Source organism: Antedon mediterranea, chromosome 5 (assembly GCF_964355755.1).
Source record: "Antedon mediterranea chromosome 5, ecAntMedi1.1, whole genome shotgun sequence".
Classification (NCBI taxonomy): domain Eukaryota; kingdom Metazoa; phylum Echinodermata; class Crinoidea; order Comatulida; family Antedonidae; genus Antedon; species Antedon mediterranea.
Genome location: NC_092674.1, coordinates 19173296 through 19317474, shown reverse-complemented (window position 1 = coordinate 19317474; position 144179 = coordinate 19173296). Strand labels below are relative to the sequence as shown.

Genomic DNA, 144179 nt, shown 5'->3' with positions numbered 1-144179 from the left:
TGTGTACTGTATTTTTTTAATTCTGCTATCAATTATCAAACAATGTACTCAAAGGAACTTTAAAAATGCGCGTATATGAACACATGAGATGGGAAGATTTGACCCACGAGAATAAAAAATGTATTTTTGTGTAATGTTTATTGTTTTTGCTGACTTATTACTCGGATTGTGTCATACCAAAGATAGTGTAACTATTACCAAAGATAGTGTAACTATCTTTGGTCATACCTAACACACACACACGTCACACACATCCACACAGCTACTACTAGAATAGACATGGGTTTAGAGACTAATAATTAGGCCTAATAGTATTAATAGAAACTATAATTTTAACACGTAATTCTTTAGTAATAAATTATATTAAAAACACCATAAACTAAAGGCCGATTATTTCGACAATCCACACAAAACGCCGCTATTCTTCAACAGCGGAGATAGGCCTAGAATCGTACCGCACTTGTGTAATCACTTCTTGTTGCTATACGCTTGGGTGCACACGGAACAAGAAAATTTAACTGATGAATTATTCATGTTTATTTTGTGACGTTTCATGAGGGGGTCCCCAACTTATGTACGAAAAAAAAAATCGCATCCGGGCAATAACCACCTGAATTACAAGCTACACTAACTACAATATTGTATCTCACATAGCACGCACATAGCTAGGAGGCCAGTGCAAACGTTATTACATAATTACATATTTAATATATTACAAAGTTTATATTTGTACTACTTTTTAAATATGTTATTGGTGAATAAGCTGAATTACATGTAATTAAGTTTTATTTATTTACTTTTTGTTTTACTAGATTTATGAAATTTAAATTTAAAAATCTAAACTTACAGAAACAGTGTATTTACAGGAATTCCAACTGGCCATTCATTGAGTCCACGGTTTGTACAATTCACTGTTCGTGTTCTTTCTGTACATTCACAAACTGCATTCACATAAGTATCATTACTACATGCAACCTCAACACATTTAGAAGAATCCACCAACAAACAAAACAAAAACAAAATCAATAAATTATGAGACATTATCTTCAACATCTTTGCAGGTAAATGGAAATGTAGACTGCCTCTACGACAGTTATAGATTGTTAGAAACTTTACTAAGGGCAATGCTGTATTATATGAACCAATAAAATTCAACCGTTTTATTTTTGTGTTTCTTTATAGGAACGTAAGTTTTTGAAACAATTCATTTTCACCATTACGAACAATTTCCGGGTTCAATGCATAGGTTATGTGTTCTAGTAATATCTGTTGCTCTTTCAATACAAATACAAACAGACGTTAAAAAAGACAACAACACAATGTACGTAACCTCGTGATTATTTTGTGTTGTTATATTAACGTTTAACGATCCTAACCATTGACTGTCCCATGGTATTATAATAAAATGTAGGACTTGATTGTAGAAAATTAAATACATTCAAACAAATAAATAGAAAGTAAAACAAAATTGTTGGTTGGTTTTAAATTCATGGATTGATTAAATAACGAACCATAAACAACAAAGGTGAGTGTACGTACACAGCCAACAGACGGTAAGACAACACAATGTACGTAACCTCGTGATTATTTTGTATTGTTATCTTAACGTTTAACGACCCTAACCATTGATTGTGCCATGGTATAATACAATTTTTAGAATTGGATTGTAGAAAATGCAAAACAAATAAAAAGAAAGTAAAACAAAATTATTGGTTGGTTTCAAATTCATGGATTGAGTACTTAAGGAAACATAAACAACAAAAGCGACTGCATGTAGTTTCGTGATTTTGTTTGTTTAGCAGAGATGTTTACATTTTAAAGAAATGTATTCTGAATTCTGATGACGATCTTTTCAAGTCAGTGCTGTCTAAAATAAACAATTAAAAAGAAAAATATACCTTATTTTAAAAACATGCTAAAAATGTTTCACAGCTTTACCTAAGTATATTGTTTAAAGTAGTATTGTAACTAACCATAATACAAACCACCATAAAGAATATTTAGCCCAGACAGCAATAATTGAATTAATATAACGTTAATATATTAGCTGACTCATTTATCAATATTTCATGTAGTTCATGAACATTTGAAACAAAACATCATTGCATTTTTATGCACCGTTCGCTTGTTAATCAGATGAAAAAAACTGTTTTGCACACGATACGCTTGTTCATAAATTCAAACAATAATTATTTCAAACATCCAATTTCCAAACAGCAGTTTTTTGTATCGAAAGTCTTTTTCTGATGCGAGTTTAAAGTGGCTCCATATTAATAACATACTTTTTATTGGCCAGTTTTACACACTGTTCGTTTGTTCGTGATTTCATGTCACTAAAATTCACCATAATGGTATACTAGAATTGTTGTAATGTGTTCAAGATATACAACATTATTGTCCCTGATTAAAACAATGGATATAAATTAGAAAAATATTTGTTGCCACTCGAGATAAAAAAGAGGCAATAATTAACAAATCGTATGGGTTCAGTATCTTAATACAATCACAAGTTCGATTAAAGTGTGACGAATGAGGGCGTACTTTATTTTATGGAAGGCCATTTTTATTTGGACTTTTTTAAACAAAAATCTGTATATATATATATATATATATGTTTAAATTTGGATTTCTTTTTATGTAATGTATTTAATTATATATTTTATTGCAAACTAAACTTAAATTATACTATAAACAGTTAATTACCATTGGTTTCATAGCTTTTTTAATATATTATATTTGTTTACGGGTGCTAACGGCGTATCGTAATTTCGGCCACACCCTGTTGAACCGTGAAATGTGCAAACAACCACATTTGTGCAAACGTGACACATCTTCAAATGTGCAAATTTTTAAAAATTCATAGTCACTAATGTGCAAACATCACGCCGTTAAATGTAAATGTCTTTGTTGACCGATTAGAGGTACCCTATTGAAGATTGAAACCATGCCTTTATAGAATTGAATGAGATTTATATATATTTTGTCAAATTCGTATAAGGATACTGATAATGTACATTAAGGTTTTTATGACAGAGTTATATTTAGGCCTAATGTTTTTGTTATATTTCATAGAATAGGTAGGGCCTACTTATCTACATTATTTTATTTTATTTACGTAAAATGTGGTTTTTTCTTCTCGGGCTGATTTTCAATATGTTTCTTTTTCGTCAGAGCGGAATAATAAACATTGTAAACATTTGGCCTGCAAAGTTGTCATGTTCAAAATGAGATCAGTTCAAGTGTAATTAAAATATATATATTTCAAAACAAACAGACAAGTTAGTATATTATGCAATTAAATCCTTTATTCTGTGTATAAGGTTACAAAGTAATTAAACTAGTATTATTCAATCAAGTCAGTGCTTTTTTTTCATTGAAAACATGTGTCTGTTACATATTTTTATTTTACGTTGTTTTATCCATTAAAATGTGTAAGGAATTCATTTTAAAATGTGCCTGTCTGCGTAATATTCAAAATAATGACAACATTTTTAAAAACAGATAATCTGTTCAATGAAAAGCTTAAGGTATTAACTTTAAAGACATTTTGCATTTTGATTGAAATCTTCATTCTGTGTAATACATTTTTATAATATTATGGAAAGCTCAGTTTACAAAGAAGACACTACACATGTATATAAAACACCAACAAATCAATGCTATTCTTCCCGGGGGAATAAAGAGATCACAAGCAAACTTATTATATACGTAAACTATGTAATAATCTGGGTATTAGATTTGCCCATCGTGAAGGGATAAGTAATACGTAACGTGAGAGTTGTATTTTTTTAAATCTTTATTTAAGATGTATTGTGCCCCAAAAACATGAAAAATGAAGATTAATTAAATCAGACTTTGAATAGGTTTTTGTAGTTTTAATAAAGTTAATCCCTTCCATAAAAATAACAAACAACAAAATAATGTTTTCTCATATAAAATGACAAAATAAATTGTTACATTCCACCAAAAATCCATTGACTGCCAGCCAATTCGACCAATTTTGTATATAAAATAATTTTTTTCAGGTAAAAATACATTATTTTTTTTCGATTCAATTTTTTTTCAAAGTGGATAATTATCATGTGAAATTAAAATGGCACATTCAACAACAACAAATTGAAAAATTATTTTTTCGGAGGAAAACACAATCAAGGTCAGTTAAAATACTTTACATACATATCAAAATAATACTTAAATAGAAAACATTTGCGCAAAAGAACAGAACTTGATCACAATGATAGCCAAGAAAAGTTTCCTTACTTCCACTATTATAATAAGTAATTATGAAAATGTCGTTTTTAAATACGACAATTCAATACAAACTATATTGGAACGTGTTGGTTATTACTTCTTACTACCATTGCTAGGATGATTCATTGCGACGGCGTTACTTTTATTCACTACAGACGGTTCACTCATGGCAGTACCATCCGTGTTGATGTACTCGGCTGCTAAAGTACATGTTATCTGAAACAAAACAAATCATTATAAAAGAACCTCTAAACGAATCCTAGTTTTATTATTAGAGGCTGTGCTGCGGGGTAGTTGTCCTTAGAAAGGAAGTTGTTCCTGATAAAAAAAAATCTCAAAAAACATCGAGCAGATCTCTTCTTTAAATTTAATTTGAATATATTTTAGCCGCGTGCAACGCGACTCTACAGCTCACTGTGTCGGTCGGTTGGTCGATCGGTAATCGCTAACTCAAATTTGAGCACGCGAATGCGCTACAGGATGTATATGGCCTTGTTAATATTGATTTAATAAATATGCATTTTTGTATGTATTTAAGTTATATGTATGATTGATTATTATGTCAATGATGTTTATGAATTTAACACCTTTTTAGTCGCGTGGACGCGACTCTATAGTTCACTATGTCGGTCGGTCGGTCTGTCGGTCTGTCTGTCGGTCCGGTATCACTATGCGTGTTATCGCTTTTCTGTACTTTTTGAACTGTTTTGATGTACAGAAAAGATTTAAAGTACATTACTTTTTGAAAGTTCATTTTTTTCTGAGAGCACGCTACTTATTGCTGTTGGCCTTGTTTACTTTACCGGATTGCTTTTGAAAAAATAAATAACTTCTCGTATTTCGCGGATTTGCGTTGAAAACTCAAAAAAACCTCAAGCAGATCTTTTCTGTTTTAAAATGAATTTTAATATAATAATTTTTAATTAAAAATGCATTTTTTCTTTATTGAAGTAATATGTATGACTGATTATTATTTCAATTATGTCTTTAGATTTAACACCTTTTTGTGTAATTTTTTTTTTTTTGTATTGTGGTTTTTATTTAGTTTGTTGTTTCTTACCAGTGTAATGCCAGAACCAAATACGCTTCTCAGCTGTTGAGTGCCCAATGTTACTGAATTACCATGAACCGCTGAAAATGCAAAGCTGTTTCTATTATCTCCTTGCGCATACCATTTCACAGTATACGACATATTGCTGTAGTGCTGCACATTGAATCTACAGATAAACTCAGTGTCACCTAAGCTTGTCTCCAATGTTGGCGAAATTGGGTTTACAGGAGGATTGTCTGAAAAAACATTTTATTGGTACATTTAAATACAAATAAAAACAAATGTAATTTTCTCCCTTACATCTGCAATGTTTTGTTTTTAAATTGTTTAAAGGTTCACTTCAAATCTGGAGTGGAAAACGACCTCTTTTCTTACCCCAAGGTTCTTTTCACTTCATTATGATGATAATAATACATACATTAATCAAAACCTCAGCAGAAGCTGGGTAGATCATATGAAAAATATATCCCTTTCTAAAGAAACGTTTAATAGTTCATTTGCAAAGTAAAACATATTACTTATTAACGAGAATACTTTGTATTTATTTTTGTTCTTGCTTTTATGTTATTAATTGTAAATTGCATTTATGGGTGTTAATATTTATGCAATTTTTGTATATGCCTGTGAGCAGGGGCAACATTATAACGGACTATATGTCGTTCTTCGGCTAAATGAAAATTTGTTGTTGTTTTTTTTTTTTGGTAAATAAATACATAATACTATGTTGATGCTTGCTGATTTTATACTATGTTGATGCTTGCTGATTTTAGTGGAAATAAATGTGGAATTTATTTGATTTATACAAAATAAAGATAAACTTACGCATGCAGTTAGGCGTGTAACCATTTGATGAACGTTTTCCTTGGGAACAAGGAACCTCTTTACCTGTAAAACGTTTACCTTTACATCATTCAACAGTTTAATAATATTATTGTATACCTCTACAAATATCGTTTTTTGAAAACGCCTAAAATGTAATGACTTAATATTATTATTAATTTGTCGAAATTTTAAATGACGGAAAAATTAATAATTGATTACGGATAATAGTCTAGCTTTCAAGTATATTTGGTTGAACTTATGTCATACTAATTGTATAATATATTATATAAAACTGATTAAGCAAATGCGTCAATAAATGATACAAAAAATGTCCCGTGTTGTCCAGTTTTTTTTTTTCATTTTCTATGGGCTGCCTTATACAAGCTTTGCTTTTTAGGAATGTTGCCCCTCTTATTTTAATAATTTTTACTGTTAATTTTTATTTTCTATGAAAGACAAGAGAAATAAATGTTACTTTGATTGATTGATTGAATGATAGCTTGTACCTGCACAAAATCCCTCATTACAATTAGGAGGCTGGAACAACTTGTAGACATAGTACCCATTACAGTTTTATATATTAATGGTGCGTGTGTCTGTACAGCAGTTATCGTCTCCATTGGTACTTTCACTCGTGCATACTTGTCTTGTCGCAATTCCTTCTTGTGGACTTGGATGATTACCTGCAGAATCATACAAACAAAAAAAGTAAGTTACTTGCGGTCTTTAAATTATGATGGAATTATTTGTTTGGCCCCAAACGAGATTCGATCCTGGAACCTTCTACTTAATATGTAGAAGTCCTAAACATTACACCACTAGAGTTTTCATGTTATTGTTAAAACCTGATTGGATAGCGACTTGTTCTTCAATTGTACGTACGCGCACCAGTGATCAAATTGATATGAAGTTAGATTTAACCTTTCCATTAAAAGCCAACATATCATTAACTGGATGGCAGGTTTTTGATGTATAATTTTAAATTAAGATACAAGCATTTAATAGAATGATTTCCCTCTTATTTCTTTTACATTAAAATGTTAACGCGGTAAAATGTCATATACTGTAGGTCCAGATATATTATTTTTAAATAACTCTTACAGTATTGAGTTAAATGGGCATAACTAGAAAGTAGTACTTCTGCATCATTTGTCATTAGTTTCGTGTTACTATGATGTACGGTTTACGAGTTCTGAGGAATTGAACATTATCTAAGGTCAAAGGTTAGATTTTATATCTCAAATCTTAAAAGTTTCCGATACGTTCAATTCAATAAGTTCAATTTGAAGTATATACCCTTTTTTGTATAAATGTGTAAACTCTATGTTCACTTGTAATCTTGTATCTAATTTTAATTTTAATGTCCCAATTCGTAGACTTCGTTCAAAATCAATGTTGCATGTACAATTTGTCTGTAAATAATGTTTGTATGAATGGTATATTTGATAGAATTTGTTTTTTTGTAACAACTGTGTTTGTCAAAATCCTGAATTAGATATCTTTTTTGTACCTTTTTAAAGTTTGTAAGTGTATCGTCCATGAATTAGTTAACAATGCTGCCAATACTTTTACTTTTTTTTTGTTTTATTTTTATAAGTGTGATTTTATATATATTTGTCTTGTCATCCAATTGTCAGTCGGCAGAATGTCATGACGGTCGAGTGCATGTCGGTCAATTGTCTGTCGGCGAAGTGTCCTGTTGGCTTTATTGTCATTAAAATGTCATGTCGTCTAAATGTTATGCAGAAGACAAATTGTTCGGTCTGCGAAATGTGAGTACGCAAAACATCCGATAACCTACCAAACAACCATATCGGCTTGAGAACACTACATCTACCGGTCTTAACACACTCTATTGGCATCTCCCCACCGCCTGCTCCAGTAAAACGATACCAGTAGTCTATCAGTCCAGTGTAACATTTGAGGTTTTTGGCTTCAGCAACGTAGTTAATACTTCGCCAAGGTTGATTAACATCAATATATGCAGTACAAGGGTTATCTAAAATTATTGTATAGATAGATGTGGAGCAGCTCTCTTTTTTTTTTATTGTTAATCTTCATCTTTCGCTAAATTGTTAAAGAACTATGCGTCAAATGTACGTATTATTTATTTTCATAAACATAATTGTTAAAATGTTATTAAAAAGTAGGAATAAACAATTAATGTTAGATTATGTCATACTTGTTTTGATATTTCTTTTTTTAACTCATAACATTGCTTTATTCACTTTGATATTATCAATCATATTTTCATAACTGCCTTTCAGATATCAATTCAATTCACAACGCATAAACATAAATATAAAACTCGTATGCGTACGCAGGAACGTTGAGCTTCAACATTTTAAAGTTCTCAAAATAAATGTCTGATCAAATTAAAGCATCTTTCATAACATTTTGAGCGTTTGAATCTTTTTTTTCACGTCACGGACGCATTTTTTGCGCATAGCACGTAAGTTGCGTTAAGTTCATTTTTCAATGGGAAATTTACTTTTACCTATTCTGCACTCTATACACAGAACATACTTTATATTATTCTATTATATAATGGCAGAACTCAGCATCACTAAGCGTATAGAGTATACTGTATGTAATTTATTCATATTAGCAATTTAACGTCTGGATTGGAGACTAATAAAGGAGTTCTACAAGATGGCTGAACATTAGCACATGGTCTGATTTCTTAGTGAAATACTTAGTGTTATCATTCATTCCCAGAGCACAATATATAACATTGGCGACGAGAATTGTGGATAAGTGAACTCCGTGAATATTATAAGTAAGCAATAATGTCTAAATTTGACATATCGATGGAGTATTTTGATCCAACCATACAAGAATGGGCGAGATGGATCGCCAGGTTTGATAACTACTTAGTGGCGGCGAACGTGACTGCTGACGTAAGGAAGAGAGCACTACTGCTACACTTCATTGGCCCAGGTAACTTTAACACATTTGAAATGCTACCAAATAAAGGTACTGACATACGTACAGGCAAAAGAAGCTTTGAAAAATTACTTCTTACCATCATCGAACAGTGAATTTTAAAGATCGAAATTTAGAAAGTTACAGCAAAATAAAGGTGAGAGCATTGACGTGTGTCACATTAGACTATGTGAACAAGCTGATAAGTGTGATTTGATTTCTATGATATTAGTGGAGAGATTAAATCACATATTATTCAATCGACAACAGATTCTAAGCTAAGAAAATTTGGTTTGAAAACGGGTGGATGTACATTAGATGAGTTACTTCTACAGGGTAGGACAAATGAACTAACAACTAAACAATCAAATGAAATGGAGAACTTTGATAATACTAGTAGTAGTATGCCTAGTCGAAGTGGCGAGACTAAGGCAGGTCATTCAGTTAATAAAATAACTCAAGCGAAGCAATGTAATAAGTGTGGTTCTACACCAGGCTATAATAATAATAATAATAACTAGAATTTAATTCGTCACTTTGACGAATTATAGGTGATCATTTTTATCATTTTAATAAAATTAACATTTTTTAAACATGCATGTACGTTAACATACGATCGTTAAAAGTTGATGTACGCCATCCTATGACATGATTGAATATACACATTATAGTGCTGAGTTCTACCTATGTGTCATACAATATGTACAGTATATACTGTATATCTATATACAGTGTAGCATAGGTGAAATTACGGGACTCATATCGTGTTCTAATTTTTTGGTATGATGGAATTTTCAAAATAAACTCGAAGATGACAATTTCGAAAGATAATGAATTGAGCAAATAAATATAAGGATTGGAAGAAAATTTGACACGTAGAAGCGCAATGCGCGGTCTTTGAAATTTGTATAACTTTGACTAAAGAAATTTAAAAACTACTTTTTAACTTCAACTGGCCATATGATAACATCACAACATCCGATAGGCTTAATTTTAATATGAATTCATATCTACATTTCATCAGCTTTCATAATAACTTATAATCTTCAAGGTCACCTTTAATTCTGAAGAGCTATAAGATATTCAAATGTATGGTGTAGCTGAAATTACACGACCTACGTTATTCAAGTTTTTACGCGTGATGACGTCATCAAAATAAAAATGTTGAAAACTCCTTAGAAGAATAATTAATTGAGCAAGCACATACTAAAAGTTGTGCGAAAATCGGGCTCAAATAACGGAGATGCGCTCTATTGAATGTGATAACCCACACAAAAAGAAAAACATTCCTAATTTTTAAATTCAAGTGGCCATTTGATGACGTCATACCATTTTGTACGTCTAATGTGTATATACATTTGTATCTACAACTTATTGGCTTCCATAATAAGTTAAAAAAATTGGGGTAGTTTATCCATCCTGTAATTAGCGGGTTACTCGCTGTTGGATGAGTATGAAATAAAATAAAAAAATAAAAATAAAAAAAATAAAAATTGTTTGAGTCTGATAAGAACGGTATTACAGGAGAAAAAGTTCATATTAACATAAAACAAAATGTTCAACCCATATATTGTAAAGCTAGATTTGTACCATATACAATGAAATCTAAAGTAGAAAGAGAGTTGGTTAGATTAGAAAATGAACATGTACTGACGAAAGTAGAAAAATCAAATTGGGCATCACCTATAGTAGTAGTTCCTAAATCCGACGGTACTGTTAGAATTTGTGGGGACTATAGTGTTACCATAAACCAACATGTAACAGATGAAGAATACAGCTTAGCTAACCAAAAAGAATCGTTTCAGTGTCAGACAAAGTAAAAGTGAAAAACATGAGAACACAAGGTAAAGGACAAGACAAATGGCTAAATGGCATTGTAATAAAGTTATTAGGTCCAAGAAAGTATGAAGTTAAAATAGGACGATTGGTTAAAATAATACATCCTAATCAAATGATTGGATACCACATCTGATGTAAAGAGAGAGAAAGGAAAAGGGAAATAAGATGTAATCATTATATAGTTAATTTAAATCTAGAAGATCTTGTTTTTGTTATATGCATTATGTTTATTGTTACTTAGTTTTAGAATGTTATGTTAGATAGCCATACTATAATTAGTACTGTATTTTACAAAACCAATACCTGTATCACTTGACTCAATTTTAAAAGAAAGAAGTAATGTAATATATTCATATTAGCAATTTAACGTCTGGATTGGAGACTAATAAAGGAGCTCTACAAGATGGCTGAACATTAGCACATGGTCTTAGTGTTATCATTCATTCCCAGAGCACAATATATAACACTGTACATCATACCATAGGATGGAATACTGTACTTTATCAACATTTTGCTCCTGTTAATGTAATTTATAAGGTTAAATGTGAGTAAAATTATTAACGATGATCACTTCGCAAATTTGACGATTTAAATTCTATTTGTTAACAAACAATTTTTAACATGTTAAAGATTGTTTGTTTATGCTCAGTGTTTTACCAATACATTATGAGTGTTTTGAACTAAGATTACCGGCATTCCGTAAAAACTATGTTGCCAGTGATCTACGATTACTAAATTTATATTGTACTTTTTTAATTTTTGTCATAATACGTTTACATAAGTGAAAATATTATGGTTATAAAATAGAAATAAAATATGTTAATTAACAAAAACACAATACAATACTGCATGACTGTAAAGGGTTTATACAACTTACCGTCAATTAATTGTTCACAGCAGCTACCTGTATACGGAAAAGGACAATCCACACAAGAATCAGATGATGCTGTTCCACGCATACATCCTTGTGAACAAACGCAAGTATTTTGATTTTCACAGGTTTTGTGTTGTTCTGATAAGCCATTACATGTCATACCTCCACAAGACTCTGGCGTCATTACAATACGGATTCTTGTCTGTGTACCATTTCCACAAGTTACAGAACAGGATGTCCATTCTTGCCAATCACCCCAAACGCAATTAATACTTTCACCAGAGCAACTTATCTGTTGTTCAGAAGGCTCACTACACGTTGTGCCTCCACAATACTCTGACGTCTCCACACATCGTGTTCTTGTCTGTGTACCACCACTTCCACAAGTTACAGAACAAGCTGTCCATTCTTGCCAATCACCCCAAGCACAATTGACTGGACTGTAACGAGAGCAACTTCTCTGTTGTTCAGAAGGCTCACTACACGTGGTACCTCCACAATACTCTGACGTCTCCACACATCGTGTTCTTGTCTGTGTACCACCACTACCACAAGTTACAGAACAAGCCGTCCATTCATGCCAATCCCCCCAAGCACAATCGACTGGACTGTAACCAGAGCAACTTCTCTGTTGATGAGAAATTCCCGTGCATGCAGAACCTCCACAGAATTCGGATCTTGCCTTAGTACGTACTCTTGTCTGTGTCCCACCACTACCACAAGATACGGAGCATGGCGACCATCCTTGCCAAGTACTCTATGAACAATTAATAATAGCTTGACCTGAGAAACTTTCGCTATCTGAGGCATCCCCACTACTACATGCTGAAACTCCACCTGACGCTGCGGTCACCACACTTCGTGTTTTAGTTCGTGTACCGCCATTTCCACAAGTTACAGAACAAGCACTCCATGGTTGCCAATTGCTCCAGACGCAGTTAACGACAGGAGGTGACCTTCGCCGCCGACGTCTACGTCGTCGGAAAAATGCATTCACACAAAGTAGCTGAACAACAAAAACACATAAGAAGAGCATTCCTAGAGAAACCTTCATCTTAAAAAAACAAAATTCACAAAATAATTATCAATATACAGTAATATCAATATCATGGCAACGTCTTTGCTATTTTTACCAGTGTTTAGAGTGTTTTCGTCATTCAATTATTATTTAGTTTGCATAGTATTTTTATAATTAATAGTTTATAAAGATAGATAAGAAACTTACTCGCTATTCAAAAAAATTGGTTAATTAATAACTTCACAACAACAAACACAAACAACAAACAAAGCAAAATTTGTATTTGTATTATTGCATGTTTAATTCTATTAACAACCGAGCACCGGATTATTTTAAAACTATTGTACAGGCATGCATTTTAAATATAATATCTGGTTAATTGTACATAAATCATATATTTGTAACATAAATCAAGACGAAAAAACATGAATTTCCCTTAATATAGTCAAATACAAAATTTGGCCAAATTCTGCTATAAAACCAGGAAGACTTTTTTTCAGTAGTTAGGTAGTTTAACCTAATGTAATAACATGTCTGGTGACTCCCTAGAAGGTAAAAAAAGATGGTGGATATACGATGTATAATTTTTGCTATGGCATCAAAATAAAAATCGGAAGTTGAATAAAAATACCAGAAATGTAAAATTCAAGTTATATTACATATTTTAGTGATGGGATAACATTTTTTACCACACCGTTTATTTTTCATAGCTTTTTAAAATGCCTCTCTATTTACAAATTTTGTGTCCAAAAGAATAGAGATTTTACTTTGTAATTTGATACATCAAATCAAATCAAAATCGTATCCATACAGATAAGAAAGTGCTTATTTTCAATCGCGTACCATCTAGGACATGCCCACGGATTGTTCCCGAATACATAGTAATTTCAGCGTTAACAAACTGCCGATTTCAAATGTAGGCCTACGTATAATAATAAAATGATACATGTCGTTTACAGGAACGAATAAATAGACACGATGATGTATGTACTGTAATATAACGATATACTTTTATATTTAAGAAATTGACCTTTGTATCGGAATTCAAATAGGTTCACAAACTTGACCCAGAAAGTCCAGAGGAGAGTTTGTCCAGATGTTTTAATGACCATTTAGTTTATAATAGAATCCCTAAAGAAAACACTTAGCTTAACTTTGTGACTTTTCCCATCGTTAAACCAGGAGTGACTGACACTATTTAAGTACAGATTTGACAGTGTCATCCATCACAGAAATACCTTATTATACCGTTAATCACTCCCACTTAAACACCCCTGGATCAACTTAGGACCAATCGTTACCCTCTAATATTACGTAGTGACATATGCAAATGAAGTTTCAGAAGGGCCCAGACACACCTCACAGCCACTTCTTCAGAAGCAGACCTACACACTTCACACCTCACTGACAGCATCATTGATTGTCCGTTCCTTATCTATACTTATAGTTGTATATTGTACTGAAGTATTATACTGAATAAATAATATATGTGTTACGACAGTCAAGCGAGTAAGAGTCTTCATTAGTACCTCAACAACCGCAACATTATATTACATGGTGGAAGACCCAAATTTCATAAGGAACGGAGTGAGAAAACAAGAAATAAACACTTAACAAGACACGAAGACGAAGACAAAAATAACCATATTTGTTTGAAAGGAGAAAACCAGAAATTTACTTTTAAACAAAAGACAATCTGAAATTATATTTGAATGAGATCGAGACAAGCAGAAATTTTATCAAATTATTACCATTGGATGAAGACAAAGAAGATAATCGAAGAAGACACAAAAGACAAGCTGAAATTATATATTTGAATGAGATCGAGACAAGCAGAAATTTTATCAAATTATAACCATTGGATAAAGACAAAGAAGATAATCGAGGAAGACCCAAGAAGAATCAAAACAGAAGCAAGCGGACAAGAACTGTTTCGTTTGGACACTTTCAACTTCACGCCGTTTTTTTTTCGATCGTTTTTTTAACATTTACTTTTTTGAACATTGATGAACACCTTTCGCATTTTTTTTAATTCGTTGTTTGAAAATTTGAACATTGATGAGCACTTTTAACATTTTTTTAATTCGTTGTTTGAACATTTAAACATTTTTTAACACTTTTTGCATTCCTTTAATTCATTTTTAATTGGATCCGAAGCATTTGGGGTAAGTCAAAACCATTTTGATTTTTGATTTGTAACCTTGATTGAATAGTGAGAGTTTACATATATATACACTAAATTGTTTTTGATATTTTGATTAATTAATATTATAAAGTATGGTTGACGTTGTTGATAACGAAGTAATTTTAAATGAGCCCGTCAATCCTCACCCCGTGCCCCACCTAAGACAAACCGATTTCCTTCCCAAAAGATATGACGGTTCCATAACCGATCACGACCAATGTAGTGCACACTACTTATCGTTTACCGACTACCTTGAGGCCCACACTTTAGAAAATCCTGTAAACAATGCCCAATTAATTAATGTAATAAGTATTTTTAAACGTAGCCTTCAGGGCCAAGCTAGACTCTGGATTGAGGGAAAGCAGTTTGATTCACTGGAATCCTTAAAAACCCAATTCATCAACAGGTTTAGTAAAAACAAATCAATCTATGCGCACATAAGAGAATACGATTCAATTACATACACCACTGGCGACAACGCCGAAAAGCACTTAACCAAAATCAAACAAGCCGCAGACAGAATTGGATACGCTGACCAGCAGATAAAGAATAAATTTATTTCGACCATTCCACCAAAATGTAGAGCAGCTGTAGCCATGTCCACCCCAATCGATGCCACTATTGAAAATATTGTAAATAGCACACAAAATTACCTTGACCTTTCCGTAGATGATGCCACACGGGAAGTTTCATTCAATATCAATAAGGAAACAGATAATAGTCTCGAATCGCTCCAACATGAGATAAATTCTCTCAAGTTAGACATGGCCACAACAAAACGATCCCATAATGATGATACTCGACGCTCACGTTCCCCCACCCGAAATTATATCCCAAGACGAAACCGAAGCCCAAGCCCATACAAACCCCGATTCCAGACCCCACCGACCCCAAGATATAGACAACCTCCCCCAACCTGTTATTACTGCGGGAAACCAGGCCACATAGCAAGGCACTGCCGACAACAAAACCGCTCCTACGGAAACTATCCCCCGCCATACCCATACCAACAGTCAAACAATTACTACCCTAGCCACCAGCAGGATTTTTAAAAAGGGGACTAGATGCCGCCTATAATCTGGCCCCCCATACTAAATACGACAATTTTAAGGCAAAATACTTAGGGAATTCAGATAATATTGATTTGCTACTTAACGACAGAAATTACGTTAAAGGAAATTTACCAGATGGTAGAAATGTTTTAACTTTATTTGACAGTGGTTCAACTAGAACTATAATCTCACAATCGTACGTTAATTCCTCACTTTATTTATCGCGTTTAAAGCCAGTTAAAGTGAACACAACTAAATTTCGATTAGGTAACGGTGACTTCTTATATGCCAACCACTTAGTGCAATTCGAATTATTTATCCAAGGACACAAATTTAAAATTTCAGCATTAATCGTTAAAAATTTGACAGGTATTGACCTGATACTTGGAACCGAAACATTGTCTGAACTCGACGGCACTTTAAATTTTAAGGAAAACACATTTCGCATTAGACCAAAGATTTTTAGCTTTCGTCCAGTACACAAGATTTTTCTTAAACCCGGTGATACTAGAACAGTTAAATTAAAAGGAAGGGTTCCCGCCTTCGTACGCAATTCTGATGTTGTTCTACATGCAACCACCCATATTTCAAAACTTTGTCCATCAGATATGTTAGTAAAATTACATAGAGGAGAAACCAACATTGATATCACTAACAACACAAACAGAAACGTATCTCTAAATACACATCAACCTATCGCGAGCCTTCACTTAACCAACCTTGTAACAGTTACTAACGACCTACCAATTGATAGAATAAAGTTGACCAATGACAACGCAAACAAGTACCCACATTTAGAACGTACAGACCCATTGCTATCTTTAACCGAGGAAGAAATAATTAGAAAACAAGTTGATTTAACAGACAGCGTTTTAACACATAGAGAAAAAGAAGATTTGTATAAAACCTTACAACAAAACAGAAACGCATTTTCACTTTATGGTGAACTATCTAGCTGCCCAAACTTCAAAGCTGACATACACCTCTCTAACGATGAACCATTTTTTATTCGACCATACTTCGCGACAGACAAAGACAAACATGTTATTGAGGCCGAATTGAACAAATTAGTCAAATTAGGAATCTTAGCAGTAGGACACCAATCGTATACTTCCCCTGTCCTTCTTGTTTCAAAGAAAAATTCAAAAGATAAAAGAGTTGTCACAGACTTTCGCTATCTAAATTCCAGGATAAAACGTATTAATCACCCATTCCCATTATTAGCCGAAACTCTGAAAACAATAGGTAACGCTAATGCACAGATTCTTAGCGTAATTGATTTGAAATCAGCGTTCCACTGTGTACCATTAGCCGAACATGCCCAACAATATACAGGTATAGCTTCATATCATGGTGGAAAACATTATTATTATAAAAGATTAGCACAAGGATTAAACGTTTCGCCAGGTATATTTCAAGCAAAGATTGACGAAATTTTAAATGAAATCCCAAATTCTAGAGAATTCTGTATCGCCCATCACGATGATATTATTTTATTTAGCCAAGACAAATTTGCTCATAAGCAGCACCTCGTTTCCGTTTTACAAGCCCTAAAATTAAATGGTTTTATAATTTGTCCAAAGAAATGTAAGTTATTCAAGAATAAAGTGCAATATATGGGACACACCATCCTGATTAATTCTTCAGGACACGCATGTATCACACCATTAGGCGACAGGTGTGCAGCTATCCGAAATTTGCCAGTTCCACGAACCCATAAAGAAACTAAACGATTTATTGGTGCAGTAAATTATGTATCCCATTTTTTCCCTCAAATACAATCAATTTTACGTCCGTTACACACACTCGCAAGCAAACGCCGAAAATTTTGTTGGTCCACTGAACACCAGAAAGCATTTGACGAAATTAAACACTTAATGGTTAAACCACCAACTCTTCAAATGCCTAGAAAAGAAGGTAGATTTACGCTATATAGCGACACTTCTAGAACCGCAACAGGTTCATATTTAACACAAACAGTAAACGGTAAAGAACACATAATAGGTTATTATTCCAAAATCTTACCACAAGTCAACGATATAGCGTCACAGAATTAGAGTTATTTGGACTTTACATTAACGTTTCAGCATTTCGACACTTACTAAAGGGTTGCGAATTTGATGCATTCGTAGACCACTCAGCAATTGTACAAATTTGGAATTCAAAAGATCAGCCATGTACACCCCGTTTACAGAAACTAATATTACGATTGTCCGGATACATTTTCCAAATTGGTTATAAGAAAGGAACTGAATTAGTTTTAGCAGATTTTCTCTCCCGAGCCCCTCGTGACGACGATTCCGAAATTGATCAAGTTGTACCCATTGCATTTAATATTACAGAGACTGAATCTCTTAACCCGATTACAAACACATCTACTAGCAGACCAGTAACAAGGTCATACGCCAAGAAAATGGGAATAAATATACCTGACCTACATAAACCCAAACCAGTACAAACGCCTGTCATTAATCAAAACCCAGTGACAACAAACACGCGACCTACACCTCAACCTACCACTACACCACAGATAATCACGAGACAACAAACAAACGCACATCGATCACCGCCCATCACAACGCCACCCATCGTAACGCCACCCCCAATACGTAATGTAAACATTCGACAACCTCCAGAGGAACGACTAGTAGACAAAAACAAGCAAAGCAAAGACACTACACATCGAAATGTACCAGTTGAATCGTATACATCGCCCAAACCACTAGTACCCAACATAACTGAATTTAAGTCAGCACACATCCCAAAACAACAAGACCTAGATAGATTAATGGATGTTATTCAAAGAAAGATAATTAGAGATTATAACCTCCCAGTAGATGTTAAACGATTACGTGTTGAACAAGAAACTTCACCATTCTTTAAACCAGTTTACGATTATTTAGCTCATGATATCCTTCCAGCTGATAAGAAAGCAGCTCGTGCAGTTCAAAATAAGTCAGAGCAGTACATATTGTGCAACGGTTTACTATTCCGTTTATTTTTCCAAGATAAAGGTGGAGAATTTGTATTGCAATTAGCTGTTCCTGAAAACTTAGCAGAGACTATTATTTCTCAGTATCACGACAATTTGTTAAGTAGCCACCAAGGTACGATGCGTACTTACCTTACTATTAGGAAATTATTTTACATGCCTCTTATGTTCGAGAAAGTCAACAATTATACCCAAGCGTGTCTTAGATGTCAACAATTTCGTCCCAAAACCGATAAATTACGTCCTTTATACGATCGAGTACCAGCAACTTACCGTCCCTTTCATACACTCAGTCTAGATTTTAAAAGTATGCCAACATCACCTTCAGGTTTTAAACATATTATGGTAGTATGTGATGAGATAACTAGATTTTTGATTTGTGTACCTTTGAAATCCATTGATGCCGAAACAATTTGTGAAGCACTAATTCAAAAGGTAATCAGTATTTTTGGACCCCCATCTCGTCTTATTTCAGATGCAGCAACCTCCCTTACAGGAAAATTATTAACACTATTATGTAACACCCTTAATATTGATAGGAAAATCATCAGCGTCCACAATCACGGTAGTTTACAAGTTGAACGTCATATCCGCACCGTATCGGACCTGTTAAAGGTCAACCTTAACCAATTCGGAACAGATTGGGTTAGATTTGTATCAACAACATGTTATGATTATAACTCGTTTTCATCCCCACATCTAGGAAACCACTCCCCTTACGAATTAGTTTTTGGCCGCCAACCTCCAAGTTTGACCTCATTAGCATTTAACCCTATTTCAGGATTGTCTCATTCCTATGAAGAATACTTTGAACATCTCAAGAAGAAATTTCAAAACATTTCACAGACAATGCTACAATTACAGCGAACACAACAAAACGTCCAAAACTCAAAGATTTCCCAACGCTTAGAAAAAAGTCCAATTTACTCAGTAGGACAACTCGTATATTTATACAAGCCAACATCATCATCACTAACGGCAAATTCAAAGAAAATCGCCGCAGAATGGGTCGGACCATTAGTGATTCATGAAGTACTAGACAGAACACACTACATCCTAGCGACGATTAAAGGAGAAATACTTCGTGACGTATTCAATTATAACAGACTGAAACCCTGTTTTATGAGAACACCCAAAGAACGCAAAAATTTTACACATCTACAAAAACTTAAACAATTGTTGAATGAACCCACCGATGATAATAACGATAAAATCCAAAACACCATTAATGTAGTAAATGACGAAATCAATGTTGAATTTGTAGACGAACATGATAGGACACCAGCCCAATTGCAATCAGATACCCTTACACATCCAACTAAGATAGAACCCCTTAACTTGCAACCTTACATTGACTGTGTAGAGAATAACATGGGATTAGCAGCCCCATTCCAAATGAAAGAAGAACAAATCAAGGAACAAACTAATCTAATTATGACAGCACCTAATGATTCAAATATGACATTAAACCGAGGTAGATTTAAAGCAGGACATTTCCAAGTTTTAGTTTCATATTCTAAACCGACTTCAGCTAAACGCAACACCGATAAAACAAAACACGAATCTAATGATCGCAACTTTTGGTGGAATATTGACAGATATAACGATACAGATAAATTGATTAAAGAGATCATTAATGATAAACAGATACCGATAAGTGGATCGCCAAAACGATTCATAAAACGTTTGTATAATGCAACAAGTTACTGATTTAATTTTTTGCAAGAAATTTTTTTTAATTACGACATTTGCTAAATTAATGATAGCATAGTCTACGTATTTGATGAGATTTGTTTAGTAATGATGTGATTTCAGTTAAAAGAGAATTGAATTTATGAGTATTGATTTTGTAACGAGTTTTTTGATAAAGATTAAATTTTGAATTTTGAATGATCGATATATTGAGATATTGAAAAGAACGACAATCATTTTGTAACAAATATTTTGTTTAACCTTTGAGTCGTTGATCTCAAGCATTAATTAATTGATATACAAGAACAGGAGATTTTCTTAGTACTTTTAATTGTAATTTTTTTTACATTGAGTACAAAAGTCGAATTTGTCGACCGATTGAAATCGTAATTACCTGTAAATATAAATGCTTAAATCGATAAAGTTGTGACGATAATGATATATTGTGGATAAGTTTGTGTCAACGGGACACACACATTTGTTTCTTTTAAAGTTTTAAGTGATTAAGTTTGATATTTGATTTTAGGCTAATCAGCCACAGTTTCTTGAGTTTTATGTTTTAATTTGATGATTTATGTTTGAAGGCCATTAGAATGCGATGAGTTGTCGCACGATTTGACGTATGTTCAATGTAACATACCATTTTTAAGTTTTGTAATTTTATTTTCAACCGATTTATGTTTGATTTACGCGAATTTTATACCAAATTCATTTTTAATTTTAATTTTTTTTAAGAGAGAGAAGAGAGAGAGTGAAAGTGATAAGGTTACACTTCAGAGTCAATGGTTTTGGCTAACTCAATTTTTGCTTATATGTATAATGTTTTTTTCTTTTATATAACTTTAATTTTGCATGCCACTATTATAACCATTTTTATATTTTAAATAGATTTTAAAAAAAAGGGAAACAGAGGGATGTAATATAACGATATACTTTTATATTTAAGAAATTGACCTTTGTATCGGAATTCAAATAGGTTCACAAACTTGACCCAGAAAGTCCAGAGGAGAGTTTGTCCAGATATTTTAATGACCATTTAGTTTATAATAGAATCCCTAAAGAAAACACTTAGCTTAACTTTGTGACTTTTCCCATCGTTAAACCAGGAGTGACTGACACTATTTAAGTACAGATTTGACAGTGTTATCCATCACAGAAATACCTTATTATACCGTTAATCACTCCCACTTAAACACCCCTGGATCAACTTAGGACCAATCGTTACCCTCTAATATTACGTAGTGACATATGCAAATGAACTGAGCCAATATACTCCCAAGTTTCAGAAGGGCCCAGACACACCTCACAGCCACTTCTTCAGAAGCAGACCTACACACTTCACACCTCACTGACAGCATCATTGATTGTCCGTTCCTTATCTATACTTATAGTTGTATATTGTACTGAAGTATTATACTGAATAAATAATATATGTGTTACGACAGTCAAGCGAGTAAGAGTCTTCATTAGTACCTCAACAACGCAAACATTATATTACAGTACACAACTAAAATTAGCACCATGGGAATTACTTCCGAAAGAGAATCTTGTCACAAAATGAGACCAATTGTTTGAGTCTAATTTAAACAAACTTAATTTGTGTTTTGTATGTTAAAATAACGGCTGAGGGATGGGAAAGAGCATGGGTGCAAAGAGGAACAATTTTTAAATGTATTCATTATCCATTTAGTAACAAAATAGTAATTGTTTTCATGTTTTACAAATAATATACCCCTAAACACAGTAAAACATTGCGATGTAATACTTTGTTGAAAATGTCACCGTCATAGTCGATTGAAATAGTACAGTACATGTAACAATACATCACTACAACGTTTATATATTTTTTAAATTACAGTATTAACGTTAATAAGCTACTGTCAGTAATAGTTTATATGTATATATTCATATAATGTAAAACAACTTGTGTAAACCACCGCTATTCGGGGCAAATCATAAAGTCAATAAATATTAAATTATCTAACTCAATTTAATTAATATGCCTAATGGTTTTTAATTATTTCTTAGAGTCAATTCATACTTAAGTTGATTCCTACCCACCAAAGATGTTCAGCGTTTAGGGCATGTGATCCTTCGTTTCGTAGGCCTATACTCTACAACGCTACTCATGCCAGTGAGGGGAGGGTGGTGATGTGGGTGTTTTTACTGCAATAATAAAGTTTTGAACATAATAGACGGCGACCGAAAATGCTATCTCATTATCGCTACCTATATCCAACATCTGCAGCACAGATTGAAAAAAATGGATCGAATTTCTGATTGGAGTGTACTTGCTTTTATAACGCCTGAGGGAATAGACACTTGTGGAACAGAGATTGTAATGTTCCATTCATCGGAAACTAATACATTTTTATAAACGTATATTAAATCTATGAAAATAGTATTTTTTTTTTTAAATCGGCCTGTCTTCAACATTATGATGCTGTACTCGAGCTTTCTAACTGGTTTTCAACTATTAAAAACAATTATCTTAGGAGGAGATAGGAAAATGCGAAGCACCCTCGTATCATTGTGTGCGGGTATTTTTCAAGATAGACATCCATTAGACAGTGTATGCCACGATCGGAAAACACCCCTATTTGGGGAAAATCGTTGAACCTTAAATTCGTTTTAATTGTCAATAACTAGTTATCTAACTCAATTTTATTAGTGGTTAAAATCAGTACAAAAAGTACGAACCAACTTTATATATCATCGAGTAAACATTCTAGAAGTAACATGCGATTTACCGAATTTATTATTATTTTACGTAATTTTATATATAGAAGCTCGTGTAACACAAATAAAATCCCAACAATTATGAAACATAGGGGAAACTATAGATCGATCATTATTGGAATGTATGATCAATAGAAATGTTTTGCCCGTACCTGGCCTTTAAGGATTTCATTCAGCTCTATAATTGTAGTAGGCATGGTCTCAAGTCTGTAAATGATCTAACCAGGTTAGAGGACCACCATGAAAGGCGTTTCTCAGGGGACATTACCTTCTCCAAATTTTGAGCAAGTTTCTGGAACCCTCTGCCAAGAGACTTAAGAGAATCATCCTAATAAATGCCTTAAAACATACTATTAACCTACTCCTATGTATTAATGTGAAGCGCTTGGATCAATTTGGAAAGACGCTATACAAATCATATTATATTATTATTATTATTTATTTTTTTATTATCATCGGCCATATATAATGGTGTCCAGTCAACGTTCTGGAACCACCGCCCAAATTGGCATATATTTAAATCAGTGAATGGTTTTGGTTGTACAATTTAGCGTCGGTATAAGAGTAAAGCAATTAAGATCACTGCTACCTTTATTGGAGCCTTAATTGTAAGAATACTAAATTGTTTATACACATTTGTAATATAATTTAATCTAGGGTTGCCTCTCCTCGGGTAGGAGTTGACACAACTTGTTTGACATTGTTACCAAGTAAAATAGTTCTTAAGTCTTTTTTGTTGAAATCCCGTAACAGTGTATATCAAAGTGTATATTCATAATTTTTTTGGGTACAATTCTAACAGTCAATATAATACCACAAGAAAGTAGAAATAACGTTTTATTCTGAAACAAAACCCTGGTACATAACGGCAAATGCAAATATTTATTTTCAACTACATACTTGGAATAATTAACACAAAAATAAACAAAAGACACAATGGTCAGATTAAAGCACAATGTAGATCAACATATTTTAAAGATTGAACTGTTTTCGAATTGTCAACAAATTACATAGGCTACACAATTAAAATTTCACTTGTAAAAAAGGAAGTCACTATTAAAATTATCCCAGCCTGTTTATCTACGACAACAATTTCACTTTTAATGTAATGATTGGTCGAACTTTTTACGGTAATTAAACCTGATTAAAACAATTAGTCAAGTAAAAATATAACAAACTGATTTTCAGATTCGGAAATAAAATTGTTGATAGTGTAACAACGGTGCACTAAACAGAAATGCTTTTTTCCTCAAATGAATTAGTCCGAGAGTAAAATATACATACACTTTTAAAAAGTGTTTTGTTTTACAGATGTTCAATTTTGAAGATAATATTACGATTACACATGTACACAGCTCGAGTATGAATCGTAATGGTAAAGGAAAACACAAGTTTAAAAGATAACAATTTGATTAATAACAATACGTTTTTTCAACCAAATCAGTTATTTTGGGAATAATAGGTTTATTCAAATGTATTGACAAAGATGAATGGAACAGTCCAATATCTAAGCATAAATTCTGTCATGATATATTCCGAAATAAACCATTATGTAAATAAACATTCAATTCAAATGAGTTATTTTGAGGGATTTTTTAGGGATCTAAAACAACAATTTATAAGTTATGAGCTAGCTTTCTGATTGTTATCAGCGACGAATGCGCAAATGTCTTTCTGTGTAGTACCTTTTTTAATAAACGTACATCGAAATACAAATACACATTTTAATGCAGTTGCACCCCCAAGTCACTGTAATTCTGCTACGTGTAATTCAATTGACCATGATAGTTTGAGCAAGTGGATTTAATCCATGAAAATTTAGTATGTAGTGTAGAATAGTATCTTACTAATCAACTTTGCTGTACTGACAATCCATTCTATGTACAATAGTGTGGTTTCATTTACTGGCGTGTGGAAAATAGGTTAAAAATAAACAGAGGACATTTTTAAATGTTATCTGTTAAGCTTATTGTGAAAGAAACAACACTACACATTTTGATCCTTATTTGCTTTATAAGTATAGCGTTTATAGACAAATATTTATTTTCAACATACAGACATTCTTATAGGCCTACAGTAGTTTACTTCCTTTTACATAACATGACGGGTTTCGTAGGGAAATTACCTAAAATTGTATTTTATTGTTATAAATGTTCATTTTAATACAATAATCTATACAGTTTTTTTTCAAACAATGTATTTTTGTTATCATCTGTTTACATATTATCAGTGTGCGCGAGTGCAACCCGCCCCACATATACGGTATGATAACCTACGTCATATTCTTATCGGATGTTTGCGGTCTGCAAATCGATTTCTATACGTGTTCTATACGTCGAAATGAAAACAAATAAATTTAAAAAAAAGACAATAAATACAGATTTGGGGCAAGTCTAAGTATCACTGTGCTCAAGTACAACCAAAAAGGGTATGGTAGCACACAGTGCTAAACTAGATCTTATATAAAACCACTGTGCTCAAGTACAATCAAAATAGGTATGGTAGCGCACAGTGCTAAACTAGGTCCATATAAAACCACTGTGCGCAAGTACAATCAAAATAGGTATGGTAGCGCACAGTGCTAAACTAGGTCCTATATAAAACCACTGTGCGCAAGTACAATCAAAATAGGTATGGTAGCGCACAGTGCTAAATTAGGTCCTATATAAAACCACTGTGCGCAAGTACAATCAAAATAGGTATGGTAGCGCACAGTGCTAAACTAGGTCCTATATAAAACCACTGTGCGCAAGTACAATCAAAATAGGTATGGTAGCGCACAGTGCTAAACTAGGTCCTATATAAAACCACTGTGCGCAACTACAATCAAAATAGGTATGGTAGCGCACAGTGCTAAACTAGGTCCTATATAAAACCACTGTGCGCAAGTACAATCAAAATAGGTATGGTAGCGCACAGTGCTAAACTAGGTCCTATATAAAACCATTGTGCGCAAGTACAATCAAAATAGGTATGGTAGCGCACAGTGCTAAACTAGGTCCTATATAAAACCATTGTGCGCAAGTACAATCAAAATAGGTATGGTAGCGCACAGTGCTAAACTAGGTCCTATTTATTATCACTGTGCTCAAGTACCACAACAATGGGTATAGTGCTTTATAAGTACCGTTTACAGGCAAATATATATTTTCTACATACAGACATTCTTTTATAATAACAACAAATACAGTAGTTTACTTCCTTTTACTTAACATGACGGGTTTTGTAGGGAAATTACCGAAAACTTTATTTCATTGTTATAAATGTTCATTTTAATACAATAATCTATACATTTTTTTCAAACAATGTATTTTTGTTATCATCTGTTTACATTCGTGTCACTGTGCGTGAGGGGAACCAGAATGGGTATATTAGCGCACAGTGCTGAACTAAATCCTATTTATTATTACTATGCACGAGTGCAACCAAAATGGGTATAGTAGCGCAAAGTGCTGAACTAAATCCTATTTATTATCACTGTGCACGAGTGCAACCAAAATGGGTATAGTAGCGCAAAGTGCTGAACTAAATCCTATTTATTATCACTGTGCACGAGTGCAACCAAAATGGGTATAGTAGCGCAAAGTGCTGAACTAAATCCTATTTATTATCACTGTGAGCGAGTGTAACTAAAATGGGTATGGTGTAGCGCACAGTGGTAAACTAAATCCTATTAATTAGGTGATCATTTAGAATAAAATGATCACCTATTGTTATTGTATGAAATCTTTATTATTCTTCTTCTTTATTTCTTTCTGTACAGATTTTGTGTGTCAATTATCTCAAAAAGTTAAATGTTAATAATCACAAAAATGTCACAATACTGTAACTTAATCCTAATAAGCTTTTCAGCGTGATCACTCAACCGTAACGTCATTTAAACGCCATTTTGTGAAATCACATTATCAATCATATCTCCATAATTCATTATCACATATTAATGAAATTCACTACACGTAAACTTCAGGTCAAAAGTAAAAATACTAGCAAATAAAAACGCACGCGCACGTAGGGTGTCATGCGCGTGAAATTGCGCGTTAAAAATTTAAAAAGCTCAAATTTATGTTTTGATCAATTTAGAGCAAGAATTAGGCTATTTGCGTGTTTCAAAAAGGACTGCGCAAAAACACGTTTTTGCGCGCGCGATGCTTAAAAAGCGTAAACAATACGATTTGTTTGTACAAATTGCATTCTACTCACCATCCTTATATTAGTACATTCACCAAATTTCGTCCGTTCCGACTTAAAATAACGCTATACGAGCAGGTTAAAAATGACAAAATGTGCACATTAATTGCATCAAAGTGCTGAAAATGGTAAAAAATAAGGCATTTTTAAATTGAAAATAATTCTTCAGAATGCACGATGACCCCCAATTTTTTCAACTTATTCTAGAAGCCATTGAGTTGTACGTAGATATGAATTTATGTACACATTTTACGTACAAAATGTTGTGACGTCATTAAATGGCCACTTGAATTTGAAATTAAGTTTTTTTTCTCTTTCGTCATATTTTATCACCTTCAATAGAACGCATCTCTGTTATTTTGTGCCCGATTTTCGCTCAAATTTTATTATGTGATTGCTCAATTAATTGACTTTCTCATGACTTCCCACTATTTTTGTTTGATGACGTCATCACGCGTAAAAACTTGAATAACTTTGGTCGAGTAATTTCACCTTTGCCGTAAATTTGAATATCTTACAGCTCTTCAGAATTGAAGGTTACCTTGATGATTATAATTTATTATGAAAGCTGATGAAATGTAGATATGAATACATATAAAAATCAAGCCTATCGGATCTTGTGACGTTAACATATGGCCAGTTGAAGTTTAAAAATATTTTTTTCATCTTTTTCGTCAAAGTTATACAAATTTCAAAGAGCGCGCATGGCGCTTCTACGTGCCAAATTCTCTTCCAATTCTAATATATTTAAATGCTCAATTCATTATCTTTCGAAATTGTAATCTTCGATTTTATTTTGATAATTCCATCATACCAAAAAATTAGAACATGATATGTGTCCCGTAATTTCACCTATGCTACACTGTATATAGATATACATTATATACTGTACATTGTATATGGCATATATTAGGCACAACTCAGCACTATAGGCGTAAATAGGATGGCATACATCAACATTTCTGATCATATGTTAAACGTACGTGCACGTAAAAAAAATTATTTCAGTAAAATGATAAATTGATCAACTATAATTCGTAAAAGTGACGAATTACATTCTAGTTTTTATTATCACAGTGAACAACCAAAATGGTTATGGTAGCGCACAGTGCTAAACTAAAGCCTATTTATTATCTTTGAGCACGAGTGCGACCAAAATTAGTATTATTATTGCACAGTTCTGAACTAGATCCTATTTATTATCAAGCGCACAGTGCTAAACAAAATCCTATTTATTATCACTGTGCTCAAGTACAACCAAAATTGGTATGTTAGGGCATAGTGCAAAACTAAATCCAATGTATTATCAAAGGGCGCATGTACAACCAAAATGGCTATGGTAGCACACAGTGCTAATCTAAATCATATTTATCACTGTGCGCGAGTCCCACCAAAACGGGTATGGTAGCACGCCGAGAGTGTTAAAAAGTTGCTATCCATTCGAGTATGAACAATACCATGAAAGCTCCAGTGGTCTAATGGTTAGGACAGCTGAATATCCAGAATAAAGTCCGTATTGAAATCTCGGTTTTTTTCATGTAAACACCTTCCAGAAAATTATATAAAATAATTTGTGAATCATAATTGTGAATAAGGTACTGCATAATTAAACACCATAAACAATCTTTAACCATCTAAAAGTGAATATCGTGTATAAATCCTGTAGTTTAAACAAATTACTGCATCACAAAAGATAACCAAAATGTCTATTAATAATTTAGGCAAATTGAAAGCACAGAAAATAATGTACAGTATTAAACTATTGAAAAAGATCTAACATTACTGTTTGTGCAATCAAATATACACATCCTATTTGCAAAATGAATAAACATAAAGTGCAAATAAAAACAACCCCATAAACAGAGGTCTATGTTTGATTTCCACCGGTGATTTGCTGTATGATCATTTACTTTGCAAGATAACCTTTCATAAAAACGGGCATGAATAAGAAGTGAGATTAATTTAATACTGCATCCTCTTATTACTAAGCCTAAATAAAAATCGATACATCATAAAAAATACAAACAATGTGACTGCGAGTCTTCACATGCTATCAACAGATGTCATTGACAGCAGTTCCATAATGTCACGATGAAAATGTAAGATTACCGGTACACCAAGAAATGTTGTATTATTATTATTACAAATACTACTATTCCTTATGTTCAGTTAATAACAACATTAAACATTCAGATTATGTAAATAATAAATCGTATTGACATATCAAGTAAAGGTGTCTTACTATTGTATGCTGTAGCCTACAATAACTTTTGCCATATTTCGTCGTATTTTTAGGAGAAACTGCATCTCAATAGATATAGAAGACATGAAGTAAATACTTGAGTTCCCGATTTAGAGTAGAAACCCAGTCTGAAAAATGATGAAAGTTAACAGTGAACACTAGTTCATTGAACTCCACCAAAGACTGTGAACCATGTATAAATAAATATTAATATAAAATGATGATTGAAGTATTACAGTAAAATGTTAAAATTCCAACAATGAAACTTAAAAATTGACCAAAAAATGAAATTAAGTAATGGAAATGGTCTGTAACACTAAATTGCTGAAAACTCCGTAAAGAAATTGGGAAATTTAATTAATTTACAAACAAAATAGCCACTGTTCCTCCAAGAAAAGTTGATAGGATCGGCAATTTGGTATATTTTGTTCATTTAATTTTGATAAAAAATTAAACAAAAAAAAGCCCTTTTAGCTAAGGACATTTTTTTCAGCAAGAATGGTTAGATGGGAGAGGGTAACATCAGGTAAAGAGGCAATCATATCACGTGATGGTTTATAAAAAACCATTGACCTGTCGGTAAATTGTTTTACAGCCATTTCGCCTTCCTTTATGAGCCGAAGGTTTTATTTACGTTTTGCTAAATAGGCTTACAGTTTGTTTACAATGTTCTTATTAATTTAACCGGAATAAAATATTGAGATAACCGACATGTCTGACATCAATTGTCTACCTGATTTCTAAAATAAGGCCAGCTGTTTTAGCAAGCATATATAAACGATGATAAAATGCATCCCATCATTTAGAAATTACACTTACAGACGTCAGACACTAGCATTGGCTACAAAATGAATCGGTCAACTATCTTAGTTTTGCTTTTCTGTGCTACATGCACTTTTTATGAGGCTCGAGCTGGTAAGTGTTAACCAAATTAATTACATATCGAGTTTACACTGAGAATAAGCAAAGCATATTATTATTATTATTTAATTAAAGTTTGTGTCAATAGTAAGCAAATGCAAATGCAAACTATGTCGTAATCTGTTATTCTTATAGAAACTGTACTTAACTAGTAATAAATAATACATTTTAAAAGTCTAATAGTACTTTACTATTAGTACGGTATCGTAACGTTTTTCTTTTGCTACTTTTTTTGAAATGTTAGTAACGCGTGACACATTATAAATATAGGCCTACTTATTCTTTTTTTTTTTCTTTTGCCTAAAAGACTAACAGCAATATTTTAATATTAATAACAATATTTGAAATGTTTTTCTTATAATATAATGGCATTATATTCCTCTCTTGCTAGTCCTTAAAATATTTAAAATATTATTTTTAACACATTGTAAACATAGTTATTTGTTGTTTAGTTGATTTTTTTTTTTATTATATTAGTTTGTATTTTACTATAATAATACTTTGCATTATGAATGTCAAAACAATAAATAATTAAATAATACAAGGACTAGTCTTTTAATAGATTTGGCATTAGACTAGACATTAGACCCCTCCTATATATAACCTCCATTGGCTACCTATTGACTCCCGTATAAAATATAAGATCCTTTTACTAACATTTAAAGCGCTACTTCTTAAACAACCTACTTATCTCCTTGATCTTCTTCCCTCATACACTCTTGCTTGTCTTCGTTCGGCTGATCAAAACCTACTACTTGTTCCTAGAATTAACACCAAATCGTATGGACAAAGGTCTTTTATGTTCTCTGCTGCTTCTCTTTAGAATTTTCTCCCTCGTCATTTTACTAAATCAACTTCTATTGCTATTTTTAAAAAAGAACTTAAAACGCATCTTTTTAACATCCAATATAAGCGCCTTTGATATTTACTTCGGTTTAGTTGATTCTGGCGCTATACAAATACCTAAATTATTATTATTATTATTATTATTATTGTTGTTAGTGTTAGTGTTATTATTATTATTAAAAGCAATTCTATGTACTGTAGAACTTGGAAGTCCTTTGTTGTAAAAACCATCAATATTATGTGCAAGTTCGACAATAAACTATTTTCTGTAATTGTTATTTTGAATTTTAATCGTTTTAACAGTATTTTACAGGGCCTATGGCGTTTTCGCAATCTGCATTTTTAATATTTTTCAACAGTATTTGATGTATTTTTCATTGTAGTTTTATTGTCTTAATTATGCCAAGCAAAACAAATTCGTTCTTATTATGATACAGATGATAAAATGATCAACCAAATTCACACTAGAATCCGACTTGGTTTCAGCTGTCTCAATTCGCATTTATTCTAACATGGACTTCGGGACAATACAAATTGTACTCGTGGCTATAATGATGAGAATCCGCTTCATTTCGTATGTTACTGCCCCAATTATAATACACAAAGAGATTTTCTACGTGTAAGCGCTAAATCAATTATTGAGGATATCTTGGCCAAGGATTTTTCTTTAACGTATAATTTTAAAATTTTAAGTTAAATTTTCATTTTTGGTTCCGATCTTCTTTCGAATTGTGAAAAATGCTTTATTGTTTTATGTAAAACATTTCTTGTTAATTCAGGAAGATTTGATTGATGTTTCTGTTAATTTTTGTTTTAAAACGTTTTATTTGTTAATCTGAGGCGCCTTGAAGCTAAGGTGGTTCCATCTTGTAAGGCGCCTCTGTGTAATATACTGAATAACAAAATAAACAAAAACAAAAACAAGACAAATTCCCATTCTAAAGTGGAAAAATAAAATTTATTAAATTTGGAATCTTCTGAAATAGCAATTCTTTATAACATTAACATCTAAAACTATCATTTGATTCTCTATAATGAAGCCGACCCATGGGTCACAACAAATTTCAAAGAAACAGAAGACGTCCTTGTTCATTATATTTCTTTAATAATTATTGTTTTTATTTAAAAAAAAAAGATATTTGCCTCTTTAGACATTTCTTGGAACACAATCTAATGACATTTTTTCAACAGAAATTTAGTAAATAAACATAAAGAATACCAAAATATAAATAGGCCTACATTTATTGTTTTAGCAGAGGTGCAAAAAGAATTAGGTAAAGCAACTGTCGACGAAAGTACTGAAGAAACAAGAGATGGAGAAGTCAATGAAAGCGTTGCAAACACAAATGACAACATTCAAAAGGTCGACGAAAGTATTGTAGACGACAGCGATGTCAACAAAATATACTCCAAAAACAATTCAGAAAAAGCAGGTAAACAATCTACATCAAAAACATTTCAATTTAGTTCTTTTTTCAAAAAATATAAAAAATAATTTTAACATTTTAATCTGAAGCAATGGGATAAACATTATTGTACCATTATCACGATGATGGTATGTTCCACATGTAATTCTTACTTTTAAAAAGATATCAAAATAAGCTGAAATAATGCTGCATTGTTTAAACAAATAAATTAGTCCAGTCAATCTAGTGATATTTAGAGGTAAACCCACCACAAATTGCAATAGTAACGAAACATTGATTTTTTCATTCCAAATGTAGTTTAGAATGACATATTAAAAGTCACCGAAAATTGAAGCATTGGAACACACTATTTTTTACGTAATCTCAACAACTATATAGGGATTTTATTCCGTAAATATTTTTGGGGTAGGGGGTAACATTTATGCCCGTAACTTGTGGTTTTATAATCCAATCTCAATAATCTTGATATCAGTGTGTAGAATATATATTTCTTTCTAATATGCAATTTAAAAAAACAAAATACAACACTTATTTATATAACTAGAGGTCAAAAGGTTATTGACCTTTTACAAAAACTCATTTTTTTCCTTTAAAAAAAGATTAACTGTTATATCGTATGCCATAATTGTGGATGCATTTAATCAAAATTGTGTTTTTTCTGTACCTATCGATATATAAAATAGGAAACATGATGTTAACTAGAAGAATTTTAAAAGTAATGATGTACTATTCTTATTGAAATTGATTTTTGATCAAATGTAATGTAAACAATTTTTGGGTAGGGGTAGCGTTTATGCCTATAATCCATTGTTTTATAATCATATCTAAATAGCTTTAGTACCAATGTGTAGAGTATATATATCCTACTAATATACATTAAAAAAACAATTAATACAACAGTTATACTTAACTAGAGGTCAAAAGGTCATTGACCTTTTACAAAAACTCAAATTTTTCCTAACAAAATGTCTTATTCCGTAATTGCCATTGCATTTGATGAAACTTGTGTTTTTTCTGTACCTATCGTCATATGAAATAGGAAAAATTATGTTAAGTATTTTGAATTAATTATGTACTCAAATAAAAATAATCCTATAATAATGATAAATTGTTATCAACAACAGGTAGTGTAGTAGTAGGTAACATTTATGCCTGCCAATAACATCTAAATAACTACAAATGTGTATAATATGTATTTCTTACTCTAAAAACTAATTGATACAACAGTTGTTATGTAACTATAGAGGTCAGTGACCTTTTACGAAAACTCAAATTTTCTTTAAATAGCGTAAAACTAAATTATGTTTATGTATATTTTGCAAGTATTTGGTGCAAATAATGTTTTTCCTGTACCTATTGTATCGTTATGAAATAGGAAAAATGATGCTAGCTAGAAGAACATTGAAATTCATTAGCGGTATGTACTATTGTTGATTAATTAATGAGTCTTGATAATTTGGAATCAACTCATGATTTAACTATAGATAGATTTTTGATGATTTTAGTATCAATGAATGTACGTAATGACAAGTATTGGATCGCCCCAGGGTTGCGTCCTCTCTCATCTCCTGTATATTATATACACGGATGACTGTCGCAGCAAACAGGACAATAGTCATCTTGTCAAATTTGCTAACGACACTGTCTTGCTGTCTCTCCTTAAAAATTCACAGGACGGTCATGGTCCCGCATTAGATGGTTTTATCCAATTTTGTGGAAACTCCTACTTGGAACTCAATGTGACCAAAACCAAGGAGATGATTGTAGATTTTAGGAAGGAGAAATGACGCAGCCCTCTGGTATCCCTCATAAATGACGAACCAGTGATATTGTCCATTCCTAAATACCTAGGTACTATATTTTGAGGACAATCTCAGCTGGGAATTAAATACAGAGGCAATAGTAAAGAAAGGACACCATAGACTTTATCTGTTAAGGAAGCTGAACCATTTTAATGTCGATAAAGTAATTCTCAGGTTTTTTTATAATTCCTTTATTGAGAACGTTTTAACTTTTTTTCTTTATATGCTGGTTTTTTAGTCTTAATAGGGTCAAAGAGAGAAACTCACTACAAAGAATTGTTAATTTAAGTTCTAAATTAATAGGTTGTCAACTTCGTAGCTTGTCTTCCTTCTGTGACATGCAAACTCTAGAAAAAAGTAGAGCTATTCTAAAAAATGTTAACCATGCCTTGTTCAGTGATTTCGAGCTCATGCCTCATGGGCGTCGCTTTCGATGCCCGGCATGTAGAACAAACCGGAAAAGAAATTCTTTTTTGCCAGTTGCCATCCGACTCTTAATTTCTTGAACTTTGACTCTTGCTATATTGTACTGTGTATTGTGATATTTTTGTATATTTCTAAGATCATTTTAATCCAGAACTTTTTATTTGAATTGCCCCGTGTGGGATGATATTCTTTAATCCTTCAAATAGAAATGGACTCACAACTATGTCATCAGTATCACTTTCTTGTTCGGGTATTAGTACAGTGCAATGCCATTGCATTCATCACATGTAGTTCTAGTTACCCCTGAATGCTTCAAGGAGATACTCAGGTGCTGGCTTTAAGTCTGTGTGTAGAGGAACCATGTTTCCATCATCTGATCTTCCATCCCCAGTCCTCGGTACACATATCAACCCCACTCCATTGCTAAAAGATAACTTGAACTTGAACATGATGTTAAGTACCTTGGTTGTGGTACGACTATGAAGTTGGCGATATGCGAGGTTGTACTTGTAGATGGGATGGAGTCAAAGGCATTCCACGCTGTCCAGGTCGTCCATTGTACAGACACACTAAATCATTTTCTCTAGCAACCACAATGTCATCCTTTGTATCTTGTTTGCATCTGAAGACTACAGCATAATGTCAGAAATAAGTGCAATGACAAGCTTTTTTTAGAGCCACTTGTTTTCCAATTCCGAAAACTCTGAATGTTGTGTCACCAGTATCGCATGAGCAAACAGAAGGTTATCACAGATGTCTCTCAAAAGTCATCGGATACAGATGTTTTCCTGTTTGCTGATTCAATGTTTTTTTTGTACTATCCGAAATAACATCTGCATCAGCAGCTGCATTCACTCATTGCCATGTTGTTCAAATACTAGTTACGAAGATTTATAAATTGTTGTTTGTTACAGAAAGTGATCCTATTTTGTGGAACATGTCACTGGTAAAATGTACAGGGACACTACCACCTGACCCGCCTTACCATGTGCGCCGTCTTTGGCGCTTTCATAATCATCAAAGACTATGATGGCAGAGCAATATTTTTTACAGATCGCATCATAAGTCTCTACACTATTCCATGGAATGCTGTGAAGTAGAGCACTACCATCTAAAATGTAGGCTTATTGGACAGCATTCTGTGAGTTGGATTCATAAGAAGTTGTTTCCACATGGCATCATGTTGGTTTATTAGCTGAAAGTATTGTAAGTTGGTAGTTTCAAAAAGTGCTGGTGGATAACAAAGTTCATGTTCAAAAACTTCCTTGTTGTCACCTCGAGTCTCCTCTGGAACTGTAGGATCTATGCACACATATTTGCCTGTATGTACTTTATTGCCAGGATCTTGAATACATTGCAAGACTTTCTGGCCTAACATCCTTCCAAAATATTCAATGCTTAATACCGCATTGCCAATATTCCGAGTCACCTGCAGTAACTCCCATGTCAATGGTATGAAGTCTCTGAGTCGTAACCAAATGTATTTTTCAATTGCCATTGTGTTCCTGACGTGTGGCCACAAGGTCTTATGTTGGCCGCTGTTGGAGTAACTCCCTGATACTATTGCAAAGGCATTACATACAGCGCAGATTTGGTCTGAATGTACTCATTCCTAAATCTCTTGTCAAACCTGGTTTTCTTTGAGGCTTCTCATAGAAACCTTTTCAATCACCAGGTCTGTTGACAATCCAGCCCAGATGGTTCCGAATGTCATACAACATGGAGGTCATTGTCAAACTGCTTTTGAACATCTTTGTATTTCTACTGGTTAAAAAATCGTTAAAATACTTATACGTCCCAATATAAATAGTGTAACCATGGCAACACAAATGCCATCTGGAAAAAATGGAATGTAGATCATCGAGAAGTAACAGGAACGGAGATGACACTCATCTGCATCTTGAGCTGGTCATGTGTATCGCTTTGGACTGAAATGTTCACCCCATGGGTATCCCTGTGTATATACCATTGTTGTTTACAGCGAAAACAACATTTTTAGCCAAAATTGAAACATTATGTTGTGTTTTTCCGCAAAAATGACATGCTAAATAAAATGTTATGACTATAAGTTTGATATCACTGAATAGAAAATTTAATAAGCTTTCGGATGACATAAATCACACTTGTATATAATGTATTTCAAATGGTTAAATATATGTAATTAATGGGGCATATTAATTTTGACTTAAAATGACCTTTATTGACCTCTAACCCCTTGACCCAATGCTTGGATTTTCGGTGACTTTTAGTATGTCGTTCTACACTTTATATGGAATTCAAAAATACTTGCTTTGTTACTATTGCAATTTGTGGTGGGTATATCATTAGATTGACTGGACTAAATATACATTTAAAAAATATGCATTATATGGAACATTTTATTATCAATAATATACAATCTTTTCAGAAATTTTAGAAAAACAACTGGAAGAAAAAAACATAGCTGGAGGTAATAAACGTTAATCAAACAAAAAGTCTGTCTTATTTTCAAAAGAATATATTCATAGATAACAACAAATTATTATAATAATACTAAAGAATAATGAAAATAACATATTGGGTTAATTTGCAGACATTCTTTTTACAGTTAGGGGAAAATGGAAAAATCAGCACTGTGGTCATGTTACAATAGTTTTCAAAACAAAATAGATTGTCTGATAAAAATCCTAGAAAGTAGGAAACCTTTTACCATGTTTACTATTCTTCAAATGTACGTAGGCCTGCATTTAAATGTAAATGCAAGTTCATGCATATAATTTGTCATTATCTTTACTTTATCATAGGTTGTCCAAGTTACTGGACAGCATACAGAGGAAACTGTTATAAATACTTTTCTATAAAAGTTAGTTGGCAAACAGCTAGATCTAGGTGCAAGAGTTACGGGGCTGATCTTGCTGTGATAAAGTATTCATCTGAAAATTACTTTATCGGTAATCTTATTCAATTAAACTCGTGGATCGGTTTAACAGACGTGAAGACCGAAGGCAAATTTGTTTGGGTACACAATGGCGAAAGCTCAACGTATCTAAGTATGAACATTGTTACTTGTACAATAGCTTATTTAAAATTTCGAGTAATCTGTATCTTTAAGACGGGCATAAATATTGTACAGCGCGCCATTTATTTTTTGCAACCCCAAACAATTTTTTTCTCCTTTTTTAACCTTGATTATGTTTATAACAAGTTATACCACCCGTCCCACTCTGCTCTTTAATATATGCAAGCCGATATTGTACTGGTTTTTTTTTTCATTAGACTAGATTTAAATACATTCACTTCAGTTCAGTTAAATAATGAAATCTACTATCATATAATTCAGATTTTAATAAAGGAGAACCAAACGATTTAGGGAGCGAAGAATGTGTAGAGGTTTACAACACATCTCCGTACAAATGGAATGATGAAAGCTGCAAAAGTCTTCGAGCCTATGTGTGTGAAAAATGTTAGTACTTATTATAGTTGTAAAGTGAAATAAATAAATGAAAATTAAATGTGTATACCATTTTTATAATAGAAATATGTTTTGGTATTTGTCTACATACCCATACAAACAATAAACTAGTCGACACGGGAACGACCTATTTGTTAATAGAGGGTACTCGCTATACCATTTCCACTTCATTCCAATTACAATAATTAATTGATATCCCAATAAGAACACAACAAGCGATATTGTCCGCCATACTGCGTACAAAATTAATTATATATATTATAAGATATAAATTATCACCATATGTTTTTGTTAAAACCTGTCCTTCATTCATTATTCATTTAAACACTGCATTTACCTTTGTTTAATATGCACAGGCCCTACATATATAATTATTTTAAGTGTTACGTTAATATTAATTTAAGAGGCCTAATACGACATATTCAAACGGATTAACTGTAGAAATATAATAACGTAAATCAATAACGTGATTTAAGAAAATATTTTTTTTTATAGAAATAGAGCCTCTCAAACAGGGTAATTTACCACACATTGAATTACAACATTATAAATAAAACACATTTTTAATTTATATTTTTGTTATATACAGCAGAAAGCACCGTTGATGTATTCGTGGGAACAACTTACAGAATATCGAGTCTTTGTGCAGCGTCTTCGGATAAGCCGTTCATTGGAGATTTCAATGGTGATGGTAACACAGATGTTATATGTCACAACATCCTCACTGGATCAAAGAAGATTTATTATGCAAGGTAATTACTTTTATAATAAAATAAGTAGAAAAAAATCCTCATTTTTAGCAAAAATGTTTGTAAATCGATTAGTAAATGCTATTGTACTGCATTATGTATGCATTGTATAATGTTAACAATATTTTATACAACTATTTAGAGAAGAGAATTTAAATTACCTGCAAATTTCTTATTTCCATAAGAACGCATTTGACTTGTTTTATTAACAAGGCCATATAGATGGCTGCAGTCGCATGCTCATTAGTGTTTACCGACCGACCGACCAACCTACCAACTGACCGAAATTACTGAATGTTTAAAAAGGTTGAAATGTTTAAAAACAGTTATATTTTTTTAATTTACACGTGCGTAGCCTGTCACTTTTGACGTGCTCGTATAACCTAATTTCGAGTTGAAAAGTAAGTCAAGAAAACAGAAATCGGGCAAAAAGAGTGCGCAATAACATTTAACGCGCAGTGCGCGCGCAAAAATCTGCGCACTCATGGCAATTTTGTAAACGCTTAAAATTGCCTGAAACGTACTCTTCTTTCATCGAAAATAAATTTTGAAAATTTTAAGTGCGCGTACGCATGCGTTACATGCGCTACGCACATAATTGTATTGCCATATGATGATTTATGCCCTGCTGAAATGTATGAGTACCAAATGTTATTCATGGTTGTGAAGATATGATTACAAACGTGATTTCGTTAAATCGTGCGTAGACCGCGTAATTTTTTATTGCGCACCGTGAAAACATAACCACATCGATTCCTGGCCATAAGGAATATACTGTGAAAAATTGACTTAGCTAGATTAAACTGATATCAAGATAAGGTCAGAAAGCGATAAAACGCATAGTGATACCGGACCGACAGACAGGCCGACAGACCGACAGACCGACAGACCGACCGACCGACCGACATAGTGAACTATAGAGTCGCATCCACGCGACTAAAAACCACTTTACACAAATGTTACTTCTTTAGATTAAATACAAAGATTTGCGTAAGTGTAAGATTTATATAAACAATTTTCTTCCGGTATTTACGGCTACTATTTTGTTTGTTTTTTAAATTCAAATTGCTTAAATGTTGATAAACATTATAAAGCTGACATATAAAAAAGAAAAATGTTGTAATAACAAAATAAAAAAAGAACAATTTACAATTACCGATTCGATAAAAAAAATATGAGCTCTAAATATAAAACAAAACAGCAAATGACGTTGACGAAGTTCGAACACATGTCTTCCGGTTTGGAAACTAAAGCTTCTGGCTTTCAGAAAAAACAGTAGAGGGTATGTTGTATAAAATGTCAGGAGAAAGGTCAATATTTTGATTTTATATGAATAAAAACGTTCCTTTATTGTATTATTTTTCCAGCTGTAAAGGCTCTTTCAATAGCCAGCAGACGTGGCAAAGTGGAATGGATTGGTGTCATCACAGTGGAGAACAACTGTTCATAGGTGATTTCAACCGTGATGGTCGATCTGATATGATGTGCCACGATCGCAACACTGGTTACAAACGGTATACTTTTGCCCAACCTCCAGGCATATTCACTGGTCCAACTCTACATGAAAACATAAACTGGTGTAAAACTGATCAACTGATTGTTACTGACTTTAATGGAGACGGCCGAGATGATATGTTGTGTCATAGTAGTAATGCATACACTCAGATTAGATATGCAAAAACAAGTGGTACCTTTACAACAGTGGGTTGGCAACAAAAAATGAATTGGTGTGGAAGTTCTAACAAGTTGTTAACAGGTGATTTCAACGGAGATAGAAGGGCTGATCTAATCTGTCACTTGGCAAATGGGCACATTGAGGTCATATTAGCATCGGCGAGCGGCAAGTTTACTTCGTCAGCAAAAAAGCATGTGCATACTGATTCGTGGTGCAAATCAACCAATAATAAGCTTAGCATCGGATACTTCAATAATGATAGACGAGCCGATCTGATGTGCAGCGATACGTCTGGTCCGTTGTGGATTGCCTTTTCCGAAGCAAACGGTTTATTTACAAGTATAGGATGGCGGCGTAAGACGTCCTGGTGTACGTCCAGCAGTAACAAGCTGTTAATTGCTGATGTGAATGGAGATGGTGGCGATGATTTGCTGTGTGAAAGTTCATCTTATGGCGTTAGGTACATATCTTTGAATAAGATACTATAATTATTTGAACACCATACTGCAATTACAATGGAAATCATTTATGTAAATTGATTAAAGAAAATAAGCGAAGAAATAATAATTATATCATTTGTTTAAACAATGAGAAATAACCTACTGTACTCAGAAATTTCACATAATAAATACTATTTGTCTTAAATGTAATATTCATTAATCAAGTAATTCGTATTAATTTTCTATAATAATTAATATACAAATTCCTGATTATACTAATATATTAATAATAATAATAATAATAATACTAGTTATAGGCCCGTATTAATTTCATGTGTGACCAGTTCCATTATAATTAGCATTAAAAAAGTTCATGTTGAAAATATTCTTGATTTTTGTCATTAACTTATTATATCTATAAAATGCTTTTCTAAAATAGTCAGTCAGGGACGGTTCAGTGTATACATTTTTAAATTACGCAACATGTATTAAATTTTGTTACAGAATGCTTTAAATCTAAATCATTAACAAATAATCGTATTTCTATTGTATACTATACGTTCAAAACAACCTTACTTATATTTTCCATTTTTCTGGACTATTTGAACCCTTAATCTGTTTCAGAACTAATGTACTACAAAATTTATATCAATCTTTATTGATTTTCGTCATGCAATCCCTTTAAATTCAATTAAATTCAAAAGACATTTATTTTGTGTTTACCGAACAACCGACCGACCAACCGACATAGTGAGCTGTAGATTCGCGTTGCACGCGACTAAAAACAGTAGTGACAGATTGAGATTATTGTAAAAAAGTAATGGACGAAGGCAGAATTCTAAAAAGATGAAAATCTTGTGGGATTGACTTGACACATTAATAATTAATAATAAAAAATAAATAAAAATAAAAAAACAAATTTAAAAATAAAGATTATACTAGTAGATAAACGTTGACAAAAATTAATTAAAAACGTATTGCTGCTGGGCATAGTAACGAACAAAATGACGACAGAAAAATATTATCTAGCTGAGTTCACAGAAACAACGACCATATCAAACTTATCGATTTATCGAGACACATAAAGTGATCTTGGAGAATGAATAGCTGGTGGCAGCACAAGAAAATGAGGGGGTACATTGTTATACATGAGTGGCCCAGAATATCTAATACTTTACCAAATAGTTGGTGTTGCGCATGGGAATACAAATATTATTATTTACCTTAAAACAATATATCACAGAAAATTCTACAAAACATTAGACTACCTGTCTTGGTATAAGATATAAAAAATGATAATGATTTATCAAACTTATCCTGATTCAGCAAAAAGAATCGGTACAACTCTCTTTCTATTCATTGTTAAAATGAACATCATTTATAAATATATGTAAAGAATGAACTGACAGCATATAAACAAAAAACGTGGGCGAGTACACTTGAAATGGTGTCACTGACCATTGACCGTGTTGGGCTAGCTTATCGTCTGTAGCTGTCCATAACAATTAATGCTAATCAACAATCTACTGGATAAAGATAAAAGGAACAGATTTGATTCTCTTTTAAAGGTAAAGGTAAAAGCTATTTTTAGAAATGGAATTATGCTAGCATTTCTTATGTAATTTACACGTATTTTAAACTTTGGTAAACAAAATGGCAAGTGTTAAAGTGATTGACAGTAAACAATAAAGTAGAAGGTATCCCTTTTCTCACTGGATTTTTTCGGTAAAACTAGGAAAGAAACAAAAAAATGGAGAAACAACGGAAACACATCACGGGCAAATCCAAAATGCCGATAAATAGAATCGATACTTTGTTCTCTAGTATACTCCATGTTTTTATTTGGTCACACACAGGAAAACACCCTCGGCAGCGCAACCAATAAGAATTATTTTCTAAAGAAATAAAAACACGTATTCTTACGTTAAGCAGAGAGTGTTTTTAATTTTAAAATAGTAATTTTAATTATGGAGGCATGCTACAAACATTGGTACATAATACAGTTTAAAAACTGTATTTCCATTGTACGTATCATGTCTCTTTCACCACCTTATATACTACTATACGTAGAGACGTGACATAATGGAACAAATAGAATAGATATGGAAATGGACAGAAAACCTCCCCAGACGAACGACAACAGATGGGCAAAATAGGACAGAAAAAGACGGGTTCAGCTTGAGGAGGCCTTCACCCTACAGTGATCTGAAAAGGCCTGAAATTGTGATGACATCATAATTGAGATTAGTAGACCTATCAGTACTAGGGTAGACATATTAATAATACGTCGTTCTTATATAGCGCCTAATGCACAAAGCCTCTAAGCCTCCACATTATTACCCCAGTGATTTTTGGATCAAACATACTCCCACAATGGTGGTAAAGCCAGTAATCGGCTTTGTGTTTTGACCTAATACCATGTACCCATTTGTACACCTGGGTGGAGAGAGGCAAACGAAAGTAATGTATCTAGTCTAAGGATACAGGAAATGCGATGAGCTTTGGATTCTAACTCACGATCTCACGATCAATAGTCCAACGTCCAATACACTGTTGGTCTGTAAGCTAGTAGTACATAATTAGGCCTATATTGTTTTTCTTTTTTTTATTTGCGAAATAAAGCGTCACTTTCGTGAATATAATCATTCAGTTCACGCTGAAGATCTTCTGGCCTTTATCTTTAAGCGTTACACTTTAGATTCACCCACATTATATTATGTTATCATGTTACTATGGAACCAATATTACGTTTGATTGATAATCAATATTTATTATTACAATATCGAATAAACCACTCCTCTTATCATGGATCCATCCGAGATTGATAATTGATAACATTCAACATAAAGTGCCCACACAATGTAAGTGATGCAACAAAAGTAACAATATCAGTTCTAACTTCTGATTCAGCAACAACAACATACTTCTACAAGATGACACTCTCAACGAATATAGTGATGCTTCTCTGTCTAACATACACGCTGCACACCTCTGGTAAGTTCTCACAACGTGACTACTTACACAATGCGATGCAATCGCATGATATATTGTGACGCTTCTGTTTATAACGTGCACTTACGATTGCTACTACTATTACGCTTCTGGTGTTTCTTTCAAAATTGTTTAGGCCTACCTTAAATTAAAACTAGATGGTACGGTCACTTCGCTCGCGAACCATCTAGTCTTGCCCACAAATGGTTCTCGAATACACAGTAATTTCAGCGTAAAAACTGGCGATTTTCAAATGTACGCAATACTTAGTTGGCTACCACAGGACTATAAAACCTATCATTCACAGGAACGAATAAGTAGACACTGTGATTTATGTAGGCAACTAAAATTAGCAGCATGGTAATTACTTCCGGAAGAGAAACTTGTTTAGTCTTACATATAAACAAACCCAATACGTGCAACGTTGTATGTAACATTAAGGTTTAGAGATGGGGAAGAAAGAGGAACAATTTTTAAATATATTCTTAATATATTCTTATGTATTATAAATAATGTACCACTGAACACAGTAAAACACTTTGTTGAAACTGCCACTGTCATAGTCGGTTGAAGTAGCATGTAGGCCTAACGATGTTGAAATTGCTACTTCTGCAAAACACTTTACTCGATATCGCTGAAACCAGGTCAGAAGAACCACTAGCACATGCTTGATCCAGCTTTTCATATTTAGGTCAGAGGTTATGTGGGCGGAAGTATTGTATATATAAAAAAGTCCTACACATTCAGCGATACGTCTGGCTAATTTTATTCACGTTGGTTGTGTTCAGATTGGGTCAAATATCACGTAGACAGAAATATCCGCCATTTTGTAAATTTAAACAATCGCAACTAGTCCTACAAATAAATACATGCTATATTCCTCTAATGGTCACGAAAACCACTCGCAAATGCTTTATATATTCTATGTTCAGATTTGTCTCAAAAGTCAAGTAGATAGAAATACCCGGCATTAAATGTTAAAAAAGTAAATTTGTTCACTAGTTGTCTAGGCACAGGCTTCGGCTTAACCAAAATTTAATAATTTCACTAGTTAAACGTCTTATTTATTTCAGCAAATGTGATAAAACAGCCAGCTGAAACAAATCTTTCAAAAAAAGGTAGGCATGTAGCTATTTATTTCCCTCCATTTTTAACTCTATGTTGTAATGTTTGAAGGTGTTATAACTGAATTCAGGTTGGGTCCACCGGCTCAGTTACAGTGATTTATTTCACATAGGTTGGCCTTGGTTTTTGTAAGTTTTTTGTAAATAATGAAAAGGACCGAATAACTTATGACTTTAAGATTTAATTACTTAACGAGCACTGGCGTTTCTATTATATTCGAGTCAACCACACAAATAAACTGACCGATAAACGAACAAACACTGACCGACACACGAAAAAAAGACTGACCGATGAGGAACAATCACTGACCAACCGAAAAAAAAGTAATGTACAACAGCCAAGTAATAATCTCAAGTCAAATAAATTAGTAACATTTTCCACTAAAAAATAGGTTTTCCTTATATAGTTTTGTTCAAAGTAGTTGTATGTTTTATGTATTATCATTATTATTATTTATTGTATTTTATTCATTTCAGAAACCTTAGAAACACTTCTGGAGACAAAACATAACGAAGGTATTTTAAATCAAAAGACAATGGATAATATTTTCTGTAAATTTCTTAAAAATCAAAACACCAGGCTTGCTCTTTTATTCTTTTGGCACATTTTTTGTATTTTATTTTATTTTTACTAGTTAACACTGTTCCTAGACAGTACATCTAAACAACAATTTATTTTATATAGCTTAGGGAATGGAATAACATGCACACACATGATAATCTAATGTGTTAAATAAATAGGTAAAATACGTTATAATTATGTCTGTAACATTGGTTTATCTATTTAGTTTTTTAAGCCCTGACTATCAGATGATTACTCAATATATAAACGTTGAATTATAAAGTTATAAAACAACTTTACCAATATATTATAAGTATTATGTAATATTAGAACAATAACGCACTCACTTTTCAGCAGTCGCGGTGAATTTCCTGTAACGTCATATATTATGTGCATCGGAAAATCTGTCTCATCAACCGATTGTCAAACTGTTAATAACAGAAACATTTACTACATCAAATCAGATATACTGAAACAATTTCAAAATCAAAATTGATATTTGTTACAATCTTAGGAGAAAGAATGTTTCGCTCTTTTTGGGAAATATTCTTTTGTGAAAAAAACAGAGTTAAAACAACAACAAAAAAACATTCTATAGCAATGAAAGTAAACAAAAATGATGATTTAATCTAAACATATAAATGTGTCAAATATAGATAATTTTATTTTATAGATTGTCCAACTAATTGGATAACACATGGACAAAACTGTTACCAATACTTTAAGAAAAATGTTGAGTGGGAAACGGCTAGAGCTAATTGTAAAGGTTACGGGGCTGACCTTGTTGTGATAGAAGATTCGGCTGAAAATCATTTTGTCGATAAACTTACTAACGTCAAAAAATGGATTGGTTTACATAGAGACAGAGAAGGAAGATTTGCCTGGGTCACACATGAACGCTCAACTTATACCAGTAAGCAAATCATCATTTGTTTTTGGTTTATCTTTATCATCTAAGTTACAAATACGGTACGTAATATCTGAAAAGATATGTTTTTAAATGTAACTTGTTCGAAGTTCCAACATGATGTATGCCATGAACGCATGATCATCGTGAGTTGTGTTGGTTTTAAAGTTAGAAGCATCGATAAATACTCAAGCACTGACAGTTTTTACTGCGAAAAAGCGATTTATGTTCTGGACAGCAAATTCAACTCCCGTAGCACTTCGTTGCTTCTCAGTTAAGAAAGGTCATAGTATTACTATAAAACATGGGCCTAAGGCGATCAAAGGCGAAATTACGGCTTTCGCTCTCTGCGGTTGAAATCAATTCCTGTTGTACACTAGTTCTTTCAAACCACCGGGGGTCTTTCAGTTCACATGTGAAATTCCAATGTTATGTTTGGCGTAGATTTCACGCCCTTCCATCGCTATCTTGAAGAAGACTGGATCCGCCGCTTAAACTACGGTATCTGTTTCAGCACATTTGTATGTCCATAGATCTGCTCGCCGCACTTTCAATTTGTAATTTCTAGTTTATAAGTATGCAGAACATTCATCATAATATGACCTTAAAACAATGCCTAAAACTGAAAATATGTAAACTATCGGTGTCTAGTTTAAATAATTAATTGCTGGTGTCGCTTAATTTGTGACCAGTCTAGCAGAAACAATTTCGAATTACTTGTAAATGCAAAAATAATATATAAACTCATTCATCATTTAAAAAAAACTTCTTCATCTAATTTTTTTCAGAGTATGCAAAGGATGAGCCAAATAATTGGAAAGGAGACGAAGATTGTGTTATGATGTATAAATCTGGGGAGTGGAATGATCGAAAATGTAACCTAAAGCTAGCGTATGTGTGTGAAAAACGTAAGTACTGCAGTTTATGGGGCATTAAAGTATGAATGCATGTAATCAATGTATTGCAATTTTATATATTTTTTCCATTAGTCACTCATTTTGGTGAAGCATAACGCCCTCAATGTTATGTATTTTTACATGAGTCACGTGTTTTGGCGAATCACAGCGCCCTCAATTTTACGTATTTTGGAAACATGTATGCCTATTTTGCTATCGTCACCAGCCCTAATTTAACCGATTTTCCACTAGTCGTATTTGTTCACGCCAATCGAAAGCGTCAGTTTATACGCATGTGTATTAGTGTTTCCATCTTCCAAATCCCTCTCCCTCTATGAATGACTGTAAGCTGACGCTTTCGATTCGCATGAACAAATATGTATAGTGGAAAATAGGCTTTTAGAAGCATACTTAAAAATAATGAGAGATGTAAGACAATATTAAAGCGAAGGTTACATTATCTATAAATATATTTTCTATAAAAGAAAATGTATGTATATAAATTGAGATGTTTACGAACAAAACAAAGCATCAATCTAGAATGATTCCTATACACAAAAAATGAAGCATTGTATGATTTATACTGTAGTGGTTTTAGTATTTATATTATTTTATTTCTTGCCAGTACGCCACTAAACATTTAGAAGAATGGCATGACAAAAAATGGAAGCGGAGAGCTGCAAACGTAGTAAATGACGTCCACCTATCACCGAGATAGTGAAAATAAATGGAAATTAAATTCCAAATCAAGTACCTTAGCAACGTAGATCTAGTATTTGAAAGTGTAGTTACGTGTCATATGATTATCAACGTTTTTGTTATATAGAAATAAATAAATTATTAGCATTACTTATTTTAATTATAATTACTTTTTAAAAAAATATCTCAAGGTAATGTAATGTAATTTCTGAAATACTCAAAGGAACCATTGGTCATGATCAACATTATAAGATTTTTACAATGCAATAAAATACAAGGCAGTTTACGCGGGGCATTATTAACACATTTTCTACAACATACTATAACTAAATTTAAAACAAAAAGGGTTTAATGATTAAATTAATGTGAACATTTAACTTTATAAAAGCTGACTTTATAATTATTTCTGAAAATGATTACTATAATCTTTATATATCTATAATATTATTACTTATAATAGTAGCCTTAATAGCATAAAATATTTCGCATGTTAAATTTATTTTTGCTATTTTTGATCTTTTATTTACGGTAAATAAAGTTTTGAAAGAAATTGGTCTGGCCAATTGACACATGTTCTGTTCTAATGAGTGAACTGGTGAAAATTCAGTTACCCCTAACAATGACGCGCGCCCGACGTTAGAGATTAAAGCTACACAAATCAGTATAACATTTTTCATTGTGTGTGCTATGTAATGGAAAGACTTGATATGCAATAACAGCTCCCGTTACAGCCCTAAAGCCGATTTTCCATTTGCGCGAATTGAAAGCACCAGCTTATATGCATGCGTATTCATGTTTCCATCTTCAAAATCTCTCGTTTCGCTTTCGATTCGCCCGAAAAAAATTGCCTAGTGGAAAATCGGCTTAACAACAAATACAAATATACATTGCTTGGTCTGAAAAATAGTCTGTTAAAGGCGGCCTACATTTATTTTTTGTTAAACCTCATTCAGCAATACATAACAAAAATGCGTCCTGCACCATCACATAGTCCATACTTTTGGTCTCTTACTTTCTTGTTATCTTTATTCAAAGCTAGTTTTTGTTATCTGGAAGTCTTATGATCTTAGTCTTATTTTGTATTGTACAGCTCCATTTTTTTTTTTCAAATAAAAGATCAAAATTCAAAGCAAAATTTATTTTCCTCAAATTAAAACAGTATACAAAATGGAGGTAAGAAGGGTTAATTAAATTAAAGGAGGCATGGTAAATAAAAGCAAAAAGCTTGTTGCAGACATGCCTAAACAAAGATGAAATTAAAACAACACAGAAAAATATATAATTTACATTACATGGGTAAAACTAAATAAATAAAATAATTTTAAATTAAGAACTGTTCGTCTTCTTGTTACATTTTATGAGATACATAATAATTATAAAAAAAATTTATACTTGGATGTGATATATTTTTTTAGTTTAAATGATAAGCTTTTCTTACACAGCAAAATTCTGATTCTTGTTTTAAGAAAAAAAAAACTTGTTTCAAGCAAAATATTTCTTGAAACAAGTAAATTTTGACTTGTCCGTATTTCAATACTTTTTGGCTTACCAAGAATCGTAAAATTCTTATCAAGAAAATTATTCTTACCAAGAAATAATACTTTAAGAACAATATTCTTACCAAGAATTTAATTGCTTTTTTCATTTTTGTTTTAAGCAGTATCTGCCTTAAAATAAGTAACAATTTATCAATTTTTTAAAATAGAATTCTTGTTTCAAGCAATATTTTTCTTAAAATAAGTAAGAATATTCCGATTTGTATTTTTTTGAATTCTTGTTTCAAGCAATATATTTCTTAAAATAAGTAAGAATATTCCGATTTGTATTTTATAGAATTCTTGTTTCAAGCAATATATTTCTTAAAATAAGTAAGAATATTCCGATTTGTATTTTTTTTAATTCTTGTTTCAAGCAAGAAATTTCTTAAAATAAGTAAGAATATTCCGATTTGTATTTTATAGAATTCTTGTTTCAAGCAATATATTTCTTAAAATAAGTAAGAATATTCCGATTTGTATTTTTTTGAATTCTTGTTTCAAGCAAGATATTTCTTAAAATAAGTAAGAATATTCCGATTTTTATTTTTTGAATTCTTGTTTCAAGCAATATTTTTCTTAAAATAAGTAAGAATATTCCGATTTGTATTTTTTGAATTCTTGTTTCAAGCAATATTTTTCTTAAAATAAGTAAGAATATTCCGATTTGTATTTTTTGAATTCTTGTTTCAAGCAATATTTTTCTTAAAATAAGTAAGAATATTCCGATTTGTATTTTTTGAATTCTTGTTTCAAGCAAAATATTTCTTAAAATAAGTAAGAATATTCCGATTTTTATTTGTAGAATTCTTGTTTCAAGCAATATTTTTCTTAAAATAAGTAAGAATATTCCGATTTTTAATTTTAATATTCTTGTTTCAAGCAATATCTTTCTTAAAATAAGTAAGAATATTCCGATTTGTATTTTTTGAATTCTTGTTTCAAGCAATATTTTTCTTAAAATAAGTAAGAATATTCCGATTTGTATTTTTTGAATTCTTGTTTCAAGCAATATTTTTCTTAAAATAAGTAAGAATATTCCGATTTGTATTTTTTGAATTCTTGTTTCAAGCAACATATTTCTTAAAATAAGTAAGAATATTCCGATTTTTATTTGTAGAATTCTTGTTTCAAGCAATATTTTTCTTAAAATAAGTAAGAGTATTCCGGTTTGTATTTTTTAGAATTCTTGTTTTAAGCAACCACGAGAACCCCGACGAAAGTCGCTGCCGCCGCCGTCGTCGTCGTCTTCATCTCCGTCCTTTCGGTAATCGCTTTCCGTCTCCAATCCGAGGTGACGGCCTTCGGCAAATACATCGTTCACCGTCTTGTCGACTTTCAAAAGATCGCTTTCTATAGTCTGGTCGACGCTCCACGGACGATCTACGGGCATGCAGGGATCCGATACGTATTCCATGACAAGTTCAACGGAGCCTACCACCTTACGGTCGTCGGAGTCGACGAACCTGTCGAGCTCCAGCACAAGATTCTTGCCGTTCATCAGAACGTAATTGGACTGCGAATGTAAACTTTTTGTCACGTCCACCAACGACTGCACTATAGGAAAAGGCACGAGGTAGTCGCTTTTCGTGCTCTTGAAATCGTCTTCGTCAAAGTGCTTTTTGTCGGTCATCAACATCAACGACGGACCGCACGACCTAAGGGCGGCGTGGATCACGTTCTCGAAGTGCGCCATCGTGATCTCTTTGTCGCCGTAACCGCGGTCTTTCATGTACTTCATGCAGTCATCCAAGTTATCTTGTCGCTTGGGCATAAGCAAAGCACGAGCTTTATGGTCGACGCTGTCAAAGTCGTCTACAGACACACGAAAATCGCGCTCCGACAGATGCTTCGCAAGCGGCGAGCCGAAAAAAGACATAACGTTGTGACTCTTTCTTTCGCTCATCAAGACGGGAGCGGCTTCGTCGCATCTCGTCTGGCTCGTCAACGCTCCGTGGTAGTCGTCTTTCCACGCGGTCCTCACATTTTTCTCGACGCTCTCTTCGTCGGTGACGCTCCGTCGAGTTACGTCGGCCACACCGGACCAGGTGATAGGCACTTTTCTGCAGAAGGCAGGCGTCATAGACCTCGTCTTTTTGTCGAGCACCATCAACCTCCACCCGTACAAAGACGACGTAGACATCGCTCCGGCGTTCAACTTGACGGACACCCTGTCGAATCTCCACAGGCTCGGTCCGGCGTCAACTTCGATGGGGAATTGCGCTCTAGACAGGCGACAATCGGCGTGCACGGACGTCTTCACTTCGTAATCTCCTTCCCTCTTTGGCGGACAAACGTCCCTCGACATTTCGTCTACTTCTGCAAAGCAGGAGTCTCTCAGTTGGAACACCATCCGTCGTCGATGACTGTTCCCTCCTTGACCCTTATTCAATAGATCCATTTCCCCCCCCCCCCCTATTTTGCTATTCTCTTTTCTTCTTTTCTTTTTTTTTTTTTTAGTTACAAATGTTTTTGTTTGTTATAAAAAATTATTGACAAATAAATGTGATGCTAATGAATAATAAAAAAAAAAAAAAAAAAAAAGCCAAGTCAATCAACGTATTTGTTTTTTTTTTTTAATCTATCACTATTATTTATTATTTTGAACGTACAGCGTTTGGTAATTTTTTTGAATTTTTTTTTTTTTTTTGGTTTTCACCTCAGTCGAATCCGTATTTGCGACGGAGTTGCGGAAAATCTCTCAAGCGGTCGTCAATTCGAGATCGAGTGATTGTCATGTACTCGAGGAAAAAGAAATTCTGTCGAATCAGTCGATCCAGCATGGTTTTGTCAGCGACGTTTTTGGTCACCCTTGCGATCCAACTCTTGGAAGCCATGGCGATCAAATTTTCGGCATACACTTGGTTGTTCTCTTCTTTGTATCTGAAAGGCACGATGGAATCTCCGAATCGAAAACAGAAAAGATCGTCGTACTTCGCAAGTTCGGCGTGCCACTCGGCGATCGCTTCGTCTTGCACATCTTTGACGGACGTGATCGTCGTCGTTCCCCTGACGTTGACCAAGTCCACGAACGGGAACGTGTACCTGTCCACGAACATCCTCTTCTGAATCGTCGGTCCGACGCCGTGCACGTGCCCGTGGTAGTCGGAACCGAGGAAGGAGGCTGCTATCAAAAAGTTGAGGCAAACGGAAGGGCTTTCCAGCGTCGACCTGGACCATCCGCCTATCCGGTACGACACTTCGTTTCGTTTACGAACCAGCAGAGCGTCGGATTGCATCGCCGTGAGGGTGATCAAACAGTCGCTGTCGCACGTCTCCACGAGGATGTTGGAAGAAGGCACATTCGTACGGAATCGAACGATGTCGTGCACGACTCCGAAGAGTATGTCCGCCTCCGAGTAAACGTTCCGCTCGGGCAGAAAACTTTCGAAATCGGTGCACCAATTCGAAGGGCGTTCGGGAGGGAACAGCCTACACCAATCCCGCCCGAAACTGTCGATTTTCAGACCTGCGCCTGTGAACATGTACACCGCATAATCTCTTGCGTATCTGCCGTCTTTATGCCGGAACGTCGACGGAAGACCGCTTAACACGCTCGCCCTGTGCTCTCTCGAACTGATGAAAGATTCGACGAGGCCTAAGTAGTTTCCGCGTTCGTCTCTGCAGACAGTCGTTCCTTTCAGTGCTGCTTTCGCCTCGGTTTCTTTGTCTAACTTGCTGAATTTGCGGACGCTGGTAAGGACTGTGTTGCCCCTCTTCTCTTTTCTGCGTTTCAACTCGGCAATCTTAGCAAACGGAGCAGCGCCATCAACAAATAAGATGACGGCGGTCAAAGGGTTTTCCGGCTGCGTTTTCTTCTGAGAACAAACGACCTGATCTACGTAGCCCAGCACGTCGTCCAAAAACGCAAAGATCACGTCCTGGACGCTGAAGCGCTGGTACGCGTTGACGACGTCTTTGCCCTTACCGTCTCGCCAATATTTTTCTTCGATCTCTCCCAAAACGACCGATTCTTCGATGCACGCCTCGATGTCTGGAAACGCATCCTCCACTCTCTTCCCGATCGGACGTGTGACGATACGATGAAATGTCTGCGTCGCGTCTATCATTGCAATCGAAACATCCTGACAGTTTTCGGTGAAAGATCGGTCAGACCTCGCATTCACATCTATTAGGTCTGCAAATTTCCCTTTTATTCCCATGACTTTCAGAAACGGTTTACTAGCTGTTTACAGTATTTCCACAACCTGACCAAACCACTGACATATATAATAACAACGAAACTGACTGAATAAACAAAAAACAAACAAAAAACGAAAAAAACTAAAAACAAAACACAAAACAAACCAAGAAAAAGCAAAATCTACAAAAAAAACAAAAAAAAACCTTAGTTAAAGGTGACAGCAGCGTCGTCGCCTACGACGTCATCGTCGGCGAAACGTCGTCGCCTACGACGTCATCGTCGGCGAAACGTCGTCCCAACGAAAGCTCGTTGAGACTGACAATCGTTTGTCAACGACGATGTCATCCTCCTCATCAATCACTCTTAACCAATGAAACCACATTCTACGACATTACAATTCGTCAACCATGATGTCATCTTTCACGAAACATATGCAATATATAACCGCCAATGTTGTTTTGACGGAAACTGTCAGGTTTACACGTTTTGAAGTATCGTTTAATACTCTTGTGGGCAAACATCGTAACATTCTTTTGTCAAACATGTTGAGAAGATCTGAAGCAGCTAGTTTACGAGAGCAGCGACTGACAGACTTTGAGAAAACTTTCCGTTCAGTACATCAGTACGATGGAACGAATTACCGCCCGGTTATGGAGTCCGGCAATTACAACTGGGACGTCGTCCCCGCCAACGACGAAGAGCCGTTGCTCTCGTACGTTCGCACGAGAGTGTCGGCCACCCGACTGCTGACCGATCCGATGTTGGAGCTTCTGATGAAAAACTGGGAACGAGGAAACAGGGTACGATTCGTGTACAAAGGATCGTGCAGGCCGTTGGAAGCCGTCGAAGATTTTGCCAATTTCCTGAAAGACCACGATTTACCGTACCGTAAGACGATAAATTTCAAGTGCAAACTGGACGGAAACAACTATTACAAATGCAGGATCAAAGATGTCGAACTTTTCCTGTTGAATAGCTTGAGGGAGAGAGAACGAGAAAATTGCGTCCCTTCTCTGTACACGATCGTCTGCGAGTCGTTTCCGAAAGTCGTCGACGCCGCTTTGCGGATAACGTTGCAGACTGCTATGTACAAGGATTACACGAGGATGTTGAAACGGACCAACCGTCGATTGGAAGATTGGCAAATGGAACAGATGGCGAGAGACAGGCCGATATCTGGAGTGGCGCCGATGTCCACCGACCTAACAGAAGATTTCAGAGCCAGGTTCGATTTGAGTGAGGATCCCAGCGAAAACATAGTCGTATTGTACGCCTAAAAAAAAAGTTTCGATTTCCTTTAAAAAAAAAAAAAGAAAAAGAAAATTGAATAACAAAATGTTATTTTATTTTTTTTTTTTTTTTCTCCCTTTGCAAAAACAAGACGTATTTTACACAATTAAATAATCCATGCAACGACACAGCGATTTAATTAATTTCGACACACCATACCGGTGTATGATGTACACGGTATGATGTACCATGCAATAACTATTTCACAAAGAATTTCGTGCATTCAACAACTTTGGTGATGAGAACTTTTTTACACCAACGAAAAATAGACACTTACAAAGAAAGTAATTAGAAAAAAATACATGACTGTAATTGTTGTTTGGTTTTTTTTTTTTTAATAAAACAAAATTTAAAGAAAAAAAAATAATATTTGTTTGTATCATTTTCAGTCCGCTTTTTTCATCAGTACGGAAAAATCTATTCTGTAAGGATCAGAAGGATTGTCTTTCACCCATCTGAGAAGATCGATGACGCCATCAACGTTAAGGTAGTGGTAAGTGAGCTGAACGCCTGACTCCGCCATAGTAAACTGACATTTCACCTCGTAATCAGGATTCAGGTCGACTATGCGAAACGAGAAAGAAGTGGCGTACTCGCACAGATCCATGGTGCGACTTCCCAACGGATCCATGCATCTCGAGTATACGTTGCTTATCAGGCACAGTATGCAGTACGGCCTTCCGTAATGATTGGAGGCTCCGACGTCTTCGAGACTTCAACCACCGATGACCACTTTCATGGCGTCTACGTTCATGCATTCCGCCAATGTGGGACTTTCTTCGCCACCGCCTTGCACGTATCTCGACAAGCAGTCGGGAGAGGCGCAGGGACGGAGTACCGATTTGACGTCGCTCCTGTATCCGTGCTCGTAGCTGTTAAAGTGCAGAACGTCGATCGTCCATGGATCCGGTTTCAAAGACTCGTTTGGCAAGTTTCGTACTCGATCGATGAAATGACTTTTTTCGTTTAACAAGGCGGTCACCACACTACGAACGTAGTACTCGTACATCATCTCGTCTTCTGTCGCACCCGACTCGTCGCCTTTGGCCCTCCGTTCGTGGTACCTTTCCACCATCCGCGTGAGAATGTCGGATTCGCCTTCCGTCCTGCGCAGTTCTTTGGCGATCCGGTCCACGATGCACGTCGACTTCACAAGAGACACGCCAGCTCCGGCGTTCATCCTCTGTCTGAATCTTGTCACAGCACTACGACTCGCCGCGTGGCAAGTCGAGTCCGTCGGTCGGGCGACAAAGCATTCTTTACGCAATTTTCGAGGTCTCTGTATGATCGAAGCGAAAGCTCCATCCTGATCGTGAACGTTCCTCTTCATGTTTATTCGTTCGATCCGTCCCGAACAAACTCTCAAACGAGAATGAACTTCGTTTATTTACAAAATGATATTATATTTTATTTTTCCTCTCTCTCTCTCTCCCCTCCCCCACCCCCCCCCCCCCCACCCGTCTCCAGACGTCGAACGCAGCGATTTAAATATTGCGTAACGTTTCGACGAATTTTAAAATCCACCAGATGGCGAACCCGACACATCCTAAAATGGCGAGACAAAAAATGTAACAGACGATCTTGCAAGTAGTCGACAAAGCTTTGATCGGAACGCACACGGCCTCCGTAAACATTTCTGTTTATTCGATTTTCCGATGTAATAAGCAAGATGTCGCGTCGGCGGTTTTTATCTTTCTTTTTTTTTTTATTCGCCCTGCATCTGCGATGAAGGTTTATGTGTGTCAAGAAATGCTGGTCTGTCCGGTACTTTCCTCTTCATATATTAATCGAAGCTGATTTTTCTCGCCACTGACGTCAGGTCTCGATGTTCTTTGTTCTCGTCTTCCGCACATTTAGTCTCTGTCGTCTTCACGTGAGGCGTCGATGTAGAATTTTTTTTTTTCCAGGTCATAATATCCTCGTCAAATATTTGCTGGGCCAAACACAATACACTGACTATAAGTATTTTCTTTCGTAGGCACATACTTTCTCTCCGGCGTTGACAACCAATTTTTCGAAGCGATACATCGATCATTCTCTGTGCTTCCGACTTCATTTTGTTGCCGTTTTTGCGGCGAGTCGAGTCTGTCTGTTTTAGTATTTAGTTTTTAGTTTTTAAGTATTCGCTTTACCGATAAACTTCCGAGGTCTACGTGTGACTGAAGCCTGATTGCGAAAGTTTTCTCTTTATGCTATTCGTTCCGACGGTCGCAAACTAAACTTCGCAAAAACGAGAGTTTGCCGATTTCGAGTGTAAGCGAGAAATTATCTTGTCAGCGTTTCAGTTCAACACTCTGCAAACACAGCGATGAAAGTCTACGTGTTCTGCTTCTCGACACTCCTATTATCGTGTCTTTCGATACTGATTCACGACGTCAGGTTTGGCTTGCTATCGGTGTTTTCCGTCGAAGATTCGGTCGCCGAGAGTTTGCGTAACAGGACCTTTGCCAATATACGTCGTCAACAAGAATGGCAGAAAACGACGACAGACAAAAGTTCGTCGAAATCGAAGAAGACAACGACGGTCGGAGGCATCGTGCATTCGGACGGGCTAAGATCGGCAATGCTGTCGGCAGCACCGATGCGCTCGGATCTCCTGTCACGAAGAGAAACGATAGATCGGTTGCTAAAAACGTTGCTGGCAGGACCGGTCGCAGCAAGGCTGGGCGTGACTTCGACTTACGCAGACGTGACTGGGGAATTTACGCCGGTCTTTTATTCTTCGTCCAAATCGTGCTCTTGACGATCACCGTGATGAACCACGTTCGGTTAAGACGTGCCGGTGGCCTTTTACGCGAGACCAAGTGCAAGTTAAGCTTCGGTGACGTCGTGGTCACATCGGACACCGGATACCACATTGTTTCGGACGAAGGACGTTCTCTTATGATGCGTGCTGTCAACAGGACTTGGGTACCCAACGAACGATGCGACGAGCCGCACGAAGACCAAGCGGACGGATTCTCCTGCCTTTCCAAGATGAAGCTGTACTCGGACGGCATCGAGATTTACACGTTTTCTCTCTTCAACGACACTCGCAAAGGCGGTCACGTTCTCGTCCAAGGTCCAGCGTACGACAGATCGATCGACGACGTGCCCGTCTACATGCGAACCGACATCGAAACGGGTAGGATCAGTATAGGATACCCTCCCGTGCCAAGCGACGAAGGACACAGCGAAGACTCCATGATCTACGTGGACGGTCGAGTGGTGTCGATGACAAAGTCTTCGAACCGGTGAGCGCAGCGTGCAGCCCAACACTTTTTTCTCACGTAAGCCGAACACAACAAATCTTTTAAAAAGTTACAACCAGCTAAATTTAAATTGGACTCAAGTAATTCTCAGGGTGCTAATTTTATTTTACTACATAAACCTGTCTATGTATTCGTTCCTGCAAACGACATGTATTAGTCCTGCGGTACGTACATTTGAATCCGCCATTTTTTACGCTGAAATTACTGTGTATTGTCGAGAACTATAGAAAGAACGCGAGCGAAGCAAGCGTACCATCTAGTTTATCAGAAGGAATATAGTAGGAATAGTAATACTTTTTATATCTTCAAACAATTTATCTTTAAGAAAGCATGATAGCTGATAAATAGTTTACTATTGAACTACCAATACCAAGCTGTCAATAAGATTAAAGGTTCGTGTATTTAAATCTGATTTAATTTTTGTGTTTTTTTTTATTACTACCGTATGTGTTTATTTATATTGTTTATACGGTTTTTTAAATTTCCCGACGTGGAATGAATAAAGAATTTGACTAAATTTACTCATTTATTTTTAATTGAGCTACTATTGTCATTTATTTTCAGATTCTATCTATGCCGGTTTTTTTTACGAGATTGGTGTTTTAAGGTATTTGGCGGGATAATCTTCATTAAATAATTAATGGATTGGAACGTTATTTCATTTGATTATTCTAGTAATTAATATTTAACTAGCCTAATTATGAGAATTGTTATTCTCAAATTGAAACGTTTGAAGTGAAAAGTTTTCTTCTTTTCTTTCCTTTAATTTTAGTCGCGTGCAACGCGACTCTACAGCTCACTATGTCGGTCGGTTGGTCCGTTGGTCGGTCGGTCGGTAAACACTAAGTTGTATATGGCATTGTCTTGATATCAGTTTCATCCAGCTAAGTCAATTGTTTACAGTATATTCCTTATGGCCAGGAATCGATGTGGTTATGTTTTCACGGTGCGAAATCAAAAATTACGCGGTCTACGCACGATTTAACAAAATCACGTTTGTAATCATATCTTCACAAGCATGAATCACAATTAAATAACATTTAGTATTCATAAATGTCAGGTCAAATTTCATCATATGGAAATACAAATACGTGCGTAGGGCAGATAACGCATGCGTACACGAGCTTAAAAGTGTCCAAATTTATTTTCGATGAAATTAAAGTACGTTTCAGGCAATTTTAAGCGTTAAACCTTAATATGCACTCTTTTTGCCCGATTTCTGTTTTACAACCTTTCTTTAATAATATCATCAAGAATCTCCATGTAGGGCTTTCTCTTTTCAACCCTTGGTTTTCTCCTCTTGCCACCTCTTCTGATAATCTATAAGAGTTCCTTTTTCATCTAACACCTTCTCCTTTAAAGCAAATTGCAGCATCCACTGTAGTATTTTTACTCTACTCTACAGCTCACTATGTCGGTCGGTTGGTCGGATGGTTGGTCGGTCGGTTAGGCGGTCGGTAAACACTAACTCAAATTTGACTGCAGCCATGTATGTTGTTTGTTGTATATGTTTATTTTATAAATATTATTTGAATTAACTTTTTGGTGATCGGTTGATTTCATTCGGAACATTGAATAAAGTTTCCTAATACTTGGTGACACAACTAAGATGTATTTAATGGATTTGCCTGGCAAATTTGAGTAGTCGTGCGTGTAGAATGTAGAATCAATATTGTTTGTTAGACCACCATTACCTTTTTTAGCTGAAATTTGTTGACCCAAATATTTTCAAATTTTGTCCATTTCATAATATACCTCCTTTTAACTTTGTTTAACTAATAGGGAATATGGCTTGAAGCAACACATGTTATTTCACAACACACATTGTTTAGTATTACCACTTTTTGGAAAAGCGTCTGTTTGTAGAATTAATTTATTCAAGATAATAATTGTTTATAATAAACTACAGACGAGGCCTATCATTATACCAATGGTAAAATTAAGGAGTTTCTATATTGGGATTTCACACATCTATTATTGGTCAGTATTTGCTTATTGTAATTGTATTGGTTGTTGCAAGGTATTATTGAGATAGAAAATACATATAAAAGACAACTTATAGGCTAACCAGAGATAAACTGAATAAACTAAATAGAATGTATCACCTTCCAGGCTCTCTAAACAATACGCGAGTAATGTAGTATTCCACACATAGAATGTTTACTTTTAACTTGATATTAAGCGTAATTAAATAAATTACTATCCACACGTTATTTTATGAAAGGAAAAATTCCTCGATGTTACTCTTTTTATCTGAACTTGGCCTTTAATAAAATAGTAAGTTATTTCGACCTATTTGTTTTATATTCGACGATTAATTAGTTATTGCACAACACACATTTTTGATACTGATGTTCCTCCATGCCTAACAATACCACTTTTGAAAACCTTTGAATTGCCTGATCGTTGCTTTAACATAGATGCTATACCTAGGTATTCATAAAAATCAATTGAGTTTGAGTGATTTACATCCACTTCCTCCATAACCTCCTACAAGAAACGGAAATTAAAATGTCAAGTATTGCAGGAGGTGTAAAAATAGTACAATGTTATTGGTCTCCGGTAATATTCATTTAGTCAAGACGAAGATGTATTAGCAACACAGATGGTGAAATTCTCATGGACACGCTACTTTCTGTTGCCTTATTAGCCTCACATAAGGCTTTCCTTGATCAGACAGATAACAAGAACGAATCAGTGATTTTCTCTCATGAGTTATAATGATAGCATTCACTAGACCTATATACCTTTATTTGTTCTTGTGTATAATAATCACCAACAGTTGAATGAATTGCTTCACTTGTTTCACTAAGGTCCAGAGAATAATCCTTACTTGTATCGTATTTTATAAACATGTTGTAATGTTCCAAAATCTAAAAAGAAATATAGAAACCCATGACGCATCTATGTCACTTATAGTCCAAATGTTCACAAACATAATTTCATAAGATTCGTCAAGATACTCATCAATAGGTGTTAGGGTTTTGAAACAAAATCCTTATCTAACTCTGTGACAACAAGTCATATTCATCACACTCTCATTAGAGAAACATATTATCATCTTTTTTACACAATTACACTTGTGTGCAGGTATTCCATTCGCGCAAATTCTACAAAGGCCTATTATAATTTATATTATAATGTATATTATAATACCATTCAATAATTTGTTATTAATTATCATTATTATGACGTACCTGCTCTTTAGTATAACACTTGAATAGCTTCATTGATTCCTTAATGTTTAATTGGCCAGTTCTGATATTTATAAGTTCTGTGTGGTGTTCTGTAAACAAATTTAAAGATAAGTGTGATGTTTTGGGCCTAATAGAAATTATGTCAAATTTTCTATTCGTATACTATATGTAACATTCTTAAAATATATACCGGCAAAGTTTGCTGTTGAAAATGAATATGTCGATGCTCTTCTGGAATTGTGCTTTTGTGTAGAGTTTACTCTTATTTGTCCATTGTTTGTTTTATTCATTCGTTCATTGGAACCTGGATTCGTTATATTCTTTGCAGTTTTAGGTCTGAGGCGTGGACTTTTAGAAGAAGTTCTTGGACGTCCACTACGTATTCGTGTTTTTGCCGACTGAATTGTAAGGTTAGGCTCATCTGTCGATTCGGGAACAACAAGGACCGTTGGTGGGTGAGCAGAGGGACAAGAAGGTGTTGAAGATGTAGTTATGCGTGATTGATGTAACCTCTCATCTTTCACTCTCTCATTTTTCTTATCGCATGTATCAATTCCTTCAAGGTGTTTTTCAACAGGACGCAATTTACTGTTACAATGAAAAACAAAATGACACAAAAAATAAGTACAATCGTAACTAACTAATAACATATATAAATATAACTTTTAAATTAGAAATTAGAGGGATTTCCAAGACGCATACATAATCGGTATTTGGTCTAAAACCCCCCCGTTTATGTATAATTTTTAAACCTGCTATGGAATATCATTTGTTAGAGCAGTATATAGTTTTTAATGTGATTTCGAACGATCGCCGTAGCGGAATAAAATATACACAGCAGTATAGACAAAAAAATAACATACAGCATTAAAGTAAAAACGACACAAAATACGATGTAAAAATAAGTAAAATGCATTACACTACATGACTCGGGTGCAATTGAATATTAAAAGACACATAAAACCAACAACGTATTTTTCTCACCAAGGCGATCTCATAAGCAGTTATTTAATATCGTTTCTGGAATATACAGTAGCCTAATATACAGTAGCCTAATATACAGTAGCCTAATATACAGTAGCCTAATATACAGTAACCTAATATACAGTAGCCTAATATACAGTAGCCTAATATACAGTAGCCTAATATACAGTAGCCTAATATACAGTAGCCTAATATACAGTAGCCTAATATACAGTAGCCTAATATACAGTAGCCTAATATACAGTAGCCTAATATACAGTAGCCTAATATACAGTAGCCTAATATACAGTAGCCTAATATACAGTAGCCTAATATACAGTAGCCTAATATACAGTAGCCTATTATACAGTAGCCTAATATACAGTAGCCTAATTTACAGTAGCCTAATATACAGTAGCCTAATATACAGTAGCCTAATTATAATGTTTTCAACTGAACTACCATTATAGTTTGTCCTACTACTATTTCTACTATGAAATCAAATAGGAATTGTTATCATCTGGCTCTCTCACACAATTTTACAAGAGCTTTTTTCACATCAATGTATTAAGGATAAATTCGTTGGCACTCCTCTCTGTATGTCATGTCGGAAATATGTCCTGCGTCGATGTATTGTATATTGGGAGAAAACAATAACAGTGCACTACACTAACTGATACTATTTTCATTTTTTAAAAAAGGACGTAACATACAGCAAGAAATACTGTACATGGTCAGAAAATCGTATAATAACAGCAAACATGTGAACTATTATAATTCGTTCATACCTTGATTCAACGGGAATAACTGCTTGAATATGCAAGTATTGACTGGAAATGTTTGCAGCAAATAATTTACGAGAGGAAAATGACAATCATTTAAACTCTTACACATATACATAATTCGATTACGTTAGTTGGTTTTCGAATGGTTAATATTTTATATTTTAGGCCTATATATAAACATAGGCGTAAAATGAGAAAAAGATCACAATGTGGTTAAAGAATGAGGAAGAAAGAACAACAAATTGCATGTATTTGTAAGATATTTGAAAATAATTTACAGATCTATAAAAAAAGAACTAGCTTACGTCTTTGTAATTTTCTTCTTTGAAGGATGTCCGGTAATTTCCTAAGATAATACAAAATATATTTGCCATAAATAATCAAAACAGGACTTGAACTGTATGAAAGTGGATAATGGTAGTAAGTGTATTTTATACCAATAGTGACATTTGCTTCATTTCAATGAACTGTATACCCGGGATCAATACATACTTCGCTGATAATCATAAGTATCGTTAACAAACACCACACAATTGAGCTTAGTACAGATACAGAATCAACTAACCTCTTCTAGTGCTATGTAATGTAATGGCAAATCAGCTTTTGTTATATCTAAACGTCCAGAACGAACACCATTGTAAATTGCGTCCATTATAAGTGTCATCTTCCTTACATCATCTTTGTCCACTGTTCCATTTTCTTTATCCCTTTCTACGATTGTCCTAATGTAATGTAACAATTAATTGAATGAATACATTCTGTGCAATTGATCTATTCATTTATTTCAACAATATTTACCGAGGTCCATCCATCCGAAGCTGATCATAGGGACCCTCGCAAAAACATAATAACAATTATTATTTAAATAAATTAATGACATGGCATTAAGCAATTTTAGTGTAATACACTGCAATTCAGTTTTCCAATTTTTAGATAATTAATTATGGCACGGCCATTCCAGTTGTTTGGTTTTATGTAATTTTAGTGCATCAATTTGCAATCTAACTGTTTTAATTTAAATATTGAAGTTTGATAAATCTAATATTATTATAATACAGTACCGGTATACCAAAATAAATAAATTTAATAAAAATGTCAATTTAATTTTACATTATCTTAATAGTATAGTTAGTGAAATCTGTTTCTCTTAGTAAAGAAGAGAAACTTGTACTTCTACGACTTCTGGCGACGTTGCTTGAAGAACGAAGCATCATGGCATTCCAATTCTCTCCTTAATACATTATAACTAAACAAATATTTTCAAATTACATTAGGGCCTGTTCAATTAAGCTCATTAAGTAAATTTAATTTAATTGAAATCGATATTAATACAGGAAATTTAACTTTATCGCGATATTATTGAAAAGTAATTATCAAAACTAATTTAAAACATTTTGGGTTTTTTTCGCATTTTCTGTATTTGAATTTATATTTGTTAAAAGAATTTGTAAAATGTGTTGTTGACAAAGTAAAACAATCAGTTAGTAAAAACAAAATCTTATGATCGAATAAATATATTGTCTTTACTGTCCAAAGCTTTCTCTCCCGAGATACTTTCACATAATAATTGAAGATAACCCACATTGTTCTAAGCATGTTATATCATGTTATACCTTGCTTAACATAGCAGCAACACAAAAGTTAATTTACTCACAAAAAGTCTTCCCTGACTCCTTTTATACAGCCAACAAATAATTTTTGATGATCTTCTATCTCTTTCTCAATGTAAGTCATATCTCTTTCTAAAGTATACATCCTTCGTCTACAGTCTTCCAGTTCAACAAATGTTTCTAAGTAGTAAAAATTAATTACATAAAGAAGGAAAAATAGGACATTCTTTGATGTAAATAATCCGAAAAAATAAGTGGAAACTAAAGGTTGATATTACAAAAGCTTTTATCTTTTATTATGTTACTGTGCTTCTTTCACGAGTAATCAATATTAGAACATCTTTGTGCTCAATTCGTTTAATATTTAATACAGAAATTGACATGGTTATATTTATAATTTAATTATTTTATTTTTATCTATGTTCTTTTTTAACCTGAGACACAAATAATTATTAATCTAACAAGGTACAGTGTTTAGTATGATAATATTGATGGTTTTTAATTGCAATTTACCACCTCTCTCTGCTATTCGAGAAACGATATCTTTCATCTTTTCCACTTTCAGTTTTTCATCCAATTCCTACACAAAAGAACGATTGATGGTATTATTTATTAACAACTGAAAAATTAAATAGCCAATAATTTTATAATGCAGTTGACAATATGTATAACATACCCGATTTCTTCTGTTCAAACGATCTTTAGTCTGTTCGTGTACCTTTTGCAAATCGGCTAGCTCTTTTTCTAATTCTTTTTCGTGTTGTGCTACGTTTTCTAACAGAATTTTCTTCTCTTTTTCCCATAACTGAACGGTACCATTCCGATGTAATCTATCAAAATGACCAAATCATCATCATTATTGTCATTCACTGACGCCTTTTTTGTTGTATTTTAATCTCCAACAACAGATATACATCACACTTCTAACCCACTGAAAAATTATTATTATTATTTTGTGAATATTCAATTTTAATGTAACATAATAGTTATTCACCTTGAGAAATGATTTACCTGAAAAATTTTTAGTCGAATTGGCTGTCTAACAATGTTTTGGTTATTTTTAATCGTTTTTATTTTGTCTTATTATACATGAAACACATATTTAAACGTTCACTAGGTCTTATAGTAAAAGTCAAAATTAGAAAAAACACCTATCCTGTTTTATATGTATTTTAAACTAAATTGTAGACATTATAAACCTGCTTACTGTTCAATAACCCGTTGTTTATCCTGGAGCTGTTCACTTAGGATCGCTGTGCAACTCATCTTTGAATTAAATTCTTTAGACATTTTGTCTAGTTTCCATTTTAGGTTTGTGGAAGTTTGTTTTTCCTTTGCAAGATCTCCTGAAGTATATTAGAGATAAACAATACATAAATGCTTGGTAAAAGCAACAGCAATTTTATTTTATTTAAATTCACAGCTAGAGAAAATTGCAAGCTGTGTAAACAAGTATTTTTAAAGGTAAAAATATAGTACTGTAATTAGTTATACTTTCTGAACTCTCATTGGTTGAACATTTTTTGTTTGTATCTCTTTAAAAAGAACTAATTGCTTACATATAATATATAATGCATATAATGCAGATGCAGAAAGACATTCTGACAAATTTATGATCGTCGCTGTGTTTGTCTACATGATACATTATAAACATACACTAAAAACACAAATTATTTTTTTAAATAGTAAGGTCTCTACTAATAATCAGAGAGCTATATTACAAATATCACTGGATGCCTCTCTTACCTCTTACATTCTTGAGTTCAGTAAGAAGGGAATCTTCTCTTTTTGAACTATTCTAAAATCCACGTAAAATAAATTGTTATTGTATAATAAACTGTACATTGCTTATTGTAAGTTAGAGAATAGTTTATGTTTTGTATCAGTAAAATATTATTTGAATTAGAATTGGTCACAAAAAATAAAATTGTGTTGAGTTGAAATCAGCATAAAGAAACAAACCAATGGTTCAATAGGATCCAATCAGGCAGCGAAACTACATCATTCAATTTCACAATTGAACAACGGCGTTGTGTATGGTAAGGTATGTGTAGTCCTAAACTCTGGAGTGTTAAAAGACGATGTGAAAGAGGTACTGTTACTACTGAAACGTAACATCTTTGTTTTGAAGGCAGTTTTTAGTACGTGCCATTTCGAACCTTCGAATATTTGTATACCAAATAAAAGCTTATCATGTCAGAACATTGTTTTCTACACCGTATTTACAAGACACCATAGGGCCGATACTATAGTACTATAGGTATCGGCCCTTTGCAACATGACCCATTGCCAACCAGTCATTCGCCACCTGGCTTTAAGCCATCAGGTTTTTTGCCACCCGGCCTTTTGTCACCTTAGGTGCCATTTGTCCTCCTGACACCATAGGTCACTTGTCATATGCAACCATGCCATTGGTATTCTGTTGGCAAGTAGGCCAGAAGGAAACTGGTGGAACCATACTTACTTACCTGTATTTGTTCGAATAAAGTTTGTCTAATGTTATCTAAAGTAGAAACAAACTGTAATAGACGATCACTAAGTAACATATTTGTGTTGAAATCTTCCATAAGATCCGGGTGACCATTTAAATGACGTTGACGTAGTCGTGACCAGCTCTCGTTCTCCTACAAATCGACAGTAACGAGTTAATCCCTCGTTTGTGTATCAAGCTTTAATTAATTTTAATACCTTACACGTATTGTGTATTCAATTGTAGCCTATATTATAACACAAGTAACACATTTGCATTACGTCAATATTTCAATGACGAAAGCTTTAAAACATATAAATATTGCACAGGAATCATTTCTTTTAATATTAGGCCTATTCTGTTAAAGTTTTGTTTTTGTAAACTATGTTTTTTTAAAAATATTCCCGAACTACTTGAATGCTTCTCCTAGTATTACGCATGTACTGATTAGTTTATAGTATATGTTGAAATAATGTTTACAATCCAAGTGTATGTATTTGTCCACAAAAATGTATAAATCAAGTTAAGTTCAAGCGTCATTAATCTTTATCAATCAAATAAAAATCCAAAATCAATCAAACATAATAGTATAATCACAATTGACTATCTTTTTATTTATCTATTAATAGTTATCTGATAATAGAAGACGGAAATAAGGTTAGGTCCACTTTTTCTGTTAAATTACTAGATTTTTTTTCTCTTCCATGCAGAACCAATCAATTTATTAACATTTTTCGAAAATAATTCGTTTCATTCGATTCATTCAAGAACAACTTCATCTCATTTCATTTTCACCATTATTATTTCACGTTATAATACTTTAATAACATTTTTGTATTTGAATGTATATCATAAACTTACAATACTTTGTAATTTCTGTTGATAGTTTCTGTAGGTAATTGATACTTCCTTTGCTGGGTCTAATTCCAAAACATCTATAAATGCCTCCATTACCATGTTAAATCCTTGCTTCAAATCTTTCAGACGTTCACGGTTGAAAAGTAAGGCAACTTGGCGCGCCTTTTCTACGTCATAATTACGTTCGTCTTCCTTTTGCTGAGCCAAAAACGATTTACCTACACCTGTGGTGAAAACATAATAATTACAATGTAAATGAGTCCTTACTGGATTCTCAACTAATGTAAATTTTATCAGTCTAATACATAAAATTATTTTTGTTTTGAAGAAATAGACGTCCAATATTATTGTCAATGTTTTAAAGCAAACTGAGGTCACATTTTTGGTCATTCTTCACTTATACTTTAAAGTTAATCTGTCCTTAAATTTTTTTTTTTTTTTAAATCATAAAACTACAAAATCAAAACAAAAGAAAAAATGTTTTCAAGATTGCCGAAACTTGTAGAGCTTATTTCCATTGGGTCCTTAGTCCAGTTCCCTATGTATGTGTTTATTAGGTGGGTGGAGGTGGGTGTGTGTGTGTGTAAACCATGGAGAAAGTGTAACATATTGTATGTTATGAATACCTGACCGGTTATAATAACCCGTGTGAAATTTCTAAAATTCATTCACCCCTGATCTTAATTTAAATATGTTATCTTTTTGAAAGCAAAATCTTCATTTGGGGCAAATTATTATGAAGATGCATATAATTATTCGATCTTATGAATGAAAAAAAACAAACAAATGTCTACAAACAGTTTCTCTTTAATTACTACTATAAAATTCCTACCTTGATTGCTCAATATTATCTCCATTTTGCAAAATGTATAACAAAAATAATTACAATTTTGACAGGAATGTGCTATTCCATGGCACCACACTAACAAGCACAGTGTGACAATATTAGTGTTTTCCTTTAAGTCATCTATACCTTCACCGAATCGTAGGTGCTTAAACTATTCAGTGTTATTCACTTATTTATGTAGCCAAAACAATCAAATTACAAAGCGATAAAACACCAGGAGGTTTTATTCTTTAAACTAAATCCATTCATACTCCGAAACATCGTGTGCGGCTCAGCAGCTGTTCCATTCGATAGAACAAAACGAAACTGGTTTCAATTGTTTTTTTCTTTGTCTGTGAACAATTCTTGATATAAGTAAGTAAGAATCGCCTACTCAAACGTGTGACTTCTATTGAATTAAGACTAATGCTATTCTGCACTTATGATTCAAGTAGTGTAAATGTAACTCATAAAACGTATGCGCACAAAGCCCTAAGCCTCTCGTTGGTTACCACATGAAAGAGATTTAATTTAGGGAAATGCAGTGACGGTTTATTGTACCCGGGTAATGTCTGTGAAAGCAAGCAGTAAATAATAATTTCCAAAATTGGTAGGACTAAAATGATTGAAAAGACATTGAATTCAAGTTTACCAATAATTGAAAAAAAAATAGATAGACCTATATCTTCTTCTACCAAATCATTGAATGTATTTTTACATATATCTGTTAATTTTTTTGCTATTCAATTATAATTCTCCTTTTTTCTTAATGTTCGTGTATTTGTTAACCTTTTTATTTATGTTCGTATATAAAATTTAAACATTAGACAGAATTAGATATAAAATACAAAATAAAACCACTTTATATAGGAGCATGCATTGATAATCGACTTGAATAATATCCAGGAGTTTTAGCACACTTGCTTTATTTATTATAGATAATATCTTAATTTCATATATAGCAAAAACATAGAATAAAACATTCTTTATAGACAATCGGAGCGTAAAAGAATTTCTTTCAACGAACTTCTGTTATTGTCTATTGTAATAGCAAAAAAACAATATATTTCTATAATATAATGTTGTTACGTACGCCTATTTTATCTTTAATAACACCACATACATCACATTCATGATTATGTTTCAATTTCCACTTATACAGCAGCCGTAAGTTAGGTGGTTTAATAGTTTATAATTTATGTGGTTTTTTATGGTGTAATTAACTATTAACGAAAATTATAACCTTTTCAATTGCATTAAACAATCTAACAATGTTGATTAATTTAAAAAAACAGTGAGCTCTTCAGTATACGCATAGTTCATCGGAACGTATGCGGTGAATTAATTTATACTAGATGGTTCTCGAATACATAATAATTTCAGCGTTAAAAAACTGGCGATTTCAAAAGTACGTACCGCAGGACAAATACATGTCGTTTACAGGAACGAATAAATAGACAATGTGATTTATGTACTCAACTAAAAATAGCACCCTGGGAATTACTTCCGAAAGAGAAACTTGTCAAAAAATGAGACCAATTGTTTAGTCAAATTTAAACAAACTTAATTTGTGTTTTGTATGTAACATTAGGGTTGAGGGATGGGGAAGAGGATGGGTGGAAAGAGGAACAATTTTTAAATATATTCTTTATCTATTTAGTAACGAAATATTAATTGTTTTCATGTTTTACAAATAATATACCACTAAACACAGTAAAACATTGCGATGTAATACTTTGTTGAAGCTATAACCGTCCAAGTTGATTGAAATAGTACAGTACATGTAACGATGTAACATCACTACGACGTGTATATGTTTGTATAATGTAAAACAATTTGTGAAAACAATTTGTGAAAACCACCTCTATTCGGGGCAAATCATAAATTCGATTTGATCGTCAATAAATATTAAATTATCTAACTCAACTTAATAAGTAGGCCTAATGGTTTTCAATTGTTTCTTAGAGCCAATTCATACTTAAGTTGGTTCCTACCCTACCCACCAAAGTTGTTCTGCGTTTAGGGCATGTGATGTACCGTAGGCCTATCCTCTACTGGTTTTACAACGTATATGATGTGGGTGGTTTAATTGCAATAAAGATTTGTACATAATATACGGCGAGTGAAAACTCTAGCTCATTATCCGTTTAAAAAATATGTATATCCAACCACTGCAGCACAGATTGAAACAAAAATGGATCGAATTTCTGTTATGAGTATACAGTACTTGCCTTTACGACGCCTGAGGGAATAGACACTTGTGGAACAGAGATTGGAATGTTCCATTCATCGCAAATCAATACATTTGTATAAACGTATATTAAATCTATCAAAATAGTATTTTTTTTAAAAAATCGGCCTGTCTTCAACATTATGATGCTGTACTCGAGCTGTTCAACCGGTTTTCAGCTATTAAAAACAATTATCGTAGGAGGAGATAGGAAATGCGAAGCATCCTCGTATTATCGTCTGCGGGTATTTTTCAAGACGGACATCCATTAGACTGTGTATACCACGATCGAAAAACACCCCTATTTGGGGCAAATCGTTGAACCTAAATTCGTTTTAATCGTCAATAACTAATTATCGAACTCAATTTAATTAGTAAACAGGGTTACATCAGGCGGTTAAAATCAGTACCGAAAGTACGAACCAACTTTATATACCATCGAGTAAACATTCTAGAAATAACGCGCGATTTAGATAAGTTTGCCCTTACGTAAATTTATATATAGATTATTCAATTGACTCACTGGAAATGTGTTTACAAACACATCTACGTGTTTGAGTAGGCATGGATTTTCTTCAATTGGGTCCTGTTAATCTTTATTACGTTGTATTGATATTTCATTCTATGTGTCATTGTTCTTGATGTTATTGTTTACCGACGTTAAATTACTTTTATTGATCAATGGTTTTATTGTGACAGTATGGTTATTATTGTGGTCATGGACGTCATGGCCGGGACTTTAAATAATAATTATAAAGGCGAATATAATACCTAATATAATAGGCATTTACATACAAACTTTATAGGCCTACTCAATATTGAAATTGATGGTTACCAAGTATTCGTAGGACATTGAGTTACCGGGACAACATTTGTGTCGGTTAATGTCAATATCATAAAGTTAATATTGTATATGGTGGGACGTGGAATATGGTAGGATGATATAAAACAAAACTTACATTTGAGAACAGTGCAAAACAGTGCCTAAAGTATCAAGAATGATATGAATTTTGATTTATCATTGTTACATAAAATCATTTGAATTGTACATTTACATAGAAATGATAAGTAAAAGTTTTGAGTAAAGGGAGATTGACATTCTAATAATAATACCACACCCTTTCATGGTAATTCATTTACAACTGTAATATTCATGTGCAATGTTATACTTTCTATACCCGTAACATTATATGAAAAAAAAAGGTGTCAAATAAATTGAATACGGTAGTGAATCTAACAAAGCATTTATTTTGAACATCTGTAGAAATGTAACTAAATAATTATGTTTCTAAACAAATTATCAATAATTATAAGATAACCAGATTTCAAAAAGTTGTGTTAAGTCGTTAAATTGGTCCCATATGGTACAAAGGTGATAATGGCGTTAAATTTAGCAAAATGAACACTGGAATCATTAAGATCTATTCATTCGGCCCTAATGTTTTTTGGCTTCACTTTTTACAGATTGTGTTATAACATTACGTCAGACATGTACATGTATGGGTTATATCAACAAAATGTATAGGTTTACTAAGCGCTGAAGTTTAAACAATTGTATAGCCTATATTCCATGTTTCCTTTATCTGTTTTTTTTTGGTGTTTTTATATGATATAATGTTTACACTTTAGGGAGTTCGTTAGCGAATTAGTAATTATAGTGATTTCCGTCTAATTCATAAAATGGTTTGTAGGCCTACTTTGTGACCAGTTAATATTTTATTATTTGATGAAATACAAAACAAATGAAATGAGACAGATAGGCCACATACAGTAGGCTATAGGCAATTTAGCATTTTGAGTGAAACAAATTTACAGAGCTATTTTTTAAATGGTCACATAACTATATTAAAAAAACATTCAGCATCACAGACGAATGTTCGTGTGCGATTTTACGGCCATTGTACAAAATGGAATTGTTTTTTCAATATTATTACAAAAGTATCTTCACCAATTCCCACCAAATCAAATTAAAATGTCAATGTTACGCCTAAATATTTTTCTACGTGCAAATTCTTTATTTAAGTTTCAAACAAATTATCTTAAGTTCAAATGTATCATACGTATACGACATTGAATATGCCTAGGCTTACTGCTACTAATTTTGAACTTAAACACTGAAAAATATGTATCGTTTCACTTACCAGGAATCATTTTGAACAAAAAGAGTATTACTATCTTCACATCCAACCAACTATACGTGTAAGATTTGTTCTGATCTTTCAATGAACAAATATCAGTGTCATCACCTATATTGAGAAGAACTGAAATAAAAGAAACTCATAGCCTGTCAACGCCATGTGTAAGAGATGCATAACGATGAATACAATAATTCATTCAAGGTAAAGACATCGATTAACTTAATTACCACGTTCCATGGAAGACATCATTTCGATTGGGTCAATACTTTGACTTGTGTAGGCCTGTGCCTATATCAATAAGACATTTCCGTGGAGCACAGCACAGGCCAAAACTAGTAATCATGGTAAACAAGCTCTAGATAAAAAGAAGTTTCGTGACGTGCAAGTTTCAGTTCGCATTTTATATTTTATTGTAGGCCTTCTAATATAGACGCCTCATCGGCGGACCCAAAAGGGTGCCATGCAAAATATGGGATATTAGGTTAATTTCAGCAATTATTTTTACTATGTTTAGGCCCTGGGCATCACTATTTTAAAAAATCCTGGATCCGCCACTTTTCAGTAAGTGTAAAAAGAAAACATAAGTTGTTGCAACTCGGTAATAAGATGTTGCAACAACGACAGTGCAAATGCCGATAATCACTTTATTGTGGATACATCGCGACGTTTCATGTCTTGTCATGTTCATAAATCATACACAACTTCAATATTTTATATCAACTGTAAGGTTTGCGAAATAATTCTGGTTCAGCACCTGGTTGACAGCGGCGTTTAATCAGTCCTAAAGTAATTCTTTTAAATTTCACAAAAACTACAATTGTAGAGACGTCGATAGGCTTACGATTAAAGGTTGGCAGAATAAAACGTTGTAGCCTACAGAACTGAATATTAATTGAGCGATTGTCCCATGGCTTTCAAAGTAGGTTTGATTATGGATTAATTCCTTAATCCATGTTTGATCCGCGGTTCCAAACTTAGGCTCTGCATGCAGCGGCCATACTCCGGCCATACTTGTGTCAGTTAATACATATTATAGATATAATACTGTACATATCTATGGTTTATATATTATATGATCTATAAATGATTACAATACCTTATCAAGCTGGCTCCTCACAAATTCTCCGTTAAATGTTTGAATAAAATAATATAGTAAGTATTACAAGGTAGATTAGCCTAAACTGTCCGTTTACATTGTACGGTAAAAATTTCAATTTTACAATGAGAGTAACAATTGTATGGGTACACCTTTGAATATGTACGTACATAGTAACAAAAAGTTTATATTGACAGAACAAACAGATTAATCAAAGTTCATGTGATGCTACAGTATTTATATCTATATTAACGACAATGACCAACAAAGTCTATACACTCATGAATCCTCATCACAAAAAGTGTAATGTAATGGCAGGTGAAATTGCAATTTAAGTTTCTATGTATTGTTAGGCCTAATACTGATATTAATTGCAACTTGCGCTTGAATCTGCTTACTTTACTCTATGATCGTTTTTGGTAGTTTTTTATGTAATAGGTCACATCTTGCAGGCATATTACAACATTATTTAGAATTCGAAAAGAAATAATTCATTCTAAAAAAATAAGACTATTTGCTATATTTCATAAATTTCTCTTTCATTCAGTGAACATTTTTTGCATTAATTTCTCTGAACATTTTTTGCATTAATCTTAATATTTTTTTTCCACCGTAATATAATCAAATTTTGATTTTGATCAACTTCACACAACGTATTTAATGTTAGATGTTCCTATAGTGTATATAGTACAGTATAAGCCTACATATCAGAAACTCTGGGTAGATATAACATGGGTCACTGTGGATATATAATAGCCTAGCAAATGTCTTATTATTAAGTAGAGTAAACCAAAAACAATTTGTTAAATGCTGATTTAAGATTGCACCTATGCTTCTGTATACATTGTTTGTTAGTTTTGTTTATCACAGTATGTTTGTCATAGATAAAGCAGTCCACTATGTATATTCAGTTATATCTTGATAACATACATGTATGTTTATCTTTTGTATTGTATAATAATTTATTCCAAAAATATCAAATCAAATACAGTACACTATCATTTTAGACTACATTCATTGTTCAAAACTTCAAAATGAAAATCATTTCCGTTTTTACAATGTTTATAATGAAAATCCTAACTACAATTCAGCAATTGTTGATGATAATATCTTTGTGTACATTTTAATGTAACTGGTAGGCTAAAACACATGTTATAATCAAATGAAACCATATCATTTTTAGACCACACAATACACAGCAGTAGGGCATATACTTGCTTTCTAAATAAATATTTTTTGACTTTGATTCACAATATTTATGACAGTTGCATAGATATTATGAGAAAAATGCTGTACACTGAGTTTAATATCTAGATATTATGCAGGGAATTTATTAGTTTTTAGTTATACTGTATATACTGTATCCATATATTATTCAAAATAATGAATACATTAACATATCATAAATATAAACCTAATACCTCGGTCAAAAAGAACACCTGACCTTTATTTACATTTAATTTATTAAATTATTACCAAATTGTTTTAAATGTCACACATTGGCTATGAATTTTGTTTTGCATAAGTCTTTTATTTCCTTTCATACAGCATATGTTGTATTTTCCAATTATACCTGCTTTCTATTATAGGGGGCACCAATTCATCCAGTAATGCGATTCATGAGAGTAGTGATACTAGTGCATCAAAGAATTTGCTTCTATCTTCAGTTTTCAGTGCAAATACTAGCAAAACAATTTAAAACAAGATTGTTAATAAATACATTTTTCAATAATTTAAAAAAATAGATTTGAACTTGTCACTTTGACGAATTTGGGTTATCCGCTCAAACGCAACATGCACATACGTTAAAATATGACATCCTATGACATGAAATAAATGTTTACAGTGATAAATTGTGTCTCTGTGTCATACAGTATACAGTATTTTGACAGAATACACTGTATATAATAATATACAGTGTAGCATAGAAGAAATTGCGAGACCCATCTTTTATTCCAATTTTTAACATGATGACGTCATAAAAATGAAGCATTTTTAGAAGATAATTATCTAAATAATTACATTCATAAAAGATTGAAGAATTTCAGGCATGTAAAAGCAAGATGCACACTCTTTTAAACGCGACCAATGTTTACGAAAGAGGTGAACATCCGACTATTTGAATTCAACCAGCCATGACATGACGTCATGACATCCGATAGACAACATTTTTATATGAATTCATATCTACAATTCAACAGCTTCCATAACAAGTTCCAATACTGTGGGTAACTTATCATTTTGATGAGCTATAAAATATTGAAATTTACTGAATAGATTAAATTAAGTAACTCATGTTATTCTAATTTTTTTTATATGATGAAATAATAAAAATGAAAATTGTTGTAACTCATGTGAAAGAAAATTTATTTATCAAGAACATATTTAAAATTCCATACAAAGTTGACCCCTTTTATAAATTATGATTTTATTAAGTTTCAATAAAAAATGATATATCATTCTGAATTTATTTTAGAATTTCATAAAATAACACGTATGTTACGCTGCGGCAAATCTGGCGTTAGTGAACCTTACGACATCTTCAGATAAAGGTTTAAATTCTGGTAAAGTTACAAAAGGTTATGCATACAGGTTTTTGAGATAGACTGTGCACAAAAATCGTGGAAAGAAAGAAGAATAAAGATGAAATAAAAAGATCCTGACAATATTACAATGGTTATCCGCAACAAAATGTACTTCCATCGCAAAACCAGTCATAACATTCAATCTTTGCGACGATTTTTTTTGTACACAGAAAAAAGTATTATTAGACGACCGTGTAATAGTGCATACTATTGCACGCGATGTTAAACAATCGTCCAATCAAATGACAGGAATTTATTTAGGTGTTATATAATATCTGATATATTTAGATATCTTAGATATTGGTAATCATAGAATATAAAATAGGTTAGTAAAAATGAAATGGATACAATGAAATGTTTCTTACTTGAAGGATCAAAGCTGTCATGCAGAACTCTAGAACCAGTCTTCTCAGCTGTTTGTTCAAATGCACGCCCAAACAAACTAATGTAAAAATTTTAACAGAAATCTTATCTATCTACAGACAGGTTGACAATTTCAGAGTATGTAAAGTTGTATATAGACATTGTAGAGGATTGTCTCCATGTGTGCTGCAGCTGGTAGGTGCTGCACTACTGGCTGCTAGGTATGTTGTGGGCCTATTAACCCAATTTTCTCAGTTTCATGTTAAGCTTGAGGACCAGAATAAATACCTTTATTTTTAACCACTAAACTAGCACAATGGCCAACATGATGATAATTAAACTATTATACAACTTTCTATATTTTTGTTTAGCTTTCTGATGCAAAGCTAGAGTCTGTTATTACATCAAACGTCAGTCACAATAAAATCATCTACAAATTGAATACTTTCAGACCAGTTTTCATTCAAATTAAAATATCAAATACAACCATACCTTCTAGGTGAATTCTCTAATTCCATGAGTGGCGGTACACCAACAACTAGAGATGTTCCTTGCTCAAAATTTAAAGGGGCAACCATTACCAGTGGCAGATTCTTCACTTTTTTACTTTTAGACTAAAAAAAAATTATACTTGTACTAGGTAATTTCTATATATATTTGTTATGGTTAAATTTACAATTACTAGTCATTTTATTAGATAGGAATTGAAAAATGTTTGTTGTAAATTGGGTTATAATAAACTGTTTTTTGGGATGATTTTTATATTTCTATAATTTTTACATTTGAAACTATTTTTTCCTATGCATAACATTTTCAAAATAAACAATATTCTATTAATTTAATTTTTTGCTGAATTTCTAAAGAAATTATTTTTGGTGTTTTCTGCTTATTCTGATTCTGATAGAATTTAATTATTTAATCATGACTAAAAAACAAAATCCTACCATTTTTACAAATGCCTCAAGCGTGAATCTAGCAAGCAGAGCAAGACAGTTTGCCTTAGAGAAGAACTTGACATCAAGCGTGCCTTCTTGTATGTAGGCATACAGGAATGGTCCAGCAGAAACCACATGATTCATGTCTAACAGTGTTCTGATCTGGCTTACAATTGCCTTGTGTTGACGCTTACTGATCTCCAAACCACATTCAAGTTTGTCTAAATGAACCCTGGATTTAAAAAAAAAATACATTTATCAAAATACAAATTAACTATCTTGGATCATAGAGCTATAAAATTAGATAGCTCCATGCTTGGATATACATAATAATAATTTTAATTTCAATAATAAGTTGTTTAACAAAGAATAAAATTTACTTTACAATGTTCTTTGATCAGCGACTATTGGTAAATAGATCACAAAAGCCAATCAAGCATAAAATAGCAATGTATTGCTATATTTGGTATTGATATTCATTACCTTGACAATGCATCAAGTGCTTCTAAAAAGTTTGCATCTCCCACCTTGTCCTTCTCCTAAAAACAAAACATTTTTTTTTTAAACTTGTACAGTGAAACCTACACATTGTTTTATTTATTAGGCCAACTGGGCCTTTGTCACATTTCACATCTCCAACGTATAGTGGAACAGCAGAACAGTAGTTTTAAATTTAATAATTACAGTTCAAAAATAGATAAACTTACTATTGATTCTAGCAAGGCAGAGGCAGCATGGACTGCATCAAAAGCACAAAACTACAAAAACAAAACAACATCACATGCAAGACATTATGTATGTACTAAATAGACAATTGTTCAGAAGAAACATTTTTTTTACTAAATTTCTAAACTGACCGAATTATGTGATGTTAGAATTTTATTTGCAAAAATTATAAATAAAATATATACTAACCTTGTTTTTATAGCCAAACTGTGCATAGAATGAAGGAACAGTAATCTGATCTAGCCTAGTCAAAACCAAATAATTAAATTGTTAACAGACATAAGAAAGAACAGTAAGAATGTAAATGCCACACATACAGTATCTATACCGCCACAAAATATGAACAACATATCTTAGTAATGATAATAAAAAACAAACTCCTAAAAAAGTGAGGCAAGCCATTATGATTCAATATTCATTCCTTTATTTGTTTATCTTCAGGAATAAACATATTTACACATTGTGGTATACTGATAGGTACAGTACCAAGATTCATTCTTAAGGTGGAAAATTAATTTACCAAGATAAGCAAATTATGAACCAAATAAAAAAAAAGCAATTAACAAAACAAGTCTGAGTAAAATTGTCAAAATAAAGCTGTGATTGGCTAATTGTATTCATTACACTCTTCCTGAAAATTCGTCACATATTGTAATGAATCATAAATTTTGTAATTTTATTGTAAATTAAGGGTATGTTCAGACTCACAACGTTATTTAATGCAAGGCGTGTGGTAGTCCATGGCGTTAAAAGTCAAGGCGTTTAGACACAATGATCAACATTTAATCATTATTTCTAAGCAGATAGAACATGCATACATTCATCACAAACGCATTAAAGTTTAGCATTATTAAATCTACCCTCTCCCTGCTAGGGTTATTAATGCCACTGGCAGTTCCCTAATGCTAATCCGCGGCCTAGTTCAGACACAAAACTATGTACGCCACTTACATAACGCCATCTTAATGCTGTCTTAACATACCCTAATTATGTTGACAATGATTTTTTTGCTTACCCATATTTCTTTCCAGAGTTTTGCAGTGAATCACAGAATGTTTCCCTGTATGCTATATCCATGGCTGTAAATTTCTGTTTACACTGTGTTAGAGGCATCCCCATATCTGCTAAAAACTCATGCAGTTTCTTAAAACCTCTTGCTGTCCATAACCGTAGACTGTAGAAAAATACAATAGGAAATTGTTAAATGATAGATTTTGAACAGCTAACCGTAAAGGTTTTGATTTGTGGTGACCAATGACCTAGGTCATGTCACATCCCAACTTTTCTGCATAAGCACAATGGTTGAATTGACATGACATTCAATAACATATGACCTATTTAAGTTGTCGAAAATTGAAAGACTCCTAAAAATTATTACAAGAGTGCAACAGCCCTTTTTAAATAACAGAGAAAGTATGTTGTCAAATTACACAAACGTTATGTCATCCAAGCAATCATCTGACATGACTACCTAATTAAAAATTGACAAATCCACTTACTTGCAGGCTGTGTAAGATGAATGGCAAATGCTATCAAAAAGTGACCAATGACGATACAGTGCTAATTGAAGTCTATTGTAGTACAATTTTAGGGAAAATTATTGTAATAGCTGGAAACATTTCACAACCGATTACTAAACAACAAGATTGATAAACGTATTAATGGTTCTTTGATAAATTCTAAAGATCAGTACCTCATATACCACATATTGTGTGTAAAGCCTAGTCTATAGTAAAAAACTTTACCAAACTGTTTGTTTGTCTGTGACATTAGAACTCTTTTGGAACTCTAATTCTTAAGCATGCAGCAGGATCAAATGAACAATCTTATTTGATTGTTGCAAGCAAACCGAGGTGCACAACCTAGTTTAAAAGTAAACTTTAGTTGGTAAATGTGAGAACAATTTGAACTTGGCAACCACAATATCTTCCAAAGTTTGTCAGTCTAGACACTGAATTAACAGACTTTGGTAACCTACAGAAAATTAGTTAGGCCATGCACCTTTTGAAAAACTAGTTTTAGTTTGATGATATTTGTGAACTCAGCCAATCAAATCTTTGGATGAAATGACCTGTAGTTTTAAGAAGTACATACTAAAGTCTGAGATTCAAACTTCAAAGGATACTCTGGATTGAAAGTAATTTTCATGGCATTCACCGACTGTTGAGTTGCATCCTCTTCCTGACCAAGACGGTTGTGACGTGAAACGTGACGATTTAGTTCAGATGCATCTAAGAAATACTTCTCTCTGTAATTATATATTTTTTAAAACCTTGAATAAAGTAGTAAACAAAACACTTTTTTCTATGGAGTTGGTGGGCCTTATAAAATGTATTTTTGCGAAATGTTCAGTAAATCAGTATGTAAGATATATAGTTCTTCAAAACTTTTTGGTTTATAATGTTGTTTTTAAATATGCCATAGATTTTTAAAATACATTTATTTTGTCTTTTTACAAGTGAAATCATTATTTTGTTAATGCCTAAAAACATTAATATTGGTGTAACCATGCATTTCTTTTATTAAATGTAAAATTACTACTTGTTTCTAAAGTAAGTTGCAAATCACCATTTACAAAAAAATAAAAATTAGGTTTTTTTAGACATCAGTATGTATTATCAAAATAAAGTAAAATAATTACAGCACGTAATAAACTGTGTACAAATGTATCCACTATTTATTGTTGTTATTGTAATTGATGGGATTGGAACATACCTGTCAATCTTCTTTGACAGCAGCTGATCTGTAAGACCAATTATCGACCACCTGTGAATATAAAGATTGTACAAAAAAGGTTAACTAACTTATTGTTTTTTTAGATGATATAGTTGTATTCAATAATAAAATATTTATATTTACAGATAGACAGATTTTCATATTTTTTAGTAAACACAAATTTGAAATACTAGAGGGTGAGCTCGCTTCGCTCGCTCCCCCTCTAGGAAGTGTAGACGATGGTTCTCGGAATGATAATGTTCTCCTTGTACATATTTTGTCGGTTACCATTATTAAAAATGCTTGACAATCGTAAAACTAAACTACTCTATTTCACAGTGTTTTAGATGATTAATAACATTTTACAGTATAGTGTTTATTGTTTGGTAGGGCCCTTTGGGGAGGCGGAGTTCATTTGAGGGAGGTGGTTATTCGAGGGATATATGTTGAATTTTTTAGTTTTAATAATATGGTAACATATAATCACATGAAATCCTCTAATAGATATGAAAAGTGGACACAGATAGCCTACAGTTATTCCTGCCAGCTTACTCAATAAAACTCAGCCATCGGGATTTCACTCGATTTTAAACAAAATGTCTTATCATCAAATCTCCCTATGTAATGTTATATTACTATTCCCCATAATATATTCCGATTCTTTATGGCGTATATTTAATTTGATCTTTATTAATTTTCAGTATAATTTTTATTTTTTAACTACTGTACTTTCACACACGCGCGGTCCGTTAAAATAAACAAAAAACTAAAAAGGCTATGACTAATGGCCAACTTAAGCTCCAGTCCTACTATCTGTTTTTTTCTTCCGTCTTCCAAAGGGACACTGTATTGATTGATGAAAAGTGCCTGTTTCCAGTCACCTTTTGGGTCAAATCTATTATTTTAACTGCTCCCTTGTGTATAAAAGAGAGAAAATAGTTGAAACCAGGTTGTTGCAAGGTGAACTCATTGTAAACCCGGAAATTACTTTGACCGCGAAGAATTGAAATTGAGTTGAAAATCTACTGTTGAAATCATAAATTTTGTTAAAAAACTCTTTATAATATCTTCCTAAGATAGAAATATGGAACATTAGCGTCGAACTGAAAACTAATGTTATAAAATCTACGTTTCGCGGCACATCTAAAGGCGGAGATTTGTACCGAAGTTTTTGCATTGTGCTTGCCTATGTCAGAATTAATTAATTATGTAGGTGGTTTTTTTTGGAGAAAACTCCTAGGCTTGTAAGAAATTGACACAGAGGGTGGTGGTGTTGCCAGTCAATGTGTTAAACTAGGATGGTCCTTGCTTTAGGTAAACATGTGCCCAAAGATATATTTATTTTGTGATTTATTGCTTCATTGTTAAATGTACATTTGTGTATGCATGCCCTTTTAATATTTTTTTGTTTTGTCATTGTCATTGAATTAGAAAGTATAATTTTTATTAAGTGTATAGTAACAAGCATCAGGTACTTCTTTCCAAAACTCTGAATTCAACTGTACTCAATGTTCAGAACAATATTAGGCCTAAAAAAAAAAATTGTTTGTTTGCTGTCAAGTTTTTTTTTTTTGGTAGGGGGGCGGGTGGAAAAAAGTTAATTAATTAATTAGTTAGTTAATTTCTCTGTTAATTGTACGCAAATTTGAGAGTAACAAAACACACTGAATAAAACAACGAGCTCAAACATCTATTCATAATTTGTTTCACACTTTAATTCTGTTTTGGGCGCCATAGGCCCCGTGTCTAAACTAGCCTAGGCTAGCCCTACTACACAGTAGGTCGTTGTTAGCAGGCCTAATTAAATATTTTAGAAGTTAGTGTACCGTATAATTATTTCGGTGTATAAGTCGCACCTGTGTATAAGACGCACCCCCTAACTGAGAGTAAAATATCGGTATTTTTTATATCGTCGATGTATAAGACGGCCGCGCCCAGCCTCAACAAGAAGGGAAGTCCCCCATTCCGTCAGTTCTTTCTAACTTGTTATTCATGAGTTTCGCACCCGCAACATCGAGTGCATGACCGCACGTGTGTGTGTGGGCTAGCCTCGCTCGATCCTTTTATCGAGAGGCGCACGTTTTCACGGACAATCGTATTCGATTAGTATCTATGTATCCTAGAAGTGTGTACGCTAGAGGTCTATACTATAATCAACTGGAGAATATACTAGTCGAATACTGTGTACACAATGTGGTTGCCAAGAAGGGCTTGCTCGCGCTGGGGGTACGACGATCCTGCGTATAACTATAGGCCTAATACTATTCCAATATCGTAAACGTTTACAAATGAAATTTTATCGGAGCGCCTAAAACAGCTCCATAATGAACAAATCTTGTCATCATATTTAGTACAAAATCACGCTAGAATGCCTTGAAAACTAGCAGGTTGCTGTTACGCTACGTTACGCTAGTACACTGTAGCTAGGCTAGGCTACTCTTTAGACTTTAGCTAGGCCTAGTAATACTAATAGGCCCAGGCCTAGCCAGCGAGGTGGCAATATCTGTGTGTTGAGGCATTTATGTTCGGTGTATAATTAATTTAGAGGTTAAATTTGCGTGTCAAAAGTGCGATTATACACCGAAGTATACGCTACGTTATTATTTTTATTATTTCATCCTCGCACACTCGATTTTAAAAAAAATCATAAAAAATTTTTTTTTTAAAGCGCCCTCAACGTAAAAAAAAAACTTTTTCTTATCTCCGCCCCAAATTTTTTGCGAAATTAGGGGCGGCGGATGACAGCAAACAAACTATTTTTTTTTTTTGGCCTTATATGAATGACAACATACCAGAGAAGGTCATTAGAATCCTTTGACAGCTTCCAAGCCAGTTGATATATTACATAAGCAGCCTAAAAACAAAAACACCAAGACAGTTAATCTTAAAACAGAAATATTTGGGCTGGTTTAATATTTCTGAAAACATATGAAATGTTCATACTATTTCGCATTTTTATTGTAATTTCTTTTTCAAATTGTCAAAGTGAAGATTTACATCACGCATTCCCATATGCACTTATGATAAATGGAATGTGGTCTTTTTTAGATTTTGGTTTTTCTCATGGTCTTTCAAAAAAATTGAAGTGAAGTCTGTGAATATGTGCATGTCACAAATTCAAATAAGAACTAGATTTGAACTCGTCGCTACGGACGAGTTAGGTTATCCGCAGCCCAAAAGCCATGTGCACGTCATACGTTAGAATATTGCGCACAGAAAAACAATTAGGCCATTGAAAAAAATGTTAGTGCGCTTTCTATTTGGTGTCACGTCTAATATATACAGTATACACCATATACTGTATACGTACTACATACAGTGCAGAATAGGTGAAAAAAAGTGATCAAAGTTATTGACGCTTTTGCACATGATGACATAATAAATGCAAAAGATAATTGATTGATCTAGACGATATACAAAAATGGAGGAAAATGGAATATGAATAAGTGGAGATGCGCTCTACCAAATGTGATGAGCTATGACAAAAGAGACAAAAATCCTATATTTTATATTCGAGTGGCCATATGATGACGTCACAATGTCCGGTTAGCCATATCGATGCATGATTCGATATCTACAACTCATCTACTTCCAGAATATGTAATTTTGAAAAAGTAAACCACCTATGGTAGTTTAGAATCTATGACTGTTTAAAAAAAGGTATAACTTTCACAAATGTTTGAACTTTTTCATCAAAACGCGCACGAATTGTCCAATTCGACGTGCTCGTATGACGTGATTTTAAGTCGAAATTGTTTGAAAAGTTGATAAAATTACTAGAAAAGGATGAAAAAACAAAAATCACACACGCACGTAAAAAAAATGCGGAAGCGTGGGAATTTTTTTAATGCTCTAAATGACATGAAACGCATAGAAAGTTGATTAGAAATTGATTTTTCACATTTTGAAATTTTAACATTCTGTGAAACATGCCATTTTTAATTCATAGACAGTTTGCGCATGATATGACTTAAATTTTCACCAAGTTTCAATACAAACTGACTTTTGGTTTTTAATCTATGATCAATCATTGAAATTCATAAAATTGCGCGTAACTTACGCTGCGCGACTCGAAAATCATAAAAAAAGTTTCTTGCACATCTACAAATAAAGGTAAATCTTATGAAAAAGTTATACAATCTTATGTTGGCCAGAATTAGAGATACGCTGCGAACAAAATTCGCGGAAAGTAAGAAGAAGAATATAGAAAAAAAAAAGATCCTGAAAATAACAAGGGGTTATCCGCCAAGTGCAGATAACCAATAAGAATTGATTCCAAACATAACATACAGTACACAAGACACAAAAAAAGCATTGTGGAAATAAATCATTGGTGATTATATTATTGCAATACTGCAAATATATACACACCAAATTGAGAGTAATAATGTGCATACTTACTGAAGTAGAATAAAATGAAAATTCTTCATACTGAAAAATAATTTTTTGTCGGCTTTCTTCCCATAATCTTCTAGCTCGTTTCTTTTCCAACTTCCTCACTATACTTTCCTATTTAGATTAAACAACATATTTGTATTATTATTTTCCTACTCATAGTCTGGGGATACAGTAATATATAATAATTATTATGTGTATGTATGTTCAGGGCTTAAATAGCATAGATATTGTAGTTACCTCATCAAGTCTCCTCCTTTTGTCAGGTTGGGAGCTTTCACTTTCGTTACCAGAATCATCCGAATCACTCTGTAATATGTATATACAAAGGAAATAGTTTAATTACAACAATTATTAAGTAGATATATATGTATCTTACAAGCCACAATAGAAATCGTATGTGTTTAGGACCACAATGGAAATAAGTTTGCCGTCTCAGTACTTTATTGTGTTTTTATCCTATGATTTTATGTCAGAATAAAGAAATAAAATAAAATAAATAATACAGTAGTTGTTTTTTTTCAGTATGTTCTGATTAACATTGTAACTGTAAAGTTATAGACAGCGCTACACAAATGTCACAGCTACACAAACTATTGTAGGCTGCAATTAAAGTGATAGATAACTGCTCATCTATGTAGAGTATTTAATGAAAGATTATTACCATGGACATTCTTGCAATACATGGACAACCGCAACAACTTAGGCCTGTATTCATGAATACAGGCCTTAGATTTCAACGCGATCAATGAACAGACAATGATGACAAAATTCCAATTCTGCCTGTTAATGCCTTCAATAAATCATTTAAGTATAACTATAACTACAGTTATCCTAAAATTACCTCTTCATCATTAAATATATCTTCATAAGATGGTATTGTCAATTGTTCTGTAGAGTCAAGTAACAGTTTAACCTAGAGAAACAAACAAACATATCTATATATACAGTAATAATTTACAACTAGATATAATTCGTCACTACGAGGAATTATAGGTTATACAGTACTAGAGCAGGAGCCCAGAGGGGTCAACCTAGCTGGAAAGTTAACCAATTTCTATGCATGTGGCAATTATCTACGTACATATCAATGTATGGAAATGACAGTCTGGCGCGTTTCTTTTGGTGGGTGTGGCTAGGAGGGACATTGTAAAGGGTAAAAAAAATGAGCTAGATCAGCTGAAAAGTTAACCCCATGAAATATTTTGCAAATTGTTTGACATAGAGTGAAATATAAGGAATGGCCATTGCCAGACGATTTTAGTGGTGGGGGGTGCCTGCCAGACCCCTATTTCTGGGGGGTCAAAAATGAGCTAGATCAGCTTAAAAGTTAACCCTCTGAAACTGGTGGGAAAATGTTCAATAAACTCATAATTATCATGAATGACCATTGCCAGACATTTTCAGTGGTGGATTGTGCCCGCCAGACCCCGTCAAACACCCAACCCCCCAAAAATTGAGCTAGATCAGCTGAAAAGTTAACCCCATGAAATATTTTGCAAATTGTTTGACATAGAGTGAAATATAATGAATGAATATCGCCAGACGATTTTAGTGGTGGGGGGTGCCTGCCAGACCCCCATTTCTGGGGGGCCAAAAATGAGCTAGATCAGCTTAAAAGTTAACCCTCTGAAACTGGTGGGAAAATCTTCAATAAACTCATAACTATCATGAATGACCATTGCCAGACATTTTCAGTGGTGGATTGTGCCCGCCAGACCCCGTCAAACACCCCACCCCCAAAAAATTGAGCTAGATCAGCTGAAAAGTTAACCCCGTGAAATATTTTGCAAATTGTTTGACATAGAGTGAAATAAAATGAATGGACATTGCCAGACGATTTTAGTGGTGGGGGTGCCTGCCAGACCCCCATTTCTGGAGGGCCAAAAATGAGCTAGATCAGCTTAAAAGTTAACCCTCTAAAACTGGTGGGAGAATGTTCAATGTACTCATAACTATTATGAATGACCATTGCCAGACATTTTCAGTGGTGTATTGTGCCCGCCAGACCCGTCAAACACCCCCACTCCCCAAAAATGAGCTAGATCAGCTGAAAAGCTAACCTTTTAAAACATGCTGTAAAATGTTCAGCATGATCCCTAGTATAATAAATGACCATTACTAGACATTTAAAGTGGTGGGTTGTGTCCGCCAGACACCCATTAAACATCCACCCACCCACCCCCCCCCCCCCCCCTCAAAAAAAAAACATGAACTATATAAACTCAAAACCTAATCTTATAAAACAAAATATATGGAGCAATTAAGTACACTAAAAAACAGCATGAATGACTAAAATGAGAACTACATCAAATATCAAACACCCGACATTTTAGCATATGATACTTTATGTAGTACCTTATTCTATCTACAGTAGTTTTCATTAGTTACAACAAAAAACAGTCTTATTTAATAAGCTATGACTTTTCTGCACAAATTATTTAAATTAATCCATATATTCCTCTTCACTCCATGCATCGCCATAAGAATCACTTGATTCTTCAATCTCTGTTTCTTCCGTTTCACTGTCAATGTGTCCTTTTTTATTCTTGATGGACGGCATTGAGCTGTTGCATTTCCCCCAATTCAAGACCAGCAAATGTTCTCAGCTCCGTGACTGCCATGGCTCGTTGACTCATAGTCAATGACCACTGGTGCATTGCATTTTCTGAATTAGGAAAGGCAACAATCCCTCTCATACTTGAAGAAGAATCACGATTGACCGTCTGTTCTAAGGAAAGGTCAACAGCTGATCTACTGTAGTGCTTATTTGTACGTCTGATGGAAAATGCTCATTTTTCCAGTACTTTAGGTCAACGTTTTTCAGTTTCTGTATGAATAGAGTTCCCCATCTGGCGTAGTTAGGTTGGTTCAGGGCAAAGTAAACAGATAATATGGTTGGAAATACATTAATGTAGCCAGTGACATCATTTGTTTTCACACATCTCTGAAGTTCTCTATGGAGTCGATTAATAAGAAAAATGTAAATAGCCCAGAATTGTGCTGTTGAACCTATATTTCCAGTAAGCACTGACTGGAAGTAATTCTCGTACTTCTGCAGGTGATTAATTACAACAGGATCCGATATATGTTCTTCAATCAATGATGGGTCCAAAGGTGCAGTTGACATTATTTCTTGAAATGTGTGATGATCTTCTGCATTTATTTCTTGAAGAAAGCGTTTATACAACTTTTGCTCCAAGACATTGGCAAGCAATTGGTGAATTCTAGTGCACCTGTTGTAAAACTTTCCTTTGATGAAACCCATCATTGACCCCTCAGCCAAGATATCTGCTTCTTGGAGAATATATTCGATACCGCTGTCGTTAATGTACGTTCCAACTGCTCCGTAGAACGCCAACTCTGTGTGAAAATTGCCCTGTAATACTAAAAGCTTATCAAATAGGGGGGATTGTATTGTTTGTATGGAGTAAGCTTTTAATGCTACTGCCAAATCATATGTCACAACTGCATAGTCTTGTCTGCATAGTCTTGGCCAGTTTCCTTGGCAATAGCCATAGTCTGGATCATTTTCTCTCTCTAACCACATCATTGTTTGTTGGGGATTTTGATATAGGATCCCTGTAGCAAATGCACTGAACTGGTAAATGATTATTGATATACTTGCTCATGAATCCGGCATGTAGGGGTGTATCTCCATCATTCAGTTTCCAAAACCAATACATATCCAATGCCTTCAGTGGTATTTGGTATTCCATTGGTTTGTCAGTGATTGTACTACATTCTCTAACATTTTTAGTTGATGTGGCATTGGAACTTATAAACAAAGCTTTATTTATACCTATCCTAAAAGGTGGTATTTCTCTTTCAACTCCAACAAATTTCCGCCTGTTTCTACCATCCCGAAATCCAATAGTATTCCTATTGAGCAGTTGGTCGTCATGCGATATATTCTGATATGTATGTCCAACTGTAGCGTGTAGAGTTTCTTTACCATCAAGTGTTTCTACATTTGTATCATTATTCTCCCATACACATGCAGTTGCCAAGGTTGGGTCAAGCCGGATACCATCTGGGGCGTCGCGTTCATCATCTTGAACTGAATAGGCAAACTCAGTCTCAAGGCCTTTGCTTTCACTACTAATACAATGTCAAAATTTGCATAGCCAGTTTTGATCCTGTCAGAGATGTAAAACATAAACCAACGACAGTGTGTTTCCATGGTTTCACAGTTCCACGAGATACATTATAGATGGCATCAGATGCAATGGAAATAACCTTTCTATCAAACTTGTCTTTGTTTGCATCATTGGCATTTTGGTCGATGCCACCAAGAAGACTCCTAAAGAATAATTTTAACTGTGATGGTATCTTGGCAGCACACTCTTTTAAGTTTTGAACTGTAGCAGGTCTTTGTCTGTGGGAGCTGCATGGTTATAGATCTAAGATGAAGAGCAGCCCATTTTATTTTATTATCCTGTACATATTGTTCAGAATTATCATAAAGTCGAGCAGTGGCTTCTTCTCCTAGAAGAAGTGATCTATAAATGAAGTTACCTCTTCGTCTGTCTGCAGGTTTTACTTTGATTTCATCTTTAAATTTTTATTGAATTTTCTTTGTAAGATTTTGGGACGAATATGAGTTGATATCAGTTTTCCTCCATTATTGACAAATTCGATTTTGTAAAAGCTTAGCAAATCAGAGACAAGTATAGCTCGTTGTTTTCCCAATACTTAATAATAATTCAATATGTTTCAGTAGGGATGAAAATGCCCTTTTGTGACTTCCATAAGATGTGTTACTTCAATAAGATGAATGCTCTTCTGTTGAACCCTCATGTTTATCAGTTTCTAGAAGAACTGAACTCGGCAGATCAACGCCACACCGAATTAGACTATTGATACGTTGGTTTTTTTTAAATTTTACCCGCTGGGAAAGTGACTTCCACCCAGAAACAGTTGCTATCTTAAGCCTTTTCTCTTCTTTCCCATTTTTTTCGGCCTTTTCCACAAAATATGCAAGTTCCCTTTAACATGCCACACTCATCTGATTTCTGAAGGACACTACTTTGTTTTGTTTCACGGCAGTGTAATACCTATGACATAAAGGGTGATAGCTGATTGAATTTTTAGGTTGTTTCATAAGAAAAACCTTGTTTGTTGTATCAGCATGTTTGTCAGACTTCATTTTCTTACGTTTAATGCAGCAGCATTCTTTACAGTTGACCATATTATCATTTCACTGAACGCTCTCAACATACAATCGTTGTCCGCCGTTACCGTTTGGCAGATGGAGCACTTTGAAATATGATGTACCACTCTCTATCATAATCAAAATGCATTTAATAAAATAAGCCTTTGTTTTGAAATGTTGATGATAATCAACAACATTATTCTCTAGGGAACCATTATAGAAGATAAGTCAGTTTCTAAATATGTCCTTTAATTAACTGCATAAACCAATTGACTAATTGATTTACTTTTTTCCACACCACAAAAAGACAAAGAAGTCTTGTTCTGAATACCTATTTTACACTATGTTGAACTTATATACCATAGTGGCACATTTGTGAATTAGGTAAGGGGTTGGATGGATATGGGGTGGTTCTATAATGAGCAAATAAAAATGTCTGGTAATGACAATTCATATCCTTGACAGTATACTACACATTTTCCCACCAGTTTTACAGTGGTTAACCTTTGGCCTAATCTGGGTCATTTTTGGGGGTTGGGTGTTTGAGGGGGCCTGGTGGACACAACCCACCACTTAAAATGTCTGGCAATGGTCATTTATTATACTAGGGATCATGCTGAACATTCTACAGCATGTTTTAAAAGGTTAGCTTTTCAGCTGATCTAGCTCATTTTTGGGAGTGGGGGTGTTTGACGGGGTCTGGCGGGCACAATCCACCACTGAAAATGTCTGGCAATGGTCATTCATAATAGTTATGAGTACATTGAACATTTTCCCACCAGTTTTAGAGGGTTAACTTTTAAGCTGATCTAGTTCATTTTTGGCCCTCCAGAAATGGGGGTCTGGCAGGCACCCCCCACCACTAAAATCGTCTGGCAATGTCCATTCATTATATTTCACTCTATGTCAAACAATTTGCAAAATATTTCATGGGGTTAACTTTTCAGCTGATCTAGCTCAATTTTTTGGGGGGTTGGGTGTTTGACGGGGTCTGGCGGGCACAATCCACCACTGAAAATGTCTGGCAATGGTCATTCATGATATTTATGAGTTTATTGAACATTTTCCCACCAGTTTTAGAGGGTTAACTTTTAAGCTGATCTAGCTCATTTTTGGCCCTCCAGAAATGGGGGTCTGGCAGGCACCCCCCACCACTAAAATCGTCTGGCAATAGCCATTCCTTATATTTCATTCTATGTCAAACAATTTGCAAAATATTTCATGGGGTTAACTTTTCAGCTGATCTAGCTCATTTTTTTTACCCTTTACAGTGTCCCTCCTAGCCACACCCACCAAAAGAAACGCGCCAGACTGTCATTTCCATACATTGATATGTACGTAGATAATTGCCACATGCATAGAAATTGGTTAACTTTCCAGCTAGGTTGACCCCTCTGGGCTCCTGGTCTATACATTGATTTAAATAAAGATAATTGATTCTTAAATAAAATATTGATTGATTGATTTTGTCAGAATCTTTAAATATTTATAATATCATAAGTGAGAGAGATTGTACGTCTGTCTGTTTGTTTGTTTGTTCGTTATACAAATTTCTGTTACTGCACGTAATCTTACATATGGGGTATCAAAATGACCGCAATTGTACCAGGAATGTTCTAAGCTATATTTGAACATCATATGCCACCTAGGATCTAAGTTAGGGACCAAAATGTGGTCAAAACCCCCACTTTCGATGTTTGTTCGTTATACAGAGAGGGAGTTGGAGTTCAGGGGATAGTGGGGTTTTTGCTTAGGCTAGGGGTAGAGGCTATCAAATTGACCAGAATTGTGGTTGGAAAAAGTATTTTAATTATTCCCTGGGAAGAGGCTGGGAGTTTGGGGTGGAGATGTAGGCCTATCCTATCGCCATGACCGAAACTGTACTGGGAATGTTTTAAACTACATTTGAAAACTGCCACTGAGGTATTATGGGTTGTGAATGATGGCTAACATAATTTTAGGCTAGTCAATCTAGCAAAAAAAACAGCCCAAAGTGAAACAAATTGCAAACAGAGATTTTTCTTTTTTAAATGGTCATATATGATGAGGAGATCAAAATTTGAGCATCACACCTCTGTCACTCATCCCGATGATATGCAAATTAGCTTAAATATGCAAATTAGGGTGAAATTACAAGGTTACCATATCTCAAAAACTACTAGTCCGAGAGAGTTGATTTTTTCACTGATCTATTCAAAATGTATATATTTATATTTACTCTAATGAAACATTTTACGAAAAAATGACCGGAAGTACAACATTTGACCTTCGACCCCATTTCTCAATGTTTGCATTATACAATGTGACTAAAATGTCTGTAGAGACTTTATTTTGCCCTCAAATGACCCAGACATAGGTTCCTAATAGCCAGCATAGGATCACTTTGTAATTCCCAAAATCACACCTTTGTCACACACCTCAAAAGTATGCAAATTAGTAGTACAATTTAAATAAAATATGCAAATAAGGGGAAAAAATTACAGTTGTCCTATATCTCGAAAACCACTAATGCTAGAGAGCTGATTTTTTCACAGCCGTATTCAAAATGTACATATTTCTATTTTCTCCAATGAAACATTTTACAAAAAATTGACCGGAAGTATGATATTTGACCCTCGACCCCATTTCTCAATATTGCATATATAAATGAAACTAAAATGTCTGTAGAGACTTTGTTTTGCCCTCAAATGACTCCGATACAGGTTTCTAATAGCCAACATAGGACTGTTTAGTAGATCTCAAAATCACACCTGTATCACTCACCTCCAAAGTATGCAAATTATTAGTACAAGTTACATGAAATATGCAAATTAGAGGGTGAAATTTAAGGTTCCTTTATATCGAAAACCACTAAGGCTAGAGAGTTGATTTTTTCAATAACTTGTTCAGAATGTACATATTTATATTTACTCTAATGAAACATTTTACGAAAAAATGACCGGAAATACAACAATTGACCCTCGACCCCATTTATTAATGTTTGCATACATAATGCGACTAAAATGTCTGTAGAGACTTTGTTTTGGACTCAAATAACTCGGATACATGTTTCCTATAGTCAGCATAGGACCGCTTTGTAATTCCCAAAATCACGCCTTCGTTTTGGCATGGTTGGAATTCCCTTTTTTCGTATTAGTTTATGTACAGCGCTTAGAGGTTACACAACATTAGGCGCTATATAAATCCAGGATATTATTATTATTATTTCTCAATATTTGCATATAATGCAACTAAAATGTATGTACAGACTTTGTTTTGGCCTCAAATGACTCGGATACAGGTTTTATATAGCCAGTATAAGTCAAGCACCTCGAAAGTATGCAAATTAGTAGTACAAGCTATATGAAATATGCAAGTTACAGTGAATTGCCTTATGTATCTCGAAAACGCTAATGACCGAGAGAGAGAGATATGGCAACTTTCTTGTACTACTGATTTGCATACTTTCAAGCGAAGTAACAGAGGTGTGATTTTGAGAATTACTAAACAGTTCTATTCTGGCTATAGAAAACCTGTATCTGGGTCATTATTGAAAAAAAAATTATCGAAAGTATGACATTTGATCCTCGAACCTATTTCTCAATATTTGCATATAATGCAACTAAAATGTATGTACATACTTTGTTTTGGCCTCAAATGACTTGGATACAGGTTTTATATAGCCAGTATAGGATCGTTTAGTAATTCCAAAAGTCAAGCAACTCGAAAGTATGCAAATTATTAGTACAAGTTATATGAAATATGCAAATTACAGCCTTATGTATCTCGAAAAACGCTAATGACCGATAGAGATATGGCAACTTTCACCTCTTGTACTATTAATTTGCATATTTTCTAGGGAAGTATTAACAAAGGTGTGATTTTGAGAATTACTACAGTTCTATGCTGGCTATAGAAAACCTGTATCTGAGTCATTTGAGGCCAAAACAGTCTGTACAGATATTTTAGTTGAATTATATGAAAATATTGAGAAATAGGGTCAAGGGTCAAATGTCATAATTCAATCAAGACAATTTTTGCATAAAATGTTTCATTACAGCGAATATAAATATGTACATTCTGAATCAACTCTGAATTCAAATCAACTCTCTAGCATTAATGGTTTTCGAGATATGGGAAGACTGTAATTTCACCCCTAATTTGCATATTTCATGTAACTTGTACTAATAATTTGCATACTTTCAAGGTATGTGACAAAGATGTGATTTTGGGAATTACAAAGAGGTCCTATGCTGACAATAGGAAAACTGTATCCGAGTCATTTGAGTCAAAAAAAATTATCTACAGACATTTTAGTCGCATTATGTATGCAAACATTGATAAATAGGGTCAAGGGTCAATTGTTGTATTTCCGGTCATTTTTTCGTAAAATGTTTCATTAGAGCAAATATAAATATGTACATTCTTAACAAGTTTTTGAAAAAATCAACTCTCTACCTTAGCGGTTTTCGATACATATAGGAACCTGTAATTTCACCCCCTAATTTGCATATTTCATGTAACTTGTACTAATAATTTGCATACTTTGAAGGTGAGTGATACAGGTGTGATTTTGAGATTTACTAAACATTCCTATGTTGGCTATTAGAAACCTGTATCCGAGTCATTTGAGGGCAAAACAAAGTCTCTACAGACATTTTAGTTTTCATTATATGCAATATTGAGAAATGGGGTCGAGGGTCAAATGTCATAGTTCCGGGAATTTTTTTGTAAAATGTCTCATTACAGCAAATATAAATATATACATTTTAAATATTTTAGTGAAAAAATCAACACTCTAGCATTAGCGGTTTTCGAGATATGGCAACGCTGTAATTTCACTCCCTAATTTGCATATTTAATATTACTTGTACTACTAATTTGCATACTTTCGAGGTGCGTGACGAAGTTGTGATTTTAGGAATTATAATAAAGTTCTATGGTGGGTATTGAAAAACTATATCCAAGTCATTGAGTCCAAAATAAAGTCTCTACAGACATTTTAATCACATATTTATGTAAATATTGAGAAATGGGGTCAAGGGTCAAAATTTGGTACTTCTGGACATTTTTATGTAAAATGTCTCATTAGAGCAAATATAAATATATATATTCTGAACCAGACTGTGCAAAAATGAACTCTCTACGATTAGTAGTTTTTAAGATATGGTAACCCTGTAATTTCACCCTAATTTGCATATTTAAGCTAATTTGCATACCTTTGCATCACCTTATCATATGTAACCATTTAAAAAAAAAAAATCTCTGTTTGCAATTTGTTTCACTCAAAATGCTAGATTGACTAGCCTATTTGTACTGGAACCGTCTTAAACACATCTCCCAGTATCTGGGGTGTGTTGGGAGGGAGGAGGAGCGGAAATACTGGCCGAATGAAGTAGCCTATATGATTGGAATTGTACTAGGGAAAGTTACTACATTTGAACTGTCCAGGGAAGTAGTTAAGGTTTGTTGATTGTGGCTGGGATGGTGAGAGGAGAAATTATCAGCCAATATGACACCTATTCATTTACACAGTTTACAACTATGCTATGTATACCCCTCTCATTTAGACGCTGAAGTTGAATTGAATTTGACCTGCACTGGGAAGAATAGGGAGATAAACTAATTTTGAAACCCGCCCTGGGATAGGGTTAGGCTATCGAAAGTCAGTGGTATCAAAATTAGATATTTTAATCATTAGCCAATATGACACCTATTTATCTACACAGTTTGCAAAGTACTTAAGCCATGCCTATCAGCTATGTACCGCCCTCCTATTATCAAGCTAAAGTTCTTGGAAGTAATATTTGTACTGGGAAGAATCACCCGAGTGTTGGGTGTGATTGAGTTGGTGAGTATAGGGAGTTACTGGCATCCAGGGGTTATGAGGTTCATCAAATTAATCGGATTTTCATTGAGACGGTTTTATACTAAATTGGAAACCCGCCCTGGGGCGGGTATAATTGCTAGTTTATAATATATGAAGATAGGATCTTGCTATCGCAAATACAATAGCCAGTACCACAATCCGATCAAAGATCATCCCTCTGCATCATAAACCACATTTTACATTTGTTACATTACATGAGTTATTTTTTCTCATGTATAATGTACCCGATCTCGGTACCTTGAATGCTATAGACGGTCACCCAAGACGCGAGCACAGACCACCGAGCCATACACAACTGAATAAACGCTGAAGAAAGATTCCTCCGTGTATTTTTCTATGCAGAAACAACTTTGGTACAGATAGAAATATACATATCATAATCATCATAATTTTTGACTAAGATGACATCATTAAACATTTTTTTAAATGATGCACTGGTAAAGTATATATTTTAACTTTAATATTATATGAACATTTTAAAGAAGAAGGTTAATGTTAAGTTTGTTTATTTCGGCCCCAGATTGTCGAAATTATAATTTTTTTCATTTAATATGCAATTAATAATGTTGTAATCAACCTTTTTTCTCTTAATTTTATAATAAAACATACATATGATAGTACATACACTTTAAGAAAATGAAATGCTAAAAAGAATGTTAAGAAAGGTTTTAAAACTGAAATCAGGGAAAACGAGTGCGTATCAATGTTTTAAGCACAGTACGCGTGCAAAAATATGCACACTCATGGAAATTGTTTAAATGCTTAAAATTGCCTGAGACGTACTCTAATTTCATTGAAAATAAATGTTGACAACTTTTAAAAATGTAAGTGTGTGCACATAATTGTATTGCCATGATAAAATATGACATGAAATTGATGAGTACCAAATTATGATACATGTTTGTGAAGATATGATTACAAACGTGATTCAGTTAAATCGTGCATAGACCATGTAATTTCTATGTAACATCGATTCCTGACCATAAGGAATATACTCTGAAAAATTGACTTAGCTAGATGAAACTGATATCAAGATAATTCACGGACAAAATAGTGCTAAGGAAAGAATAAATAAAGAAATAAAGATTCTGACAGAATCATTAAGGTTAACCATTCTATAATAAGGTTTAGTTCATCTTCATTGTTTTGATAAATAAATAAACGGCCAAAATGATGTGCAATGGGAGGGGGGGGGGGAGAAACCTTAATTTTCTGGGTAATAATAGTAAAAGTATGTTTAAAAACTGCCAGGCTCATGTGGATTTCACACATCATAAAATGTGTAAATTGTATTTCAATGAAAGCTTTAATACCTGGGTGTCATTATAAACATTAACAAGATCAATGGGTCTGTGACTGTCACATACAAAGAATGTGACATCATCTTCTGGTTGAAGAACATCCAAAAGGTTTATGTTAGCACCACAGTTTATCAGAACAACATGTTTAATCTATAAAAATAAGCAAAATAATAGGAAATGAGAGAGAATAATACATGACATACCAACAAATCAAAGAGCAATATCTAATCCAAACCAGGAGTGGCTAATATTCTTTACTTAAAAAGTTGATAACCAGTGCATCATGATAAACAAATATAATGGTTTTTAAATACAGTAATATATACACTGTATTACAATAAACTACAAGATTTATAAGAATGTTGAAATTTAATATTGCAGCTCATAATATAGTAATTGGTTACATCATGTAATGATATTGTACTAGTAGTAAATCCTCTTGCACACAAAATGTTTTCCGAATTTGAGAGGTACATTATGACTATACAGGGGATTTCCCTGTGCTTTGGTTCTGCAAAATTGTTTCATTTGAACAATTTCTCTACAATCCAAAACCCAGGTATCTAAAGCTATATTCCGGTGTAGAAATTAGACTTTACTCTAGCATACAAATGGTTGGTTGTACATCATGCTAATACAGCCCTTGTAAACGGTCCAGGCTTAGTTGAAGCTACCAGGGCACAAAGTATGAATCATGTTTTCAATTTGATGATGCAAAATTCCCATTAAAACAAGGCCTCATAAAAGAAAAATGCATGCACATGCTCAAGTTACTCAGTGAAGTTTTTTTTAACGGCAATAAACAAGAATGCAGCAATTAAATCGAAACCAGAACAATAGTACAATAACCAAAATAAAAAAAATTGGTAATTTTTTTTACCAGACCAGGCAACCGCAGCTTAGGCCCTTATACTTTAGTGGGACTATAATACCCGTGGAAATACGATAATATACGATAAACAAATTTCCATATAGAATGAAACATTATATTAACAACTTATTTTTACCTGCTCTGAATGTTCCAGAAATGCTCGTTCAAGATCTTGTTGACCACTAACAGGTACCAACGTATAATGAACACTATCACATTGGAATAAGGAAATCAAAATCTTACATGCACATAGTGCATCAACATCAAATGCTACCATCAATAATACATGCTGTAATAAAGAATAAAAAAACATATTATTATTAATAATTACTTTTCATTACTGTACATACCAAAAAAGTATTTAAAAAAAACAATAAAAATACAGTGACTAGATTTAATATAAATAAATTCTTGGGGTAAATTACCTTATGCAGTATCACATCATAAAACTCTTTTCGAAGATCCGAAATCAACATCTTTGAAACTTCTAATTGATGACTATAAAAAAATAAAATTAATATAGACCAATGGTAAGTTAATTTTAACAGGTAATGATATAATTTTGTATCATAAAAGTACAGTAGTTTAGACGGCTCTTTCTATTTTTGCCAAAATTCGTTAATACAAATCATATCGGGGAAGAACCAGTTATTCCCACTGAAAAGTAGACAGTTCTTCCAACATAGTAGTAGGCCTAGTAGGCATAAAAGGGGAAGCCTTTGTCAAAGAAATACTTAAAATACATTTTTTTTTGCTTAAAATAATAATTGTCTGATATATTGTGATGTTCGTTATTTTCTTTTAAAGGCACAAAAACATTTGTGATTTTTCTTTTCTGCTGAAAATATTGAAATTGTTCGTGTGCATTAATACCAAAAAGCCTAAAATAATGTAATATTGGTGCAACTCTTCCCTGGCCAATTCTATGTAGGCCTAATTATTGAAAAATTTGATCTGATTTGATTGACAGCACCGGGGTGATTGATGTAGTGTAAATGGGCGCAACTCAAGTTCATCTCGCAGTTTTTTTGGCTAGTGTAAATGGAAATTGCCTCCAAGTTCAACGCTTGCTCTTCTCTCAGTCGATAGTGTAAAAAGGGGAGTATTTTGATTCAAATTGCGTAAGGAAATCCTTCATTCAAATTGCGCATACAGTAACACAAACACTTTCTGTGTATTCAAATTAATTAGACTCAACTTTGCTTGTCGATGCAGGGAATAATTTCGCCAGTGTAGCATAGCAAAAAGCTATACAAAACAACAATATTGCTACACATTTCTAAAATTGTGTAGCAAAAAATAAAATACAAAACTATGTTTCTTGACTCAAAAATCAGTTTGATTAGCAATTTTGCTAAACAAAATTACAAAATGAAATTTGTCCCTGCGATGTATGGGGTTGGAATCTTCTTTTTACTTTATATACTGTAGTGAGAGAGAGATTATTTAGAGGGTTACTGTAGGTTTTAAGATATCTAGGAAGTAGCCTACTAAAAGTATTTAAACAAGGAAGGCCCGGAATGCCAGTATACTAATTAACGTCTGGATACACATAATTTTTTGTCATAAACTGAGGCATACATCCTATTTCAGATATTTTTATTAGATCAAACATTTTCAGTTTTTGGTCTCATTTAATTTAATAAATAATCTTTTTTTTTAAACTAATTAATGGCAAATATGCAACACAACGTTTTGACAAAACGAATTCAGCTAAAGTGTTAACAATAACGTCACAAAATTATACAATGTTGTTATAACATTACAATACATCTGCTATAACATAACATTTTAGTAAAGATGGTTTTAAACATTTCAGTCCTGAATATAATCTGATTTTAAGACGTTATTAACACTCTAGCTAAATTTGTTGTTGTCAAGACGTTGTGTTGCTGGCTGTTTTAAATTACAAACCCCACACGTTTTAATCATTTTTATTAATTCATTTATTACAGTCATATCATCATTAGTTGCTCAATTGTTCACACTTTAAAAAGATGAATTAGACCCCATTTACACTTCATCGACGATTTCTTAGCCGGCCCCAAGCCGGCTTTCTTTTTAGCCCGCAATGGGTTTACACTTACCCAAAAAGACGGCCTCGGGCCCCTACTATTGTGTTTACACTTGCTCTCGCGGAAGAGTGCTCGATGATACGATTTCGCTACATTCACGTCATATCCGCTCATGTGCGCCCACCAACCGTCTTAAAAAGTTAATATTATTAAACGTTGTCGATTTACACTAGGCCTAGGCCTATCGAAATTGAGCAAAAAAGAATCAAATAATGGTATTTAATATGGATCAAAACAATTGTATTATTGCTTTACTACTAATGTTTGCGTCTCGTTTTCTGAAGAATAGTAGTAGATCAATACGCCTTTTTCGCGAAACAGAAGACATTTTCGATCGATGACAAACAATGCCGTGCAACGAAGCGTAACCAACAGAAATAACATAGCGTTTTCAGCCTATTTTCTGAGGACAAGTTACTCCGTTAATTCGTAACTCCTCAACGGACAGCCGTATGGACAACATTTTTACTGTAAAATGGTCTTTAAAGATTAGTCTACATAACTGTGTGATTGAAAAAAAAAAATTTTGTTTTCACTTCAAGGCCATCGAAAAAAAAACACCACAGTGTATAAGCATAGGAGCCGCATGGTGTCCTGAAATCCCCTGAAAACGCTATGTTATTTCTGTTGGTTACGCTTCGTTGCACGGCATTGTTTGTCATCGATTGAAGATGTCTTCCGTTTCGTGAAAAAAGGCGTATACATCTTCACCAATTTAATTTCAATGAAGAATTCCCGTTCATCAGCAATAAGTTTCGTAAACTTTAAACTATGGTTGACCCAGAACGTTCATTTTATGACCGCGAGTGTTTACACTATACGAAGTGCCGGCCCGAAGCCCGCAATTGCCGGCCCGAAGCCTACTCTAGACTAGGCTAAAAATTGAGCCGGCTCGGTTGTTCCCAGAGTGTTTACACTTGTGTACTTTTGGCTCGGAGCCGGCCTCGGGCTCGCTAAAAGCTGAAGTGTAAATGGGGTCTTAGTTGTTGAAGAAAAAGATAAAAATGAAATGCAAAACTGAAACTGTCCAATCAAATTAAAAATATCTGAAATAGGATGTATGACTCAGTTTATAACAAAAAGTACATGAGATTGAGAAACAAATTTTCGCATCCCGGCTAGCGTAGAGATGCTAGCTAGACTATAAAATCAACTTTAACTTCCATTTTGTATGGCGTGCTGCTACAGTAGGTAGCGGGACGATTCGGCACTGAGACGATTTGGCCCGGGACTATTACTGTAGGCCCTGAGACGATTTGGCACACTTACATTTATCGACTTTGACATGCATTTATAAGCATAAAATAAGCCTTTTTTCCCCAAACTTTATTTTCTGAGAGACTATAGGGTAGCACTACTACTAGGGATAAAGATGCAATAAAGCAAACATTTTGAAAACACTGTCGAAAATGATCATTTTTTAGTCAAGCAAACGATGTAAACAAGTTACGCCCTCTGTTGGCCGCTTGGCGAATGCACGAAATAAACAAGGTTTTCGAAGTAATAAATTTAATATAAAATTACGTTTTTTTAGTAAATTATTATATTATATCAATATGTCAATATCAATAAAATACGTGTAAACACCTTTAAAAACTTGATGAATTTGGTCTAAAGTGAGACGTTTCGGCCCACAAAGTGGAATGTTTCGGCCCATAAGTGGGCCGAATAGTCCCGGGCCGAATCGTCCCTGAATCCTACAGACAGCGCTATACTTAGTTTTGACAATATATCGGTCGCGTTTGAAATCAATCATTATTTTGTGGATGAGTTATAAATATATTCGTTGTATATCGATTTAAATACTACTAGTACTAGGCCTAGGCCTAGGCCTACTAATATAGATTATTACTACAGTAGCTAGGACCAACTACTACTACTAAGTACTAGGCTACTAACCTCCTCTTGTTGGCCTCTATCTAGTAGGCTAGGCCGGCATAGCCTACTAGCTAGTAGTACTAGTAGGCCTAGGCTAGCCGGCTAGTCTAGAGGCCCCCTCCCTGCCTGCCTACCTCCTAGTCTTAGGCCTAGACCTATACCTAAAAAATGTGTTCATATATTAACTGCTGTACCTTTTAGCCTCTAAACCAATGTCATATTTTACTATTTTGATGCGTTTTACTTGTCGCAACGTTGTTGTGTTTAAGCTGCGTATAGCCTTTCTTTGGCTTATTTATTTCGCGGGAATTTTTGCCAGTGTTATGTGTTTTTCTTCCTCTAAAATGTTGCTTGTGATTGGCTAAAAATAGGGGTTGCTGGTTTGTTGTTTGCAAAACTTTCCTACACATACACACTCTGCCTAAATTGAGGGCGTTACATTGTTGTTCTTTTTTGCCATATTGCATATTGCTGATTCATTTATTAGAATTCGCAAATTTTAAATAATGTAAATTAAACAGGTATCGATAAGAATTATTGCTTAACTTTAACTAAAGTTAACTTTAGTAGGATAGTCTAGACATATCCATTCACAGACAGTTACAGACCTAGGCCTAGAGTACTAGCCTAGGCCTAGCCTATCTAGGCTAGACGGCATCCGGCTGGACTAGCTAGTTAGGCCTAGTAGGCCTCTCTTTTTTCTAGAGGCCTACCTAGCCTAAGTAAGTAAGCTAGCCTAGCTAGCTAGTAGGGCCTAGGCCTTCTACTAGCCTACTAGATAGTAGGGCCTCCTCCTGCTTCAGCTAGGCTGCTAGCCTAGGCCTGACCTACTATCGGTCTGTGGTTCAGACGATCGGAACCACAGACGATCGGGCCCATTGTAAGACGATCGGGCTCAAATCGATCACGTTTAATTTTGGTCGCAATAAAACCAACTTTTGGAATTTGTTTTGGCGCGCACCACCACTACGCTTTTTTTTTATAATGCCGATTGCGTTTTTCTTTAGTCGCAATTTTGTATTTGGCGCACTAGGCCTAGGCCTAAATACATTTTCGTGATCATTTATTATACATCGTGATCGTTTTTATATTATGTAGGTCTACTTTTACCGCCTGGATATTTTATTATATTATTTATTATTATTATATTTATTATATTATCATGCATATAACCTCTTGATTCTGTCAGGATCTTTATTTATTTATTAGGTTACTGTAGGTTAAACATGATATGCATATAACCTCTTGATTCTGTCAGGATCTTTATTTATTTATTTATCCTTTCCTTACCAATATCTTGGCATCAGTTTCATCTAGCTAAGTAAATTTTTCAGAGTATATTCCTTACTTGCCAAGAATCGATGTGGTTAGGTTTTCACGGTGCACAATCAAAAATTACGCGGTCTACGCACGATTTAACGAAATCACGTTTGTAATCATATCTTCACAAGCATGAATCACTTTTAAACAAAATTTGGTACTCATAAATTTCGGGTCATATTTCATCATATGGCAATACAATTACGTGCGTAGCGCGTATAACGCATGTGTACGCGCCCTTAAAATGTTCAAAATTGTCAAAATTTATTTTCGATGAAATTAGAGTACGTTTCAGGCAATTTTAAGCGTTTAAAACATCTTTTTTTTTATTTCATTTTCTTGAAGTGTATGTATCGTATGATTTATTATGAAATTAAGAGAACAAAAGTTGATTAAGTCATCATTAATGGCATATTAAATTTTAAAAATGAATTTCAACAATCAAACAAATTATAACATTTTCTTAGGCCGAAATAACAAACTTAACATTAACTTCATATATTAAAGTTAAAAGTATATAGTTTAACAGTGCATCATTTTTTTCAATTTTTAAAGATGTCATAGTAAAACATTATAATTCATTGCGGTATGTAATAATCTATCTGCACCAAAGTGGTTACTGCATAGTAAGTACACAGAGGAAACTTTCCATAACTTTTAGTCAGTTGTGTATGGCTCGGTGGTCTTTGCTCCTGTTTATAGCATTCAAGGTACCGAGTTCGAGTCTCACCTTGGGAAACGAAACGAAATAAGATTTTTTTTATTATCCGTATTGTTTGTTCAATTGTATTTTTTAGTGTATAGATTATACACATGATTTATAATGAAATCTAGATAAAAAGTATTTTATGTCTTTATGTAAAAAATGTGGTTTATGACATTATACGCAGAGGGATTGTGATACCGGCTATTGTATTTGCGTAAACAAGATCCTATCATATTATTATAAATAATTAAAGATTCTGAGAAAATCAATCAATCAATATATCTTTTAAAAATCTATTATCTTTATTTAAATCAATGCATATACTCTATTAAATTCGTCATAGTGACGAATTAAATCTAGTTATATATTTCATTTATTTTATTACAGGTGAGAGGGATGACCTTTTTAAAATTACCATTATTGTAAAAATATGATTGTTTATAATCATAATTATACTAATTAAACTAATATAATGAAACGTCAATGGTCGGATAATTTGTATGTGGTGGTAGAAGATGAGACGAGAAACCTTCATGGGCCTGTTGTTCTCCAGCACGTTTGGTGACCGTGACACAATCCAGGGATTTTCCTTACAATAAAATGTAGTGTGTTACGGACTAAACATCAAAGCGATAAACGCCTGCCAAAACAGTTAGATTCCTATAAAACCAGAACCTCTGTAACCAATTATATCTTTGATAATTTAAATGTTAAGGCTCGACGATCTTCTATTTATTATTTTGGTCCCAAACTTTGGACTTCACTCTCAACAGAAATCTTCCTTTTCTAGTTTTAAATCTAATTTCAAACACAAAATGGTGTCAGAATATGCTACATAATTTTTCGCCGATCTTTTATCCTTATTTATTTGGTGGTGATACATGGCATTAAATCCTTCACCCTGGTATTCAATAATCTCCGCTACATTGTATCGTTATACTTGTTATTATACCATATTTAATTATATTTCATATTGTACTCTAATTGTTATCATTATCCCTTTTATCATTATATTATATAACTGCCTGGTTTATCTTAACCTCTATAATTTAATTTTTTTATTTTATGTACCTTCACTTTTATATATTTATATTTTAGTCTACTCCGTAGCATTGTTACTATACTTAGCGGTTCTACTGTAAATGTTATTATTTGGTACATGGACCAATATAAAACAAACATTACTTAATTAAAAGTGGATTATTTAAATATTTTAAGCTAACTTTTAGTTAGAATTTATGTACTATTATGTTTTTTCATAATTTGTACATATATTTAATTTTTTATTTATTTACATACATTATTAATTCACTACCATAAGTTAAAAAACAGTAATTCATTATACTGCATATCAATGTTTTATTGAACATTATATAGAAGTTGTATGTAACTAAAATCACTACGGGGGTCACAACTTAAAGTTCAGTGAACTTACTGTGACCTCCATCCACCCACATTTAATATATGTATACTCACGTTTGTTCAAATTATATATATAAGTGAGTGGAAAAATAAACAAATTGAAACGAAATGTACTCTTGTGGGTACATTTTTACAATAATTTTTAAAGAGTAAACTTATTGCAACCTGTACAATAAATTGAAAACAAATAAATTAGGCCTAAATAAACATTCATCCCTTACAGTATGTAACATATATCGCCAGAACCAATTACAGAGTTTAAAAAAATTTGGTTTTTAAATTGGGAAACGGCGAAAATGTATCTAGCCAACACATATAAACAGATAGTCAACCTATAAAATACAGTATAACCTACAGCTCTAAAGAATCTCTCAACTAGAGACCAATTAAAAGAAAAATATCGAAAAAAAAAGAAAAACCGCCATAGCCCCATTTACTACCATCCAGCTGCATCCATCGAATCGGTATTTACTTTCTTTGTATATGAATGGAGAACAAGTATGTTCTGCGTAAGCATTTTAACTGAATTTTAATCAGAATTGTGGTGACATTGTTCCTCTACTCCTAAATATGTATGACTTGGTGATGGAGAGTGATAGGAAATTGTTCCTCTACTCCTAAATATGTATGACTTGGTGATGGAGAGTGATAGGAAATTGTTCCTCTACTCCTAAATATGTATGACTTGGTGATGGAGAGTGATAGGAAATTGTTCCTCTACTCCTAAATATGTATGACTTGGTGATGGAGAGTGATAGGAAATTGTTCCTCTACTCCTAAATATGTATGACTTGGTGATGGAGAGTGATAGGAAATTGTTCCTCTACTCCTAAATATGTATGACTTGGTGATGGAGAGTGATAGGAAATTGTTCCTCTACTCCTAAATATGTATGACTTGGTGATGGAGAGTGATAGGAAATTGTTCCTCTACTCCTAAATAGGTATGACTTGGTGATGGAGAGTGATAGGAAATTGTTCCTCTACTCCTAAATATGTATGACTTGGTGATGGAGAGTGATAGGAAATTGTTCCTCTACTCCTAAATATGTATGACTTGGTGATGGAGAGTGATAGGAAATTGTTCCTCTACTCCTAAATATGTATGACTTGGTGATGGAGAGTGATAGGAAATTGTTCCTCTACTCCTAAATATGTATGACTTGGTGATGGAGAGTGATAGGAAATTGTTCCTCTACTCCTAAATATGTATGACTTGGTGATGGAGAGTGATAGGAAATTGTTCCTCTACTCCTAAATATGTATGACTTGGTGATGGAGAGTGATAGGAAATTGTTCCTCTACTCCTAAATATGTATGACTTGGTGATGGAGAGTGATAGGAAATTGTTCCTCTACTCCTAAATATGTATGACTTGGTGATGGAGAGTGATAGGAAATTGTTCCTCTACTCCTAAATATGTATGACTTGGTGATGGAGAGTGATAGGAAATTGTTCCTCTACTCCTAAATATGTATGACTTGGTGATGGAGAGTGATAGGAAATTGTTCCTCTACTCCTAAATATGTATGACTTGGTGATGGAGAGTGATAGGAAATTGTTCCTCTACTCCTAAATATGTATGACTTGGTGATGGAGAGTGATAGGAAATTGTTCCTCTACTCCTAAATATGTATGACTTGGTGATGGAGAGTGATAGGAAATTGTTCCTCTACTCCTAAATATGTATGACTTGGTGATGGAGAGTGATAGGAAATTGTTCCTCTACTCCTAAATATGTATGACTTGGTGATGGAGAGTGATAGGAAATTGTTCCTCTACTCCTAAATATGTATGACTTGGTGATGGAGAGTGATAGGAAATTGTTCCTCTACTCCTAAATATGTATGACTTGGTGATGGAGAGTGATAGGAAATTGTTCCTCTACTCCTAAATATGTATGACTTGGTGATGGAGAGTGATAGGAAATTGTTCCTCTACTCCTAAATATGTATGACTTGGTGATGGAGAGTGATAGGAAATTGTTCCTCTACTCCTAAATATGTATGACTTGGTGATGGAGAGTGATAGGAAATTGTTCCTCTACTCCTAAATATGTATGACTTGGTGATGGAGAGTGATAGGAAATTGTTCCTCTACTCCTAAATATGTATGACTTGGTGATGGAGAGTGATAGGAAATTGTTCCTCTACTCCTAAATATGTATGACTTGGTGATGGAGAGTGATAGGAAATTGTTCCTCTACTCCTAAATATGTATGACTTGGTGATGGAGAGTGATAGGAAATTGTTCGACCGTGTTATATCGTATCCAACTGTCGTCTAGTTTAATAACCTTTATAACTTTATTAAGTTAACCGTATAAATTATCTTTGTAACATTGTCCAACCATGGATATAGGTCCATGGTCCAACTCTCTGCCAGTTAAATAACCACTTTCTTTTATTTATATTTTACAGAATCAATCAAGAGAAGTAGAAACACTTAACCACCAGAATGGTAAAGCAGAAGTTTAAACTATTGATAAGACACTTTACCTGCAATTTTTAATGTTTTGTAAAAATAATGCATATAACTTTAAAAACATTAAACCAGGTCATTCCTTGCTTTGAATGTACTTTAAAAACATTAAACCAGGTCATTCCTTGCTTTGAATGTACTTTAAAAACATTAAACCAGGTCATTCCTTGCTTTGAATGTACTTTAAAAACATTAAACCAGGTCATTCCTTGCTTTGAATGTACTTTAAAAACATTAAACCAGGTCATTCCTTGCTTTGAATGTACTTTCTAAGGTTTATTATGATAAAAAGAGAAGGCAATTCACTACCTAAGTGACTCGCATCGAATGTTCTCTCGTAGATGGTCTTAGCAGAGATCGCATGCGCAAGATGGATAACTGTTGCCAAGCTCCTATCTTATAATACTACAAACCCTATAAATCCATGGACGTCATTGATTAAAGCGCCTTCTATTTTGATTTAAAATGTAAATTTTGCAGTATGCCTCAAAGTATCTTTGGTTCCTCTTGAGGGTTGATTCACGGAAAAGGGAAGAAATTATTATTATCTAGACACTTTCCGATTAATTCTGTGTGTTTATATTGACATGCTTGGTTCAACAACTTCATTCTTTGTTCAAAACATCGGGTGCATCACATAAGCAATATGAAAATATATATCTGTGCGCGATGCATTCTAATATTTATAGCAGGCCAATTAAAATATTAGAATCAACTTATTTTTCACATTTGTAACCTAAGACAATAACAATTATCGCAATAGGTCTACAAAGTATTTATTTTTACATAAAATGTAGTTAAATTAGATTTTTAAAAAGGTAGGTGAAGTGTCTTTATACTTTAGATTGTTTGACTGTCTGTTTAAATTTAGTACCACCAATGAAATTTATATAAGGAGAAAGAAGTCATGATTCAACATTTCGATCTTTATTGGATCATCAGAAAGTGCTTTTCTCAAATCAATTCCTGATGACAATCCTTGCAATAAAGATCGAACATTGAATCAAGTTCTTCTGAATATTTAGTCTTAAAATAGATATTTCCTCAAGTTATTACAGTGTTAATTTTGTTTTATATTTGTATTGCCTAGTTTGGGTTTTCATTTGATAATGTCCAGAGGAGTTACAAGACACAATACCGATGCTTCTCAGTGTCAATGTTACAAGGGAATTGCCGTCAGGATGTTGAAAGAGGTGGAAAAAGTAAGTCATACAAACAAAAAAATCAAAGCATTCTTCATTTAATAGAATTGATTAAATTGTTGGGGTAGTTCCATTTCATCCTAACTACCGTAATGGTGGCTTTATATTGACAGAAAACTCAAATTACTGTGTCAACAAATCAAATTCTCCAAGACAGTTGCTTAGTTTTAGACTCCCATAAGCCTTTCTTTTGCAGCTGCACTATTCTGGCCATGAAAAAAATTCTGCTGTCAAAATCCAGGATTTGAACCGAGAATTTGTAAGCAATTAGGTAAATTAGCCACCAATCTGAAGATTGAAGCTAAGGTCAAATCTTTTAAATGTTTTCAGCCTTTTCATAAAATCAATAAAATTTTTATTTTCTGATCTATTTAATTTATTATTTGTTCTCTCATTTTAGTCATTATGCCACCTTCTGCATTAGATACATTAAGTAAGTACTGTATTTTCTTTTTTCCACAAAGTGAAATCAGTCACAAAGTATGCACTTTATATTGCATTTATTAAATTATTTAGCATTATACAGTACTTATATAATAATAAGCATCAGCCCTGTTCTTTTATATGTACTACTGTACATTAAATATTTTTTATATTACATAGCCTATGTAAATACGTGAACGTGATTGGTTGAAACTGCATCACATGACTACTGCTGCGAGGATCATAAATCGTATATTTTTACTCGTGTAATTTTCACGCGATTATTGTTTCCCTGTCATTAAACATATAAAATCCAGTAAATTGTCGAAGAGTTTGATATTAACTGTGTAATTTGCTTGTGGCAACACTCACGTTTGGCGATAAATAAATAAAAGTCATCTACTGGGACTTGAACTCGCGAAGATTAGTCCACATCATCACGATACTACATTTTACATGCTGCGGCACATAACTTGCTTGAAGAAATAATTCAACTAAACTTTTCTATAGAGAGACAAAAAACTGTTTGTGATTGGTCAATACTGACGGTAGTAACCTGGTATGTGCGGCGCGCTAAATATCGGGTGATTCGGCTCGAAGAAGATGAATTATTATTTATTTTTCCGACCTGGTAATATTATTACTATTAATATGCTTATTGATGATAATTCTTCTGTTAATTTAAAATCCAGTAGATATTCTACTTGTTGTTGGCTATGTAATATAACAGATATCGCCTTTTATATTGGTAAAATATAAGGTTTGATACCCCTAAGGAAATGATATTATGCTCTCGAAAATTAAATTTCCCTCAGCTGGTGCTTCGGGAAATATATATTCCCTTGAGAAAATATCATTCCCTCTGAGATGTCAAATCTTATATTTTACCTCTAAGCAGGCAATATCTGTATAATATGTTTTGTGTTTAAAATTTTAAAAATCGAATTGCCGTTAATGTATTAAATGTTTAAATAATTAATGGCAAATGTGACAATAATGAATTGTTATCAACAGAACATAATGTAACACAATGTTGTTATTCATCAACATAACATATTCTGTCAACAGCTCGTATGAACATAATGTACCCAATGTTGTTATTCATCAACATAACATATTCTGTCAACAGCTCGTATGAACATAATGTACCCAATGTTGTTATTCATCAACATAACATATTCTGTCAACAGCTCGTTTGAACATAATGTACCCAATGTTGTTATTCATCAACATAACATATTCTGTCAACAGCTCGTATGAACATAATGTACCCAATGTTGTTCAAGTTAACAAATGTAAAAGAACATCGTGAAACACATTGTGGTGTCTTAGAATTTGTTGCTGATGAAGGAAAAGTTTATTTACCTTACTGGGTAAGTACTGTAAACATACCAACTGGTGTTCTTCAGCACACCAGAAAAATTATGTGAATTTAATATTAAAATAACTAACTAACTAATAAATCAAGTCTCATCCTTGGCTATTTTTTAATTGATTTTTTTTTAATTAATCAATATGACATTATCTGTCTTGTCTTAAGGATTTTTTATTGCAGAAAGTTAAGATATTAGTTGCTAATAACACATATCCCCTTATTAATATGACTTGGCTAAAACATGTATATTTACTCAGCCTGTATTTAACGTTAACAGTTCATACACCATAAAAAACCACAGGCTGTTGTAGTTACTAGCATAGATAATATTATAATAATAATATTTGTTGGTTACTTTCCTTTAAACGAGGAGGAACACTTTTGTAACAAGAGGTTTAACCCATACAAAATGTTTACAAAATTTAATATATAGTTACAATTGTGATATAAAGATATACTTTTATATTTAAGAAATTGACCTTTGTATCGGAATTTAAATAGGTTCACAAACTTGACCCAGAAAGTCCGAAGGAGAGTTTGTCCAGATGTTTTAATGACCATTTAGTTTATAATAGAATCCCTAAAGAAAACACTTAGCTTAATTTTGTGACTTTCCCATCGTTAAAACCAGGAGTGATTGACACTATTTAAGTACAGATTTGACAGTGTCATCCATCACAGAAATACCTTATGACACCGTTAATCACTCCCACTTAAACACCCCTGGATCAACTTAGGACCAATCGTTACCCTCACAGATGATGTAATGACATTATGCAAATGAACTGAGCCAATATACCCCCAAGTTTCAGAAGGGCCCAGACACACCATACAGCCACTTCTCCAGAAGCAGACTAACACACTTCACACCTCACCGACAGCATCATTGATCCTCCGCGTTCCTTATGTATACTTATAGTTGTATATTGTACTGAAGTATTATACTGAATAAATAATATATGTGTTACGACAGTCAAGCGAGTCAGAGTCCTTCATTAGTACCTCAACAACCCAAACGTTATATTACATGGTGGAAGACCCAAATTTCATAAGGAACGGAGTGAGAAAACAAGAAATAAACACTTAACAAGACACGAAGACGAAGACAAAAATAACCACATTTGTTTGAAAGGAGAGAAATTTACTTTGACTCAAAAGACAAGCTGAAATTATATTTGAATGAGATCGAGACAAGCAGAAATTTGATCAAATTATTACCATTGGATGAAGACAAAAAAGATAATCGAGGAAGACACAAAAGACAAGCTGAAATTATATTTGAATGAAATCGAGACAAGCAGAAATTTTATGAAATTATAACCATTGGATAAAGACAAAGAAGATAATCGAGGAAGACCCAAGAAGAATCAAAACAGAAGCAAGCGGACAAGAACTGTTTCGTTTAGAGACTTTCAACTTCACGCCGTTTTTTTTATCGTTTTTTTCTTTAACATTTACTTTTTTGAACATTGATGAACACCTTTCGCATTTTTTTTTAATTCGTTGTTTGAACATTTAAACATTTTTGAACACTTTTGCATTCTTTTAATTCATTTTAATTGGATCCGAAGCATTTGGGGTAAGTCGAAACCATTTTGATTTTGATTTGTAACCTTGATTGAAAAAGTGAGAGTTTACATATATACACACTAAAACTGTTTTTTAAATTGTTAAAATAATTGTTGAATAAACCCACCGATAATAATGAGAAAATTCAGAACACCGTTAACGTAGTAAATGACGAAAACAATGTTTAATTTGTCAACGAACATGATAGGACACCAACCCAATTGCAATCAGATACCCTTACACATCCAACTAAATTTGAACCCCTTAACGTGCAACCTTACATTGACTGTGTAGAGAATAACATGGGATTAGCAGCCCCATTCCAAATGAAAGAAGAACAAATAAAGGAACAAACTAATTTAATTATGACAGCACCTAATGATTCAAGTATGACATTAAACCGAGGTAGATTTAAAGCAGGACATTTCCAAGTTTTAGTTTCATATTCTAAACCGACTTCAGCCAAACGTAACACCGATAAAACAAAAAACAAGAATCTAATGATCGCAAATTTTGGTGGAATATTGACAGATATAACGATACAGATAAATTAATTAAAGAGATCATTAATGATAAACAGATACCGATAAGTGGATCGCCAAAACGATTCATAAAACGTTTGTATAATGCAACGAATTACTGATTTAAATTTTTTTTGCAAGATTATTTTTAAATTACGACATTTGCTAAATTATTGATAGCATAGTCTACGTATTTGATGAGATTTGTTTAGTAATGATGTGATTTCAGTTAAAAGAGAATTGAAATTATGATTAAGTATTGATTTTGTAACGAGCTTTTTGATAATGATTAATTTTGAATTTTGAATGATCGATATATTGAGATATTAAAAAGAACGACAATCATTTTGTAACAAATATTTTGTTTAACCTTTGAGTCGTTAATCTCAAGCATTAATTAATTGATATACAAAAACAGGAGATTTTCTTAGTACTTTTAATTGTAATTTTTTTAACATTGAGTACAAAAGTCGAATTTGCCGACCGATTGAAATCGTAATTACCTGTAAATATAAATGCTTAAATCGATAAAGTTGTGACGATAACGATATATTGTGGATAAGTTTGTGTCAACGGGACACACACATTTGTTTCTTTAAAGTTTTAAGTGATTGAGTTTGATATTTTGATTCTAGGCTAATCAGCCACAGTTTCTTGAGTTTTATGTTTCGATTTGATTGATTTATATTTGAAGGCCATTAGAACGCGATAAGTTGTCGCGCTATTTGATATATATTCATTGTACATATTCTTTAAGTTCTTTAAATTTGACCAATTGACGTTTGATTAACGCTCGAGGGAGGAGTAGAGCCAATTACGAGCTATATATATAAACAACCGGATGGGCAGACTATAAATAAGTCGCACGAGCGTATCAAATATACAGTATTTACTGTCGAATTATAAGTTAATTTACTTTTGTGAGATTGTTATAATAGTTGAACTTGAAATTTTATTGTTTGAGTTTTATATCGTTTATTTAGTTTAATATTGTTTATTTTAAATAAATTTTAATTTTATTTATCTTAATTTTAGTCAATTCCAAATTTCCCCCTAAAATGGAATCCGAAAAGCTTGACGTTACACAGTTATGCTTAAAACACAAAATTCAAATGACGCCCCTGTCCACAGAATGTGCCCTTATAAAGAAGATAATCCTTTACCAAAGCGAACAAAACGTAATTCTCCATATTACCAAAACGATGCCATTTACTTTAGATTCCTTGAAAAGAGTTTTATTATTCCTTTGCGACATCCGTCCAGCAGACCAACTGACAAACCTCAAATTTTATATAAATTCCGGAATTTTTATACCAAATTCAATTTTAATTTCATTTTTTTAAGAGAGAGAAGAGAGAGAGTGAAAGTGATAAGGTTACACTTCAGAGTCAATGGTTTTGGCTAACTCAATTTTTGCTTATATGTATAATAATGTTTTTTTCTTTTATATAACTTTAATTTTGCATGCCACTATTATAACCATTTTTATATGTTAAATAGATTAAAAAAAAAAAGGGAAACAGAGGGATGTGATATAAAGATATACTTTTATATTTAAGAAATTGACCTTTGTATCGGAATTTAAATAGGTTCACAAACTTGACCCAGAAAGTCCGAAGGAGAGTTTGTCCAGATGTTTTAATGACCATTTAGTTTATAATAGAATCCCTAAAGAAAACACTTAGCTTAATTTTGTGACTTTCCCATCGTTAAAACCAGGAGTGATTGACACTATTTAAGTACAGATTTGACAGTGTCATCCATCACAGAAATACCTTATGACACCGTTAATCACTCCCACTTAAACACCCCTGGATCAACTTAGGACCAATCGTTACCCTCACAGATGATGTAATGACATTATGCAAATGAACTGAGCCAATATACCCCCAAGTTTCAGAAGGGCCCAGACACACCATACAGCCACTTCTCCAGAAGCAGACTAACACACTTCACACCTCACCGACAGCATCATTGATCCTCCGCGTTCCTTATGTATACTTATAGTTGTATATTGTACTGAAGTATTATACTGAATAAATAATATATGTGTTACGACAGTCAAGCGAGTCAGAGTCCTTCATTAGTACCTCAACAACCCAAACACTATATTACACAATATATAGATGCACAATTAAGTCAAGCAGTAAAATTTTAAAACAAGAAAATAAATTCATGGCAAATTGGGTTTGAATTTTATGACACTACTTTGGTACGTTTTTATTTTTTCCAGATGATGCAAAACTTGCTACTTCAAGAAGGAGACTTACTTCAGTTGGAAAGTACATCTTTGTCAGTGGCAACATTTTCCAAATTTCAACCACAGTCGGTTGATTTCTTAGATATTTCAAATCCAAAAGCAGTGTATCCTTTTGCTTTGCTAATGTTTATGTAATCGCTTTAATTTTAATTTTTTCAAACAAAAATGTAGTTATTAAACAGTTAGTTTGATTTGTTTTTTTTTTTTTTTAAATGTACATACATAAAGCTTGATTTTTGTACTTCTTTAACCCATTTAAAGACTCGAAAATATACTCCGAGGTTTTGCTTGTTTAACAAGAGGAGATATGATTGCAATTAAATACAATGATAAGATATATGAATTAAAAGTTTTGGAAACAAAGCCAGCCGATGCAGTGTCTATTATAGAATGTGATATGAGTGTAAGTACAACCATCAATATTTCAGTAAAATAATTTTTATCTGAAAAAAATTAAGAGTAATTTGGGAAACTCTTTTGCTATTGAGACCATTGCTATTTAGATCATTTTCTGGTTGCACTAGAAACATTACTAGACTAGAATCCTATAGACATGTTTTGTCCAGCACACACATGATAGGCAATACAAACGAATAATGTTAACATTTATTGAACATTTAAATATCTAAAAATCTTCTGATTTGGCTCACAGCTTGTAAACTTTTTTTTTCATAGGTTGATTTTACAGCACCAGTAGGCTATGTTGAACCACAGCGAGTAAAACCACAGGATCCAGAACCGGAGGTAAGGTGTGATTTGTTAAAGGCCATTCCTAACAATTTTAATTTTAATTTTGTATATTATACTTGTCTTAAATTGATCTGTTTCCATAAGTGTATAATCAATATTTTCATTCAAGATATGTTTTTGCCAGATATTTTGTATAATAGTATTCATTTTCTGTAAATGTTTCGATTTTTTCTTTTTTGATATCTACACAGAGTATGCAAGTTGATGATACCGACTATATTGATGAGAGTAAATTCATGGCATTTCAAGGATCTGGTAACAGACTGGATGGCAAGACTAAAAATTTAGACTCAAAACCAGTTTCTTTACAGCCACGCATCTACAAACGGTAATTATGTATTGCTCTCTACAAATATAATAAGAATATGTAATAAGATTTTGCATGTATACACAGTATACAATACAAGCCTATAGAAAGTACTACTATACAATCTTCCTGTTCAATCTAGCTTTATTCCCTTCTATTTTTTGAATATTTTAAAACTTGGTGAGTTATGTTAATAATGATGTTCGGGTCAGACCTCTGATATTTTAAGCGATCCTTATAGTTGGAAATCATTTGACTTAGTTTAGTGTTTATCTCTCGAGTGTTTATAACAATTTACCACACACCAATATATGAGCATTAACTAATATACAGTAAGGACTACATCAGCAAATTGGTGAATGTGGTTCAATATAACAGTTTTTAGAAGAAAAAAATATTAATATGTGAATAATTATGTTACAGTGGAATTCCGAACTATGATTACAAACAAGGAACAATTACATTTATAAGAACAGCTAAACCAACAACTAACCCTGATCAAAATGAAGTAAGTTGAAGGATAACAAGAGTCTGAACACACTTGAATTACCCAAACATTAAATAATCCTATTGATTGCTCATTGCTATTATGTATCAGTAGTAACATTGGGGTTTTTAATATAAATAATAATTATTACCTTTTTTTTTTCAGGATCAAACTGATAATTTTGAAGCATTTACTGGTGAAGGTAATCGACTTAGGAAAAAGACTGTAAGGAATAAGTGAAGATTACAATGTATACATTTAAATCCCAGTCCTCTATAATCTCAATTTTGACATAACATCTATATTTTGAATAATATCCTTCTCGGGTAAAAGAAATGCAATGCTGTACACTAGAATTATAACTGTTCCAAACTTTGTTTCGAGCAGTTTTAAGAGTTGTACATTATGACAACATATTTATAATATACATATAGTAATGTATGGTTAATATTGCTAAAATAAATAAAAAAGAATTTCTAGCAAAGCCTGTTAAACAACTGGCCATTTTTTTCAAAAAACCCAATACGTTACTATATTAAGTTATATTACATAGCTTGAATTGGTCGAAATGGCATCACATGACTAGCCCTCCAGGAATCCAAAATGTTTTGTTTCCCTAGGGAAATTATTTCTGTTATAGTGACTAGGCTCTGGATTGTGCCCGTATCAATACTAGATGATTGAGAATTGTGAATGTACACCTAACAAGTTCAATCCATTGATGAAGAAAGTACATGCTCTAATGTGTATTATATAACACCTATATAAATTCCTGTCATTTGATTGGACGAATGTGGGTCACATGGCGTGCAATAGTACGCACTATTCAACGATCGTTAAATAGTACTTTTTGAAACATTTTTGTTTGTTATTTAGATGTTATATAAAACAAATAATGAATGTTTTGTATTCGTGTAATGGTACAAATAATGGCACTTGGTGAATGATGAAAGGTTATATCAACTCGGCTTTGCCTCGTTGATATAACCTTTCATCATTCACCTCGTGCCATTATTTGTACCATTGCACTCATAAACATTCATTATTTGTATAATATAACACTCTTCAATGATAATAATGCAAATTTTAATTTTAAAGTATTAAGAAAAAAGTAGAACTTACATGCAAGGGAAAATAAGAAAGAAAGCACAGAGAGTAGTATAGTATTTTCCGTAGTATATAAATAAATAAGTGCTTTTTATTACGGGAAAATAATAAAAAGTTCTTCATATTCGTTCAGTTCTTCATTAGTATACTAGACAAAAGTGTATTTAAATCAACATTAAGGTTAATGAAGGTAAAACAATTAAATTAATTGCATTAAATTAATTTGTCTGTACGACAATAATGAATGTTTATAAAACGAACAAAGAATAATCCATTATCATATCGATATCATCATCAACATTAGTGGCTGTTTTATTGTAGCTGTTGTAGCCTCCTACGTGGAAAGCAATGCAGATAAGATATTAAACATTTCAATTTAAAGTACTTACTGGTCAGTAACCTCATCATCATGGCTGAAACTGATGATGATAAAGCTTGGTTCCCACTAGAACGTAACGCAAGGACGTAAACGCAACGCAAGCGTTTTAACCAATGACAAGCGAAGTTATAGACAGTTAGCAATCACAAGCGAATAAGCCATCGCTTGTGATTGGTCAATTCACTTGCGTTGCGTTACGTCCTTGCTAGTGGGAACCACGCTTTAGGTGTGTCTATTAAATTGTGAAGGTTCATATTTTCCTGTGAATCGTGGTTCCCACTAGATCGTAACGCAGCGACGTATTGACACAAAGTGGTGTATTGCGTAATCGCAAGTGGGAACCGACGACGCAACAGTGCTGCAAATATCACAGGTTCGATTTCACGCAGACGGAGGTAAACACAATTAATTGAAGGGAATTTTCTTATGTTGCGTAGGTTGCGTTACGTTCGCGTCGCTAGTGGGAACACTGAATGTTAGAGTTACTCTAGTAGCTAGATCAACTTTCGTATGCACTTTGAGGTCCAGAGAATTTGACTTCAGAAATTGGTTTAGGATGGTCAAACAATCATTATTGGCTTGGTTACACATTTTGAAAATGTGGCAGAAGGTCAAAAGGTCAGGTGAAAGGTTATAAAACTAAACACTAATAGGTCTTTAAATCTTGACAACCACTGGTCTCAAATTGATCAGAAGGTATACATTTATATTCAGTCTAATGCGACTATTTAGTAAAAAATGACCGGAAATGCCATTTCTGACCTTTGACCCACACCCAGGGCATGTATGTATCTCCGTAACTACTGGTTGTAGACACTTGAATTTGGTCTTAAATTGTTCGATATAAACATTTTGTTGTTTGTTGCATATTTTTTTTAAATGTTACAATGGGTCAGGGTCAAGGGTTATATGAACAAATACAAATAGATACTTGTATCTCGGCAACCACTCTAACGGGACATTTTAGTCAAAAATTATCAGAAATGTCATTTCTGACCTTTGACCCACATATCAGGGCATCTTCATATCTCTGTAAGTACTGGTCGTAGAAACTTAAATTTGGTATCAAATTGTTAGAAATACACATATTTACATTCATTCTAACAGAAAATTTGGATGAAAGATGATCAGAAATACTATTAATTACTAATGTTTTAAACAAAAAACATATCTCTACACAACTTATCCTTAGACAGTAATGTTATGCAATAACTGATGCTTTTTTTTTTTTTTTTTTTATCTTATGTGGGTTCATCCCACTTTTATTTCCATACCACTGTTCTCTTTACATATATTTTTCACTATACACTATACATATCATTATATTTACAATGTTTGTTTAATCATCTGTATACATATACTTATTTAAAGAGTTTTATTCATTTGTTTACATATTATCACATTGAATACATAGCTTCCTCTTTTTAAACATATTATCTGTAACACATTTTCATTAACAAGCTTATTTTTTTTCTTACATAGTTGTTTTTGATTTTTTCATCTACCACATTTTTTTACTTATTTTCTTTAAAAAAAAAAAAAAACTATTTCCATATATTATTTTGTTTATACATACATTATCATTTAACCACATTGATTACATAGTTTCCTCTTTTTATACATATTATCTATAACACATTTTCATTAACAAAGCTTATTTTTTCTTACATAGTTGTTTTTGTTTTTTTTTCATCTTCATGCATATTTATTTCATACAATTATAATACGTTTATGTTTAATAAATCCATCCCATGGGTTTGTCTCATTTTATTTTTCTTTGGATTTATCTATGCAAACATATTTTCATTTAAACAATGCATATTCTCTGTTATACTAATTACTTACTAACTTTTTACTGTTAACATTATATTTTCCTCATCCTTTAACATTGATTTTTTTGATCTTTAAATGTTTACAAAATTTATTTCCAACAGATTATCCTTTTTTGCATCTACAGTATAACCCATCAAAGTTTCATTTAACTTTTTTTTTCCTATGTGGGTTCATTCAATTATTTTTTTTTACTTATTATTTATTCTATTATTTATTTATACATACATTATCATTTAACAACATTTGTGTTTAATGATCCATTAAAAAAATTAGACATTTTTTTTTTCTTTTTAACCATTTTATCATTTCAAAATTCCACATGCAGTAAGAATGTGCAAATTACATATATACGGTATATACCTATAATATGAAAGCTTTGATGAAAACACTTCCCCACTTAAACCTAAACCTTCTTATCCTTCATCATTTTTTTTTATCATCAATCTATAAAAAGCTTTTCACATTTTGTCTTTTTGTTTTCAAATCATCAAGGTATACATATTTACAAAACATACAGTATAGTAGCAAGAAAAAAAAAAAAAAAAAACATAATAGATTCATCATTCATGGTATCTCATTTACATATTTTCTTCCTTAATCTGGTTGAGCATATACAGTATACCTGCAGATTTACATATTTCTTATCTTTTTTTCAGATTTAAGAGTGCTTGTCACCAAAAATCAGACATATTCGTAATTTAGTGGCAAGGGTCAAAATTTCGAATTGGCTCATATTTTGCACATTGGTAGACCTTGATGTAAGGAAACCTGATGTGTAGTTTGTTTGGTAAAATATCGCTTAGTTTTCGAGAAAATCGAAAAATAACAATTTTCGGCCAATTTTGTTAATTTTTGGTGTATAATTTACATTAAGTTTAACAGCCTCTGGAAGCCAAACGTAGCTACCTAACGTTTTAATATTTTACACTTAGGTTAACTAGCATCTTGAAAATATTTTAGTGAAGTTTCAAAAAATTTGATGAAATTCTAAGATTTTTACTAATTAATTACAAATTAGCATATATAAAACTCATAAAAACTAGGGTAAAAACAAACGCATTTTTTTTCATGTGCGACGAATTTTTTTTTAATAAAAAAATCATCAATCTAAAGTTTAGATACTAATATTTATGAATCAAGTAAAAAAAATTTGGGGAAACTATTTTGCGCTCCGCGCCAGAGCCACAAAGTTGTAAGAAATTCAAAGATTTTATCTGTCGGCAAGATCAATCAGATGTACCTATTGTTTTCTATTTACAGATTTAAGGTAAATTTTACTAAGAGAAACAAACTTTAAAGGTAAACTGAAAGGTCCTGAATAATTTGGAATCACGTTTTCATATAAGCACAAACTAAAAATATATTTCTAGTAAAATTTAAACGACTAACCCATGATGAAATTAAGCATTTACTATCTGAGCTCAACATTATAACTCGCTTAGCTTCATCAAGCCTGTTATGTTTTCCACAAGGTGAATTTATTCGCGCGAATTGAACATTTTTTGCACTATACGCGCGCATGCGCAGTTTATTTTTATCAACAAAGTGTTCCATTGGGCGTGCGCGTATACGCGAAAATGTTTGATTTGCGCGAATAATTTTGCCTAGTGGAAAACAGGCTTTACAACATAATGTTCTTATCTTCTCATATAGGGAGTTTTCGCACGAGCACGTTAACGCTATTTTCCAAGCTCCGCCCACTTTGTAAACAACTTGATCTGTGCGTGCGCAAGCATTACGAAAAACTTTAGTTACGTGTGTCGATAACCTTATTTCTGAAAAATAGCGTCAATGAAAAACGTTAACCAAAACATGATTAAACATGCCTGGCTAGGCTTAGTCTCTAAACCCAAGGTATTCCATGATTTATTTTAATACTTGTTGCGTATGTTGCGTGCGCTACACATGTGTTGCGTTCTACACTTCCCGTCGAAGCGCAAAATCAAAACGAGCACGTACGTTAATGCAAATGTTCGCTGAACTCTGTTGTTATGCAAATGAGTAGAATGGTGACAACCGTTAACGTTCATGTGCTCGTGCGAAATTTTCTAATAATTTGTAGCCTAAACAATAAATTATTGTTTTACCATTGTTACACCCCTTCGCTTTATTACAAATTTACAGAACGCGACTTAAAATACTAACAATTTAAATAACAGAATCGTCCCACATATTAAATTGTTATTTTAAAGAATTCTCACAGACACAGTTCTACCTTCGTTGCTACCTTAATCAATCGAGCAACTGCACGTGGAAACCAGCTTTCCCAACAAATCAATGTATGGCTTCTTGCGCTTTATGGTTATATCTGTGGTATCAAGTTCAAGAGAAGTACACATTTCTTGCAACATTGACAAAGAGAATCTGGAGAGTTTTTCTTGAGCTTTCAGTTCACATATATTATGCCTTTCAAACATTATTGGATGCTGCAAGCCTATTGTGTCCACTACGGTTTGCGATAAGAGTTGAATTTCTCTTTCTTTTTCCGTTTTTGAATCGTCTCCATTTTCTTCGACTTCGTCACCATCTTCATTACTATCGTAATCATCATCTTCGTCATCATCATCATGAACGGCTGCATCTGTCCTCCTTTTTTTAGCTAAGCGTGAGAAAAAACTTGCAATCTGCTGTGCTGTTAAAAATTCACTCTTGCTAAATAGATGTGAACCATCGCTGTGCCTGGCCGATCTCATCTCTCGTGAGACATCACATGGATCAGCTTTCTGTCCTGTCTGCTCTCCAGCGTCAAAAACATCAATAAGGTAGGTTTTCTGTGGAACAGAAAATCGGGTTTTTTTTGCAAAGGACTTTAGCGCCCAACCCATTTGCAGGTCGGGGCCAATGTCAAACCGTGGCAAATCGTTGGTTCTGGATTTTTAGAAGTACCCTCTTCTAGTTGTGTTGCGTATAATTTCATTGCCCTGTCATATAGTGTTTCATGTTCTAGTGCGTTCTTGTGATTTTCATAATCTAAGTGTTTCTCTAGGGAAGAGTACATCGAAGGCTTTTCCACCATTGGCAGAGATATAATCAAGGCCCTGTAAGGATTTGCGTACAGAAGCAGAACAAACGCTGAGAACTCTACGCAATGTACTGCGGCTCATAGGTTGAAAATTCTTCTCTTGACAGTAACTCTCGTATTGAAGAATACATTGTTCTGGGATAAGATTACGCACAACATTTGGGATTTTTATAACTCTGTCTGTAGAAAGTTTTAGAGTTTTTTCTCCAAATGGCAAGTCTTGTATAACTTGAGAACTTGTTATAAAGGTAACAAAGTGGTCAATTTTCCCTGGCTGTACGCATACTCTAGTGTTCTTTAGAGGTTGAATTACAGAACCTCTACCATGTAACAATAAATGGTGTTTGGCCACGTTAAAACGGTATCTAGTCAAGTTAGGTATCCATTTCTGCAGTTCCTTGAAGGTAACCTTAACAACCATGATCGATAAAATCTGACGTCTTGTACTCCAGTGGTTAGTATGAAGATAGCATTCTGATAGAGCATCTAATAGAGAAGAATCGGTTCTTTCGTCAGCTTCTGTGGTTTTATCACTTGATAAGCCTTCAAGTAGAGTAGTCGACTGACCAGGTGCGATTTCTTCCAGGCACATAGAGACAACTTGACGAGCCTTGCGCATGTGGAAACGTTTAGTACGGTCTGAAACTTGCTCCAGCGGTGCAGATAAAGGATATCTAATTGGACTGACGTCCCTTGAATTGAGAAATGCATTTAATTTTTCTCTTGGTGTAGATTGAATTGATTCATCTTCTGAGGTAGTTGAAGCAAAAGTTGGATCACAAAATTGATATAGGAAGGCTCATTTGAGTATCCATAACATCACACGCCGGTGCTTGACAAGTTGGAGTGGCTAATGGCATGTAGAACTCATCCTTATTACTTTCCTGAAAATAAGAATAATATTAATATTGGTAAAAAATTACTACTGACTTTGATTCAATTATTGACGCACTGATTCGTGATATATATAAAATGATGATGACAATGGCAGGGAATGCAGAAAATATTCCTCCTACCACCAACATACGAAATAAAATGAACAAAGTAACATGAAACACATTATTTACTTAATCTTTCCGCCAATAAATGCGTATTCATAAATGTCATACTGTACGGTATTTTTTAACTTACAGTTGTTAGTGCGCTCATCTGATCGACGAGACTAGGGTTATTTGTTTCAGTGTTCGAGGTTACAGGTAACAATGACTTCAGCATCTTACGGCAAGTTGAACAGATACCTGATAAAAAGCGTAAAAACATTAACTTACAGGTTTTTTGTTTAACAGTTTAAATTACATTAAATATATAAAAATATAAAAATTAAATTATATTTACCTGAACCAACTTGCAGGAAAGTTCCTGTTTTCTTTAATATTAGTTGCGAATCTTCTTTGCTAATACCCCTATCGCACTTGGGTCCCTTTCCCTTGCTTTGGATGTGATTAGATAGATCAGGCGGCACTCTACATCTGTTGTTATTTCCTCGAGACCAACCTAAGCCAAGTTCCGATCGATGCAAGGGACAAACAGTCCAACTATGTATATCAGCGGGCAAGATAAACATTGCTGCTCGACTAAGAATTAGGTCTACCTCACTATCGATGCCCGTAAACCTAAACATGGATCTGTGTGCAGCGATTTCCTTCTGGCATGCTTGTAAAGGTAGAACTTCAGTGCTCTGTTTGCGGTTTTTTCTATCGAATCCACAAGCTCCGCCAACAACCGATTTAAAAGAACATGAAATCTCCATCTTGTTTGAACTTAAAGCCATCAGACAATAATTATATATAAATATTATTTTCAACACGTCTTTACATTGTAAGACATAAACTAAAATGGATAACAAATCAGTTCCGTTGTCAACGCCAATGAAGATATAGTTGTCTATCGAATATATGCAGTGTTTTGTCTACTGTGGTTAATGTTTTGAAACATTCTCGTTGAGTAAGTTCGACCAGGTTCGACAAACAGGAAAACGATAACAAGTTAAAACAAATGTGTTTTTCACTTTTATCCTATATAAACTATGAGAGGATGGAATAATTTATAATAATATGGTTTGACAAAGCATAAGCGAGTGATTTTTAGTTAATTGCTTAATTTCGTATATTGGTTAGTAATTGAAATTTTACCAGAAACGTATATTTAGTTTGTGATTAAATTGCAACTTAACTCAAAATTATTCCAGGAACTTTCAGTTTATCTTTCAAGTTTGTTTCGCGTAATAAAAGTTTGGCTCAAAGCGACTTAGATTGCTAAATAGATAACAATAGGTACATCTGATTGATCTTGCCGACAGATAAAATCTTTGAATTTCTTACAACTTTGCTGCTCTGGCGTGGAGCGCAAAATAGTTTCCCCAAATATTTTTTACTTGATTCATAAATATTAGTATCTAAACTTTAGATTGATGATTTTTTTATTTAAAAAAAATTCGTCGCACATGAAAAAAAACGCGTTTGTTTTTAACCTACTTTTTAAGAGTTTTATATATGCTAATTAGTAATTAATTAGTAACAATCTTAAAATTTCATCAAATTTTTGGAAACTTTACTAAATTATTGTCAAGATGCTAGTTAACATAAGTGTAAAATATTAAAACGCTAGGTAGCTTCTTTTGGCTTCCAGAGGCTGTTAAACTTAATGTAAATTATACACCGAAAATTAACAAAATTGGCCGAAAATTGTTATTTTTCGATTTTCTCGAAAACTAAGCGATATTTTACCAAACAAACTACACATCAGGTTTACTTACATCAAGGTCTACCAATGTGCAAAATATGAGCCAATTCGAAATTTTGACCCTTGCCACCTAATGTTTGATTTTTAGTGACTGGCTCTCTTAAACATTTGTAGGAGATTGATTTTTTTTTTCTTTTTCCAATAAACTTAATATCTTTACTTTATAAATACAAAATGCTCCTAAAGTGTATAATTTATTTACGTAATTATTGTCAGTTTCAAATAAAAGTCTTTTGAAAGAAAAAACAGGAATATGTATGCTTACTGCTCTAATTATTTCGTTTATCTCTCTCCATAAAGATTTTACTGTTATGCACTCTACTAACATATGTTTATCATTCTCAATAACATTGCATGTGTCACAACATGGGGAATTTACAAGTCTCCACCTATGTAATCTTTCATTTGTTGGCAATATTCTGTGCAACAATTTAAAATTAAAATGTGCCAGTTTTTTTTCTTTAAGACCAGAAACTTTCTTAACCTTATTGTTTGTAATAGGTATATCATTTACATTAATGTCATGTGTTGATTTTAAAATACATTTCCATTCTTTTGGAATGGCTTTCAATATACATGAATATTCACTGATCCAATTTTGTGTACATCTTAACCTTCTTTTTATCTCTATCGCAGGCTTAAACACATTATTATTTATTACATCATATATTTTTAAAAACCCTGAACTAATCCAGTTACAGTTATATAACGGCTTCTTTTTAATACATATAAACTCATTACCCCATAATGATTGATTAATAATGTCATCATAGCTTATTGGTTCCTTATTTAATCTATTATTACAAGCATTAGCTACTGCTATAGACTTAATAACTGAGAGGTAAAATGGTGGTACGGATATATTACACGGAACTTTTGATAAATTTGAGGTTAATGATTTTGGGCCTATCTTTTCTATATAAAATGTAGGTAAATATTTCCATTTGGCATCATCGTTTTCATACAGTCTCCTGTACCATTTAACTTGGAAAGATATTACCTGAGATCTGAATTCTACCATTTTTAGACCACCTTGACTGTAATTGGCACACATGGTTTTTCTTTTTATTTTCTCTTTCTTAGTTTCCCAAATGAATTTAAAAATTAATTTATCCACCTCTTTTATTACTTTTTCTGGTACTAGCAAAATGCAGGAATTGTATATAATTTTTGAGAGCGCTAATGTTTTTACAATAGTAATTCTTCCAAAAAAAGTGAGGTGTCTTTTCTCCCATGTTTTTAGGGTATTTTCTAATGCGTCTATTTTTTCTTTCCAGTTCTTTTGATAACAATATTCCTTATCATGTCCAACATAGATACCTAATATCCGAATTGGTGTGGATGTCCAAGAAATGTTACCATGTGTGTCCTTGCAGTCTCTTAAACTGCCAAGCCAAAAAGCATTTGTGTTATTCTTATTTAATTTTAATCCAGAAACCTCTCCAAACTTTTCAATAATACTTATGCTGTTATCTATACTATTTATATCCTTTAGAAAAAGCACAGTGTCATCTGCTAGGTGTGCAATCTTAATATCTTTAAATATACCATTGCCTGCAGGAACAATCAGGCCTTTGACCATATCACATGCTCTTATTTTTGTAGCTAGGACTTCAGCTACTAAAATAAACAATAGAGCAGACAAGGGACATCCTTGTCTAATACCTTGGTGCATTGCAAAACTTTCTGATTGCCAACCATTATTTGTGAATATACAATTTGTATTGTTATACAGTGCTTTTACCCAGTTCACAAATGAAATACCAAAATTGAATTTATTTAAGGCTTCTATTAAAAATGATCTATTGACACTGTCAAATGCTTTTTGGAAATCTAAACTTATAAGTATACCTTCAAGCTGTTCATTTTCCATGTAAGTAATTATGTCCTCTATTAGTCTTATATTGTCACCACCAAAGCGACCTTTTACATACCCTTTTTGGTCATTGTTTATTATATACTTTGCAACTCGATGTAATCTTGTTGTAAGAACAAAAGAAGCTATTTTGTAGTCAATATTGAGTAAAGTGATAGGGCGCCAGTTATTTAAATCTTTGTGATCACCTTTTTTGTAAATAAGGTTGATTATTCCCCTTCTTTGTGACACAGACATTTCTTGTGTGGCAAAACCATAATTTAGTGCATCACAAACAAGGTCACAGATAAGGTACCAGAAGAGTTGATAAAACTCAACTGTTAAACCGTCACTGCCTGGAGCTTTATTTTTTTTCATTTTCTTTATTGCTTGCTCACATTCGAAGAGAGAGAGATGACCCTCACACATCTCTTGTTCTGCCTCTGTGAGTTTAGTTAAATTAACATGAGATAGGTACTTATCAATTGATTTGTAAGGAACATCATGTTTTGCATATATTTTTTTGAAGAAATTAACCTCTTCCTTCAATATCTCTGTGGAATTTGATATAATGGATCCGTCCTGTTTTTTTAATTTTTTAATATGTTTTTTATTACTATTATTTTTCTCTAAACCAAGAAAGTATTTAGTGTTTCGTTCGCCATCTTCTATCCACTTTACTCTTGACCTAATTTGAGCACCTTTAGCTTCCAATAGGTAAATTTGCTCAAGTTCATTCTTTTTTTGATCTAATTCTGTTTCATACTGGATATTATTATCAGTATTATCCTTTTTCATAATTAAATCATTAATGATAGCAATTTCCTGTTGAAGTATTTCTTTTCTTTTGCATTTATTTTTATTTTTCATTTTCCCATATTTTATGGAGAATTCCTTTATTTTTACTTTAATCATTTCCCATTTATCCTTTGGGTTAAGTTCTTCTAATCTAGCTCTTTCTATTATGTTTTTGATGTTGTTTATATAATCTTCATTATCTAAGTGAGAATTGTCCATTTTCCATAATCCTGGGCCTCTTTCTTCATTAGTTAAACTTATTTTTAAGGATATGGCTTGGTGATCAGACATGATTGACGGCCTGATATCACATGTGTTAACATATTCACATAAGTCGTTAGATATAAAAAAATAGTCCAACCTTCTGTACGTTTGGGTGGATTTCCTTCGCCATGTGAATTGACATGTATCCGGGTTATTTTTTCTCCAGATGTCATTAAGATTCAGATTTTTCATAAAATGTGTTATTGTAAAAACAGAATTATCTACTCTATCGACACTACCTTTTTGGTCAAATTTTCTGTCTAGAGCACAATTCATGTCACCACCTATAATTATTTTATCATTTTTGCTTTCTTTGAAGTCAATAATTGTTTTATGTAAAGTCCTGAAGTAAGAACATCGATCTTTTACATAATTTGGGGCATATGAATTAACAAGAATGAAATAGTTGTCATCTATTTCAACTCTTAGAAGTAAAAATCTACCATTAATATCTTTGTATTGTTTTGTTACCCTGTGTTGAATTTTACTAGCAATAAATGTGGATGTTCCTCTACTGTGTGATGAGCCAAAGCAGTGGTAGGAATCACCTTGCCATATATCATTCAGTGACTGGGTTTTATCATTTGTCAAATGTGATTCTTGAATGAAGATGATATCTGCTTTGTTGTCTTTGACCCATTTAAAAATACTAATTTGTTTTTGTTTTTCATATGATTATTAAATATAAAAACATTTTATAAACTTTATAATTTATCTTAAATAAAAAAACTAAATTGTAATAATAAACATTTGAAGTCATATTGCACAGTATGATACAGTAGTTCTGCAACTTACTTTCTTGTAACCCTTTTCCTTAGGTTGATTTTTTTTTTGGTTTTCTGTGGTGGATTTTCTGGTGATGTTTCCTTTAAATCTTTTTCAGTTCTACTTTCATCAGTGGTAGCCCCTTTCCTTTCATTGTTACTTTTTGAGTTTTGAGTGGAAGAAACAAAAAAATATGTTACCTTCTTCTGTTCTTTGCTTTCATTTGCTTCACTAATGGTCTTTTCCTCACTGTCCAAAATTATTATATCTTTATCTTTTACATGTTCTTGTTCTTCATCAGATTCACTTCCGCTGCTGTCATCTGCAGTATCTTGTGAGCTGAACACTTCATCAATATCTACTTCTGTGTCTGAATTTGGGTTTGCATTATCATGTGATTTATCTTTATCTGTTATCTTTAAGTCTTTATCTGTTATTTGTTTTGGTATTGGAGTGTGCACAAATGATTCCCACATACGGTTAATATATGCCCCTGTTGATCCCATTGAGTTGGCTGATATTTGCTGTTGGCCTATTTCATTGTTGCAAGTGCTCATAGTATGACCTTCTTGGTGACATTTTAAGCATACTCTATTAGCCTTACATTGATAAGCTTCGTGTCCATTTTTCAAGCATTTGTTACATTTGATCTCTTGTCCTTCGTGAAACACACGAGCTTTGAAACCATTTAGAACGATTTGCCTAGGTATGGGGGATGACATTTTTTCAACAAAGACAGCCCTATCACCATTAAGCCAACTTGTCAGTTGTCCGTTGACTCTGATTTTTTGCCTCATTATATCACTTACTGGTTTGCAACCCAATGCCTTTAACCGGTTTGCTATCTCGGAGTCCGCTACATAACTGATGCTTTAATGGTTTCATTATAGGAATTAAAACAAATCCTTTACTGTTTGTAATAATTGTACTTTTGCTTATAATAATGCTAGAAAGTATTGTTGACCCCCGAGAACGTTCAAACATTTTGGTAGAAACGTCGAGCTCAACAATTAAGAATGCTAGAAGTAACTTACCGTAGTTACCCGAATAAAAAGCCCGGGTATTTATTTATTCAGTGAAGGCGTTTATTTTGTTTGGGTGTAATAATGGTAACATGTATAATCAAATAAATACACCCCAGATATAAAAAAAATTAATTAATATAATAAGAATAATAACTGGAATAAACCTCATTCTATCTGGGTGCAAGTACAATCATGTAATAAAAGGTATCAGAGACAACTATAATAGACCAATTCATTGTCATTATTCCGTAACACTGTTGCATAATATTTTTGAATGTCACCGACAAAACTTTATACATATACACGTCTGTTCCCACTGTAGATAATAAAACAATATATATTTCTTGAGATTTATTATCAATACCACTAGAAACTTTGACATGTTTTAGGTACTGAATGCATTGACAATAAGAGCATCAGATAAAATCATACTACAACACTGTACTACAGTACACAAGGGTGTTTTCAGGAAAGCTGGACATATTGTACAATAGTAATGAAACTATGTATTGGCATTGAAAAATATGCAAAATATTGTTGTCAAATTGTAGTCACAAACAAACAGATGATAGAATGAAGATCCATTATGAGTGCTATCGTGTCAGGATAATGATGTGTCATTGTTTTATATAATGATAATGGCACCTGGAGGAGAAGATCCATTTAATGGAATCTATGACAGTGTCACTTTTATTCTAAAAGACAAACATTTCGTTAAAAAGCATAAAGAGAAAAACGAATCATGTAAAGTACCTTTTATCAGTTGAGAAACGGATTATAATTATTAAAATTAGAGTATTTATTCGAATAAACACCCGCTTTGAATAAAAGCCTCCCTAAAATAAACACCACCATTCCCTCCAATAGAACATCATGTGGAATAAACGTCCCGCCACATGCATTTAGACAATAATTGTATCACAACACATTTCATTAACTACCATAATCTACAATTTACCAAGCATTTTGACACAATTTTATCACTTTTTGATATTAATTGTGCTGTGTTTTTTTACATCTAGGTGGTATTTATTTGATTATACATGTTACGATATTATACCCCAAATAAAGATGCCTCCCCTCCCCCTAAAATCCCCTTGGAACAATAAATGCCCGGGGCATTTAATCGGATACATATGGCAAGTTACTTCTAGCATTCTGAAAAGAACTGTTGAGCTTGACGTTTCTATAAAAATGTTTGATCGTCCTCGAAGACAGCAATAACTAGTACTTGAAATTGAAACAAATTTAAAGTATCAGTTATTGCATAACATTACTATCTAAGGATAAGTTGTGTAGAGATATGTTTTTTGTTTGAAACATTAGTAATAGTATTTCTGTTCATCTTTTAACCACATTTTCTATTACAATGAATGTAAATATGTATATTTCGAACAATTTGATACCAAATTTAAGTTTCTACGACCAGTACTTACAGAGATATGAAGATGCCCTGGTATGTTGGTCAAAGGTCAGATATTGCATTTCTGATCATTTTTGACTAAAATACCCCATTAGCCGGAATATAAATACAGGCGTTCTGAACATTTTGAGACCAACATTGCTGCGACCAGTAGTTACCGAGATACAAGTACCTTTTTTATTTGTTCATATAACCATTGACCCTGACCTTTTGTTACATTTATAAAAATGTGTAACAAATAACAAAATATATATTTCGAACAATTTAAAACCAAATTCAAGTGTCTACGACCAGTAGTTACGGAGATACATACATGCCCTGGGTTGTGGGTCAAAGGTCATAAATGGCATTTCCGGTCATTTTTTTGACTAAAATGTCTCATTATAGACTGAATATAAATGTATACCTTTCTGAAGTCAAATTCTCTGGACCTCAAAGTGCATACGAAAGTTGACCTAGCTACTTGAGTAAGAATGATGTGTCGTGTTTTTTTTTACTTTTTTTTTTGTATTCCTATTGTGTTGTAGTCTTAGTGCAACACAATATTCTATTTAGGTTAATATACAAATTATATAATAAATGGAATTGAATTGAGATACCAAGAATTGGCAAATCCAGACAAAATTATCCTATATGGTTATAATGCTCTGACTTCTGTAAAAGAAACACATACATACACGAAGATATTTTAATCAACGTCTGCCTGACTGCGACGGCAGATACTATTCCGTGATGTCCTCTCCAAAACCACCTTGTGACTGTATCATGTTACAGCTGCAAGACAATTTCAATATAGGTTAGATTTACTGTTCCGTGATGCTCTCTGCAAAACCAGTTGGTGACTATCATGTTACAGCTGAAAGACAATTGCAATATAGGTTAGATTTACTGTTCCGTGATGTCCTCTGCAAAACCAGTTGGTGACTATCATGTTACAGCTGAAAGACAATTGCAATATAGGTTAGATTTACTATTCCGTGATATCCTCTGCAAAACCAGTTGTGTGACTGTTTCAAGAATAGAGTTCAGACGCGTGGTTCACCACATGCACACATAATACTGTGGGTTAAAATGCCCCAAACTAGTGAACTCAGATGCACAGTTCACTATGTCGGTCGGTCGGTAAACACTAACTTTGAGCACGCGACTGCAGCCATGTATATGGCCTTGTTAGATAAACGAAACTCTTCCAGACAATTACCCTGATTTGCATGAGGTTGTAGAGAACTTACGTAAGCCAATCATTAATTGCTCTAATAGAAAAGGAAAATTGTCGCAATCTTGACTTCACTTTTCTTTCTTTTCAGGCTATGACCTCTAGTTTGAGAATCATAGTATAGCTCAAAGAAATCACTTCCACTAAGATTTTCAAATCCTTTGAACATTTTAAATATTTGAATTACGTCAGCTCGTTTCCTTCTATATGCCAACGTTGGAAGTTTAAGGTGAATTAACCTCTCATGGTAACTAAGATTATTCAATCCTGGTAAAAGCCTGGTAGCTCTCTGTTGCACTTTCTCCAGTGTTTATCACCATCTTTTTCATGCATTGGACATCAAACTGTTACCATATTCCAAAGTTGGTCGAACTATTGATTTGTATAAGCTCAATATCCCTGTCATATTATGATGTAAACGATCTCTTCACTTCAGATGTTTATAGTTCACTGTTAAAATAGTGTGAAACAGCAAAATACGGATGAAGTTCAATACAACACGGATTGGTCCCCCATCATGTTACATAAAAATGTAAACTTTCATTATTTTTAAAATTTAATTCAATAATTGATATTTTTTTCCTAATCTAGTTTTTTATTGCAATGTTTTACAAATTTTTTGGGGCTGCGATTTTTTGTATATTGTGTATTCGTATTTTTTTTGTAACTGTATAATGTACATAATTATTATTATTGCAATTCAGCTCTTTAGGCTGCAATAGTCATAATATTTGTATATATCAAATAATTTTGTTGCGTTTGTATCATAATTTATGTTGAATAAAATATACAGAGATATGCCTATATAAACATTAAATAAATTGATTCCAAACAATAAACTCCTTTCGACGCTATGTACTGCAAATTCTCGTATGTGTTGAGAAAAATCTACATGGAACGGGAAAACAAAGAAAGAATAGTAAATGTTGATGACGTTTAAATGAGTGGTATACCTCACCAATAAGTACTTATCATTACGAGAATATAACGCAAAAGTTGTTTATAAAAAACATCTGTACTTCATCAACATATTATACGTGACAGCATTTAAATCAACATTGTTTTAATGTATGTAATGCGCATTGCATTAAGTGAACACCATTTGTTGTGTAAATATTGACATATCAATTGTATTGTATGTGTTGTATATTAATTCATTGACATTTCAATAATCAATGTTATAAGTAAAACGAACAACTTGTCATTACTATCATTTATCAATATGGGTCGATCGTCGATATTCGTTGCTGTAGTAATAATATCTTTTGTAGCGTATGCAGTAGGCAATGAAGGTGATAAAGGTAAAATTGTGTTTTTTAATTTAGTAGTAGGTTTAATAGTGAAGTTAACACGTGTGTTTATTCGATTGGGAAGGGTCACATTTTCAGTAAAATGATTTCGCTCAAATTTCAATATTATTATATTATAATAATCATGCCCTTTTTTGTCAGGAATCAAACCAACTAAACAAAGTTATGTAAGCGATGTAACGTGTATTTCATCATCATTAGGCTAAAGTTAATCATTTTTCTTTCTTAATTCAGGAGACATTGATGAATCTCCTACTGAGCACAAACCTGATGTTGGTGTGGTGGAGGTCAAACCTGGGGTCAAACCCGTAATCGAAATACAAGGTGAGGTTTTGAACTCCAAGCCTAGTCAACACTAGCAAACTTAGAGTTTGCAGATTTGGCCGAACTAGGCACACACGTTTTGCCATGTTTCCAGTGATATCAGTTGACGATGAATGGCTTGCCATTGACATCTTCCAGATCAAACATATTAATTTAAGAAGCCATAATTAAGTAATTTAGTAATAATGTGGTTTAATGGTGAGAGCCTATGAAACCATCTGTACCAAGACGAATTTTGAGTGAACAGTATTGTTTCACTCGAATCGGGTCTCGGACGGCGTGCAGTCAGGCAGGGAACAAGTGAGATAAGCTCTGTTGAATGTATTCTATGACGAAAGAGAAATAAACCTCCATTAAAAAAAAATAAAGTCTCACTTCCATAATACATTTTTGTTTAATAAGGGTAATTCTGAATACGATTTACTCCTTTACTGCTCACTTAAGGCCAAAGCTAACAATTCTGTTTCTTCTTTCTGGGAATTCAGAGGACATTGATGAACCTCTGCTTGATATGGATGCGGTGGACGTCGGCAACATCGAACAAGGTGAGGTTTGTCACACTCTAAGCCAGTCAACCCTGGCAAATTTTGCAATCCGACGTGATTGCTTAGTTAAATTATTTGCAAACATGTTCTTAAATTATTTCTATTTATTAGCTCAGTTTTATCTAAAATTTATTGTGCTAAAGTTTTGTTGTTGTTTTTTTGTTGTTGGTGTAGATACAATTGCGAATTGTGGTGATGTACTAGTATGCCAAAATGGAGGAGTGTGCAAGGAAGACATCAGTAGTGGTAAAAAGATAGCTTACTATTGTGAATGTTCCAAGAATTATGAGGGTGACAACTGCGAAAATGCAAGTAAGATATTTTCAAAATTAACCCTTTAATTGTATACCTAATAATACTGTAGTAGCAAACAGTCTCAAGAATACCCAGCAGGCTGTTAATTTGTAAACTAATACCGGTAACTGATAATTCACTCGTTTCGAGGCCTTACTTTTAACCATTATAGTTAACACTGGTCAATAGGTTATAGAATACTGTATGATTACAAAAATATATATATACAGTATTTGAATTACATAGATAGTATTATGTAAAATGAAGCATGCTTTTAAAATTTGACAGAGAATAAAATCATTAGAGCTTGTGTAATCATGGAGAAAATATATACATCTGTATATATCTCCTGCATGGTGTAATTATCAATATTCGAGCATATTAATGAGTTGAATGCAAATAGGCCAAGGCTATAAGCTATTTTTTTTAAATCATCGTGATATTTTGTATTATTTAATTGCAGAAAAATCAAAACACGGTTTCTTTTCCCGGAAAGGTTAGAACAATTGCATTGGTAGGTCTAGCATGGTGAACACCTTATTAGAAATATTTTTACCGATGTCTTAATTAATACAAAAATAAGCTGAACGATTAAAATTATTTAGAAGTAAAAATGGTTTCTTTAGGCCTAATGCAAATACTTCATTTACCTGCCAGCCATAATCAAAATTGACATTAAATATTCTTTATTCAATGATTGTTTGTTCGTATTGTTTTTCCACACAAAGGCCTAAACAAAATAACATACGGTAAATATATTCAAAAGTCAAGAAATGATATAAAGGTACAAATGTGTCCAATATTATAATTACACTAAGTATAAGTCATGCTACAAGGAACATACTGTGAATTAGTATATAAAACCAAGTGAACTAAATCTATATCAATTCATATTAGTATCAGAATCATATAATATTTAAATGGAACATAGAAAAAAAGAAAGTGGCAACATGAGACAAATTAATTTAAGCATAAAATTAAGATTCCAATTAGGAAACATTATAATTATAAATCGATTAATGATGAATAAATAAAAGATACATTTAAAACGTATTTGAAAGAAAAAATTACCATTATACATCTGTACCAGAGACTGTTTCTATGACATTTTATATTATGTAAAAAAGGATTACTTTAATGAAGTAATGAACGACATGCAATCGATTTTGCAAAGGTTATCGATGGAAAACGCGTAAACCGAGTCTGAGTATAGAGTTTGGGTCAGGAGTAAAGATTTAGCTCCGGTCCAGAGAGCAGTTTGAACTTTGTTAATTTCATATATATTAAGGGTGTTAATATTTTTTAATAATATTTTTGTATGAAATCTCAAAGATGTCCCTGAACAAATTACTTACGAATTACGCGTTTTAAAGTTTTAAAATGTGATCAATATTGGCCGTGATATTCAGAACTTGAATGTGATTGATACTGGTGGTTTCATTACTTGTCTAGGGGCTTAAATTGCTGAATGCGTCTTTATTTTCCGTCCAGGAAATATTGCAATAAGAACTTTATAATTTTATAAAGCGTGAGAAGGAAGTTGCATTTCTTTTTCATGTAAAAGATGTTCACACAGAAATTCTTGAGGATTGCAGAACACTTTACATTGTGAATAGTATTTAAAAACGATAGGCCTGATTGTTTAAAGATGTATTGTCCCCAAAAGCCATTTTTCACTTAACAAGGCCACCAGCCATTAAGTCGCGTGCTACAATGCATAATGATACCGGACCGACAGACAGACCGACAGACAGACCGACAGACAGACCGACCGACATAGTGAACTATAGTCGCGTCCACGCGACTAAAAAGGCATAATTTTGACGAATTTTTTAACTTTTTCATCAAAAACGTGCGCAAATTATCCAATTCGACGTGCACGTATGACGTAATTTTAAGTCGAAATTGTTTAAAAGATGGTAAAATTATTAGAAAAGGCTGCAAAAACATAAATCACGCGAAAAAAGTAGGTATTTAAAGCTACGTGCGCACCACGCGCGTAAAAATTTTTTGACATGCTCAAAATGACAAGAAACGCGTAGAAAGTTGATTAAAAATGAATTTTGCGCATTTTAAAATTTTAAATGCGCGTGCGCGCGTAACTTTGTGGCTTTGTGACTCATGGCAATGTTGTAAACGCTTAAAATTGCCTGAAACGTACTCTTATTTCATCGAAAATAAATTTTGAAAATTCTAAGCGCGCGTACGCATGCGTTACATGCGCTACGCACGTAATTGTATTGCCATATGATGATTTATGCCCTGAAATTTATGAGTACCAAATTTTATTTAATTGTGATTCATGGTTATGAAGATATGATTACAAACGTGATTTTGTTAAATCGTGCGTAGACCACGTAATTTTTTATTGCGCACCGTGAAAACATAACCACATCGATTCCTGGCCATAAGGAATATACTGTGAAAAATTGACTTAGCTAGATTAAACTGATATCAAGATAAGGTCAGAAAGCGATAAAACGCATAGTGATACCGGACCGACAGACAGACCGACAGACTGACCGACCGACATAGTGAACTAAAAAGACAAAATAAACGGTTATATGCAATCAAATGTTTGTTTTGCTTTGGATTAAAATTGTTCATGTAAAATAATTCTATTTTTTTATCTAAGTTTTTGTTAAAGTAAATGTGTGACTTTTCTTTATTCAATAAAACATTTAAATTCAGGTCATCGCCTGTGTACCAGGAAAATGCAGGAATAATAATAAATTAATTGAACACTAATTTATACTGATCAAACATATCAAAAAAAGAAAAACATTATTAGGCCTACATTAAAATGGCCACCGGTGAAATAGCATCATATTCAACAAAAATATTTAAAAAAAAATTTTTTTTTGGAGAATATATCTTTAAACAAGGAACTAGCCGTTCGTGACAGTTGCTCAACAATTACAACATACTTTGAAAGTTTAGTAGTTGACTAGAAGTGCCAGAAGTTAACTGTGGAATAAACTAGAATTAGAATGGGTACGGTGTAAACAAAAAAAAACAAAATACTTAATTGCAAATAATGATAAATATGGTTTCTAAAATTTAAAATCAGAAATTGTACATCGGCTCTGTCTAGGTTGGGATTCTATCCACCATGGATTGAACGTAAACCTCTATTTATAGCTAAGATTATAATGTGAGTTCTTTGTATATTACCCTAACACACCTAAATTGGCTCTAATTATTGTATTGATATTTATTGTAATCGTAAATAAGATACAGATTATAATTGAACAAAGGCCTATAAAATATTGAAGTTACATTAAAAACAGATAACAATTAATAGGCCTATTTAAATTAAATATGAAGTATCTATATACAAATTTACGTAAGGGCAAAATTTGGTAAATCGCGCTTTACTCGATGGTTATAAAGTTGGTTCGTACGTTCGGTAATGATTTTAACCACCTACATAACCCTGTTTACTAATTCAGTTGAGTTAGATAATCAGTAATAATTAGACGATTAAAACGAATTTAGGTTCAACGATTTTCCCAAAATAGGGGTGTTTTAAGATCGTGTCTAATGGATGTCGATGCTGAAAAATACCCGCACACAATATATGCTTCGAATTTATCTCCTTCTACGATAATTACTTAGCTTAGCTGAAAACCTGCCAAACAACTCGAGTACAGCATCATAATGTTGATAACAAGCCGATTTTCTCTATTTTTTTACTATTTTGATAGATTTAATAACACGTTTATGCCTATACAAAATAATTGCTTGGCAATGAATGCAACATTCCAAGTCTCGGTCCCCCAGTACTGTATAATCATTTGGTATTTCACAAGAAGGTAAAAGGGCCCTTAGAGGATAAATAGATACAAATATTTCAATACTAACTGGATAAAAGAATATATTTAAACATTTTTTCTCTTTGCATCAATCCTCTTCCTTCACGCCTCAACCCTAATGTTACATACAAAACACAAATTGGGTTTGTCTCATTTGTGACAAGTTTTCCTTTTGGAAGTATTCCAATGGGTGCTAATTTTAGTTGATACATAGGAATCACCGTGTCTATTTGTTCGTTCCTGTAAACGACATTAGTCCTGTGCACTTGAAATCGCCAGTTTTTTACGCTGGAATTACTATGTGTATTCGAGAACCATCTGTGGGCACGACCTAGATGGTACGCGAGCGAATTATATATATAAAAGATTTTGCTTAATTCTGAGATAGGCGAACACAATAGAAAACGTGCGGATTTCCTTCAAGGATAGGCCTACTTATCTATCGATTTAGTAACATTAGTGTTTACTCCCGTGTTCACCATTATGATATTGTTCCATATATCCAGTGTCGATTGTAAATCTGTGATTTCTTAACCGCTCGGCCATCGACTCACCGAAAGCATGTATGAGCTACTCAAGAGGGGAAGTAGATAGTGATGAGCAGTTCAATTTTTTAGTAATTTAATTTATCACTAGTAATAGTGGACGAGATCGTCCTAATAATAATGAATCCCCAGTATCAGACAAGGGAAACAAGGGAATCGGGGGAACCAGAACACAATGAAGGGTTGTGACCGCTGCGGAGACATTTTGTTCGACGGTTGGAAGGCGACAGAGCCCACCCAAACGTGAACTAGATAAAGTGACAGACTAGGTATGGTAAGGTGGACCGAACCTGTTATGGACGAACGAATGCAAGCAAAAGAGTAAGAATTTACGAGATTGTATGCACCATTGTTTGATCCGAGTGAAGGGTTGTAAGTGAAATTATATTCTAATAAAAGCGCCTTGTCGTATGCCAAACTGTAGTAAACACAAATGCTCAACCATTCCCGCTTCTAATTGTCCTAAAAGATGGACCTAAAAATAAAGTGATTTTGGCTAACATAGTTACGATAGATTGAGAAACTGCATGATATCGTGTTATCTGGAACTTTATGACCGTATCATTAAGGGTCTATAGTATAATCACCATTATAGTTGTTGAGCGATTATCAGGACATATTTGCTGCCAGTGACGCCGGTCTTTGACGAACCGGACTAGTAAAGCACGATATAAAAACCAAGAATGCCGCCCCTGTAACCCCCACGCCGACATCTATGGCAAACCAGGCAGAGATACAGTAGAAACCCAAGTGCAAGACTTGTTAGAACGAGGTGTGACCAACAGAAAGCCCTTGGGCTTCGATGAAAGATAGAACTAAACGATTATGTGTCGAATATTATAGGCTTCGGATGACCTGAATCTCAACGATGCATCCCCGCTGCCCAGAATTGACGATTCACTTGATGTATAATCATTGGGGGGAAAAGTAGTTTTTTATCTTAGACTTTCCGGTTATTGGCAATTGGAGTTGCATGAGAATGCTAAACAGTATACTGCATTCGAATTAAGAGGTGGCCACTATATGTAACTGTTATGCTGTTCGGACTGTGCAGAACGCCGTCCACCTTCGAAAGACTTATGGAACGGGCATTGAACGGGATGCAGTGGAAATAGTTATTGATTTACTTAGACGATTCGATAGTGTATGCAAACTCTATAGAACCGCACACATATTCTATTCCTGATACATCGGGCTCATCAGAACCCAAACAAGAAGACTCAACACGATATTCAAAGGAATCGTCCGGCAACAAGATTTCACCAAGAATAATAATCCCTTAAGGAAATGACAGAGGCATAGTAGATCCTCTGCCTAAGTATTGTGTTAAATATGTAATCTTTTGGATTTGGAGATTCAAGGGACGAATCATGATGATAATAGTGGGAAATGTAGAGAAATGTGATACGTCTAAGACTTTTACATTTATGGAACAGTCCTCTTTGGAAACTGCCTATTGGTGTGTGGAGATGGTAACATTAGAAGGGAGGAACCCACATGATAGTCAGTCGAGCTTCAACCTCCAAGGAAAAGTCCTGTATTTATTATTACTACTGAATACATTTAGCTAATAAATGCTGATAAAGAAAGGAAAGATAATTGAACTATAGCAGATCGCTGTGTTCGTTTCTTTGAACTATCTCTATTAATTATCGTCGTCGGAATAACACCGACGCCGAGCCCACTCAACTCAAATAAAACATTACATTTGTCGTATTCGATTAAGAGTTTTACCGTTGAGTATAGGTTTTCCGTTGAGTTAATTATTTTACGGAGTATTTTGGGAGTTGAGATTGTTCTTAACGGAAAAGCTTGATTCGAATGATTTTTCTGTTGAGCACAATCCGTTTAAAATCTACCATTCGAATACAAAAGTGCTCAACGAATCTTTATGTTGAAAGTGACAAATATCTACAATTTAATTACGGTGTTGTATTTGTTCATTATCTAGAGGAATTAATTTTATTATGAAATGTTTCCATTATTATTAATTTAATTAAACGCCTTCCTCGAAAAAACACCGCATCCTCTAACACTCCGCCCCGAACA

At 33.4% G+C, this 144179-nt stretch overlaps 8 protein-coding genes and 1 long non-coding RNA gene across 9 annotated transcripts in view; 5 read left to right on the top strand and 4 right to left on the bottom strand.

The window, feature by feature from the left end:
- Positions 1 to 1044, bottom strand: part of LOC140049775 (podocan-like) — an 8768-nt gene extending 7724 nt beyond the window's left edge. The window contains exon 1 of the mRNA XM_072094723.1: positions 848 to 1044. Coding sequence (XP_071950824.1) covers positions 848 to 1041 — 194 coding nt within the window. The 5' untranslated portion in view covers positions 1042 to 1044. The remainder of the gene's footprint in view (positions 1 to 847) is intronic.
- Positions 1045 to 11445: 10401 nt separating this feature from the next.
- On the bottom strand, positions 11446 to 12816 carry LOC140049774 (spondin-1-like). Its single transcript, XM_072094722.1, has 3 exons — positions 12661 to 12816; positions 11766 to 12519; positions 11446 to 11483 (listed from the first exon to the last, which is right to left on the bottom strand). Exons 1-3 carry the CDS (start codon positions 12814 to 12816, stop codon positions 11446 to 11448), a joined length of 948 nt encoding a protein of 315 aa, XP_071950823.1.
- Positions 12817 to 15057: 2241 nt separating this feature from the next.
- LOC140049773 (uncharacterized) lies at positions 15058 to 16424 on the top strand. Its single transcript, XM_072094720.1, has one exon. It carries the CDS (start codon positions 15058 to 15060, stop codon positions 16015 to 16017), a length of 960 nt encoding a protein of 319 aa, XP_071950821.1. The 3' UTR covers positions 16018 to 16424.
- Positions 16425 to 37137: 20713 nt separating this feature from the next.
- LOC140049772 (uncharacterized) lies at positions 37138 to 41655 on the top strand. Its single transcript, XM_072094719.1, has 6 exons — positions 37138 to 37159; positions 37700 to 37741; positions 38076 to 38321; positions 38612 to 38734; positions 39333 to 39495; positions 40860 to 41655. The coding sequence occupies exons 1-6, from the start codon at positions 37138 to 37140 to the stop codon at positions 41653 to 41655; spliced, it is 1392 nt and encodes a 463-aa protein (XP_071950820.1).
- A 2885-nt stretch (positions 41656 to 44540) lies between these two features.
- Positions 44541 to 48203, top strand: LOC140049771 (C-type lectin domain family 4 member G-like). Its single transcript, XM_072094718.1, has 5 exons — positions 44541 to 44601; positions 46200 to 46238; positions 46958 to 47197; positions 47980 to 48099; positions 48181 to 48203. Exons 1-5 carry the CDS (start codon positions 44541 to 44543, stop codon positions 48201 to 48203), a joined length of 483 nt encoding a protein of 160 aa, XP_071950819.1.
- A 12748-nt stretch (positions 48204 to 60951) lies between these two features.
- LOC140049769 (uncharacterized) lies at positions 60952 to 69851 on the bottom strand. Its single transcript, XM_072094717.1, has 15 exons — positions 69722 to 69851; positions 68893 to 69113; positions 68030 to 68185; positions 67308 to 67359; positions 66769 to 66907; positions 66238 to 66391; positions 66075 to 66141; positions 65606 to 65741; positions 64517 to 64673; positions 64257 to 64297; positions 63955 to 63996; positions 62394 to 62791; positions 62204 to 62292; positions 61754 to 61879; positions 60952 to 61496 (listed from the first exon to the last, which is right to left on the bottom strand). The coding sequence occupies exons 1-15, from the start codon at positions 69744 to 69746 to the stop codon at positions 61329 to 61331; spliced, it is 1971 nt and encodes a 656-aa protein (XP_071950818.1). The 5' UTR covers positions 69747 to 69851; the 3' UTR covers positions 60952 to 61328.
- A 5554-nt stretch (positions 69852 to 75405) lies between these two features.
- Positions 75406 to 104378, bottom strand: LOC140048651 (cell division control protein 45 homolog). Its single transcript, XM_072093421.1, has 19 exons — positions 104242 to 104378; positions 100520 to 100592; positions 100231 to 100383; positions 99236 to 99373; positions 87743 to 87814; positions 87139 to 87207; positions 86905 to 87012; positions 85296 to 85357; positions 82504 to 82554; positions 81914 to 82036; positions 81288 to 81359; positions 80804 to 80962; positions 79978 to 80032; positions 79770 to 79820; positions 79546 to 79601; positions 79072 to 79294; positions 78620 to 78741; positions 78130 to 78206; positions 75406 to 76861 (listed from the first exon to the last, which is right to left on the bottom strand). Exons 2-19 carry the CDS (start codon positions 100568 to 100570, stop codon positions 76797 to 76799), a joined length of 1707 nt encoding a protein of 568 aa, XP_071949522.1. The 5' UTR covers positions 100571 to 100592; positions 104242 to 104378; the 3' UTR covers positions 75406 to 76796.
- A 114-nt stretch (positions 104379 to 104492) lies between these two features.
- LOC140049204 (ubiquitin recognition factor in ER-associated degradation protein 1-like) lies at positions 104493 to 120273 on the top strand. The gene is made up of 11 exons (XM_072094033.1): positions 104493 to 104568; positions 109914 to 109953; positions 111065 to 111176; positions 111577 to 111609; positions 112851 to 112972; positions 117298 to 117428; positions 117586 to 117727; positions 118000 to 118068; positions 118266 to 118402; positions 118805 to 118889; positions 119034 to 120273. Exons 2-11 carry the CDS (start codon positions 109951 to 109953, stop codon positions 119106 to 119108), a joined length of 909 nt encoding a protein of 302 aa, XP_071950134.1. The 5' UTR covers positions 104493 to 104568; positions 109914 to 109950; the 3' UTR covers positions 119109 to 120273.
- Positions 120274 to 136516: 16243 nt separating this feature from the next.
- LOC140049507 (uncharacterized) lies at positions 136517 to 138467 on the top strand. Its single transcript, XR_011845282.1, has 5 exons — positions 136517 to 136598; positions 136842 to 136931; positions 137417 to 137476; positions 137651 to 137788; positions 138234 to 138467. It is a non-coding gene; the product is annotated as an uncharacterized lncRNA (long non-coding RNA).
- The last annotated feature ends 5712 nt before the right edge of the window (positions 138468 to 144179 follow it).

Excerpts from the sequence above, each read along its gene's own strand:
- LOC140049772 (XM_072094719.1), top strand. The coding sequence starts at position 37,138 with ATGGAATGTAGATCATCGAGAA. Across the intron at positions 37,160-37,699 it reads GGAATGTAGATCATCGAGAA|AAATTTTAGAAAAACAACTG; the intron begins GTAACAGGAACG and ends CAATCTTTTCAG. Across the intron at positions 38,735-39,332 it reads AGCCTATGTGTGTGAAAAAT|CAGAAAGCACCGTTGATGTA; the intron begins GTTAGTACTTAT and ends TGTTATATACAG.
- LOC140049774 (XM_072094722.1), bottom strand. The coding sequence starts at position 12,816 with ATGAAGGTTTCTCTAGGAATGCTCTTCTTATGTGTTTTTGTTGTTCAG. Across the intron at positions 12,520-12,660 it reads AACCATGGAGTGCTTGTTCT|AGTACTTGGCAAGGATGGTC; the intron begins GTAACTTGTGGA and ends AATTGTTCATAG. Across the intron at positions 11,484-11,765 it reads CTGTGAACAATTAATTGACG|AATTTAAATCGTCAAATTTG; the intron begins GTAAGTTGTATA and ends GTTAACAAATAG.
- LOC140049771 (XM_072094718.1), top strand. The coding sequence starts at position 44,541 with ATGACACTCTCAACGAATATAGTGATGCTTCTCTGTCTAACATACACG. Across the intron at positions 44,602-46,199 it reads ATACACGCTGCACACCTCTG|AAACCTTAGAAACACTTCTG; the intron begins GTAAGTTCTCAC and ends TATTCATTTCAG. Across the intron at positions 46,239-46,957 it reads GGAGACAAAACATAACGAAG|ATTGTCCAACTAATTGGATA; the intron begins GTATTTTAAATC and ends TTTATTTTATAG.
- LOC140049204 (XM_072094033.1), top strand. Across the intron at positions 111,177-111,576 it reads TGTTGAAAGAGGTGGAAAAA|TCATTATGCCACCTTCTGCA; the intron begins GTAAGTCATACA and ends CTCTCATTTTAG. Across the intron at positions 118,890-119,033 it reads CTAACCCTGATCAAAATGAA|GATCAAACTGATAATTTTGA; the intron begins GTAAGTTGAAGG and ends TTTTTTTTTCAG.
- LOC140048651 (XM_072093421.1), bottom strand. The coding sequence starts at position 100,570 with ATGTTGATTTCGGATCTTCGAAAAGAGTTTTATGATGTGATACTGCAT. Across the intron at positions 100,384-100,519 it reads ATGATGTGATACTGCATAAG|CATGTATTATTGATGGTAGC; the intron begins GTAATTTACCCC and ends TCTTTATTACAG. Across the intron at positions 82,555-85,295 it reads GATTCTAATGACCTTCTCTG|GTGGTCGATAATTGGTCTTA; the intron begins GTATGTTGTCAT and ends TTATATTCACAG.
- LOC140049769 (XM_072094717.1), bottom strand. The coding sequence starts at position 69,746 with ATGGAGATAATATTGAGCAATCAAG. Across the intron at positions 62,792-63,954 it reads GTTATTCCCGTTGAATCAAG|TAAATTGCGTCCTGTTGAAA; the intron begins GTATGAACGAAT and ends TCATTGTAACAG. Across the intron at positions 61,880-62,203 it reads AGTGTTATACTAAAGAGCAG|ATTTTGGAACATTACAACAT; the intron begins GTACGTCATAAT and ends ATTTCTTTTTAG.
- LOC140049773 (XM_072094720.1), top strand. The coding sequence starts at position 15,058 with ATGGTTGACGTTGTTGATAACGAAGTAATTTTAAATGAGCCCGTCAAT.